The sequence below is a fragment of the Pezoporus wallicus genome, unplaced genomic scaffold (genome assembly GCF_028554395.1).
Source record: "Pezoporus wallicus isolate ANWC-B61680 ecotype Strahan unplaced genomic scaffold, APGP_CSIRO_Pwel_v1 contig_2456, whole genome shotgun sequence".
Classification (NCBI taxonomy): Eukaryota; Metazoa; Chordata; class Aves; order Psittaciformes; family Psittacidae; genus Pezoporus; species Pezoporus wallicus.
In genome coordinates, this window is record NW_026637053.1 from 2005298 (window position 1) to 2149127 (window position 143830).

Below are 143830 nucleotides of genomic sequence, written 5' to 3' on the forward strand. Positions count from 1 at the left end.
TTCATTAAAATGCATCATTAGGTACAGGAAATACAAAAGACTGATCATAAAGCAGTACAAACTAAAACCCTGAACTACTGAAGGTATTCCTGAAGGATTATCCCAGAGTCTTAAAAAGGTGATTTGGATTTGATCAAGAGATTTTAAATCAGGGAAGAAAATTAGTAAAAATTAAGCTGCAGTTATGCCAATGGGAGCTCGGTAACTGAAGTGTTGTAAGAACTTTGTTCTACGTTTATAATATACAATAAAACTTGCATATTGGCATTCAGGATGAAAGCAGTACATATGCAACCTTAACTTATATTTATCTGCTTTTCTGTAATTTCAGAGCACGTAGGGTGGTCTTCCCCCAACCTTCCCTCAATCCATCAGTTCCCTCCTACTCAAGTCAGCACCAAAAGTTCAATTCCATTTCTTTTCCTTTGAGAAGTTTAGGGCAAAAGAGATGATGAAAAGAAGCGGCACTGCTTTTTGTACTTCAGTGCATACCCATGTTGCCATGCTATTACCCTTCTCTTTCTTCTCATGCATTCCCTGTTACCCAGCTTTCTAGCACTTGATGGCCATCTGTGCCATCATGAATGCAGCTCTTAGGACGAGTATACATTCTTGTTTTTTAAGATGCCTACCATATTCTAAGTGCTTATAAAAATATGAATGATTATATTGCACAGCCATACCTGGCTACCTTATCTTAAATCCTTTTCACCTGTGGGCCACAGTGTAAGTCTGAGAAGTTAGCAGGGAGCTTAATAAGTAACAGGATTCATAATTAAAATAGCAATTTCCATTAGTTTCTCAGAAATTAATTTGACCGATTCACAACATAACACTGCCTGTCAGCCAGCTGAAGTAAGTACAGTCATTAGTTCAGCTGTTTACAGGGCTGTAATTTCACTCTATGCTCAGCTGAAAACATGTTTGACCATTAGGCTAAGACAAAGCCTGCTGAAGTTAGTTCAGACAACAGCAGTTCCAGAAGAGGGACTGCAAATAAAGTAGATGTAATTTCCCAGGCTAAATGAAATACTAGAAAGATATTTGGGACTGGCAGGATAAATCCATTTCTAATTCATAGCAGATTACTGCTGATTTTTATCTGCAGTTTTTACCTACTAGAGTAACAATGGTGCAGTTACATAGAGCAAGGTCTCTAGACAGTTTAGCCAATCCTGTAGATTTTTTCACTGGCAATATTACTGCCTATTACATTCTGTGGGTTTAGCAACCACTTTTCTAAAACTTCTGTTTGACCAGTTTGAATTTATTCATTTAATCTTGCAGATTAATTTCTGCAGGACGTCTTTACATAAAGGCTTCTTTTTAAGCAGCTAAACTCAAGTCCGTGTTGTTGTCTGCATCACAGAAGTAAAAATCACTGCGTATCTCTTAGATTCCCCAGTACTTAGCAATACGGGTTGGATCCTACCCCAGGTTATCATTCTCAAGGTACTCTTCCCTTGAGGCTGTGGTGTAGAAGACAGAAGGCTCTGCACATACTGGAAGCAAGTCTGATGAAATAAGGTGAGAATTGGGCGATTAAGCCTTCTGTTTAAACTCTTGTAGGACTATCTCACAAGACCTTCACACTCCTACATCCCCATTAGATGAAAACGAACTGATCTGAGTTTATCCTTCTTTCTTTGTAACACAGACTTCAAAAAGAGCTCAGTCAGCATGCAACATCATCTCTGTACCACATCAGTAACTCAGCGGCTCTTTACTTTCCCCGGGCTTACATGTATCTATCCTGCTCCAAAGCAGGCTTCTTTAAGTGCCATTTTGCCATCAGGTTCTGACAGTCCTGCTCACCCACATGCACACCAGCTGGGACCAAGGTCACAATCAGGTAGGACTACGGCAGGTAGGACAAGGTCAGTCGGTGATCCTGGCACTGTCTCTGTCACAGCCCTTACAAACCTCTACAAAGTACATGCTCATTTGGATCGAGCTCTGACAGTACATGTCTGGATGTTACAGAACTGCTTCTTCACAGTGTGTTTCACTCGATAGAGACACACTGTGTTTGATTTAAATGTTTTTTTCCTTATCCTCAGCCAAGAGATGCTCACTCTCTCTTTTGTTTAATATTCTGTCTTAATGAGACTATTTCTATTTTTCATTAAAAGTGAGCAATTTCATCCTGCTGCAGAGTTGTCCTTTTCTTTTACATTCATATATTAAGTCTAATTTGCAAGTATATATAAAAATTCCTTGGGGATGAAAATCAGTCTTATCTTAAACTACACAGTACACTCCACATATATTTTTCCAAGAATCGGTGTGTACTTCCCAATCCATTAATTATTAATAGGCTTACCATCTGTATTCATCTTTAAATTCCATCAATTAATAGACTCAAGCCTGGAAACATTGTGGGTACAGCTTTCATAATGTGCAAAATCTGATAAGCAATTCATTTTACAGTGAGGAATTTAACCCAATACCAAAGAGATTGTAAGAACAGATTTGTTGCAAAGACTTAAAATAAATTGATTTAGTTGGATGAGACAACTTTCACAGGCATTCATTGAAACACTAAACTTTACTAGCTGCAGAGAGTTAACAAATGTGCTACAAAGCTCTTCAACTCCCACACAAGCTGACTCACACAAGATAACAAAACTATTAGTTCTTGAAAGAACTCTATATTTTTCTTTATTGTTCTAATGACTTTCCCAGTTTTGAGGGGCACAATTTCAGAACTGTACACTGCAGAGAAAGTGATATTCAGAGATAGATGGGTGACCAGGTTATAAATCAAGGGAAAGAGTCCTGGTGACAAGAGCTTTATGTCTCCATCCCAGCTGCAAAATCCATCTGAAATGCAGTAATTTGTCCAGCTGCATCCAGTATTTTTCCCACTAGCTAGCAGCCCATTCCAAACCTAGCACAATTGTTGTTCAGTTCCTTCTTTTCACTGCATCCCTCTCATCTCATCTTTCTTTTTTTGTTGCTCTCATTTCAGAACTTGTGCCACATGTCTTCAGTTAATTTGCCCACATTCCTCATTTATTGGTCCAAATGTCATTTTCTGTGACTCACATGTTTTCTTCTAATACTTTTTATCTCAGTTCCTCCACAGTGAAACTTTTTCATTTCTGCTCGATCTGTACAGTCCTGTCAAACACAAATATGAAGTTTGTGATTTGTAAACGTCAAATTTAGATCAGATATGTCTTTGGTTTAATTTTGATTTTCTATTTCCATTGGTACAGTTACTTCTAGGATCATTATTTCTTTGTGCAATGGATCTGAATATATTGTTACTAAAAGTAGTGACTTGCAGAGCAAGTAACACAAGTGTAACCTTGTGTTTTCCTTCTATTTTGCCTAACTTGGGTCCAAATACAGATAAGTAACAAAAACAAGATCACAAAATGCCTTGGTGTCCTGGTCTTTCTCTGGAAATTTGGGTTTGGGCAAAGAGGAGGCACACACAGCAGCTCCTTCACCCTGACATCCCCTGTTTTTGCTGAGTGAAAGCCAGACCACGAGTCAGAATTACCTGTGACCTGAACCATCAGGGACTATCACTGCAGAGGTGCTGCTGCACCACACACATCGATTTGTTTATACATAGCGTTAAGAAAATAAGCCAAATTATTGAACCGTATGAGATGGATTAAGTCTTGTACAGGTAGGTCCCTGAGAAAGTCAGGAACGCCAAATAGCAGCCAAGAATAAAAATGCTTACAACAGAAAGCCTGCTGTGTTTATGACAGGAAGGACAAAAAACTGCTCAAGCTGAGAGAGGTTTGTGGGAAAACGTTGTCAGACTGGAAAGGGGGCTCCATAAAAGAGCTGATCAGAGGAACCCAGGTGATACCTGATGAGAAGCAGAAATTCCCCAGTTTGGGTTGGAACAGACCTTAGAAATCACCTAGTTCCTATCCACCTGCCAGAGCTGATGGTATATCTGAAAAGAAGTAAGGGAAGGAAGAAAGAGAAGATCAAGTTTGGATTAAGGTTAAATTTGAACTGGATGTGGTTATGGAGAAATTGCAGAAGGGGAGGGAGGGTATGCAGTGGTTTTGGATAAACCTTGTCATCAAGAATTGGAATTCTTGGATCAGTCTTTAAAAGGCTTAAGAGAAACAAACAAAACTCCATGCTGATCTGTACACTGATATATAGAAATAAGATTAACTGCAACTACAAGTTGATCTATTGATTAGATGCCACCAGATGATGAACTGCGAGGTAATGGCAAGCTATTACCCATTTCAGTCTAGGAGCGGTGGAGTAAATCAATACATAGCAGATATCTGACTTTTTTTTGATGGTTCTGGGGGAGGAAAACCTGCAAGTTGCTACATTCTTTTGGGTATGCACAGTACAGATATGTACCTTAGGAGCTACATTTTGCTCTTAGATTTCATGGAACAATTACATGTTTTCTCTCAGCTGACTTCAGTGGACTAACTGGACCATCATTATGACAGCCTTATTCCCAGTAGTACCAGAAGCTTCATTGCTCAAGCTACATAATGTATTTCTGCCTGAGAGGTAAAAAGAGGGAAGTCTGTACAGGAGATGCAGATAATACCTGGAACTTTTCCATGGCTGGAACATCCAGCTTAAGTCAACTGTGGAATTCTCGTTAAAATTCTGGAACATGTGGCTTTCATCCTGTCCCTTATGCAGAGATTAGACCTTGCTGCCCCTTAAACTTAATTAATTTTGACAATGTTTATGCCATTATTTCTAGAAGGTGGAAGAAGAATATTTTTGCAGTTGTCATTTTGAATATTTGCAGAGTTATAGCACTCTCAAGTTGAAAACCCAAATTGTAGAATCAGCAATATCAGTGACCAGATGTCATATACTTCAGTGCTGGGATAAGTATGATATTATTGTCTCTCCAGATTTAAAACCTCATTGAGATGACAAATATGAAAAGGAAACTATCAGATCAAAATGCTATGGCTTCAGGTTAATACATTTCATTGGACTAAACAATGGAAAAACACGGAAATACTGCAGCAAGGCCAGTTAAGGGCCATCAGTATGACTGTGGCTGAAGAACAAGATGTACAAGGAAAGGATGAGAAACTTGGCTTTATTCCACCTGGAGAAAAGAAGGCTCAGTGGGGCATCTTACTTCTGTCTTCAGCTACTTGACAGAAGAAAACAGAGAAGCTAAATCTTCTCTTCTCAGAGGTGAATGGAGATGCAACCAAAGGCAACAGAGAGAATCTGGGACCTGCAAAATTCCTGTTAAATACTAGAAAAACCTCTTACACTACAAGGGCAGTCAAATACTAGACCAGGTTTCCATGAGGGGTTATGAGTCCTCCATATTTGGAATTGTTTGAAACTTGACTGGATGTGGCTCTGAGTAATCTGATCTAATTGGATCTGATGTCCATAAATTTGTCTAATCTATTTTGAACCTGCTGATACTGCCTCCACAGACTTTTGTAGCAAGAAAATCTAGCAGTCTTTGAAGTAAAAAAAGTATTGTTTCATCTTAAAACAGCCTCCTATTGGCTTCACCACACTTTCTAGTTTGGAGAATACTTCACCAAGTATTCCTAATACTGAGGAACTTGCCAAAAAAACCCAGTTCTGCATTCATCTTGTCCAACATCTCCACAGTTTCCTAGAGCTTAATCATAACCCACACAGCTTTCTTGTCTCTTGTTTGAAATATCTCAGCCTTCATAGTTTCTCCTCATAAGGCAGCTACTTTGTCCTCTTAATTATCTTAGCTGTCTTCTTTGTACCTTCTCCATCCTGTCTTTGATATGCAGAGACAAGAATGGCATTCAGAACCCAGGATGTGGATGCTACAAGGCATTATATAGTGATAAAATAACTTTCCCTATCTTATTCTTAATACCCTTTCTTATGTTTTCCAACATTTTGTCAGCTATTTGTGCTGTTGCACATAAATCCAATAAATAAATAAAATTACTTGGTTTAGTCATTAAACAAAATATTATTAAACCCATCATGATATTATCATGATATGCATTAATCTTTCTGAACTAAACTGCAAGCTTAGAACCATAGAATGGCCATGGGCAGGGACTCCTCCCACTCGACCAGGTTGCTCAAAGCCTCATCCAACTCGTCCTTGAACACTTAAAGGGATGGGGCAGCCACAGCTTCTCTGGGCAACCTGTGCCAGGGCCTCATCACCCTCATAGGGAAGAATTTTTTCCTAATCATAGACTGGTTTGGGTTGGAAAGGACATTAAGATCATCCAGTTCCAATCCCCTACCATGGGCAGGGACATCTTCCACTAGACCAGGTTGCTCCAAGGCCCATCCATATCTAATCTGAATCTACCCTCAGTCTTGATACCATCAAATAGTGTTGTGTTTTGTATATGTTTACAATTTCCTGCTAACAATGAACATGTCTTCTTTTTTATTATGAAATGTCCATGATAATCTTGAGCATCCTTCAGGACTGATATAGCAAGAATGAGAACAGCAAGTATAGTATTAAGTGTGAATTACTGTGCTTTGGGGCTAATAACAAGGATTTGTATTGCCAACTAGTTTACTAATACCAGAAGAAGAGAAAAAAAAAAAAAGAGGTTTTTTTAACTGATTATATTGTTGATCGTAATCAAAGTCGTCAAGCCTGGGGGTGATTTTGGTTATGACAAACCATGTAATTTAGGATTAATTGGATAATGCAAAAAGAGGATTGGCACTACTGCCATTGGTACTACTGCCAATGGTAAATCCTAACTTGGAATGCTGTGCTTGGTACCCATTTCCACGCAAATTGAAAAAGATGCTGGGATGGTCTAAAAGAACAATTAGGAAAGAAAATAAAAAGAGTCAGAGAGCTCAATTATTAACCCAGCAAAACAAAGTCTCAGTTTGAGATATAATTCCTCTCTAGGAATATAAAAAGGGCAACATTATGACTGGAAAGAGCTATATAATTCAAAGCAAAACACCAACACCAATGGCCATGAATAAATTTATATCAGTAATTGAAGACCAGAACCAGAAGAATGGGGGTAACAGATTGATACAGAGGCTGCTAATGTGCAGTCGCTTATTAAAAATTGCCCCCTTTCTTCAATATCATGCAGATTTCCTTGAACAGTTCCTGACAGAAACCACCTTCCTCAGCCAGGGACGGTCTAGCACCTTGAGCCACTTCTCTGTCATTAACAAGTTTAACAACCAAACAGAAGTTTCTGCTGGGAGTACTGGTTTTATAAAGAGGCCTCGGCAAACATTAAACCTCTAAAGTTCCAGAAACTCAATAGTGAGGAAAAAAATAAATTTCCCAAGAAGGTACAAAAGATTCAAAACAAGATGGAGATTTTTAGCTTTAGAACTATGGATTTTGTCAATCTGCCAGACTGCTGCTGGCAAGTATGCATCTGCCTTGAACTTACTCCTCTCTTTCAAGGCGATGCTGTGGTAGAGGAATTCTGTTCAGCAACAGACCTGTTTGGTCTCAGCTGGAGAACTTTTTTTAACTGTTTTCAAATACCTGTTGGGAGAGTTCAGGGAGAAGGCACAAACACACACATGCAGAAAACCAGTTTTGGAAAGTATCCGCTTGTGAAAGGAGAGGAGCCTGCCCACCCTGGGGAGAGAATCTGACATCTACTCACAGATACTGAGCAACCAGGATGTCATGAAGAGAAAGGCTCTCATGCAGTCAGATGACTTAAGTTCTTCCTTCCAAGTGGAAAATGAGATGGTGAATTGCCGAATATGATTTCTCAGGAAGATGAAAGGCCATTTACAGAGGAAAAATCAAGGATCTGGTTCTAGCAGTTATCAAGCTAGAGACTCCATATATGCCAAAAATAATGCTAAAGTTCTCCTTTCCCTTTAATTGTTTTCATATTGTCTGAAAATATCATTTTTCAATCAAATATTTCACAGTTCAAAGACGGAAGGGAGCATAAAGTTTGCACTACCCCTCTCCTCATGCCTCCGTGCTTATTCTGCAAACCACGGAGGGCTTTTAAAGGTAAATTTTGTTTCTGACACCTCATGATGATGTTACAAGAATGGTTTCTCACAGAAGATCCAGTGTTACTTCTTATTTCATTCACTTTGCTCTCCTGTTTTGGTGCCTCTCCTTGTTAGAAGCCATTGCAGCAATTGTGTTCACTGCAAAACTGCTTCATAATTTTTTCATCTCTCTGCCTGGTTTTTTTTGTACATACAGCAGTCCTAAGGAAAACCTGGGGAGGCAACTACTGACCTAGCCTATCAGTTAATGATTATGAAGTGGAAACATAACAAGATCAATCAATTTTGGAAAGCCCCATCTTCAATTTTTTCTTTATTCAATAGACGCTGTATTCATCCACTTCAACAAAAGATTCCAGATAGTACAACAAACTACGATTATAGATCACTTAAGTGCTTGAATTGTGTCTTTCTCCATGGTCTGAGCAGGAAATGATGATCACCCTACCGAGAAATTTCACAAAAATCCTTCTGTTGAGAAATATAGCTTTTTTCTGAGAATGTGAAGAGGTTCCCATCAATCAGATAGTTCTGCCTCTTGGCAGCTTTTCAGAAGTTACCAGCATCAGTCAGTCAAAGTGTGATGAACTGGATGAGGGCAAGCCCTTCCACGGAAAGAAGAGAAAAGCTTGAGAACACATGTACATACCCTACAGGGAAGCTTTCAGATTAAGATCCGTTCTGACTCATTTCTGGTATCAGGTCAGTGTAAATTAATGATCACTTTGACTTTTCAAAAGAAGCCAAAATCTCTCAGCTGATTACTGAAGCTGTGCATAGCATATTATTAACCACATAAAGGCCTGATTCTGCCATTATCAGCAACCAGTCTTGCTGCTCCTCCTGCATCTCATAAAAGCCGTGGGGATTTTCCTGAAAAACTTAGAAGTCTACTACAGAGACTGACTCTCACAGGATCTGGATGTCTTAGGATCTCTGATCTATCAGGGAGCCAAGCCCAGGTGTGGGGTCTCTAGTCATACCTTCCCACTGTGGCAAAACTGTGACCAACGCTAGTCATGCATCAGAAACTCAACAAAAAGCAAAACCTCAACTTTCAATTTCAAAGTTATCCTTTGCTCTTTTGCCTTCAAAAGAATTTTTGGGAGCTGGATGTATTTCCCTGACTGCTTTCAGCTGTAATTCAAACCACCAGCCTTCTTTTGCTACGCAGCATGCCTTCTCTGTACTGCACTCAGCTGATGCAAAGCTGGCCAGCTGCCCAATAGGTCTTGCCTTCAATTTGTGCCAGGCCAGACAAATCATAACTAGCAAGGTTAATATTCACAAGCATGCTTCTCCTCTGAAAAGACATGTATGCGCAGAGCCAACACTCAGCAGGAGTAAAACTCTCAGGGTTAGCTAGGGATCTCGAAGGAACCAAGAGAAATCCCAGTAAGCTGCTGGAGACAGCTCTCCTGCTGCACTCCCTGGCCAGCTGGGGCTGCAACCTTGCACCTATCAGCCTGGAAAAGCAAAGCTCACGGCAGACTCCTCAACGATCCTTCTCAGAAATCTGACGACTGATTGGGTCTAGAGCAGAAGAAAAAGGAGCATCCCGAGACTTCTTGGAAGAAGATTCTGGTGGGCTGCCATCAGGCATTGCACAGAACATGGCTCACCAAGGAATAAGCTGCCTCCTTTGAGCTCTCCAACGCCTCCAGATCTCTACATCCAAACACGACCTTTTAACCTCTCTTCCCCATCCAAGCCCTTTGCTCCTTGACAGCCAAATCCACCAGCATCTCATTGCCCTTCTCTGTGGTCACTGAAGTTGCCTTCCACCTGCAAAATTAAATATCAGTAAATGGTCATTTAGGTGTAATTTGACAATAAAATACAACAAACTAAGAAACTAAATGTACTGATGAAACAGGCAGTTAGTTTAATTCAAAACCTGAGTGAAAATATCAAACTCCTACTCAGAGAGCACATGGTTGACAGGAGAAAAAATCCTGACAAGTTCCATTTGCATGTTGTCTAGCAGAAGAGGAGACCCAGCACATCAAGAGTCATTTACTAAAATTTAATTTTTCAGGAAGTGTGCTCTCCACATTTATTGTTGGTTTGTTTTTTTTTCCCAATAAAACATAATTTTTTTTTTTAAAACAAGAAAATCAAGAACCTGTGAGCTGAGATGGTCAAAAAAAAGAAACAGCAATATCTTATTTAAAAAATAAGGATCAATGTTTTATTTTAAAGAACATTTATTGAACTTATGATTTATTTTTAGCATATGATGCACTTTCCTGTTAAGTATGCCTTCCTGTTATAGTATATATATATTTTACCAAATATAATGTTAAATTAACACAAGCATCAATTTTGTATTTAAATGATACTTAACGGTTGTAATATAGCTCACTTTCTTTTGGTTTTCTAATAAACTATTAGAAGTTCTTACATTGACAACCAAAATTCACTTAATTGAAGCTCAGCTTCAGCAGAATTGGTCTTTAGCAGATTTCTGTAAATGGTCCAAGTATATTTGCACTAGGAATGTATCCTCCTGCTGCCACACTAGAGATAAGAAGGGACTTTCAGACTCCCAAAACAAGCAGAAACACTCAACCGAATCTCTCTGAACCCACTATTTTTCCATTCATGCTTATAATTTAGTAAAATATCATCTTTTTTTCACCATCAGTTGCCATTTTTTCCATGCAGTGTCTTTATGTATGAATGCCTATGGCCAAAATTTGTCATAAGCTTTTGTTCTAATTCCTTGTTCGATTAACAAATTATGACTTAAGCTTCAGCACACACAAAACCAAACTATTTAAATTTTAAAAGTGTATCCATAGAAACCTTTTAGCACATATTGAGAGAAATATAATTAAAAAACTGTCACTGGAAATAACTGTGATTTCCTTATTTTCATTTTCCTGGAAGAATTTGAAATTGCAATTGTGCAGTTCATACCTAACAGTAATTTATATGAGATAAAAAACATTTTAAGTTTCTTTCAGCTGCACAATAAAGAATTAACCACCTTGTGGGGACATGCTTCATTACTTTCTCATCTTCAAGCTGACAAAATTAAATCTCCCTTGTAATTCTTAAAGTCTTGACAGACTCAGTGCAGTATACGAAAGCTTACACAAATCTCAGGACTAAATAATAATGCAGCTACCACATGTATTATGTAATACAGGAACTAAACAATTAGTTGAAAACAAATAACTTTCCAATTTTCCATTAGCGTGTATACACTTCAGCATTATCTGTTACAAATGATACACTATCATAATGATGCATTATCAAAGTTCAAAGCTGGAGTATATCTCTTGGAACTGGAGACACTACTAATGGGGTATTATTAATGTCTTGAAAATAATCGTGTGTGGTGGATGGTTCTGCTTTAACTGTGCAGTTAAAAACAATTACGGGAAACATTTTGATACTTCTGTGATTTGAGTCCAGAATAAAAAACATACCCATTTCAAAAGTCTGTTTTCTCAATTGAAAAAAGGATCTAATGTATTGTTAATATAATACCTGTATATACTGCTGTACCAAGATTTATCATTTTAGCTAAGATAATCTTAGAAAACAACACTAATTTGTCATCATTATCATGCAAGCTCTGCAGGTGACTCTAAGTGCTATTGTGCATTTTTCTTGAATCTTAAGCAGCAACCTTGCAATTTTATTTTATTTTTATAACCCTAAAGAAAAAGTTCTGTGTGTTTTATCTGAAGCCATGATCAAACTTGCTTTTGCCTCTCATCCAGCAGTCCACTACGATTTACTGAGAAACTTCTGCAGAAGCTACAGCAAGTCACACTCTCCACTACTATCTTCACCAAGCCAAGCAGCTCATTTCTCCTCCCTATCTAGAAAGTGTAAGGGATGGGCATTTTGTATTACAGCAAGAAGGTGACACAACCACATGTTCCCTAGCTGGTGGCTGTGCAGGCGGCATGACAAACTCTCTGGGAAGAGCATGACCTCGAGGTGGCCAAGCCCAGCCAAAACCTTAGCAGTAAATTTCCAAGCCTTGTGGCAAGCACTTGCTGAACCTCTGCAGTAAACCTATCTTGTCCCTGTTCTCACAGCCAGTAGCACATCTTTCCAGGGGTATTTTTCTTCAGTGTCAATTCCCTACCCAAGTTTAAAAAAGCAGAGATGACAGGGTTAGTAAGATCTTTTAAAGGGCAAAAATGAACAACTATTTATCTTTCTTTGTGTGAACTACATTTCAACCTTAGCTAGAGACATGCAAGAAATCTTTCATTACCAAACTTTTAGGGTAATTTTCTTCTTAGCTTTGATTTTAGTTTTTGTCATAAGATTTAATTTCTTTGGGCTGCCTTAATCACTAAAACAAAAGGTCTAAGCAACAATTCCAGTGCTTAAAGCTGCTTTTTAAAGGTTTGCTTACCTGAGTCAAATTTTACCTTACTCATATAGCAAATCAGAGTCGGTTAAAGTACAGAACCTATAGAAAAAGATAGTGTACCATGACTTCTTCATCTGATAGCTGTCTCTCTAGAATTTAAAATGAAAATGTCTAGTCTGCATAAAACAAAGTTATTTTCAAGGTAGTTAAGAAAAAAAATCTCTATTTTTAATAAGTTTCTACTTGAATTGGAAGGGGGAGGGTCGTGGTATTTTATATGTGTGTGTGTGTGCATGAAACTCCAGCACATACACATGGATAGTTTATACATCATGGACAAACTGGAATGAGTTCATGTTATAGTACAGCAAGACTGCCTCCACATGTGCTCCAAGTGAGATACTGGATGGATTTTTCAGGAAATTCAAAGCGGCAACAAAGGAATTTCACTTATTTCACTCCTGTCAATCTGAGGAAGGTTGGGGGGGGGGAGGGTAATTTTCTTGTAAAGATGGCCAGTTTTATTAAAATAGAAGAACTGACTTCCTCTAGTTTTGTGCCATAACAGGGAACCAATCATAACCATTTATCTGTAGGAAGATTAAGTTATCTCCTATCCCAAGAAAAGAGCTTATTGCAGAGACCTCCAGGTGAGCTGCCCTGTGCATAGCATGCTGCTATGCAGAGACACCAGCTCACTTTCATCAGTGACCACTGGGGCGGCTCTCCAAGGCAGCCCCATCCTCCACAACCCTTGCTGCACTTTCAGCTCCAAAGGCAGCACACAGCAAAGCTGTCTCTTGTGCTTTGATACCAGTTATGCCCTAATGTAACTATAAATTGGGAAGATAACAACAGCTCTAAACTCAGTCTCAAATTTTCATTGCACATCTTAGTGCTTAATTTCCCTATTCCTTTGCTTTTGAGCTTGTGGCTGTCAAGCTGGCTTACTCATCTTCTTCTGTATCAAAATAAAAGCATGGCTAGTTTGAAAGGGCTGACACAAAATCCTGTAAACTGAATGAAAGGAAGCAAAACAAACAAACAAAAAATGCTGCCTCAGCATAATTTTCTCTATAGCATGAAAAAGATGTCACTTTTTGACAGCGATTCTCAGATTTTTAAATTCTCTTTATTGGTTTGTGTTACTGTCATTGCTGAAATGTGAATACAAGATTGAGTTTTCTTACTGAGATCTATTCAAAACTTTACTAATAGCTTAACAAATATATAAAAATCTCAGCTGCATGGAGGCAGACATCCTAAAAGGTATCTTCTCAATCAGGGAAGAGTTCACAGAGCTGCCAGAGGGCATTATATTCACGCTAGAATACAACAAACGCATTTGAAAAGTACTGGCACAGGCACTAACTCTGCTGGTTCTGCCCTTCTAAGAGAAAGGCAGATAGGGAAATTTATTTTTCTTAGTAGTAAGTTATGATTTGACTATCACAAGGAGCTCATTTGTTGAATTACCTTAAAATCATCACATTTCAGAGTAGAACCACACTTTAAATATGGGGAATGTTATTTGCTGTATATGTATTATGTTATTAAGTATAATTAAAGTTGAAAGCCACAGAACCACACTCAATGCTACTGCAAGACTATAGAAATTTCTGTGGCCAGCACAATAAAGTACCATATGCTGAGGATGCCAACAGCCAAGTAATACATATAGTAGCCTAAACTAAAGCATGCTGTGGGCCAGTATCTGTGCAAATGTTCCAGAAATAAGTAATGAATAAGTATTACAAGAAACAACTATGCCACTGCAAACATCATCATTTCTAGATATGCAGACTGCCAAAAACAAAACATAAGCCTTGAAGAACAAAAATTCTTTTTATGAGTGCAAAATTCTACAGTATTTCAATGTTTGAGGTATCTCAAAGATATCATATCTAGCTAAAGTATTTCACCTTTTGACTTTTCTAGAAGACTTGCTGTGACTTTTTCAGGCACTAAAGTCACACAGAATATTCTATGTTCCCTTTGTACACTTCAGAAGTAGACAACAAAAGCTTTTTTTTTTCCCCTTACATTATGTTTTATTCATAACCATTGAAAAGAAAAATTGAAACTATGGTGAGAGCCACTCTTTAGACTTGTCTCTATTAGAAAATTGAATCAAAACTGGAAATAGTTTCAGACATAGACACCCGGGACCAGCACTGAAAATAGAGCAAGAACTAATGCAGATCTGGAAAAGGCAGTTCCAGTACAGTTTAAAAAATGAGACTGAAATGAGATCTGATTTGCACCAGGGTTACCACTGGAATTGTTCACTGGTGAAAGAGGAGAGGGCTACTCTGACAACAAAGAAAATGGACTCCAGAAGAGCCACAGTTTACAATACGCATCCTCTTCCCAGCAGATCTGGATGCTGAACACCTTCAAAGGAGTGAACTCCCCCAGGAAAGGCCACCACTGGCAAAGGTGCTGTGAACATGATCCACAGTGGCTCCCCCTCAACCAGAGGCATCTGGACTGATGCTCTGGGATGTTTCTCAGCTAAAACCGTTTTTCAGTCTGTACTGAAACAATCCCATTTATTGACCTACATAGCATTGAAATTATGACAGTCAGAGCCTGATTCTGTTACAGATTCTGTCTGATTCTGACTGTTCTTTCTCATACTTTGTAAAAATGCCCACTAGGAGAGGATACAAGAGCCATGTTTCCAGCCAGTAATACATAGATTGCATTATCAGTCTGTACCAAACTGTGGCTCTTTTCAGTCTTATACATTCATAGGTAGCCATGAGAAATAAATCATACATTAGAGAAGCATTACCATTTCATCAGCTTGCATCTGTAGCCAGACTGTTCTCCAGGTATGTGGAGCACAAAACTGAAGTTCTTCCTAAGCAAAGAACCAAAGAGATAATGAATCAAGACACACTCTCTAAAGAAATTGCTATTTGACCAGTTCCCATTCCTTTAGCTCTGCAAGAATTCAACTAATGTAATTTTGAGAAGAAATTGTGGTATTTTTCCTCAGAGAAGAAGAGGTCTAGCTGAAGTGATAACAGGGGCTACAAAGGTGGAAGAACTTCAACAGAGATAGACCTCTGACCATGGAAAAATATAATGGTTATGAGATGTTTAGGCAATTTATCACCATTTATACTGCACTACTGGTATAAATTTATATGTGAATATACCAGTGCTATGGTAAGGGGAGCTACAGAAAAATCTGTCTATAAATAAAAGTGAATTACATTTAAAATAAAACTTTCACCTACCATCCTTCTTCCTGTAGATTACATTAAACAACATTTACCAGTGAATTTATCAGCAAGGTTCTTTCCAAAAGAGGAGGCACCCTGCTCTATTTTTTACCATGTGTGGGCAGAGAAAAAAATAATTCACATTCCTTTAAATACCACAGAACAAAACAGATTAAAAACCAAAATGAGCTAATATTTAGATAAATACTATTGCAATTATGTCACACAGTTTTTTATATCAGATGAATTGTAGCCTCAGAATGTTAATAAAAACCGTAATGTCTTCATCCACAGTTCACTGTTTAAAACAACGACAACTCATAACAGGAGTCCAAAGTATTTTACACATACTACTTATCCACTTAAAAAGGGGGCAGAGGAGTTAAAGACAGCAAGGAAAGCAACAGGGGCCTGATCCTGTTCCCATCAAAGAAAATGGGAAGTTTACCATTAACTACAAAGGCTAGATTGTGCCTTTGGTTTGCTGGCAGAATTGCAGGTGTATTTTGCATTTTCTTTTGTGGCTAAAACACAGTAATTTGCTGCCCTCTAGAAGCAGACTATGGCACATACTTTGGTTTTCTTCAATACAAGCCTGTTCCCAGCTGCATTTTTTTAAATGTACGTAACAACAACGCAGAGCAATTTTGAAAAACTAGAGTGATGTAATGATCTATGAGATTTTCTAAATACACAGACATTCGATAACATGATTGGTCATTCTGGCAGATAAATGGAATGGGGTCATGTATTTCTCCTGGGATTATCATAGTTAACTTCCAAGAAGAAATTAACTGAGATCATTCCATTACCCTGCTTAATAAAACTGAAAATTAGCAAAAGAGGGTCATGACTGCATTTTCTGAAGTACAGCCCTCACCACACTGATACAGTTCACAGAGAGGATCAGAGATTCATCAGGTCATGCTAAAAAATCACAAAATAAGTCAGCAAGTTTCAATTATATGGAATGTTTTAACAGTTAAATTTTTTATTGCCCCCAAAAGTAGTAGCAATCTCATTTATTAATAATGACTATTTTCTTATCAAGTTCTTAGAAATTTTTGTTCAATTCTACTTTGGTTTTATTAGTGCAGAATAAAAAAGTCTAAAAAGTGCTGGGAAGTGTCTTGTTTCCCCCAACTCTAGAATGATCTAGAAATGGCTGCTGAAATCTCCTTCAAATAAAAAAAAAAAAGACAACCCTCAAACCTTCCAACCTCAGCTCCCAGCAGAACTCAAAGAATCTAGGTGTAAAAGCAATGAATAAGATTTGAATGTAATCCACCATTCAATTATCATCACATAATGCAATTAGATCATGAGTATACAATTTGTTTTTTTTCACTACCACCACTAGTGGATTCTCTGAGTGAAATACCTGAAAGTAGGAATATTTTTCTAGTACAATCCCACAAACTGCCAAGTGCCATTTACGTAGCTCTCACATCATGCTCATTACTACATTATATTCCCCAAAACAAACCAAGGACTTTCAGACCAAGTCTTGAACAGCTGAAAGGTCCTTGATTTACCTTAGATCAGACTAATACTATCAGAAAAAATGCACTAAGCTACAAAAATCTGATGTATTCATATTTACCAGCCTTTTTTTTTTTTAATCTTATCTTGTTTCTTTTCACAATACTTTGACAACAAAGACAAGAAGGATGGACTTGCAACTTTAAATCTGAATTTAGGTATTAATGAGAATCAAAGTGAATGAGATTGCTGTGCCATATATATCATTTTAGAGACTCCAAATTCTCCAAATTTAGATTCTGGTTGGTGAAATATATTTCTGATGTCTCATTTAAATGTCAAAAGTTAGGTAAAATGAATCTGTAGCTGTTTGCATCTTGTAATAAACATTAATTTATCAGCAATGCTAATGTTGCACACTTTCCAGAATGAGTCTGAATATTTTTCCTTTGAAAAGTGCAAATCAAAGATTTGAGAACTTATTTCAAGTACATTCTCCTCATAACTACATCTATGCTATTTTGGCTTCTAATTGACTTATCTAAAATCAAAGCTTGTTTTAAACTGAGGTACATGGCAAGGTCAAGACCAAGGATGCAAAGATCTAAACAAGTTTTCCATGAATAAAAAATAGTTGTACAGTCTCCAAAGAAGAAAACAAAGATAAGAGTGTAATCACTTTATTTGAGTCAACTGCAAGGTCAGTAAATATGTATACTCCGACACTAAGATACAAGCAGAGGGTGTGTCATGCACATGTCAAGCCCTAAGCATACCAATCAAGACTGGCATAAGCTTATCTGTTTTACATACCCTTAAAGGATGTCAACCCAGGTACTCAGAAAATCTCAGCTTGCTGGCTGTGGAGTCTTCAGCTAAATAAAGCATGGAGTGGATGCCACCAAGTGGTAGCTGTTATCACATTACAGTATCTTCAGCCTGACCACGCTTTAGGCTGCCACTTCAGCTGCAGAAAATATTCCTGGTAGAGCAGTTAGTTGGGAACAGAATTCTACTGCTATAAAAAGGGGGAAACAATTCACTAAAGATAAAATTCAGATGCTACTGCTAATGACAGAACTGCCATGGATTTAAATGACACCAGTATCAACTTCCTTTTGAAGCCTTAGAAAACACTGATAATCTTCTCAGTGTAAATCCAAGGTTGTCTGAAAGCCCAGATCTGTATAGACAACAAACATGCAAGAGAGACCCTAGGTGCACCTAGAAGAGACCCTCTGACTATAACTGATTATTTGGGTATATCTACACTGCTAAACGTTACAGGGCCATGAGACAAAACCAAATATTGCTTAATTGTTTTATCACTCCTCTACTCTGGCCAGTTCCAAATGGTTCTCTTTCAGACAAAGTACAGGCACAGTGCTGGGAAAAATTTACTCCAGGGAACAATCACAGCAGTCAGTTGGTTGAAACTGCACCAGGTTTGCTGTGTCTGCTCCGCAATTGACTCTCTCCATTCCCTACCATCCTTCAATATTATTGCAGCAAATTTTGCCCTTCAAATATCTCATAAACCACATCCTAGTACATATATAGCCTCAGTTCCATGCTATAAAAACACTCAGGAGGGCTATTTCATGCCTTTGCATTATTTCAGCCGCAGTGGCGCCACAAGAGACCCAGAGGAGACATCCAGGCATAGAGTACAGATGCAGCCAGCCTGCTCTACTACCAGTACTGAGCTAGTAATTACATAAGATGACCCCTGCCACTTACTGTTGAGATCCCTGGGAAGCAGTTGCTTATATGGAATCATAGAATCACCTAGGGTGGAAAACACCCTTAAGATCATCAAGTCCAACCGTTACCCCAGGACTGCCAAGTCCACCACTAAACCATGTCACTAAGGGCCCCATCTACACTGTTTCTGAACATTTCTGGGGACAGTGATTCCACCACTTCCTTGGGAAGGCTGTTCCAATGCCTGACCACCCTTTCAGTGAAGAGGTTTTCTCTACTATGCAGTCTAAACCTCCCCTGGCACAGCTTGAGGCCATTACCTATAAGAAGCAATTTAGAAACACGCCTTGTCTACATTGTCATTCTTGAAGAGTACTATAGACATTCTTCAAGAATCCTGCCACAAATGACTGTATGAGTCTAGCACAGAAGACATGAAGAAACGTCCATCAAAGGTATCACACCTGGTACGTGTTGCAGATGCCTGGTCCAAACACGAGCTCCATCCATCTCACCACTATTGCAACCTCCCTTCAGTTGTAAAGGATCTAGGAGAAATCCCTTGCCTGCTGAATGGCAAAACAAAGAATTCTTTACTCTCCAAGCTACTTCTCAGGCAGCAAAATGAATTGACACCAGTTTTGTATTTATTTTAATAAACATGGAACTGAAAAAGAAAAATTCTGACTTGCTTGTTCCTGTTGACTAGAATTCATTTCAATAATAAAATATGTCTGGAAAATAACTATTTACTAATCAAAATTATGTACTATGTTAATAATGCAAGCGTCTATTTAATTAATGTGTGTATTATCACAGTTATCTGAAAGCAAAAGGCAGATTAGATTGCTTCTGGCACTAGCCTGAGGGGAATGGCAAGACAGCCTGGCTTCATTGCCTACCTTCATCAGTCAGAGCCCTGGAAAGCCAAGTGAGCTGCTTCAGTGCTACTGCCACTGAGGAAGTGAGGGATGGTGCAGAAGAATGGACAGCAGGCCCACTCTCCAAAGCTGCCTTTCCTCACTTTCCTCATTTATACACTGATTTCAAATAAATCTTTTGCTTCTTACTAAATATTCCCATGGAGAAGTTCAATAATAGTCTCCTTGCAAGAGTCCCCTCTGCCCTGGCTTTCCAGCAACACAAGTAGATAGGCATGGGTTCTTCAACAATGTTCATAATGTGCCTAGATGGCTCAGAACCTTGAGCAGGCTTTGGTAAAGCACTGTGACAGCCTAGTCTAGGATTTCTACAGTGCTACCAATAACAACTGGATCACCATTTATTGACGCTAACGAATAAGAACATTCAGAACAGTCTAGACCCCAAATCCAGGAAACAGATGTTTTCCGAAGCCTTCCCTGGCATATGAATCAGTACTCACTACACATAACTGAGATCATGGTCTGCATCACAAGTGTGATTGCCTTCAATAGAGTATTAAACATCATAAAACAGTGTCAACACAGAACATCTTCATCTGTCAATATATGAGCTGTACGTCTTAATGATAAATCAGAAATAGTGTGGATTAGTGTCCTGGGTTCAGCAGTAGCAGTCATGTTTCTCCTCCTTGGTAGCTGGTGCAGTGCAGTGTTTTGACTTTCGGCTCGGGAACAGAGCTGATAGAGATGTTTTGGTTTGGTCAAGGACTTTGTGAGCCTCATGCTCTGCCAGGGAGGAGGGGAAGCTGGGAGGAAGCAGAGACAGGACACCTGACCCAAACTGACCAAAGAGGTATTCCATACCACAGCACGTCATGCCCAGGAGGTAACTGGGAGTTAGCCGGAAGGGCTGGGAGACTGCAGGGTTGGAGGAGGTATCGGTCGGAGCTTGGGGGGTGAGTTATCGGTCAGTGGGTGGTGAGGTGTTGTATTCTGTTCCCTTGTTATTTCCTTTATCATTATTATCATTGGTGGTAGCAGTAGTGATTTGTGTTATACCTTAGTTACTAAACTGTTCTTATCTCAACCCGTGGGAGTTGCATTCTTTTGATTCTCCTCTCCGTCCCTCCGAGAGCAGGGGGAGGGCAAGAAAGGGGGGGAAGTGAGCGAACGAATTACCTGACTGGGTTTAAACCACGACAATTAGGTAGACTGGAGAAGCAATTCAAGGAGTAAGGTCCTACTACATAAATGAGAATTTGGGAAAAAAGTCTGAAAGCGCATATGGTATAGAAAAGTGGCAGCAAGACCAAGACAAAAACTTCCTGACACATCACTGAAAACAGGAGACATCAAAGATAACTTGTATAGCAGCATGTTCCAGACATAATTTGCATTTCACCTTTGAACTCGGTTTGCATAAGTACAAACACAGGAGTATATATATTTACCCAAAGGTAAGCAAGGAAGCAAACAGAAGAACTTTTAGTTCATAAAAAAACAAAACACCACAAAGCCTGCATGCCTATACCGAACAAGATTAAAGATTTCTCTAGACCCGCATCCTACCTCTGACAGTGGCCAAACCTCTCTTAAAGAACTAAGAACACAACAGGCAAATGCATAAATCAAGAAGCTTCTACACTCTTAACGAATACTGACAAAATGGATGACAGAAGGTTATCCCAGCCTACGGGTATTAGCCTGAGGAAAAGATGTTTTACTGTTTTTCTAATTATGCTGTCATTATTTTCCCTAACAAACTAACTGATTTGTAATTAAGATATCCAGAACTTGGTATTGGAGACTTGTGCACCAGGGAAGCATGCTTCCCACAAGCTGCCTCATGTTCTTGAGAAAACACAGAGGTAGGAATAAGAGGTGGTCTAGTAAAAGAACTGCACACCCAAAGTAGTGAAATAGCAGGAAGAGGGGAACTATTGTACCAGAAGGAAACACTTGAAATTATTAAATCCCAAAGAACAATCCCCAATCCCCCACTATGAGCTAAACTCATATGCTAAAATTAATGTTGTTTGACATCCAAGGTCTACAGTGATTTTCTATACATATAACAGGATTTGATAGCATAAGTGGATGTGAAAATGGAAAACCTTTTCTTTTTTTTTTTTTAGTTTAAAGATTGTAAAAAATATTCTAAAGTTACAAAACTCACTAGGAGAAAAGAAGCAGTCACATGAACATATAGGCAGCTCATCATTTACAGAGAATTCACACAAACTGCAGTGCACGGATGAACCTCTGGACCCGCAGGGATCAGTTTGTGACAACTATACCATACTGATTAACGTCAGTTAACTTACATGAAAGTGACTGAATATTCTATTAATATTTTACACATATATCCAGGACAAACTCCTTGACAAAATGTGAAAATCCCACCCAGAAAAATGGCTCCACCTTACCAATGGCTAAAGTGTTCCCTAAATATTACAGAATAAATTCTATCCCACTTCATGTTCTGGAAGTTTCCACAGACATGCATATCCTGTTTTTAATACCCAGCAACGACAGGCAATTCTTCACCACTGCTGAAAACTGCTAGAGTTGTATAGTGTTGCTCAATACAAGAGTACAGAGAATTTACTCAAGTTCATTTAAATCAGGACTCTGTTGCTTATGCTCTGAGGGAATATTGGAAAACACTGTCAATTGAATATTTCAGAGCTTTCGTATCTTTAGAATTTGTCATTCATAAGATGTCATCATCTTTACTGTGTTATTCTGGAAACTTACTTAGAGGTAATGAGCAGGAAATTTGGCATTACTTTCAACATCATTCTCCACAATTATTTCTAAATCACAGTACAAAAATATTTTCCCACTCTGTGATTTATGCAGCTTGTGCTCTTCTGCACTTTCTGATGACTCAAAATTTCAACAGGCCCTTATGACATTACTTTCAACTTTCTATGTGCAGCTGGAGCTGGTGGACCACACATTCCAGGACTATCTGCAGCATCATATTAAGAACTATTAAGTTCAGTTATGTGCAGAATCAGCATATGCAGATTTAGTTTTCTAACGTCTATGCCAAGTCTTGTACTTCAGGACTGAAGCAGATTCAGTTTCCAGTAGTTGAAGATGAGCTGTCATTCCTCTTTTATGTCTTGCTCCAGTGACAACTACTTTGAAAATAAGGAAAAGTTACTTGTGATCAAAATCAAAGTGACTTGCTCAAGTGTCAAAACCTGCACAAGCATCAGTCTCTGTTTCTCATTAGTTTCTCATTAGTTTCTCATTAGTCTCTCATTTCTTATGTTTCTCATTTGAAGAAAATAACTGTATTTCTAACAGTGTTTAGATAGCACCTCATACACCATTCTGCTGTATATTAAGAATTTCTGGGTATTCAGGTACTTGCTTTGCTTGAGCTCTCCTAGGTGACCGAGTGTAAACATGCTCTAAGTAGCAGCATAGATGTTTTCATCTTTCAGAGCCCTTAACACTACAGAAATGGGTTACAATTTGTGAGCTAGAGGTCCTGCTGCACTACAGGGTCTTGTAAAGAGACAAGACCACTGAGGGACACCAGGAGATTCTACAAAGAACACATCAAGGGTGATGATTTGTAATTTATCACTTAAGACCAGGATGCTATGTGAGCACAAAAAACAGTGTATGGGGGGAGGAATTAACAGGGTAAACCTTGCTCTGATACGTCACTTGTTCCCATAAAGGACAAAGTGCTTAGACTTAACTGGGTCTAAGTAGAGGAATCATGACAGAAATGGAATGGTGTGTCTCAGAAAGTGTACAAGGTAAAAAATTAGTAGATAGCATGAACCATAAGATATTGCACCCCAATAACATGCAGTGTGACATGGTAGAGAGACAGGTGATAGAGCACCCACAGTGGTGCTTGTGTGTAATGAATAAGATTTAAGAGTGGTAAACTCAGATATTGCTACAGTGTGAAGAATTACAGAACTGCACATTAATAACAGTGATGTCATTATTACCTAGGTCATTAAACTGATTTATGAGATTATTAATAGCGGTTTGGTTGTTGAATCACCATTAAAAACTTTCATCTCAGGCCTGCAGTCAAAAATTAAGGCCATCAGGTAACAGCTAACCTCTCACCTCCGCATCCTCTGAAGGATATTTCGGCATTAGATGTATTAGTCTGCCAGGTCCTCAAGGACTGTAAACCTCTGTGGTTTTACCGCTGATTTCATAAATTTTCCCTTGAGAAAAATGGCACCGTTTCATTTTAGCTTGGTTATCTGAAGATTAGTTTGTGAATTAAAGTTTCAATTTAAGTAATCTAAATTATTTTTAACAGGAAAAAAAATAATGAAAAGTTAAAAACCAAACCTTAATTAAATCAGTTTCTCCTCACATGCACAGGCAAGCATGTCAGATTTTCTCCTGCATGCTAGCACTTGTCTAAGCCCTCAGCTCTCGTGCATTGCTGTACGTTCGAGTGGGTTTGTGTTGTGTTGGACAAAGCACAATTCCTCCCTTTCCTCCTTTAACAGCCTTGTCTGAATTTGTCTTGCACACCACCCTCTGGGACTTTGCCAGCAGCCTTTCTTCAGGGCCAACGCTGAAGAGCATGTCACGCAGCCCCTAAGCAACATTCCCAATACATTGTCTTTACAGAGAGGGGATTTGGGGTTTTGTTTGGGCTTTTTTCCCCCTTTTCTTAAAGACCTTTGCTGGTGCTTGCAGGGATTTTTCCCCACGGCTGCCCAGCCTCAACAGCTCTCCGTGGCAGACTGATGGGCTACTTCCCCTGGTACCGCTTCTCACTTGCCAAGCCTGGAAAGATTTACCAATTAGCTTTACGGATGTAATATTACTAATTTTAAAATGAGACAGACTCCAGCCTTCCCACTGTCTGCTCCTGCGCCGGTACGGGCTTTGCGCTACACTTCTCCGGGGATGAGCCACCTCACTAACGGAAAGCCTCGGCTCAGCCCTGACCTCCGGCGGGCCCAGGGCCCGGCCGCGCTCCGGCCGCCGGGAGGGACGGGGGTGTCGGCGGCCAAAAGCCGGTCTCCGACGCCCACCCGGGGCCGCACCGGTGCTGCCCGCAGGCCGCACAGCCCCGCGCCAGAGGCGGAGCCAGGGGGAGCCGAGGGAGGGCGTGCGGCGGTTGGGTTGGTGTCCATGGAAACCAAGCGCAGACGGAGCACCGCCCTCCTCCTGGCCGGGTCGTCGCTGCCGCCATCATGATGCTGCTGGGCCGCGGGATGGACGCCAGGTAACGGGCCGGCAAGGAGCGGAGGAGGCCCGGAGGCGATAGCACCTCCGGGCCTATTGCGGGTCTCTGCCGGTGTCCCGGAAGGCTGCTCTGGGGGTTCCTGTGGCGGCGGCAGGCTGCGCCGTCTGGCCTTCTCGGGCAGCGGAGGAGGCCCGGGCGCAGTCAGGGTACCCCCTGTGCCGCGGGGGTCGGGGGCGATGCGGGCCCGTTCCTCCTTAGTGCAGCCACCCCCCTGAGTGGGGGAACCGCCTCTGTTCGCCTCAGGGGAAGGCCGCAAAACTTTTCTGGGATTAGTGTGCTCTGCAGAGATACAGGTTTAATCGGGCCTCTCTGATAATGTTGTGGCTACCTCTCAGTGGTCAAAAATAATGAGGAGGGAAAAAGCCCTTTTCACACCCCCACCTAAGGAAATTTAGGGTTTTATGCCCCAAAATTAAGTATTGTTTGCATGGGAGTACTGTGAGATCAAAATTGCAAAGTAGGTGAGGAAACGTGTTCAAGGCTTCCCCCTGGGAGAGGAATGCTTTCTGACAAGACCTTACAGTAAAGTAGGAAAGATGTACTTTTTACTGAAGATTTTATTAGATGGTACTAACTTTGAAATACAGCTTTATTAGTACTTAACGAGACTCTTACCTTCCCACACACTGGGTGAAACCTTTCCTATTCAAAGGGTTCTGTGTTCAAGCATTCCCTGGAGGACTGAACAACTTGTATTTTTGTGTTCTTTGACCAAAATCTCTTTTGAACAGTCCTCTAGACTGCTTGCCAAGAAGTAACACAACCAGGGTTTGCCTGTAGCAGATCTTTGGCATGAAGGATTTTTTCTGAAGAGTTCCTGCAGAAGGGTGTTCTTCATTTGAATTCACTGCATTGTTGCTTTGTCTTAAAAGTATTAAAATTTGGGTTTTTTTTTTCTAATACTAAGTCAGTATTTAAATGTTGGCCAGCATTTGGAGCTGGGATAGCTTAAGGATGTGAAAGAAGTTTCTGTTTCTGTCCCTCACCATGACAGTGGTACGAGTGAATTCTGTTGCTGAGAATTCCAACACTTGACATGAATTGCCTCATGTAGACCATAGAAGCTTCTGAGGACCCAGTATCTGGCAGTTACTGATGGCTAAATTGTCCTGTAGTTGACTCAGTCAGACCAACAACTGTCATGAATTCACTGACAGTGATTTGGTTTAATAGCATCACTGAAGCATAACTAGAACAAGACCATCAAGTGATTCAGGAATAGGAAAGCAAAATACCAAGTGAAATACGTGAATTAAAAACTCAGAGTTAATTATTTAGATCATTAATAATCACAGAATGGCTTGGGTGCGACGGAACCTTAAAAATCAGCTAGTTCCAACCCCCCTGCCATGGGCAGGGACACTTTCCACTGGATCAAAAGCCCCATCCAATCTGAATCAGTCGGGGCTTGAAATACACAGCCATTTGGTTCAAATAAGATGAATGTTCTTTCTGTGTTTTTAGAGTTTTCAACTCTGTACTTGTTTCCATTCACTTTTCTTCTGTAATTCTTAGGTATATTTACCCTCTGTAGTGCTGACCAGGAGCAGTTTAGTACCTGTTCACAATCTAAAGAACATTTAATATCTTTACATATTTGCCCTCCACTGCCTAATTTCTCCAGCCATTGACTTGTCTGTTTACATTGCAGACTCTTGCAGGAAGTTGTGTGGCCCACTCTCCTTTGAGACCTGCAGGCCTCTCTTACCACTATGTTAGTAATTAATGCCATCAGTAATAGTGAACTTCTGATTAACCACAGGAGGAAAACTTCCAATGCTGGTATTCGTAATTAGGGGTTTCCTCCATTGGATCTTTAAGTACAAATCTTGTGCTTTTTTTTTGTTACTAATTCATAATACACATAGTACATCAAACTGTTACCACCTTATCTTTTTAAGAGTAGATTTGTTTTACATTGAAAAGAGATATCCAAAGCATGTATAAATTACTAATAGTATAATTATATAGCTTTTCTTCTGTATGTGTTGTAAACATTTGTCCCCTTCTTATTTCTCACATATTTTTCTTTGGTATCCAGGGACAATCAGACTAGACAAATACAAGATGCTGTTTCAAATGTGGAAAAACATTTTGGTGAATTGTGCCAAATATTTGCTGGATATGTACGTAAAACTGCCAGACTACGAGACAAAGCAGATCTTCTGGTAAATGAAGTATATGCATATGCAGCCACAGAGACACCAAACTTAAAAGTTGGACTGAAAAACTTTGCAGATGAATTTTCCAGACTTCAGGACTATCGCCAGGCAGAGGTACAAAATTAAAGCTCTACATGTTGTGTTTGCCATCTGAACTTTTCAGTCACTTATCTGTGATTAAAAAGGGAAAATATTTACTCTGGTACCACAAGAGTAATATAGGGGAAGACACTTTAAAATGTATTAATGACAGAGCAGGACAGGCTGCCAAAGCATTCATCATTTACTCTGCTAATAACTTTAGTGAAAACTGCCTGTGGTTAGTCCTGCTGAAGTCAGTGGAACTATCCGTACGAGCACTCACACATATAAGACAAAGTCTTTTATTTGTCTTAGGGTTTGGATTATGATTTATGGTTAATAAAGCATTCTTTTAGTTTTGTGACATGAGTTGTCCAGCAGCCGATGAGGTGAAATCAGTCATTTTCCTTCTGCCGAGTCTATTAATAATCAGAAGCAATACAGAAGAGAATGCTACCTGGAATCCAGCACTGGGAACTGACAGCCTGTCTGAAGTGCTGTTGGGGACCACTGTAGAACTACAGACTTATGAAATCAACACTAGAAATACAGACTTGATTTGGACCACGTGACAACATAGTCATGTTTCTTCTCAATAAGTGTGAGTGTAACAAAAGGTGCTTATGCCACTTAACACATCTGTATGCAGGGCCACTCAAACTGTAATTTATGATCCAGAATTCCAAAGATTTAGGAAAAATAAATTCATATGTACTCAAACTGGGTTTTAAAGTACATATCTATTCTTTCAGTAGGGCATAGAAAATTCCTAGTTATAGTTTTGAAAAGCTAAGAAGCATTATAATTGAAAAAAAAAAAAACCCAGCTGAAGTAGCTGACACTTTTGATGTTTTCATACAGGACTGTTTTATTTTTAAGGAAGCATAGCAAGTCTTTCTGTATTAACAAAGTAGAAAAAGAAAACCTTTAAAAACAAGTTAGTAGACTGGATACCTCAAAAATTAAGTAGATGGTTTGAAAAACAAGAAAAACCCACAGATTTTTAAGTGTATTTAGGGCCAGATTTTTAGGAAGGAGAAATCCAAGGCTGTGGATAATGGGATTTTTATTTTCCATAAGTGCTTACGCATCTGGTTCTAGCTAAGCCACACATAGGTCCTTATACTTCAATTGACGCAATAGGAATTTATCACTCTGTTAATGAATTAAATTTATATTATGTCCAAAGGTGTATGTGAAGTCAGACTGCATGACTTCTGTGTCCACTTTCACCTTTAAACAATGAATCTGTAATTTCAAGTTACCTATGTAACAACTTGAGTTATGCTGTTTTCAATTTAAGTGTGTTTTTAAAAACATCTGGCCTGTATCCTCCTGCCTTGCCTGTCCCCAAGCCCCTTTTGAAGGAGAAAAGGCAGAAGCAGCAAAAGAAAAGAGAAGCTTTTATTTAAATCCAGTTCTCCTTTGCTTGTGAAAATCAAATAACCTTAGCTTTATTTCCATTGGGCATCACATTAATAACCAGTTTTCATATACACTGGCATTGTGGGCAAGAGAAAATTAGCTTATAAGGGTTAATGATTTCTGGTCTCCAGCAGCAGTGCTAGATGTATAAATGCTGAGGTATGAGGTACTTGCACAACATGTGGAAGGATAAGTAAGCAGGATGGGGAGGTTATTTGGTATGTCTGTGTCACATGCTTCATTTAGAACCTTACTGCCCTATTCTTTGTATTGGCAGTTTAAGTGAAATTAACAGTTTGACAGTGCACTGGTAGAGAGTAGTAAAGGAGAATTGTTTGCGCAGTCAGCAGAGATTTTGGCTGACTAGCGACTGCCACTTTAAGAGGGGAGTAATGTCTGTCAATTTCTAGTAGAAGTATGTACCTTGTCCTAATTTGGATGTAATAGCAAGGGCCAGATGGTACAAAGTCATCAGCAGCTTATGCTGGGGCCATTTGGGCAGTGTATTCAATTTTGACAAGCAGGCAGGTCTTATCCTATTGCCTGTCTGACCATATGTAGCTGTTTTTCTAACTAGGAGAACTGAAACAAAAATTCAGATGCACTCATCTGTGAGAGCGTTCATGCATTTTACACAACCTGTTGTTGATATTTTTAAGATTTTCGTATCTACGATGCTGTTTTCATTATTTTTAAGAAGTGTTGCATTTCATACAGTATGATTGACAGTTTATGGACTAAGCCATCTTTGCTATCAACAAGTGTAGAGCAAATACACTGATATTTAACTTTAGACAGAAAGCTAAGGATCTCCAAGATGCGGTGTTTGATGTGTTTAGTGCTGCTCAGTTATTAGAATCTCCATGTTCCATTTATCCTGATGAAGAATAATTCTGCCAATGAAGAAAAAGGAATTCCACTAGAAATCAGCTTGAGCTCCTCAAAATATGAATGATTTACTGGTTAATATATTTAATTCTGGTTTTTTTGCAATATTTTTAAAACCTTCACCCCACTGTCTTTTAACCATAAATGGACTAAATTCCTAATAAGATGAATCAATAGTAAAACCATTTCCTGAATCTGCACACTATAGATGTGGATTATTTTACGGACCTTGTGATTTCTTTTGTAGGTTGACAGGCTTGAAGCCAAGGTTGTTGAACCTCTGAAAAGTTATGGCACCATAGTGAAGCTTAAAAGGGTAGGTTAAATGTCTGTTTTCTCACAAGGTACATTTTGGTGTTCTGGACACGTGGTTGCAAACTTCTACTGTATCATAATATATATAAATCAAAAGGTAAAATGACCATTATTTGATGGTATTTTACATACATAAATCTTAGTGTGTTCATCATGGTTAATTTGAGTACCTTGTGGCATCACATCTCAAACTAGCATTTTTCACGGTTTTGTTCTTGTATCTTTTCAGTACTGTGAAGAACAGAGTAGGGTGTTTTGAACTCACTGCACAGCTGTCTCAGTTGTTAGAGAAACAGTTAGGAAGGAAATGCATCCTGCACTTGAGTGCTACTGCATGTGGTATTCCTTAGGAGAGTCGGAGCCTACAGAGCCTGTACCCTAGAATTTGGTATCTTAATAGTCACTGTGAAACCAGTTTGTGAGACCTAGACCTGACTGAGTATTCTATAGGATATAAGTGTTGGGATTGGAAGACAAGTTTAATGAGTTTATGACAACACTGCTGAGGAGATACAGAACACTACTGCAGTGCTTGGGTCTTCCAGAGCATTGAAGATACTGTCTTGAAATGCATCACCACCAATAGCCAGTAAATGTCAAGGACAGAGGCAACTGAAGCCTGGTCATCCTTTGTAACAGTAACTGGTATTTCCTCTTGTCTTTGCCTGTCGCAATGCCAGAAATAAATGCCAGCATTACTTAATGTTTATCTTAGCTAGTGAGTACAAGAGCATTGTTAAACTGTAGGTGGGATTAACCATGTTATCAACATACCTTTGAACTGAGAGAGACTTCACTGAAAATGTAGGCCATTAAATGGTTTTATTCCCTACCCCCAGTTACTTGGCAGTTACCATAAACCTAAGCTAAAACTTCAACTGTCTGGTCTTCAGTTATCATCTCTAACCACTGGGGTATTTTTAGTGAAAAAGGAAGTTTTGTTACTGATGTAAAGCTAGCACAGGGTGCTAGCTGCAGGACTGCCTCACCTGTAACTACATGAGCCAATTAAGTAAAGCCAGGCAGAGTATGTCATTACAGCACATTATAAAAAGGGGATGTTCTCACTGATACTTGTTGGATCTGTTCCAGGGTGTCTACAAACTATTTCTGTGCTCTGTCTAAAAGAAACTGTTGCTGCTTCTGTTGTGTTAAGACAGGAATGTCCTGTGGTATCAAATGCATTAAAGAGGCCCAGGTCAATCAGAATAGTGTTGGCCTTTAACTGCCATCACAATAAAATTGTTTCATTCACATCTCCAGGTTTACTATGCTAAGTAGCTATTTGGCAGCTTCAGTGGAAACTAGTATAATATTCTTGTCCTGTAATGCAGCTTAATTGTAGGATTCTAGGATTTCTGTTTCACTGTTCTGTATATCAGTCTTCACTTTTCTGCTTTTGGGCAACTGTTCCTGGATGCTTTTCTTCATGTAAAAACAGGACGTCATAAAACCAAGGTGATCCACCTGCAGAAGAAATGACTGGCTTGCTTTAATAAGTTCAGTGACTAAAGCAGGTAACTGTACAGTGATGAGGATCTGCCAGCTCCTTGTCTGGTGGATGGACTGTAGCTGTACTTCTGTATGGTTTGAAATTAGGTGGGTGACCAGAGTTGTTACGTGTGACTTGAATTCATAGTTCAAAGCCAGAGGGACTATAAATAATTTTGTATTCTCTGTACTTGTCCTTTATCTCACTGGCTATTCTGTCCCATTTCTCTTCGGTTATAATTAAAGTATTTTTTCCAAAAATGTATCAAATCTTTGTCTGAAGATACTGAAGAGGAATGTAGGAGAGTTTGTAGTGTAGTTTTAGTTAGTGGTTAGTTGATGTTTGTGGTGTTGTTTTAAATGGAGTTCACCGATGTTTGGTTCTTGTTATATGTTCCACTGAGATTAAAGAGCTCTGTGATGGTCTGTTTTTTTCTGGATTTAGATGCTAGTAAAAACAATTATTAACTCTTTTCATACAGCTAATAATTTAGGTTCACCATAATGGCATTTTCCCCAGCTTCTGAGTATTTTGTTCAGGGTATTTTTCTGCACCTTGATTTTTCAGCATCCTGGAGAAAATATGTACCTTTGTACATCCAAGACTTGCATATAGCTCCACCACTATAGCCACAGTAGCAACAAGTCTTTCTCAGGCTTTGGCTAGCAAAGAAGTATGTTTGATGGAGGCTGTTGCTACAGAGAACAGAGCAGTAGAGAAGGGAACAGTGCTGTCCCTGTAGGTACTTCCAAAGTCACTATGCACTAGAAAGAAAATGCTGAATTTGGTAATGGTAACTCTAGAACCCTAGTGGCTTCCTTAGCATTCTCAACAGTATACTGCATGGAAGTCAGAACTTTCAGCCACAACTTTAAATCTGATTGGCTGGGACGTCAGTACTGTTACCACGGCCATCATTAAATAACACTAAACATGCATTAAATACAAACCTATTTTGTTCAGTGGTAAAAATAAAGGTCTTCCTGTTTTCTAATTCAAATTTTAAAATGTAATGCTATTGTTTTTTTTCCATTATTGCTCTTCTTGCATGGTTTTCATACAGGAGAAAGGAAAGCTCCCTCCAACAGTCTTTCAGATGGCCTTAAAGGTGGTGTAAACTCACTTTTGAAAGAATAGCAGCAAAATTAGTTTTGAAGGACTAAAGATGAAGTTGCTTTTATTATAAGAAACTATCTCTCAGTCCCTAAAGATGAAACAAAATGACAGTCATACACACAAGGACATGCCAACAGACAGTAAGGATAGAAAGAATGAAGAAGCTGCCATGGTTTGACCCTGACCTCATGTACAGACTCATTATTGAAGAAACAGAGCATGTGGAAACTTGGCATGTTTGTGCTTATCACTGACTAGTGGTCTGGACCACAGGTCATAAGATCACAAAACTTGTAAAAGAGATGCATTCTTCGTTGTGTGTCTTTACATGTGAGGGAGACCTACAACTATGTTAAAATCCTGAAATCCAAGGAAGGAGCACAAGCAACTTCCCAAGATGATAGTCTTTAATCCACTGTTCTGGCCCTTTTAGAAGAAATGATGGTTTGAAATGCATGCCCAACTCCTGTCTCAGATTTTGTTAGACGTGATTCCCTTGGGCTGTATTTCCCCTTGATCTAAGGCATTGTTCCTTTAAATTAGAGCCATCAAAATTAATACCATTTCCCATACCAAGGTCAATGGAGTGATAAACATCTGACTGGCAATTTTATATTCCATGTATGCCAAACTACTTGCAAAACACAGTTTTATAGCATGAACAAGAATTTGAGAGTGGTATGTAACCATTCTTAAAACTGTCACAGGTCTTCCTGAAGTACATCCTCCTTCAGAAGTGAGAAGCATAAATACTTAGCAACAGTTTCTGCCTTTTCTAGATCAGCAAGTTTCATCTTTTCTAGCTTTTCTTGTTCCAACTCTATTTAGGCACTTTACTAACTGCATTTATAAATACGCAGTTTAACCCTTTCAGACATGGATTTTCTATGCCCCTTAAGCTCTGTGTAGCAGTTTTGTGTTCTTAATAACTTCTGACTGGTATTGACTGCTGCCTGTTTTGTTTTTTTTCTTACTGATATATTAAATGCCACTTTTTATTTCTAAGCGACATCTTTATTCCATTGCTAAGTCTGCAGTGGGCCTGTCTTTGTGTTTTGGGGATCTCAGCTTTTGACTATCTACTGTGCTCTTCACAAAAAGCTGTAAATATTTTTTTCTCTTTTCCCCCCACATTTTAAATTGTAGTGTGTGCTACAGAGAGTTGTGCAAGGTGCTAAACGCTCTTGATCTCCACTGACTTCTCTTTTAGGGGATCATTTAATAGAATAAAGATCAGTAAAATCTGGTTTTACTTAAAGCAGAAGTTTCATTTATGTTTTCTAAGCAATGTATGTGTGAAGAAAAGTGCATTTTGTGTTTTCCTAGATCTATTTCAAACATGTCTAAACCATTTTATTTCCAGAATGATCTTAAAGCAACTTTAACTGCAAAGAACCGAGAAGCCAAGCAATTGTCTCAACTGGAAAAGACACGTCAGCGGAATCCATCAGATCGACACATTATTGTATCCTCTATTTCTAATGGTTATAAGAAATATTTTTTTAAATTCTCAGGAATTAAACTAATATGTTTAGAAAGTAGTATGAGAAAAACGCTCTTTGGAGGGACTGTTTCTTATATTGATGTTCAAACTTTCCTTAAACCTTATGATACAGCTTACAAGAGCTGCTTTGTTAGTCCCTTTTTTATTAAAAGAAAACTACAAAGCATTTGATATGTTTATGCAGAGGTAGGCACAGATCACATCTGGGGATTTGGAGGTTTTTGAAAGTATAATCAGACAACTCCTTTTTTACTTATGTGGGGGGTTGGGGGATTTATTTTTTTCCTTGTCACTTTGGCAGTTGTGCTTCCTTGTACCTAGATGATGCTCTAGATGGGGTCTGACTTTCCTCCAACTGAGATGAAGCATGAAAAGTTGTTATTGTTAGTAGAATACTCAGACTACTCTTGCTTTCAAAAGACCAGTGACCCTCTGCAGTATGCTATTAGGTATCACAGGGGGAAAAATAGCTTCCACAGAATTTCCATTAAAATCTCACTGAAGTTTCAAATTCCGAAGCAATCAGAATCTAAGAATGACAAAATAAAGGGGATCAAGGCAATCCCACTTCAGTCCCTGTATGAATTATGGTACAGCATTTAAGTTCATAATAATGTGCTGTTTATTACACTCTAGTACTGGACTCAGGAGCAAGGCAGTCTTAGTCTTCATTGGATTTCATCAACTTTTATTTCAGAAATTAGGATCTTTCTAGTGTTTGGGGCATGGGACTGCAGAAAGAGCAGAAATGACTCTGGTGGTCAGATGCCACCCAGGGGAATTACGTTTTATTTTTGTCTCTGCCAAAGAATTCCCATTTAATATTAATTAAAGCAGTTAAATTGATTACTAATTAGAATTCCTCATGTAATAGACAAACAGATGTCAGCCGTAGGGTTAGAACTTGAGCTGTGATGCAGTTTTCTTCCATTGGAAGTAAATGCTAACAGTAAGCTATTCTCCCTAAAGGGAGACTGGGTGCATTTTTCTCCCTCTTGTGCTAATTCCCAGTTGATTTCATGGGTATGTGCCTGGCACCTAGCTTCTTTCTTCCTTTCTCTTTTCTAAGCTACTCCCAAATATCCTCCTGTGGCTGAGCTGCTTGCAGCACCTGTGTTTTCTGTACTTAAGACGCTGCCTGAAGAGTTACTAAACCTCAGTAGAGTCTGGTTTTGCGTATGGCCAAAGGGATCAAATGCTGTATATTGGCATTTTAAAGTGATCAACACAAAATGCATAAAAAGTACTAGGAGCGGGAATATGTTCATTTGATCCTGAATATGTGTGCAAGTCTGCTTTTATGTTTGAGAGAGGCTTCACCATGTTTGGTAGCACACCTCCAGCAGTGGTTCTCTTATTCTTAAGCAACTGTGATGTAACAGTAAGCAGGTAACAGTTTTGGCCACAGATAACAAAGGCTCCATACTTACTCCCAGATTTATGTCTATCTTATAAAAGATGGGGGTGGTACAGCTTTGAATCACAATTATTTTTTATCCTGAAATGGTCCACCAAAGCTGTCTGGTTATTTTTATTATTTTATTATTACTATCAGTATTTAAATAAGTAAATAACCAAACTCCCAATCCAAGACAAACAGCTGTCCTGAAATACTTTGGCCTGGATACTTGAATTCTAGCAAAGCTGGAACAAACTATATGTAATGTCTTACAGTAGGAAACTTCAGACAACATCGTAACAGCACCCTCCACATACACAAAAGTTTTGAAATACCCGAGGTAGATACTTCACAATGTGAAAACAGATACTTCTATGAATATTGTTTTGCCATTGTTTTCCTTTACTAGCATTTCCAGTCACAGGTGAGTGCTCCAGAAGAGAAAATACCAAACTGCTGTTGTGCAAACTATGCAGGTTCTGCAAGTTTAGGCGCTTCACTCTGCAACAAACAAAATTCCTTTCTGAAAGCATCTGGGCACAGAATCTTGCCAGTCTGTTTAAGATGGATTGAGAAGATAAATTTATTTATCCTAGAAATAACATGCTGTATTTGCATGTGTAAGGGCTGCTTATGCGTAACAGTTGCCTTCATTTACAGAGAGTGACTGATAGTAATAATTGAGAATTCACAAAATGTCTTTCCTTACTCTGCTTCCCTCCTGTGTTGGGCAAAATTAAGAAAGGGAGATGAACACGTAACCTTATATATTACTGAAGATGATTATCAAGTTTGTTTGCTTGGTAATGGCAGAGTTGTGCCTATGACTTTAAGCCATTTTTGTAAGACTGTTTCAAATTGATTAATTGTGTAATATGAGGGTAACAGATTTTAATCAGAGAAAATGAAGAGACAGAGCACACTTTATGCCTTAGGTTTCCATATACCTGTAACACTAAAAACTAGATCTGGGAAGAATCCTACATCTTGACTGTAGGATTCAATTACTTGATCCATACACTACTCCCAAATCTCAGGACAAAATATATTATGATGATACTCGCTAACAGAGGCTGTAAGTAAATATTTCTTCACTAGTTTTGTTTGACCAGTAATGTATGGAAAATAAGTTTAGACCCAAATTTTATGGTCTTCAAGATCAAGCTCTTTACATCCTTACATTGTTACTTTGTAATAGTACAAATAGTACAACACAATTCTCAGACTTTACTTAACCAGAATAGCTTCAATACCTTTATTTAAATGGTAGTACACATTTCTATAGTTTGTAGTTATATCTAAGTAAAATACATATCTAAAATGCTTTTTGAAGCAACAAAATAAGAAAAACTGTGTATTTCTGCATCAGGGACTGACTGATGTGTCCACTTCCTGGTGCCCTACTGCAGATGTTTTTTATAAAATATGCTAGTAATATAAAAATACAAAATACCTGAAATGCTTTTAGATCTAAAAATATTAACTCTAGTCTGCTGATTGAAATACTTACATGAAAAGTGCATTAGTTCCAGCTGCTGCTCTATTGTATATTTAAATAATTTATAAAAATTTAGGAAGATGAGGTTCAGCACATGGAAAAGATTAATCCTAGACCCAGCAGGCTGGTCTGCGCTTGAAAATAAAGGGTGATCTTTTCTGCTCATCCACCACTCTGGCCTGTGCACTCCTGCCCTCTCCTTTACACCTTTTAAAAGGTGTAAAGGCCCTCTCCTTACTCCTTTAAAAAAACCCTCAACTTTTCTGAAGGGTAAACCCTTGAGCTGGGTTTATTCCCTGAACTCAGTCACTGTCATCAGGCTCAGAATTAGCAGATGACTATTATCAGAACATAGATTAGGCCAGTGGGACTTTTCCTGACTGGATGCAGCTAGTCATTTTTCACATTTTGAAAGTCACAATGGGGTGGAAGGCACCTTTATTTGTTTATTAAGATGCAAACAAATTTACAAATACACTAACTTAGATGTGTAATATTTTGAAAACCCAGACTTAAATGTTTTCATGGCAATTAGAGCAAATATCTTTGTATCAAACACAGGACTAATTTCACCTTTATGTTACCTTTACCAGGCTGAAAGTGAATTGCAAAGAGCTTCACTGGATGCTACTCGAACAACTCAGCAACTGAAGGAAACCATTGATAACTTTGAGAAACAGAAAATAAGGGACATAAAAGTACGTGTGCTCACATTTCAGTGTGACATCACATTTCATCTTGCATAATTCCTATACTCTTTGGCAAGATTAGCAATGTTTAGTATTAACATAAGCCTACATAAATGCAAATCATGTGATATTCATGAATATTTCATAATCCAAATATTTTGAAGTTTTGAATTTAAAAAATCAGTTCATTATCCTTACAGTTTATTGAATTCAGAATTTTGCTGTATCTAATTGTTTAGTGCCTGCACCTTCCAATATTTGCTGTGTTCTACTTTACTGGTAGCTGCATTTGTTAGTGGAATGATGTATGTAGATTAATATCAGCAAAATTATCAGAAACAGTGATAAGTAAATAATATATCTATCCATGCTGAGACTTGTGGGGGTTACTCCAGTTAAAATTTTTACTGATGCCAGAAGCGCAGAATGTTTAGTAACTGCAAGTAATCAAAGCCTTAATTTCTCTCTTAATGTAAAACATGAAGTGGCATAAGTCCCAAAGACTATAGTGGCTGAAAACCACCTGCATTATGTGATCTTGGATTTAATTATAAAATTGTTGATGTAAGATACTTTTTTGTTGGAGGGGAGACAGACTAAATATGAAAGAACAAAAGATGGTTGAAAAAAAACAGCCAAACCAACGATGTAACTTGATGTTACCGTAATATGAAAAAGATTGCATGAGATCTGAAGATGTCAGCATTAAGTAGGGGTTTTATATATAAAGTATATTTTGTTATATAAAATGTCATCTGTAAATCATATATAAAAATATATATAATTATTATATATTTATGAAAATTGTATTTCTGTACCGATATATAAAGTATATATTTATATGGAATATAAATATATATTATATAAATTTATATATTTTTATATAATTTAGAGATAATTTATCCCCAACCTGTTAAAAAAGATAAAAGTAAAGCAAAAAAAAGATACAGTAAGGCAAAAAATCCAGACTACATCTTGCAAATACATACTGGGGAACATTAAGTGAGTTTTCAGAATATTTTATTAATTCCTAATGAGTCCGCACTTGCTTTTCAACTGTTTACTTAGAATTTAGTATGAAATGACAACTGCACAAGTGACGGCCCAGCCAGCATTTATATTTGATTTCTAAAATTCAGGTCCAACTACTTAAAATTACTTGGTATTGTGCAGTTAATTGTATCACGTAACTACCAAGTACAGAATTCAGAAATTTCTGGAAGTGAAAATGTACTTTACTGCATTAAGAAAACCTTTGGTTTTGTTTGCTTTTAGAACATATTTTCTGAATTTATAACCATTGAAATGTTATTCCATGGGAAAGCTTTAGAGATATATACTGCTGCCTACCAAAATATCCAAAATATTGATGAAGAAGAAGATTTAGAGGTAAGAGTGATTTAAGATTTTCTTTTCAATTTACATACTACATAAAAAAAATTTCCACACTTAGGGACTATCCATGTCACAGGTAGAAAATATAACGTATGTTTCTGGTTCCCAAAGCAAGCTTCTTGCATATACCAAGCCTTTTTTGCACTTCTGCAGCAAGAGCATACAGGTTTACAAACTCAGAGGTGTTAAAAACAGAGAACTGCAGTGGCAATCTAATCTTTCCCACAAAACACAGATAACAGACTTTCCTAAATTAACTGCCACTCCCAGCTCAGCTCATCATAGTTCTTAAAGAACACCTCTGCAGTGATCTCACTGTAAAGATGCACAGTAGAGACAATCTTACACTGCTGTGAGAAGATGTGCTAAAGACTAATTCATTAAAAATATCTCCCTTCTATTCTGAGTTTTATTTGCTTATTTTTGCCTTTCAGTCATTTTTTATTAGACTGTTCTAGAATTTGGAGATATTTGTAATCAAATTGCTTTTTTTTTACCTTATGGCAGTTACACCTCCTTTTCAAGTCACCCTTTCTGTTCTCTGAGTTACAGTCTCCCTTTCCCAAGACATGTTTTTCAGTCCTTTATTCATTCTTGCAGTTCTTCTGGATGTTGGACTTTTAAACTTGTAAGTTGCATATGTGTGTTCAGCTTGTCAAAGTTGGATCATTTTTGGTCTTTTTGTTTGGTTTTCTTTTGTGGGTTTTTATTTTTTTTTGGCAAATCTTACCAGTCCTTATTTATTTTTATTTCATTTTCCATAACACAGCCGAGGAGCAAGGATGGCAGTATTCATTTAGTGTAAGACATATAGAATCATGATTCTTTAGTGACAGTCACATTTGAGACTGCTTAGTATTTTTACTTTATTTAAACTACACCATGGCAGTTTTGCAGTGTTCTAATTTTACAATTAAAATGTCATGTGGCACCAATTCAAAAATATTCTTCAAGTCAGTACTTTATCTTTCACAACCACATTTCTAATCTCCTTTTAAATTACCTGTTAATTGGACAATATTTACTCTCCATAAAAATACTGACCATAATTCTAGTATCTTCCTTGACTTTTTTAATAGGTGTTGCACAAACAGCATCAGGCTGTTAAGTCTTAAAATTTATTCTTTCTGTTTGTTGGAAAGAACTTATAATGTATATTATAGTTTCTCCTGTACTCTAAGGGTTTCCCAAATTTTCCTTGAGCTGCACAGCTGAACATATCAGCTGAATTTTTTCTGATGCAGCTGTGACTGGCAGCAAGGATTTGCAGGTGAAGGGGCTAGGAGTTCACCTCCCAGAAATGTAGACCTGAAGGGAGTTGCTGGGGCTGGTACCTCTAGGTTAGCCTGAAACTCAGCTGTGTATGTCAGTGGGGAACTACTGCAGTTTTCCACCTGGTAAATTCCCTCAGATCTCTTTGACCACAGTAAATATGACAGGCTGAGCAAGGATGTTTCAACTAGAAGTGTTGATCAACTACTGTCGATGCAGATCTCTAAAGCAGGTTTAATTGTCCAGTGCTGCATTTTTGTTAACTTCAGTCTTGGTGAATGTATCATGGCATCCAAGTCACAGCCTTCTTCATCTGAACAGGTTTTTCGGAGCTCACTTCATCCACCTGACTATCAATCTCGCTTAGACATAGTTCGTGCAAATTCAAAGTCCCCCGTACAAAGAACTGGCTCCTTAAAATCTTCACTGAGGACAGTACAGGTAAGAAAAAATAAATGCTAGATCACTGTATTAAAAGAATGTCTTAAGGTAGAGCCTTAGCTCCATGGACACGTACATGGATGCACTCACTACATTTACTCAGTTCAGGACAGTTCCAAAGATAAAAAAAAACTACTGTGCACCAGGAAAACTGTTTTTCATAGGATGGCTCCCTACTATGAGAAAATCTCTTTAGGGATTATGGTCTTTTTTTAAACATGACTATTTCAGATAATTTTACATAATTTCTGAAAAGGCTATTTAAGTACTCATTATAATCTTTTGTAAATCCCTCTGTTTACTTGGCAATTTTAACTTCAGCATTTCATTTTATTGAAGCAGGGTGGTATGTTGTAATTTAGGCAGAACTACAGCAGAAGCGAACGACCTTTTCCAGATATTTTAAATTAAACTTAACTATGCAAGTTTTATCCACGGGCATTTAATATAGCCAATTGTTTTGCACCTGCCCTCAAAGTATCATTTTAACCATGGCTGAAAATGTCTATATCCAGTGCTCCAACACTGTCTGCTGTGTAAGACATGAGAAGGGAACTGGCATGCTTTTTGTAGTAGCACACAGTGAAACATGCAGCTTAACTTAAGCAAGGACAGTCACCACCTATGTGCAAACTTAGAGAATTCATTTTCACATGACATTTTGAGCAACAAATTCTCAGATTCCATTACATTTTTTAATTATTTTTTTTCAGCATTAAGTAATCAAAAATTGAATTTTCATGTACCTGTATGTTCTAGCTTTATGGCAAAATAACATGAATTAATTTCCTTTCTCACTTTATCCTTACTCTCATCCTTTTTTGGCTCTTATGTTTAGCTATCTGACTACCACCTCACGGCCACCAGTGTTAATATTTAATTTACTATTGAGTTAATTACAGCATGGTCAGAGGTACTTGGGTAGCAAGCAGAAAAAAAACCTTGAAGCCAACATAGCACCTCCTATTTCAGAAATAGGACTGAAGTTCTTCTTAAGAATTTTAGATGCTCTTAACTAGAAAAAACTTGGAAAATGAGTCTATCCAGTGCAATGAAGCTACCTTTAACAGGCTCAATCTGCAGCATTCCTTGATCTCCAATTACAAATCAGTATCATTGTCTTTTTCTTCTTTCACAGAGTGAAACAGTGCTGTTTTAGGCATTTAGATTCAAGTTAACCCAGCTTCATCCAATTATTAACTCCATTTTCTGTTATATTCAGAGATTTGTAAGCAAGCACTTACTTCAAGCTAAATTACGTACTTTGTGAGCATCAACAAGACTAACGATTTTTCTGCTTTCATTAGTTCAATGATTGCAGTTTGCTTTATGCATGCACAAAAAAACTTTTGTTACATACATAGCTGTGTGAATTATGAGATCTCAGAAGTCAATTTAATAACCAGCATTTAAGGACTTTTAAAATAGGGGGTTGGTTAAAAAAAAAAAAGGAAGTTTTGTCTTCAATACTGAATCTTTATTATATCACTGGGTATAAGAGAACTCAGAAAATATAACCAAAATTAGAGCTGCAGATGCCCTTAGAGAACTGCTGAACCTAAAATCATTTTTCAAAAGCTTTGCAGATGACTTGGATAACTATCTTTTAATTTAGTGCTTCTTTTCTCATGGGGATAGAAAAAAATATGTATTCTACTTTAAATTTTAAATGTTGCATCTTCTGTGAATAATCTATTTTCAATAGGAATAAGATTGAGCCGTCATTAGAAAAAAGTATAGATTGCAGGATCTGTCAGATGAGATGAGAGCTTGGCAGCTGGCACTTGTTTTTAACATTTGATGAACCAAAAAAGGATCATTCTGAAGGGCAAGCACTGATGGGCAGGGAAAGAAGTTCATACATGAATCAAGACTCTTCTAGTAAACTTTGAATAATTTATTCCCAAAACCATCTTAGAGCAGCATACTGCTGATTTTTTCACTTCACTGAAGAGGTTTGATGTCTTCCAGATAAAATTACATCTTAATAGTCATCTTCAGCCTGCTGCCTCACCAGGCAACTTGGAAAAAACCTGACTTACAGCTTGTTCATTTTTAACATTAATTTGATCAACACATAGTTTTCCCTTCCCTATAACAGGGCTCAGGATTATGGGGATTTTCTTAGTTTTAAAAACTCGTTACTGTACTTACATTCTGTGCCTTGTATCTTTCTGTTGGCATTGTGCGTATTACTAGAAGTTGAAGGGTTAAAGGATAAACTACTTACCCCACACACACACACACAAAGGAACAACCCTCAAGTACTTAGACTAGGAATGCTAACAGAAATGTTTTTCTTTTAGGAGAACGAACAGTTGATTTACTTTTGTTGGATTTTTGTTTTGGCAGATTTCCAGTATGCTGAGAAAAGAGGAAGAAGAAGAGGAGGAAGAGGAAGATGAAGAGGAGGAAGATGACGAAGAGGATGAATTAGATGCTCCAAAAGAAGTGAGATAACAAAACTGTTCTAAAAGTCTTTTTTTTGATTGGGAAAAAAATATTTCCCTTTATATAAAGTCTTTGTGTGTTAATCAAAAACTTCACTGAGGCTGCATTTTTAAAGTTCCAGCAGAAGAATTGGCACTAATAGTAGTTCCAATTTCAAATAATGGAACAAAATCTGCTGAAAATCAACAATTTCAGTAGCTAGAAAATGAAGTATTTAAGTAGAATCCTGTATTATACTTGCATAAATGTTATACCGCAGTCACATTTGCTAAGACTTACATGATGAATGTTGTGCAAAACCTGCACTAAGCTGACAAGCAGTTCTGAACATAAGGGTTTGCTCATTACTTTGCCAATATATTACCTTACTCTCTAGCTGCACACCTCTTGGATTTAGTAAGTCTTCTAGCTATACCTATCAGAATTGGTTTATGTGTCCTGAAGCAACTGTAGTACTCACCAAACTCATGACAGCAATAACCGTGTTAGTGGGTAGCCAAATGAAATCTTTGGACAGCAGAAGACAGGGTGAGGTCTGCTGTTTTCTCATTCTATCTTCAGGCTTGACTAAGATGACTTTTGATTCCTTTACACATACAGAATGAACGTTCACCAAGAAGGACCTAGCCCGGTATCTACGTTGAATGCTGCTTTGCTTTTAAATAAAAGTGCCTTTATAATAAAACTAATTGATATTTTATATAATTGATATTTATCAGTTGACATGCTATATACGGTTCAAGTTTCATGTGTTTAACTGCTTGATTCAGTTACCGATTAAACACACAAGAAATTACACATTTTGAGTGTAATTTCTTACCCTGTTTGGAAATAGTGGTTCTGCATGTTCATTTCTGAACAGCATACAACTGTCTGCCAGAAAGCTGCTACTGTATTGTTTATCTCTGGCTTCAGCATCCGCTGAGGAAAGAACACATGTATAAATCTGGAATTTAAACCTGTAACTGGGAAAACAATCTTTTAAGTTATAACCAAATACAGAAATAAATGAGGGAGTGCATTTTAAATATTGAGGCTGCCTTTGTCAGCTTATGCAAAGTATGCAATGCATACTTGTTCTGACAGGTCAAAAAACAGGTTTTGCCAAAAAATAGTGATGAAAATACAAGTAAAGATTTCACAATATAGGATTGTTTTAAACTCAGAAAACGGTTTTACACCAAAATTACATACTGGTGACAAGGAGTAGAACACTAATGATCAGGAACTTTAATCCAGGTAACTAATTCCCCTCTATTTCTGTAAGTAGGGCACTTCAATAAATATCTGTATCACATCAGAATTATGATGATCATCACTTTACCACTTAATATTCAGTGAAGTCATGTAGTCCATCTCCAAAACTGGTGGTTAATTCCATGACTATACCAAGTTTTCATATCATATATATATATATATATATATATGCAAATAGCAATTATTTTTGTACTATGCCATGAAAAAGGAATTTGGGGGGGAAGGAAGCAGTGTTTAGTTTAATTTCCACTAAAAGATTAGCAGCTGGGGTACAGAAAGTTGTTTTTTTTCCTCAGCAGCTTCACATTCTTTCTCCTCCCCTACCTCACAAAAATCAACTTTAGGAATTACAGAACTTACAGCAAGGAAGAAGTACAGGTTGGGCAACTTTGTCCTGCATATATAAGGTTGTAGGTTTAAATGTTGGACAGAAATTGTGTGGCCTCCAAACTATAGATTAACAAGCCACTGACTGAAGTATTTTAAAGCCAGAAAAATTTAGAATGTAATTACAGCATCAAGTATTACCTAAGATACTCATGGCATGAGTGTTTACTGCAAGACTGACAGTAATCCATTTGCTCATATGTATTTTTGACTACTGACACCTACATGATGTAGGCTTGTATCCATTCTTGTTAAGAATATTTTGCCATTCTGGTCCATCCCTTTGGGACTAGGATTATATACTTGTACTCATCAGGTTATCCTATGTTACAGCTTTCCTGAAGGCCTCAAAGCTGCTTCTGTACATGATCACTATTACTAGTGTTTGACAATGGAGATTGTCCTCCTTTATATCGCACTTTTTGGACAGACAATGGTAGCAAAAGCAACTTCAGAGTGTTACTAAGGAAACTAGCTGTATTTTACATCAGTACCACAAACTGCAGCATTGCATTTGTTACTCTTTTTACTATAATGGATGGTACTTAAAAATGAAAAGCAGTAATTCAAGCCATGTCACTGCAGACTCTTATTTGTGCTTTATACTTAAAAGTACAGCGCCTCCAAGCCATTAAACATCCAAAGGTATAAAACCCTATTATCATGCAATGCAATGCTGTCACCACACCATGCACCTGTACCACCAGTTTAGGCAGAATCAGAATATGATGCCCACATATACATATGGAGGGGAAGATGGGGAGGAGGGAAGAATGGGAACAGGACTGGGACAGCCCAAAACTAGCAAGATAACACCTATAAAATGAGCAACAACTGTACTATTCATTATTTAGCTGATGTGCAGGCATCCCTTCCCCATTTCTCTATGCTTTAGACCATCAGTGCATACTTTGCACCACAGCTTTTTGTCTTAGAGACTTTTTTAAAAAAAAACTACTTCTTTGGCCTCATCTGGCTTTAAATTAAAGGCAAATAATCTATAGGGGAAAAAAATCATTTTAAAATACCTTCATTGTAATCTCTGCCATTATAAGCTTTATGACTATGTATTCACTAAGGGTAGAAGTTTACATCGCCCAGACTAATGGCATCTTATCAGCAATTACTCTTTTTTGAGGATAGATAACGCTTTTTCTAAAATAGTATCTCGCACTTAGCTGGGAAAAATCCCACTGAACTCCTGTATCTTTCCAGTATCTAAATCCTTCTACAGTTGTGTACAACTCTAGAAGCACAGAAAAAGTTTACCTTATTACTTTCAGTGCTTGAAATCTGCTCTTCAGTAGCTAGAACTTTGAAAACCAACAAATCATCTAACACTGATTCACTGCAAAAATTAGTTTCATTCACATTTACAACATGGCTGATAATAGGCAAGAATTAGTAGTGAAGATTATGTTAGCCTACAAAGATAACCAAGATGAAGTTTTCAACAGCATGCTTAGCTCAGACAAGGTTTTTGAGTATTCTCATGAAATACCTTTATATTCCTGCAATGTCTTCTGGCTCCTTGATCTCTTTTATAGCTGCTATGAAATAAAAGCACCAGTTTGCTGGGGTTTGTTTTAATCCATTTAAATTCAGAGGAGAATTCAGAACAGTAAGCTTCTGAAGCTAATTCCTACCAGACAGCAACAAAAGGTATGCAGATGTTCAGAATTTTAAAATTTGGCCACATTTAAGTTTCTTTGCTCAGAGATAGAGATATACAGACCTCGCATTATCATTCTCATTCAAAATGCTTTTTCTTGATTTTATTTACTTCTACTTCAAGTAGTTTATATAGAAACTTAGTAATAATGATGATTTTACATAAAGTAATTAAGGTGATCAGTTACTGATTGATAGTTACTGGAACAGGCAGCCCAGTCTCTATCCTTAAAAGCTAATAAAAATCCGACTGACAAGGCCATGAATAACCTGTTCTAGTTGACACTGCTTTGAGAAAGGTGTTGGACATGGGATCTCCAGGTCCAGGTCCCAACCTCAACCACTCTACAAATTGTTTCAGTATTGCCTGAGCAAAGGTTAAAACAACTTTTCATCACCAAGTTGCAACTTCGTTGTTTTACTTTAAGAGGGGACTAAAACTTCCTAAAATTCTTTAGTACTTTTCAAGTACTATCTTATATGGTTGTCAACTAAGTCCTTATCCACACAACCAGTTTCCTACTAAACTTGAATTTTGAAGATGCAGTTTCTCCTCACACAGGCTTTTATTTCTTCCTAAAATTTAAATATGCTGGTACCAAAGTAGTAGGAGCATTCTAAGTGTTGACATAAGTAAGTATTTGTTTTCTTATGTAAGAAAATAAGGTAGTTGGCTGTCAGCAGGGTTGCCAGTGAGAGATGTTAGTTAAAACTAGTAAGAGATTGACCTGGAATGCATCTAGAAATCATCAGCAAGTTAATATTATGAACACGTGGAGATAAAACAGACACCACTGAAGTCAGAATTCTTGATCCAATTCCAAAATTAATTTTCTGCCTCAAGGAACTACAGTGAGTGAAGAGGACAAGAAAGCCTATCCAACTGATTACTACAGGTTTTGTTATCAAACTACCTGTTCAGCGGTGTGTTGACAAACTGTAAGAGTTCACTCTTTCCAGATGAGAGAGCCAGCATCATTCTCACCAAGGCTCACGTGTAATGAGCATAATAGTTAAGATCATTACCTACACAACTTTTAAATATAAGACACACATTTAATGGCAATTTCTGGTTTTATTAAAAAAAAAGTTGCAAAGCCAGCTAATGTGAACAGGAAGCTCTTTTGTCTTTTTTTAACAGGAATGCCTGCAAACACATGAAACCGAACAAAACCTCACCAGTTTATACCAAAAAAAAAGAAATAAAAAAGAAGTATTTTTTTTAATTCCATAAAGCTAACCTCAGTAAGACGTGTTAGTTACTAATGCAGGTAGCACTGGAGTTGTTTGAACTGTTGATTGATCAATGAACCAGCACTTACATTTTTATTTGATGCAATGTAATGGGACATGGAATTAAAGCAAACTGGGGAAAAAAAAAACAAACAGAAAAATAATAAAAACAAAAAAAACCCAAAACATTACAACTCCATGCCTTTATACCTTGGTGTAAGACATTCAATGTCCTCATGAATTTCCGGGCTCTCTGCTACAAGTAGGCACAATACATTTCTCGTATCTTACCATACAAATATTTCAACCAAGAGCTGAACAACTGAACTAGATATTTACAACCATTCATAGAAACCATTTTCTGCATCTTCCGGTAATTAAAAAAAAAAAGTTAAAATAACTGTCAATACTGTCAAATCTAGAAAGTCTTACTCTAGAGAATCTTTTCCTGCTTTACAGCAAGCTCAACTTAACTTTCCGTTGACCAATCGGCCTATCATTCAGTTCATTAATAGCAGCCATAGCTTCCTCATAATTTGTCATAGCAACAATGGCATCACCCGAAGGTAATCCTTGTTCATTGTACTGTACAGAAACTGATTCCGGGATCACTCTGTAGCCATAGAAAAAATCCAGAATCTCATTAGGAGTAGCTTTAAAAGGTAAATTTTTCAACCGAATAGGAACAACATGCTCAGAACCACCACTAAAATTTGGATCTGGCATAAATCTTCCTTCGGGAAAACCTCCCATTTTATTATTCCCAAACTCCATTCTGCCAAAAGGTTCACTGTCACCACCAAAATCCATGAGGGGTGGCGGACCTCTAAAATCCTTAGGAGGGCACATGAAGTCCTCAGGGGGATGCCTAAATTCAGAAGGATGCCTGAAGTTTCCAGGGGGACCAAATGAATGCATAGGTGGCCCTTGTGGTGGCCCAGACGGTGAGCCAACTGGACCTCTGTCATACGGACGCGAATTACCCTGCATTTCATTTGGTGCAGACAACGGTACACTTACACCAAACTTCTGCATCTGGTCTTCAGATATAAGTCTTATTAATACCTCTGTTCCCAAGAATCTCCGACGATTTAAGTTTTCTGCTTTCATGGCTTGTTCTTCAGATTTAAACTTCACTAATGCTTCTCCCAGCCCAACTCCTTTGTCATCATAGAGCAAGTAAATATCATCTTCATCAATATCAAATCTCTCAAAGAACTTTTGTACTTCAATTTTTGACACATCAAATGGAAAATTCCTTACATAAATACATGTCTTAGGGCCGGAATGACCTTCCCGGTAACTTTTTTCTGGTATGGCCTGTCCAAGATGATCTCTGTCCTGTGATCTTTTCCTCTCACAAGAGTCAATTATTTTCAACATTGACTTTCTTGAAATTGGAAAAATGTAAACAGGACGATTGAGAAGAACCCTTCTGTGACATTCCAAAGCAGCCTGATAATCTCTCTCACTCCTTAACATCACAAAGGCATCCCTAGTCCTTCTCTGATGCTTATCTGTTAGAAGCTTGATCTGTTGGCTGCATATATCCAGGTCAGGAAAAAAATCTCTCAAATCTCTTTTCTCCACATTAGTAGATAGATTTCTTAAGTGTATGTAATATTCCTGGTTGGGAGATGAACGGGAACGTGTTCTTTGTCTCCTTGGTGATCGTGAATGAGAATGCTTCCTTGAATGCATGTAGCCTGAACTTCTTGGAGAATGGTCTTCACAGAAAAAGTCATCGATTTCATCTGGCATATCCACCCTCCCACCATATTCAATCCACCGTTCCTCTGTAGATGGGCTAATTTCTATGAACCTCTGACCCATGTACTGTCTGTGACGTTTAAGTCCTTCTAAGGCATCACCTGGCGTAGCGAATCTCACCAAGCAATCGCCATTGTTTAAACCATTGCGATGCTTTATCATAATCACTCCGTCCACATGTAGCCCAGAAAGGAAAGCACGTACTTCATCTTCTGTTGCAGAGTAGGGTATACCACGTAGAAATAAGTAAAGATCATCTGGGTTAAATGGATGACATGCCTTTCTTGACTGATAGTTTGATTTAGGCATACCTATATTACCATGCCTTGCACCATTGGCATGGAAACCAGCCTCCGGATGATTTGGGGGACCATAGCCAGGTTTATTCATTCCTTTGGGAAAAGGCGTGACTAAATGTGGCATGTCTCCAACACCAGCACCAGAACCGTTAGTACCTGTTCTTCTAGAGCCAGCCATATTTTCTCGTCCCCCACGGTCAAATCGTTTCCGGCTCATTTCTATGGTATTCTGCATCTCTGCCTTGCTGCTGAGAAACAGCTCTATGCGCGAGTCCTTGATAAACCCTCCTGAACAGCTCATGGCACGCCGTGCATCTTCATCTGTTGCAAATATAATAAAAGCCTCCCCAATCTCTCCTCCAATAATATGCACACCTCCATCAGGAATATTCAATCCCAAGAAGAAACGACGAATATCTGCAGGACCCGCAACAATAGGAAGCCCCTGTAAACGGATGACTACAGCCATGCTGAGCTCAACCCACAGCAAAAATCACCTGCAGACAAAAAGGTACACATGATAGCACGTCTTTAGTACTCAGCTATTACAGTATCTTAACACTTAAGAAGCTAGAGCCTTTTTAATGAATGTCCTTGTCTCAATCGAGAGAGAAGGTATCAAAAAACCCACAAGGTCACAAAACCAAGATTAAAACAAGATTCACTGAAAGTTCATTAGTCAGAACAATTAGCTGCTCCACCAGCACATGTGCACAACTCTATCAATATTCCCTATCCTAGGGGCAACAAAATCCACCTAAGTCACTCCTCACCGTCCAAGATACCTACAGAACACCTGAAGTCTTTCCTGGCATAGTTACTGTATGCTAGAAATCTCTGCCCAGTCCTAAGGAACAAAAAAAAACCTGTTTATTTTTAAACAGGATGCTTGTGATCGTAACACAGAAAATACTAGATGATAAAAGGAGAAAGAAAAAGAGTAACTGTATCACTGGAAAATGAAGTAATTCACCAACAGTGATGACTTTACTGCTTCGACAAATTGTTCTACCCAGTGATCAATTCTGATCAATAACGTATGTTTTCTCTGCATTCAAAAATGTTGCCTTTTTCAGGTAGTCAGAGTATTAACTGCAGCAGCCACATGTACTCAGGAGAGCATATCCTAGCTCCCAGCCACAAGTGCAAGAAAAAAAGGCTGAGTACGATCTTGTCACAATACTCAGTGAGAAGTGTTAAGCTTTTGGCAGCTTACCTGTTTCTGCTTTGAAGACCTGATAAATTCTGTAAAATCAACTTAACTGTGGAAAGAAAATGAAACATAATTAATGGCTGATATCTGTACTTTGCTTCATATACTGTGCTACACTGCTGCAGCTCATCCTTAACAATGGCTAATATTAAAGCCAAGCATGTAATGAACCCACAATCTGGGATACTACGAAGAACTTCTTCCATGTCCCAAGATGCTACGCACTGCATCTTTGCGTTTCCAGTTTAGAAGCAAAAAAAAAAAAAATAAATCACAACTTTAGTTGACTTCTGGAAATGGTGAGAGCACGATGAGATTACTTGGTCATCACTGTGCACACTGAATTGTTGAAATGAAACAGACTGACAGTATATTGAGGGAAAAACTCTCAATTCAGTTCTTTCCGGTCCTTGAAAAATGTGTGAAGTCCACCTCAAGGTTACAGGAAGTGTCCATTCTTCTGAAATCCGCCCGCTTTCAAAGTTCACAAGAGTATGCTACTCACCAGCCCAGCACTGCACTTAAAGGACACAGCAGAGACAATCAAATGAAAAAAAAAAAAAAAAAATATCCAACATGAAGAAACTTCAGGGAGCACTTCGACTGCAAAGCAAATTTCAGTATTTTCTCTATATGTTTACTGCCTTTCAAACATAAGAACAAGAATCAGTTTGATAACACCAACTTAAACCTATCCTGATTTTCACCATTATCTAACACCACACAACACATAGCTCCGCACTCTCAAACACAAGCTTCTGTGCCAAATGATTACATCCCTTTAAAAAAAAAAACAAACAACACCGAAACACCAAGATTCCAATACTCTAACAACTGTTTGTCACTATCCAGTGTACAAACTCCCTGCTCAATAACAAATGTAAAGCACCAGATCCCGATCTACTGATAACAGTAACTATCACTCCATCTATGTGTTTAGCAAAACAAGAGCAAATCCCAACTTCAGTAACTAATGAATTCTACATCACTTCTACATCAGCACTTTGTAAGCACAACAAACTGAAAAAAAAACCTGCCCACTTAGTAACTTCACTGAAGATCATCTGTTCTATTTCTGTGGCGGGTTGACCCCAGCCAACAACCGAGCACCCACACAGCCAACTGTTCGCTCCTTATCCCCACCAGTGGGATGGGGAAGAAAACAGAAGAACAAAGTCAAGAAAACTTGTGGGTCCAGATGAAGACACTTTATATTCAGTGAAGATGATTAAAAATAAAGCAAAGGAAATCACTCTTCACCTCTTCACAGGCTGAGTGAGGTTCACCCTGCCTCAAATAACAAGCACCTTGGAAGTCAATAAAAGTCTCCCACAGAAAAACGCAAAATGATCAAACAAAAACCTTCTTCCTCTACCTCAGTTTTTGTTACTGAGCATATTACATGGTACAGAATATCCCTGTGGTCAGTTTGGGTCAGCTGTCCTGGCTGTGTCCCCTCCCAGCATACTTGCCACGGTGGCAGAGTAGGGAAAAAAGCAAGCCTTCACACTGTGGATGCACTGTTCAGCTATAGCAAAAGCAACGATGTGTGGCCAACACTTAGACACAAATCCAAACCACAGAACCATATGGGCCACTATGAAGACCGTTAACTCCATCCCAGCCAGACCCAGTACATGTTATAATGTTATCTTCTCAACAGATGTGACGACAATGCCAGAAAGCAAGGAGAATTCAGGGGCCGAATTTTCTTACAGGACCTTCGTGTCTTGAAAAATCAAATCCGCTGCCCTGCTACTTCATGATGTATTTAATCTGTAGTATTTCTGAATTTCATCACTCTGCATACTTATCCCAATTTTTAAGCAGCATTCGGAACGGATCTCAGTATTTCTTCCATGATAAACAGCAAGTTCTCCACGACGTGCCAAGGATGAAACATACAACCTTCAGTAGTGAAAACTAGACACAGCGATTCCAGATCACGATGCAATATTTAAGAAGTCCACAAAGAGAAATGCCAGTTCAAATAAGAAGCTTTTTCTGACTGTATACTAACGATCAAGCATTGGTAGAAGGTACAGACAAACCATCCAAGAATTTAAAGTGAATTTAAAAAATTAAATAAGAGTAACTTTTGGGTTGAAAGTGCCACACAAAACTAAGCCCAATTCATGAACTCTGCAAGGGCCTCAAAGACCAGGAATTTAAATTATAAGTAATTGACAACTTCATGCCACCAATTTAAAAGCACAGAAGTGTGCACATTAAGAAATCTTGTATTTTAACCGAATTAACTAGAAAACAGAACTATGCCTATACCTCTACATCCTCAGCAAATTCAAAATAAAACTTCACTAGAAAAAAACTGCAGCTTGTAAATCACTGTAGGAAACTAAGCCTGCACTAGACTAGTGTTTTTACCGTGACGTTGAGATTACACAGCCTGCATGCAGTCAATATGCAAACTACAACACTCACAGAATTACCCCAACCGTACAGCTGAACCAATATAACCGGGGGATCAGAGAACGAATTATTATCTTAAACCTCTTCAAATAAGCCTTAATAGTCGAAGTGAGCTGCTGCTACCGAGTTTTCACATCGCTGAAGGAAGATGCGTGTGACCTCCGCCTCAGGGCCCACTACACGGCCGGCGTGAGCAGGGCCCGCTCCGAGCGCTGCGAGCTAGAGAAATCCAGCGAGACGCCCGCAGTGGCCCCTACACCGCTCCAGCCACAGGCGGCGTCGCACAAGCCCAGAAGGGCCGAGGTGGTCGAAGCCCAGGGCCGCGGGTGGCGAATGGGTAACAGGCAGTGAGGGGAAAAGGGTGGGGGGCAGGCCGCCACGCGTGCCCTGGCCCGCCAGCAGCCACCTGTGGTCCGACCCCGCGGAGAAGCTCGGCCTCGCCTCGGTCCCGGGACAGGGCTTACGGAAGGAAAGGTGGTGGGCAGCCAGGCGACATGAAGAGGCCCCGGGAACGATAGCGCAGCGGTTCCACGAGGGTTACGCTGCTCAGAATAGGCTCAGGGCGCGACCCCCACGCCCCTGGTTACACGCACCGTCCCAGGAAACCGGGCGCTCTCCCTCACGCCATCCACCCACCGGACACGCCACCAGGACAGGCTCTGCGCCGAGCCCCGCGGCCCGCAGTCCCCGGCACAGCACCACCAAGATGGCGTCCTCCGCCGCCCCCCACAGCACTCTGAGACGAGGCTGACCCGCGCCTGCGCCGGGCCCGGGCCCGCCCCCTCCCCTTACGGTTGGACCCGCACTAGCGCTTCCGTACCCTCGCGCAACCCTAAGCGCGCATGCTCCGAGCACGCAAGACTACCAACCGCCGCTGGGAGGCGGTGCGCAAAACAGATACCTCGTGACTCTCGCTTCTGCCTCTACGCATGCGCAGCCGAGCGCCCGCGGCATTTTAATACACGTGTGCGCCCTTATGGCGTGCTGGTGGGGTTGGTGCCGTGTAGGTTGTGGGCATGAGCGCTCAGAGGTGGGTTCCACAGCGATCGTCTGAAACAGGGGTTTATCTAGGGGATGGCATCCCTTCCATCACCGCCGTTTTGGTGTGTGAAGAGGTGTCCTTGGCTTCTCTTTTCCATTAGTGAAGGAGGACCAATGGTGTAAGGCCATGTTCAGAGAAGGGAAATTACTTTGGTTGCACAACTGCAGCGGAGGTAGTTATTTTATCTTGGCGCTTACCCCACCTGCCTCTCCCTTTTAGGTATTTTCCCTGTATTTGTGTGTTTATACTGTACTTGTCTGCTCCATTTCAGATACACAAGTCTGTATGATAGGTTTGTAAGCTAAAAGGCTAAATTTTTAAATTGGGACTGCTGTGTTGAGAGCAAGGTGTTAATTTGTAAACTGGACCGCTTTGTTAGCAGCAAGATGAGCCAGGGTAGCCTTGGGAGTATGTATAAAACAAGGGTAGCTTGTGAAGATAAGAAAGGAATGACCAAGGCAGATGGGCCGGTTCCTCAAGATGAGGAGCAAATCAGAACTACCCTAAAACACAGACACAATCGTGAAGTAATTCACAAGAGTCTTCACATGGGCAAGCACAGAGCTCAATCAGGGCAAGACTATCTAAGGCCATCAGAGACCCACTGAGACCACCGCTTGGCAAGAAAAGTGCATGTGTAATTAAAATGCAAATATTACAGTTAGTTCCACTAAATCCAATGTAATACATTTCCCGTAAAGGTTGTAAATACGCATAAGTTTGTTGGATGCTGCTTGTAGATTCCAGGTGCGTTCACCTTTGCAAAATGATTCTCATGTGCGCCCAGCGCTGCAATAAAGAATGCCTGCTTTGTAAAACTCTAGATTAAGTCTTAAGAGTTTCTTAGACGGTCTTTTGCGGTAACAAATTCACCTAGTAACTCAGCCTTTAAAAACTCATTGAACCCCGCAAAAGAAATCCCATGAGGAATAACACATTTGACATGATGCATAGCGGCTTCCAAGCAATGCTAGTAGAGAAAATCGTAATAGGCGGTTCACACAGAGGAAAGTGGCTGTAAGGGATTAATTAAAACCCAGGATGTTAAGTGCTCTGCAAGGTTTTGGTAATACTTGAGGGAATGTGAACAGGAGCATCTTGGCAGGTAAGAAAGGCAACGGAATAACTTACGCTGCGCACCCGTTCTTCAAGGTATTCTGTGTGTTTGCCCTGTTACCAGTTTCCTCTCGGCAGGGGAAAATAACACGCACACGTTACGTTTGTATGGAGCACCATCTAACAGGTTTAGAGATGAGGCACCAGAAAGCACAAACCAGACCTCTGGTCTTCCCCTGACTTCTTTCCTCCGATCTCGTCCACCTCCACCAGTCAGACACGCTCCTCTGCCCCACGCTTCCTTGCTCTGAGCTGCTGGAGTGTCTCTAACCAACACTCGAACTCCTCCGCGGAGCCTGTGCCCTCCTCGTCCCGCCCACCCTCCGCCCCTCCCGGCCGCGTCGCCTTCCCCCGCCGCCCGTCGTACTATCGGCGGCCGGCCGAGGCGCGCTGTGGTAGCTATGGCGACGCCGTGGCGCTGGGCCGCCGCCACCGCCGCGCTGCTCCTGGCCGTGTCGGCCGCGTTGCCGCCCGTCCGCGGCTTCTCCCTCCCGCTGCAGCGACCCGCGGACTGCGGCGGCGACCGCTACTTCGACATCTCCCGCCTGGCCTGCGCTCCCTGCGGAGCCCACCAGCGACCGAGCGCCGGAGGTGAGCCACCCGGGACGGGGGGAGGCCGGGCTGCTCGGGCCCGGGGGCTGCGCGGGGCCCTGCGCCGAAATCCACCCTCCGGCAGCGGGAGGTGCCGAATCGGGGCTCGGGGTTTAGCGGTAAAACAGCCGTCCTCGGGGCAACGCTGAAAACGCAGCGAAAGGGCCAGGAGCCCGCCAAGACATAAGTGGCCGCACCACAACTTTGGTTCCTGTGTCCGAGAGAGGTCCCAGAGAAGCGTCTGTCTTTTTATAGAGATACGTCCCAGAGAAACGTATTTTTAATAATGTCTCGTTCCTCAGGCATTTGTACAGTTATAGGTATTCACATTTTTATGAGCAAAATTCCATAGGGAGCTTCCATGACTTTAAACTCCTTGACAAAGCTTGAATGTCTGAGATGTTAAGTGTCTAAGATTTTCAGGCTTTGCACATACTAATCCAAGTCCCATGTTTAGAGCATTATGCAACACACCTTGACAGTAGTAAATGAAAAGTACAAGTGATAGTTCACTTTCTGTAAGAGAGAAAATGGTATGCTAGTGTCTGTCTTTTATAAATACACAGCCCGGAAGAACTGGAAGTTCAGTATTATGTGTACAGAAACAAATTTGAGGCAAAGAGCCAACAGCACCTCTCTTCAGAACTGGTATGTCAGTCATGCGCTGCTCTGGATGGCTGTTAACCGCTGCGGTGTAAAAGCTGGTCACCTCGTGCACCACCATTGTGGCGCTTTAGAAGAGTAAACCTTTGCAGAAAAAAATGCACTGTAATAGTTTTCAGACCTGCTGATAATGTGAGTGTCAAGATCCAGAAATCCCTTTTAGACTTGACTCTAACTAGAGAGGATGGTTTGACAGTGTGGCAGGATTTAGGGGGGCAGGTTATATCTCCTATTAGAGCAACTGATAAAATTTAGTTTTTAAAAACCCACAAAAAAACAAGCTCTGTTCCACCCTGGTTTACAAGTCAACCTAATATTGTTCTCCTAAAACATCTCTGTACACACTGTAACATGAACATTTTTCTTAAAGCAAGATGATTTTCATTCACATCTCACGTGTTTTATTCATCCATCTGATAATTTGTATTGATCTCTTGAGCACAATAGCAGTTGTTCTTAGTATTCTCTGGAAAAACAAAAAAAAAAGTTTTATATAGATTAAAAATGTGTTTGTTTGTCGGATTTTTTTTCAGGTAGTTCATGTGTATGTCAGCCAGGATACAGGATGGTTTCTAGTAATGGGGGGTCCTCTGTTGTTTGTGAAAAATGCCCAGAAAATATGGTAAGTGTTAAACTTTTAGTACTTTGCCATAATGATAATGCTTTTATAATTTTAAATTTCCTCCTGACTGCAAGTTATTTTTATGATTTAAAATTACTTTACACATTAGTCTTTGCTTGGGAGTTTTAAAGACCATGCTTTTAGGTAGTTTTTTTTTCTTCTTTAGAAGTGTTTATTGCTATTGTAATGCACTTTTTTCATATAAATTTGGCCCCCACAGGCAAGGTAAGAGTATTTTAAATGTTTAATTTACCTCCACTGCTTTTCTGCTTCATGTTATGTTATTCTTATCCAGGGAACACTGTTTTATAGAAAGCCAAAGATGCTTTTCAGCTCCTAGGCATCTTACTTGATTATTTTCATAAATCCTATTATCATAATACTTATAGACCCCGATACTTTATCTTTTTACTTCAAAATGAGCTGCTACTATTATGTTACTTTCATTACTTCTATCTTTGTAGTTTGGACAGTTCTTTCTACTTTTCTTGGCAAATCAGACTGTAATTTTCGATTATATTCACAGCATTGAGACAGTGGCACCAGGCTTAACCGGCTTTTTCCACTATAGTAAATAAATATTTTTTCTCCAGCAATAAACAACTTTTCAAGGTGAAAGCCTTCCTGGTAACTTCTTTCTCTCCAGTAACTATAGAAGAAATCTGAAAGAGACCATCTTAGTTGTGTAAGTTAGGTGTTTAGTGTGTAATGGAAGTTAATTTCTCTCTTCTTTCCATATTCCTGCTATGTTAGACAAAGACATTGACAAAATACATTGGCTTTTTGATCATTCTGCTGTTTCTTCCATGTAATGGTGGCATTTATCTTTGATCCTATGGGAAGCCATTTGCAAAGATAAAATTATATTCGTGGAGAAGGGAATAACATCAGTGTCACCTGAAGATGAGCAGTTATCTCCATTTTCCTCATTGGTTTTAATCTGTAGTGCAGCTACTTCATAGTGTAAAGTAAGTGTGGATGTTTGGGTACGTGCAAAATTCCATGCAGTTATATAAGCTGCTTCTCTTAAAACCCCTCCATTTCCATTACTTCTGTATATTTATGTGCAGATACTCTATTTATACATTGTTATGTTTATTGACATTTTTTCCCAGTGTAGAACCTCTGTATCTTTCTTTTTAAAACTTCTACTTTTAATCAACTCTTATCTTGACTAGAGGGTGTTAGCTCATAGGTTCAGAGAATCTTGACACTTTTTATTTTAGCCTATGTCTGCATAGGAATGACTTTTGCCAGGTTGTTCAGCCTTTTTTATTCTTTAAAAGCTTTGTGAATATTACTGCTGCTGTTGTATCTGAACACATTTTCTAGTTAATAACAGCTGGACCAGCCGTTCTTCACAGGTATTGGGTGATGTGTGTATTTTTGAAAAATATAATAGTTTTACATTTTATTTTAGACTGGAGTTACTCAAGATGGTTGGAATTGTATTACTTGCCCTAAAGGTCTAACTTCAGAAGGAACATGTAAATGCCCCCGTAATGAAATACTAGGTAAGAAATATATGCAAGTTATATTTGTGCTTGTTTTAGATATTTCAAAGGAAATTTAACATATGTTTACATATCTAGTGTAAAGATTCAACATTCCTTTTGATCTTAAACCTCATTCCTGAAAGACAGCAGATAAATCTGTACCATTGCTCATTGCAATAAAAACTGTTATGCAAACATTCAAAAAATAAATACTAATGTATTACTTCCTTTAAGCTTGTTGGCACTAGGTGGAGGCATTAAAATTGGAATAAAACCAATGTCAATATAGACTAAGAAAAAACATTGAAATATTTTGAAGCATTTAATACATAGGTACGTTGCAGTACAGGAATTATATGAGTAGGTGGAACAGAATAGCCAGAGCAAGTCAAGCAAACTATTGTGCAATAATTAGTGGATTTCATGCCTCCCTGAGATACAGGCATGTATTTCTGATTTCCTGCAATCTGCTTCCCTGTGTCTGTGCCTCTTTCTTCATGATCCCTAATAGTTGCAGGTGAATTTAGTAGACACAGAAAATTAATTTTAATATTAACTTTAGTGTCTGCATTAACTAAATTTTTGCTTATCTAGAACAGTAAAAACCTAACAGCAAAGTATAATTTTCATCAAGGGTGTGAAGCAGATAAGCTCTTGGAAGGTCTAGTTTTCCTTATTTTCAAAGACACAGTATGGAAAAGGCTTTCTGTGTGCCTGTAAGTTTTTGAATAAGTATTACTAATGTCCACTTTGGTTACATTTCTGACAGAGTGTACTGCAGAATCACTGTTTTCCAGATCATTAAAAGAGTGAATACCAGTCATTTCCCTTAAGCTTTCAAGACATTATGGTAAAATAGTGAGAGCTGATTCTGTAATTTAACATGCAGAAAGAACATTCGTATTGTAATTATTTTGTGGTTTTGTTGGGTTTTTTGGTAGTTTTTTTTTAATAATTAGACTGGAAATCTCTTGCCAAATGATTTAATTGCTGGAAGATCCCATTTTGAAACTTTGAATTTGTGACATTTGCATGAATAATTTCTGATGAATATTAAATTTTTTTTTTTTTTCCCAGTGATTTGTAAACTTGACATTTGAGTTTTAGCTTTGCAGTGAAGCCTTGGTTTGATATTTGGTTCAGAATAAATAAAAAAGAACAGCATAACTGGACATGAAATACTGCTTTCCTCATTGAAACTAAATTGGATATGCATAGCTATAAGCAATGCACCTATGCATACATGAACGTGCATTTATAGTAGATGTTATTTGCAACTTGCGCTCTTTTTTTTAATAAGCTCTTTGCATTTATTTTAGATCTGCATAGACACGTTTTCAAACTTTTCCTAATGTCTATGGCATACTGTGTGTCATGCAGTTTTATCACAGTTGAGTTTATTTTCCACCTAGTGGAAAGAAGTATCGATGGCATTTTGCTTGATGAAGCATTGTGCTTACATTGTAATGGAAGTGAGCAATCCTTCTCTGCTTCAGATGCGTCAGGAAATAGGTGAGTATCTTTTGCCTTTTGTGATGATACATTAGAGCAGTTTTGTTCTTTTTAAATGAGTATTATTGAGGAAAAGCCTATATCGTTAGGTTTAAAAGCAGTGAATTTGAAATCCTCAAGCCTCAAACAGTATCCTTTGTGTTCACTGATGACCAGCGGTTTGGTTAGTTGGTTTTGCTTTAGTGTGACTAAAAAGATTTGGATTGAAACAGCAGAAAGAGAATTCTTATTTGGTAATTAATTATTTCATTTCTATTTCACTGACAGAAGAAATAAATCAGTTATGTCTTCTGGATTTCAGTTTGAACTAGTGAAGATGCTGACGCGGTGTTTTGAGGCATACTATGTAATCAGCTATCACTAAGTAGTAAATCTCATACTTAACTAGATTTTAAGTGCATGCTTCATGTTTGTGATCCATAGGTGTGTAAGATGTGAACAAACATTCATCAATGCAAACAAGTCTTGTGACTGCAGCAGCCCAAACATTTTAGTAAGTGGAAGAATGCTTATTGTGTAAAGCTCAGAAAAACAAGTTATGTTGACAAGAATCTAGATTTCCGTTATTTTTTTACATTTTTTTTTTAGACTGGTGGGCTGTGTTTCAGTGCTGGTGAAACCTTACGCCCAAAGGCAGTTGCAACTGTTCGTTTTGCACAGCTGGTAAGTGTGTTTACTCTAAACGTTTTGAAGCTATCCCATTATTTTCTTTCAGTAAGCCTTCTACATTCAGTTCTTGAAGGTGGTGATTTGTTGTCTGATCACGGTGATTTCAAGGTAGCTTGCATCTGGATAGAGTATAGACTTGTAGACCAGGCAAGTATTATTCTAATGAAATATGTTTAAGAAAATTCATGCCCTCTGGAAAATTGAAAAGGTGAAGTAATTTACATGAATTTAATATCAAAAAACAGTATCATATGATCCATTGTATGATATGTATTTAAAACACACTCTTGTATCAGAAAAACAGGAGGTTTTTTTCTTTCTCCTTTTTTTTAATATGTAAAATGGGTATTCATGTAAAATATGTGGAAGAAGATACAGGAATTGAAAGGACATTTTTAGTTTTCAGACAGATAGAGCTGATAGAAGAAAATGGAGACATGCAGTTTGCGATTGTGTTTGAAATTTTGACCACCTTGGATTGGCTAATGGGTGGAAATATGTTCTGTTGAGAAGAATGAAGGTGTTTTCTTTGTTTTAGCTAATGAACTTCTATTAGTTGTCGGATCTTCTCACAGGACCGTTTTCCAAGTAGTTCTGAACTGAGGAAATGCTATGTGGCTAATAAATGTAGTTTGTTCTTAACTGAATTAATGTTAAAGACTAGTGCTTGAAACAAAGCAAAAGGCAGTCTTGCACTTTCCTGATAGCAAATGTTGGTTTGGCTTTCTGAAAATGCCATCTTCTAAATAATGTTTTATTGAAAAAATGTCTTTTCATTTGCTCACTGTATGTACAAAAGCCATGTTTTGTTCAAATATGAGTAGTTACAAAAAACAGGCTGTGAAATAATAAATTTGGCAAATTTGGCCCTGAGTTAAATTTACCACCAAGTCAACACCTTATCCTTGAAACCGTCGGTACTTCCCTTGTGTAGTAAAGAAACCTCCTTCAAATGTTAAATATTTCTGCTCTTTTTCTATATATTTTGCCTGATTCAGTGATGTGAAAGAAGTTACTACATTATGGCTGTGTTTTGAACAGAGCTGATTTGATTGAGATATTTACAAACAATAGAAAGCTCTTTGAAAAAATAAGTAGTATCTTTTAGCTGGCACAGTTTTCCAGACTGTTATGTTATGGATATATTGTTCTGAACACAGAAAATGAAGCAATTCCTTATTTACAGGGTATAACACTGACATCAGCATGGTTTCTGGAAAACCTGCAGTCCTCAGCCTCTGCCTGTTGGGTGAGTTTCGTCAATGTTTGCTGTTTGCTTTTTTATACAGAAGTCATGCTCTGTATAAAAGAATGACACTTTAATTTTTGGAACTTAGCTTACCTATTTTTAAAGACTCTTATTTTGAGATGACAGTAGATGAGAAAGAAGTAAATATACAAAATGTTTAGAATGAATACTGAGTGCTAGTCAGTGTTAATGCAAGTCTTCAGGGTTGGAATCTTCATAAGGTGAATGGTGCTAAAGAAGAAATCCTGCAATAGTCAGTAGGTATGTGAGCTGTCATTGGGTCTACCCAGTAAGGGGTCACTCAGAAAATTAACTTCTTACATATTCACTGTTGATTGGCAGCTGGTCTTTACCTCTTTCTTGGCTTTCCATTAGTTATTTTGGTTTGTGATGGAAAAGGGTAACCATACAACCATCCTTTCCAGCTTTTCTTTGCTTTTTTGTATGCAAATGTTTCTTATCGTTATGTTCCTCTGGGTGGTGGTAAGCAGGGGTTAGAAGAGTGGTTGCAGCAACAGATTCATGCACACTTGTGAAGAAGATATGCCTCACTCTGCCTCCTTTTTGCGATCTGTTACCACACATGCTTATTTTTTCATCTGTATTCCCCTCCTCAGAATCAGATTTTAACTTCTCCGGCCTTACCTTTCCTCCCAGTACATCATGACTCAAAGGGTTACATGTCCTACAGGTGTATAAGGATCACAACAGTGGATTTGCAGAATTCCATGGTACACAAGCAGACATAGTCCTTATTTCCTACATTTCATTATTACAGATTACTACAAATTATTAGTAGTAAAGTAAGAATACTTACAATTAATAAAGCAGGGTATTTATGTATTCGAATGGGAGCAGCAATCAGTAGTAGCAGCAAGCATATATTTCAACATTACAAGTTACCACAAAAGTATTGTTAGTAAAGCAGCGAATACACTTATGAGCAATTAGCTATATGTGTGCCTACATATATATATTATTCAAAGTAGTACCAGTACATTGCTTACTAATCCACTCCCAGGAGTGGGGCCTTAAAATCAATGACAGATGAAGTCTTACTTCAAAGGTGATTTGTGTTGCAGAGTCTGCAGTCAGCCAGGCATCCCCAGCAATGGTCTGATAAACTGCCTAGAGTTTATCAGGCAGTGATAAACTTTATCATAGAACAGTTTGTGTAGGCAGCATTCTTTGTATATGTGTGTTTGTGCAAGTGAGATGGGGACAGATTCACTCTCCATTTTGGGTAAAAAGTAAGTGATTTTTATATTGCTGAGACATAAGGTGGTGTAGGACAGCACTACCTGGGTAGCTGATGTTTTATGTTCTCTCAAACCAGTTGTCCTGCGTTCAGCAGTAGCAGTCATGTTTCTCCTTTGTGGTAGCTGGTGCAGTGCTGTGTTTTGACTTCCAGCCTGGGAGCAGTGCTGGTGATACCGATGCTAAGTGATGTTTACCCTGACCAAGGACTTTGTGAGGCTCATGCTCTGCTAGGGAAGAGGGGAAGCTGTGAGGAAGCAGAGATGGGGCGCCTGACCCAGGCTAGCCAAGGAGGTATTCCATACTGCAGCACATCATGCCCGGGGTGGGGGGTAACTGGGAGTTACCCAGAAGGACACGGGCTTCTGGGTGGGACTCGTTTCTTGGCAGGTGGTATTGTATTCTCTTCCCTTGTTATTTTCTCTTATCATTGTTGTCATTGGTGGTAGCAGTGGTGATTTGTGTTGTACATTGGTTGCTGGACTGTTCTTGTCTCAACCCGTAGGACGTAGGAGTTGCACTCTTTCGATCCTCCTCCCCGTTCCTCCGGGAGCGGGGAAGGGGAGAGCACCGGGGGGGGGCTCGGTTGCTCTCAGCCCAGCACCGCTCAGTGGGAGTGAGTGAACAAGCTGTCTGGCTAGGGTTTAAACCACGACAGTTCTTTTGGTGCCCAGCGTGGGGCTCGAGGGTTGAGATAATGACAGATCTGTCCAGATTAATAGTCACTTGTCACAATGCTGATTTATTGGCTCTCAAGGTTGTTCCTCTTGATCTCACAGTTTCAGTATATCGTATCTTAACTTCCATCCGGTATTTGCTGTATTAGTGTTTTTCAAGTGTGGGGCTTGGGCTAAGGTTTTTGTCTCATTGTACTTTATGGTAATGACTTGTAATACAATAGAATCATTGATCATGAAGCTGATCTGGCTTATGTTCCCAGTGTGGTCACCACCTTTATACTTTGGGAGGTATATAATAGAAGTGCTTAGCAATTACACATTTTTTTTCTCCTTCTCAGGTGCTCAACCTGTGAAGGAGACATCCTTTTACGCTCCCAGTCCTCCCCCCAGACCATTTACATTTGAGAGTTTTGAAATTTTTGAATGGCCTTCTAATGCTGTTGAGACTTGTTTGCTGATGGTGATGGGAATCACCATGCTAGCACGCATACAGAGTGTGTTTTGCCCACGACTGATTTCAAGAGTTAAGCAGAGTCAGGTTTGGGTCTTGTCTGGGGTCCAATGACGATGTAGGAGGACCAAGAGATTTTCCCTGAGGCTGGACAGCCATGAGTGGCAGGGTGTGTGGGATAGTATGGGCAAGTATCTAGGTCAGTGGGCCCCTCCAGTACTTTGGAATTTCACTACCGAACAACTGCAAAATCCAGACAAATTAGTAAAACACTTAAATGAGGTGTGTGGTCATTCTGGCCATACCAGAGATGGACAAATCATGGCAACGTGCTGGGCCTTGTTCAACACTATCCAGCACCTTCAAAAGGAAAAGAATGTCGGTGGATCTGAGAGCAAAGCAACAGTCAGCGCAGCTACTCCAGCTCCAGACACAGCAGCTTCACCACCCCCAGTGACAAGTACAGTTGCTACTCAAAATTTGGCTGCAATGAACAGCGCAGTTACCCCAGCGGCAAGTACAGCAGCTGCTCAAACTTTGACTGCAACAGACAGCTCAGTTACCCCAGCTCCAAGCACAGCAGCTACACCACCCCCAGCAACAAGTACAGTCGCTACTCAAACCACAGTAATAATCACTGCAGCCAAACCAGAGGACCAATTCGTACCAATATCAGTTGCCCCTGTACACAAGAGAACAAGCAAAAAATAGGCAAGAAGGGTGAAGCAAGATGAAGAAACAATGAATTCACCACGCGCTCTAGCATCTGATCAGGAGTCATCATCACATGATGAAGAAGAAGAAGAAGAGGTAACTTCTCAACCTCGGACCTCAACCAAGAATATGCGAAAAGATTTTACCCGTCAACCAGGGGAGCACATCATCACCTGGTTACTCCGATGCTGGGACAGTGGGGCCGATGGTCACGAACTAGAAGGTACAGAAGCCAAGCAGCTGGGATCACTTGCTAGAGAAGGGGGAATCGATAAAACAATTGCAAGAGCTAAAAAGTCCCTCAGTCTTTGGAGGTGGCTCTTGGCAGCTGTGAAAGAAAGGTTTCCATACAAGGACGACGTTATGAGTCGTATCGGCCAAGTGGACTACTATAGACAAAGGCATCCAGTCTCTGAGGGAATCAGCCATCGTAGAGATGATCTATCACATCAAGCCGAATAACGGGGATACACCTATAGATCCAGATGAAGTTGAATGTACACGACCCATGTGGCGAAAACTTACACGGAATGCACCGTCATCATATGCCCATTCATTGGCAACAGTGACCTGGAATGACATAGTACCACTAACAGTGGATGAAATGGTTCATAAACTCCGAGAGTTCGAAGACAATCTCACCCCTTCCATCATCTCAGCTGTGGAAAAACTGTCCCAGGACCTCAAACAATTGAGGGACGATCTATCTGATTTATCCAGCTCCTCACGTGTACAAACACACGTCTCGGCTATTAACAAAAGGCATCCTATTGTTCAAGAGAGGAGATACAGGAGGTATACCCCATGGGGTACCCTATGGTTTTACTTGCGGGATCAAGGAGAAGACATGACAAAGTGGGATGGAAAACCTACTTCAGCTTTGGAGGAACGGGTGAGTGAACTGAAGAGGGGAGCCAAGACTGATCGTCCCATGAGAGCTACGGCTTCAGTCTCTGGTGAGCAGTTTCCCAGATGGAGTGGAAGAGCTGATTTTACTCCAGCTCCTGTGATAACGAAGAATAATCCCTTTTACCAAAGTGTCCAAAGCTGTGACGACCATTAGAGGGGCCCTGCCTCCAGCCAGGTGGACGTAGGGGGCAATCGGATTTACTGGACTGTGTGGATCAGATGGCCTGGCACATCAGTCCCACAGAAGTATAAGGCTCTAGTAGATACCGGTGCACAGTGTACCCTGATGCCATCAAGCTGTCAAGGGGTGGAACCCATCTATATTTCTGGAGTAACAGGAGGATCCCAAGAGTTGACTGTGCCGGAGGCTGAAATCAGGCTGACTGGGAGGGAATGGCAAAAGCACCCTATTGTGACTGGTCCAGAGGCTCCACGCATCCTCGGCATAGACTACCTCAAGGGAGGGTACTTCAAAGACCCAAAAGGGTACCGGTGGGCTTTTGGTATTGCTGCTTTGGAGACTGAGGAAATTGAGTAGCTGTCCACCTTGCCTGGTCTCTCAGAAGATCCCTTTTTTCCAGACTATTTTTCACCTTTCCAGCTGATAAGTTGCTGTTACAGTTAATTATTTTTGTGCTGATCAGTGGTATCTCAGGATGTCTCTGATGTTTAGGTACCCAGCTGCACTTCCCAAGGAGGTTTCTGATTCCCAGGCGTAGTTCCAAGGCTAGCAGTTCCCAGACAGCAGGCATTCTCTCCGTCAGTATTTCAGCAGACTTCTGTTCAGTATTTTCGCTGATCACTTTTGTGGCTGCTCCCATCACCGTCATACAAACACAGCTCTGAGGTTTTCTCCTACTTATCTCGTTCTCTTTTACAAACTGAGACTATCCTCATCACTTACATGAGTTTATCCTGTTTGTCTCCCTCAGCCTGCTGAGGTCTTCAGGGGTGCTGGCTGAAAGTAATGTGCAACTGCTGATCATACCCACAGAAGGCAGTAGGTGGTGGCAAGTTAATACTAGTGCAGTGATAGCTGCACACAGATGCCAGGCCTCACTTTTGCCTATCACATAGCAGTGTTTGTTTACCAGAACTGAAGAGTGGTATAAGTACAACATAGTTTAGGAAGAGCAGACTGGAAAAAGTACTAAAACTGGAAATAAGATACTTACAATACATGCAACTACAGTTGTCAGTCTTTGATGGAGTCATCTTTTTCATAAAGCCTAAGTGGTATTAAACATTTTGATTCATACTTTGTTTTCTAAATGCACTGATTCCATGCCACCATTCGCAGACCTATAAAATACGGAGCCTGAATAGCTGGGAGAAAATATTAGGTGTTGACAAAAAGGAATTACTTTCAAGTAAAAATGAAGGTTTAGGAATGGCTTATTAAAAATAACATCAATTTTATGACTGCATCACTGAAAGAAGGGTTAAATAAATACTTTTCTGTGTTCTTGTGTTTTTCCACTGCAGTTGTACTCTAACCTAACAGCATGCCAAGCTCTCGGAAATATGTGTGTGATGAACATGAACTCACTGGGTTATTCAAGTACTGATGCCTGTGGTTTATTTCAGTATATTTATGTCAATACAGCAAGACTGGGCGTTGCTCATTCAATAGCCTTCTGGTAAGTGGCTTTTGCCATAACTTTTGGTCTTTAATAGTATTTTATGGAAATTACCATTCTAAATGTTCTTTGATGTGAAACATCATGTTTCTTCAGAGAAAACATTGTAATTCTTTTCAGGAGGCATAATCTTCCATGGCTGTATTATGGGGATCGACCAGGATTAGCAACCCAAGTGCTTGAGGCAAACAATTTCCCTACAATCTTCAGTTTTAAAGGAACAGATAAGGTAGGTGTTGGGTAGTAGACATAGGGAAGGTGACATTAGGAAGAGGATATAATCACATAAAGAGGTTTAGATTTGTTACAGATGTGGCTCTACAAAAGGTAATTTTTAGGCAGTTAGTGTAACAGAACTCAGTGTGAGATATTATGGAAGAGGAAGGCAATATTTATGTGAAAAATCTGTAGGTGAGGTGATTTTACTGACTTGCACTCGTTCACTCACACATTTGCTTTGCTCACGCTCTCATACCCACATTCGCATAATGCCAAGAAGAACATTTCAATTAAAAAATATTATGGTTAAAAATAATAAATACAAATTAATAAAAATATTACTGTTGCAAATCTCTACAAGCTAAGTTGTATCAGAGATGGATTCAGTCTATTATTCCAGCCTTTTCCTCCTCCTACAGTGAATTAGGTGGAAAAAAAGAAAAGAAAAAAAGGAAAAAGAGATGAGGAAAAACAATCATTTCAATGTTAACAAAGTCGGTATCCATCCCTTAGAGGGATGAACTGCTTAAGTAGCTTGTTAACTGGCACAGTTTTAAGAAGGAATAAAACAGTAAATCAAATAGTTACATGTTTTATTTTACAGATTTGTTGTAAAAAATAGAATAATTGGGATGATTTATTCAAGTTAAACTAACCACAGAAAGTAAGTAGTCTAGTGATAACCTGTTTGCCAGTTACACCTCCAAATTTATCTTGTTTTCTTAGTGTCTCAAAAATAAAATAGTAAGGCTTTTTTTAGCCACATTCTTAAAAGGTTGTGTTTTAAATTAAACAGTATTGCAACGCAGCAGTTGTTTTAGCAACTAAAATACTTATTGTTCTTCCTAACACTGAAATTCCTGGAAGCCCTCAAGATCCCAGCCTGGAATACATTGGAAGTGTGCATAGATTTCTGATTAGTTTAGGGCATATCTATCTTTGTAGACGTTCCTTTGGGACTTTTTCCATGTCACCAGTGAAACTGTAGAAGAATGGTGAAGTATGTTTTTTTTAAAAAAACAAACCACCAAAACTGAGATTAAAAACATAAAATCAAAGGAGGAAAAAAATGCAGCATTTCGCTGAAAGTTTTAGGGAAGCCTCAAATGATGAGGCAACAGTCCCTAACATATTTATGTCTGCTTTATGGCAGTTTCATTATTTATCATTTTTCATCATCAGGATGTAAAGCTGCAATTTATTGCAGCCTCATTTGATGCTGCAGGAAACTTTCTTAAATGGCAGAGTTTGGAAGGAGGCATCTTACAGGTATGTTTGATTTAAATTGTCTTTTGTTGATACCATAACATTCTGATTGCCTTTAGCCAAACTGAGACAAAAGCCAAGATTTTGGTTACTACAGTAATGACAGTTCATAACTATAGAGCTAGAATAGCCCTTGATTCTTGCTCACAATGATCTTTATAAAATCAAAAGTATAAATTCAGCAATATTTCCTTCATCTATTGGACCAATATAAATTTGGCAGATTGAAAAGCTCTGAAAAACATCACTAGTCTTTAGAACTAAAAATCTCTTTCTTCCATTCAGTATACAGTTACCCATGTATTATTACTCCTCCTTTTCTTGTGGAAAAAAGTGTACTTTAGTTCCCAGTCCACAGGTGTTTGTAGATGATACTATGAGTATGTCCCTATTAGATGCTGCCAGCTGTTTTCACACATTATGGGCATGCCAAGCAAATCAATGGTTATGTCACTGTCAAGAGAGGTAGGAAAACTGTCTACCACCCATTTTCTTTCAGTTCTCTTGGAATATTTTGTTTGCTAATTTCTTTCAGTTTTTTATATAAAATGAACACTTTGGGCAGCATCTGCCTGGCTTTTTCATAACAAAAAGTTACAAAAGCTTGCTGGGATGCTTTATGTAGAGTGGTGAACACTAACTAAAAAATTCAAAGTACCTTTGGACATTCTGCTTTCATTTCAGTGGTACACACACATTGTACTTCAGCAGTATCATGCTATATAGATAGCGTGTGAAAAATGCAAATAAGCAAGTAGAAGGTGTAGTAGATTAATAGCAGAAATTGGCAGCTGCAAACGTGTTACAGAGAAGAATTTGTTCAGCAGTCCAGTGGCAATCTGGGCACTGTCAGTAATTCCCTTAAGCAGGCAACAACAGGAACACTAGCAAGAACAATTGGAAATTGTCTGTCCTCTTTTCTAGGCTCTTCATGTCACTCTTTGAGCGTGTCACTTTAAATGCTCCAGTATCTACAGATGAGCAGCTGACATTCAGGATTTAGATAATGACTGCTGTTTCTTTTGTGGTTGTCCCAGGATGAATTCTCCTTTATCTGCCTCTCAAATTTTAAGGGAAGATAGTGCCTGAGCAAAAAGATTACTAAGCCAGTTACTGTGCATAGAAAACTACATATTCTGACATAGATTTTAAGGTTTCTTGGGACACATTTATTTCCTGAAAGCAGACCATTTAGTAGCTATCAAAAATCAATGGGAAATGAATAGCTTTTCCATTTAAGACTTATTGATAAGACATCACAGTGCTAAAGCAATCTGCATAATTGTAGCAATTCCCAGAATTTCAGTTGCACACTAACAGAATTGTGGTTTATGTAAATTTTGACTTGATTTTCATTTGGGGAAGCTGGCTATGCCCTCCACTAAGTGCCATGCCCATTTAGTTAAAATTTGGCCCATTTTTCTGGGTTCTGCTTAGAACAACTTGTTCTTTTCAGAAAATGTAAAAGTTATGTTGAAAAAGGAAAAAAAAACTGCAAACTACTAATTGTCATGATAACTTTGGTCCTCTGAGAATGTCAGCTCTAGAAAAAGGGGACAATATGAAGGTGGAGTTCTGTTTTCATGTGATTCTTAGCTTTAGCAGAAGTCACTGATAAAGCTTGAGGCAGCACAGTGCATTGAACATTCTTGTAGGGTTGGGTGCTGCTCTCCACAGATCTCAACTTCAGTGATAGAACTGAAAAACACTCTGCAAGTATTTATAAGCTAAAGCAGCATTTTAAGAACACCAGTGTTAGTACAATCAAGAATTGCATTTACTCTTCAAGATTAATCCCTCTCTTCTTAAAAAAAGTAGAACAAAATATCTTTTTTCACAGTGAGAACTGTGAATACATTAACTGGTTGGGCTACATGTAAATACTTTTCATGCAAGAAAATACCTTTGATTTAACCTAATCATAATTATGTTTTGTGCAGCTTTGTCCTGATACCCAAACTAAATTGAATGCAGCTTATGCATTTGGAACAACTTACCAACAAAGTGTAAGTAAGAGATAAAATGCTATTCTGAATTTTGAATGAAGTTTTTTTTTATACATCATCAGTAATTCAGTGGCTATTGAAGGACCTCTGGAGCTTAGCCATAAGCTGCAACATGGATTTCTTCCTCGTGAAACTGTTGCTTATTTTAATTTATTATTGACTGAAATAAATGTAGTTTTAAAAAATTATTTAAGTGTACATCATAAAACGTGTTTACTGCATAAGATAATCAAAATTAATTGAACTGGCATTTGTGTTAGTGAGCTTGTGTATACTTAGATGCTAAATTCAGTCAGCCATAGACGTGGTTCTGACAATCTGTCTGGGCAACCTGCACCACTGCTTGGTGACACTAACAGTGAAAAAGTGTTTCCTGATGCTTAGAGGGAGCCTTCTGTTTCAGTTTGTGCCTGCTGCCTCTGATCCTGTCACTGGGCCCCTCCCTTCTAGTATTTGTAAACATTGATAAGTTCTGCCCTGAGCTTTCTCATCTCCAGGCTGAACCATCCCAGCTCTCTGAGCCTTTCTTCATAGGGTTGATGCTCCAGTTCCTTCATCATCTAAATGGCCTGTGCTGGACTGTATCAAGTATCTCCGTTTCTCTCTTGTACTGGTGAGCCCAGAACCAGACACATTACTGTGCAACTCCAGTGTTCATGCTTCTTGACTTCTGTGTTTATGCTGTTTCAAATTTTATGTCTGTGAAAGAGCTTCCTTCTCAGCATCAGTCATTCTGGTCTTTCCGATAATTTCCAAGGGGTTTGTATAAAATCATTAGGATATTGTAATTACTTGCAAATAGCTGGAATGCCTCGTCTTTTGTGAAGAAGTGGGACAGATTGCGCAATGATCTTGAAGGACAAGAATCCACAACTTGAGAAAATCTTTAAATGGCTAAAGTGGTATTTTTATTTTAATGTTTGTTTCTTACAGTGCAAAATTTCAGTGTCCAAGATTTTATTGGATTTTGCTAATCCAGTTTTTTATGACTTATTCCTTGAATATAATGGTGACAATGGACAACAATATCTTTGGGACGTGCCAGTTTTAAATTTGAATCTTCAGGACAGTGAAATATTTGTTAATCAAGGTAAGACTGTCATAGTAACATTTTGTGAATTCAAATAACTTTTGACTAACTTCAAATAGAAAGAATTTGTATTAATTACTGTTAGTTGTTTAAAAGATGCCACAACACATCATCATAACTTGTTTCTGTTTTAAGAACTTAATATTTTGTGGGCAGGTTTTCATGCTGTTAAGTGCAAACTTAGCTTGCATACACCAGCCCAGTCAATTGATTTCATTATGTATTTGTTTAAGTTGGAAGTAAGTAATTTTACATCCTGGATACAGTTAGATGTATTATACAGTTATATGTATCCTTTCTAGTAGATTTCATTCTCTTTGTGTGTTGAATTAGTTGCTTACGTATTATGGGACTGTTGTGGTTTTTTAAAGGCAGTAATATGAACAGCTGGCTTCTGACTCGTCGATTTTTTTTGGTGGATGCGCTAAGTGGAAAAGAGAATGATTTGGAAAAACTACCAAGAGTACTTCGGATTGCTAGTAAAATAACAATAAGGTGATTAGTTGCATATAATACATAGTACATAGAAAATACAGTAGATCTTGTGCAGTCTGCATTTTATTGTCATAAAAGAAAGTTGTTTTATTATGTTATTTCTAATATGTCCTGTGTTGCTTTTTCCATTGTATACTTGGAAATAGCAAGAGTTTCCATCGGTTGTTCTAATGAGTGGGTTAGCAAACACAGCATTGACTTGTGGGGTTTAAAATTACTGTGATTACTTTCCAGGTATGATGGATCACTGTATGTATGCATAATGCAAGGTAGCAGGCATTCATTCATCTGGAAAGACCTAAAAACTCCTGTTAATTCTTTTTCAATGTGTATGTTGCTGACTCTATGAGGATGCTGCTTCATACTCTATATTGGTTTTTTGCAGTATTTTTACAAACTGTTGCATATTCTGTTATACAATCCAGAATAGGCTTCAGAGAAGTCCTTTAACTGAAACTGTGAGACTACCTTCTAGGATCATTACTGATGGTTAATCTCTGCTGGAATATGTTTTGGAAGAATCTTTTTTTCTCCTTCTTTATGTAATGTCTTTTTCTAAGATGGCAGTTTTAAAAATTGAGCTCTCTGTTTTTCTTTAGCTCTTCTTCACAACTTATTAGTTAAAAAGATGGCTGAGTAGCACAGAGTATTGATCCATACAAGTAACCATCTTGAAGATTAATTTAATGTGCCAACTGCATTTGCTAAGAATTACATACTACATTATTTAAAAAAAATAAGGATTGCTTATGTATCTTAGGAGAACACCCTTCCATCTCACCCCTTTGAAAAAATCAACAGGCACATAGGAAAGGTCATTCTGTAGTGTTTTGAGAAAAATTACCTTTTGGAATTGACTTTAGTTGTGGCTGTTGTAATGTGAGCAGTAGGTAAAGATTGATTCAGGTATTTTCTTACAAATAAATAATGTTCCTGAGTTTTTTCTTTTTATGTATATAAGTCCATGCCTTCACACACTCCTGGTGCTTTTAAAATATGAATTGCCATGTCATTGAGTTTGTAACTCACATTTTATTGATCAGGTTGCTCTTTCCTTTTAGTATTTTCTTATTAGTACAATTTCAGTTAGTACTTTCCAAGCAGCTCATCCATTTTCTGTATTAAAAATAATACTCTGTTTATATTGCTGCAGTATTCGTCTGGCATCCCATAATCAGAGAGGAACTATCTACCCTCCTCTACTTACTATTGCTTACACAGACGTGCTTGTTGAAAACCCTGAAACCCAGAGTGTGATGGTGAGATCTTCGTGCTATCTTAATTGAACTGATTTGTTAATCATACTTTTCAAACCAAAGTCAAAAGACGTCTTAGGTTAGATAGATACTTAAGCTAAAGGGAGCAATTTTGGTGCTACACAGCAGTTTGTATTTCAGTCAAGCTGGAAAAGAAATGGTGTCTGAGCTATGTAGAGCTCACTTTATGATTTTGCGTATTTGGCGTAATTACATTGAGGTTACTTTTAATCAACACCGATGAAAGGGCAAGTGTCAAATCTTTGGTGTCTCCTCTCAGAAGGAAAAAAATATGCATATTTGGAAGGATTGTGATTAGGTACAGCTAGTAACTTGCAGGTAGCAGGCATCCATCCCCAGCATTACTGTTGGTAAAATCTGCACTGAGCATAGCAGAGCATATGCCAATACTAAGTTTGGCATTGTAGCACAATAGGTTGTATGTACGCAGTAAAAGAAAATAGGTGTTGTATAATAGCTCTAGACGGGAATTCCCACCAACTAAAGTGTGAAAACTCCCATTGTCTGTAATGGTTGTAGCATTTCAGAATTGCCATGCATATTTACTTTTTGTATCTTAATATTCAGGTTTCCTTCTCAGTCAGTTATGAGATGAATCAGTCAGAAGCTCAGGTTCAGACTGATGTAAGTTGTGTTTCCCTTTAATTCATCAATATAATGATTTACTTATGTTTTGTGTTTTTTAAAAACATCTGCCAATAACTTTTCATTCTCTTCAGATCACACTGGGTGTGTTGGGTGGGCTCGCAGTGTTATGGTCCCTTCTCAAGACTGCAGGCTGGAAGAGACGCACAGGAAGCTCTGTAATTGACTTGCAGGTATGAACAGCTAGCAACCTAAAAAAGGAGATATCTTCCTCTTTTTAAAGAGACCTTTGCTATCATTCCCAGTGATATAACCGTTCTGTTTCTTAAGGCAACTGAAATAATTTCTAGCCTAGCTGCATAGATATGTGACTTGAGGAAGTAGGTTTTTTGCCTTTTTTTGGGGTAGGAGGGGGGTTCTGATTTTGTCATTTAAGAAACACTTTTGCTAAAAATCAAGGTATTTACAGAACTGTTCTGATCAGTTGAGTGGACTTACTGTTCAGATTAATTCTCCTTTGAACAAAAGCCAGCATGTAGGATTTTCAGATACTGAATGTACCGTAAATATATGACGACAGTAGAAAAAGTTTGTTCAAGCTTCTTTTCAGTACTAGAGTTTCCTGTAGTGTGATGACATTTTATATGAATGTGCATATACATTATTTGATTGGTTTTACAGATCTCTACAGTGTGTTTTTATAATTGCAGACAGTTTTGAAGTTCTTACTGTTTTATGCTGGAGACCTTGCCAACGTTTTCTTTGTCACCACAGTGGGCACAGGGATTTATTGGCTTGTGTTCTTCAAAGTAAGTGTTTTTCCAGATTTGGGGGTTATGAAAACCTATTAATATTGCATATATTTTTACACAAGAATTAATTTTCTTTCTTTTTTCTTTTTTCTTTTTTTTCTGGTCAGACTGTTGAGGCAAGTTCTATATCATATCCTGTTTCGTGTGCTGAAATTTCTCTGTTGACGTGTTTCTTTTCCTTAGGATTCATTGTACTTGCATTCTGCTTAATAGTCACTTCAAATATTTTACGAATTCCAAATGATTGTGCATTAAATATTGATCTGTTTCTGCAGAATGTTATTTGCTCTTAAGCACTTAGTACTTTGTTATTTATGCCATCCATACTATTTCAATATAACTTCTCAATTATAGGGTCAGCAGTTTGTCTCTGTCCTTTTACCACTTCCATCTCAAGAAGAAGATTTTGTTACATACATAGCATGTGCATTTAGTTTAAAGGTAAATATTTTTTTGCTCAGGCATTAAAGAGATTTCAACATATGCTTCTGTATATTTTCAGTAGGCTTGTTTTTAAACATCTTGTAGAGTTCATTTTATTGGTGTATAGATGTAAACAATTATTTTACTCTAAGAATTAAGTAATTTTCCCATAGAAATTTGTTTTGTGGAGTCTTTATATGGAAGCAAATGTCTAAGGAAGATGATCTATGGAAAATTATTCTTTCAAGGTTAAAGGTGTAAAGAGACCAAATAATACCATATCAAGCAAGCTAGTGCTTTCTTTTAAAGCAGAATGTAAGTGCTGCCAATTCCTTATTAAAAGGAAGACATTAGAATAATTATGTTCAAACATACTTGTAGAATTCCAAGATCAGTATTCTGTCTTCATGGGATATACAAGTATTTTATTAATTATGGGTATTATATTGCATTGGAATTCATAATACATGCTAATAGGTTATGGGAAAATAGTCCTCTTTTTTTTTATGTTTAATGAATGACTTGTGCAAGGACTGTTTCTTCATCTTTGTCTATATGCTTTTGCTGTCCTTACTTGTTACATTTCTCCTTTTTCTTTCTTAGGCTCTGCAATTCTTACAACTGCTGGTTTCACAGCTTACTATAGACATTTTCTTTATTGACTGGGAAAGACCTAAGAGCAGAGTTGTTAAAGGAGTTGAAGGTAACTCAAACTTTGCTTGTTTGGATAGCCAGCTTTGGTTAAGTTCAGATACGCTATCAAGTATTAAATTTCAGAGCTTTATTGTATGTATTCTTTTTAGGTGAAGGTGTTATTAAAAGTGCTGCTGCACCTGTGAGCATATGGAGGACCTATTTTGTAGCAAATGAATGGAATGAAATTCAGACAGTGAGGAAGATAAATCCTCTGTTTCAGGTGTTTGCAGTTCTTTTTTTTCTGGAGGTACTGTTATTACTATTATTATTGTTATTAAGTTTTTATGATTCACAACAAGATTGTAACATAAGGGTCTGTTTTTTAACTCTTGCGTTCTCTGGGTAACCTTCAAGTTCACCTGAAAACATATAACTTTGTAAAATAATTACTTTAATACATTTTTAAATTTATATGTATAGGTCATTACAATAATTTATTAAGGAAGACTTGGGGGAAAACAAAGCACCCCAACCATTAATTAGCTTAGAGACCTCTGTTGGTTTTGTTTGGGTTTTTTTAAGGTAATGAGTTATCCTAAGTGGCTTAAGAGACTGATAAATCTGTGTACACACTCAATTCCTTATTTGCCTACTGGCTCCCTCCTGCATCAGTCAACAGCTTTATTTCAAGTTTCATATTTATCTGAACTGAAGTGACCTTTCATAAAGCAGGAAATGAAATGTGCCAGTTCTGTTCCTGATGGCATAACACAAGGCAGTATGCCTTCAGATACAGCTTAAGGATACGTGAGAAATTGTGCTTTAGCTTTTTAAAAACATACTGTTTTGCTTCCTCTGCAGTTACTAAGTGCTATTACTTAGTGAAGTATTCTTAAAGCATGTAGCATATAGTTGTTTATGTGAGGTTCTTACATATTTCTAATACATTTTTATAATTTTTTTTTATTTTCTATTTTTCTTTATAATTAAATACAGTAAATACACCCAAGCTTTCCTCATTCACTACATCAGTAGTTTTGCTGTTGGTAAACACAAGCCAGGACCAACATAGGTGCCACATTGCAAGGAAAGAATGGGAAAAAAGAGAGCATGCATTCCCCAAACTAATCTCATGTTACTCTGCTTAAGCTGCTGGTATTACCGCAAGGGAGAGGCTACTCTTAGTACAGACAGATTATCATCTTGCTCTATAACTACATCTATGAATTTCCCTCTGAAGAATCCCTTTCTTGCCACTGATAGTGGAGAAGGTCATGAAAGATAACTAAATAGGCTAAATCAGTGTTTGTGGAAACCTCAGATAATCTTCATAACTTTCATTGCTATGCTGAAGATTCAAGCTCAGTTTCCCTAGAAGTATAATGCACAGGGGCAGATATGGCAATCAGCTGCTTACTACAAGAGGGAACTTCTGTAATGCCTAAAGCCCATCTTCTTGGGTTAGCAGTTTTAATAAAGTGACTGTTCCATTCTCATTAATCATTGTGACAAGCTGTAGGGTAGTAGAAAACAAGCCAGGAAAAGTAATAATTGGAGGAAGTTGGAAAGCATAAAAGAAGGAGTCTCCCTCCCCACAAGCCTTGTGTCTGACACCAAAGTAGTCACTGGTTGGCATAGTCACTATGGCAGTGCTGCTGACATGGCTGGTGCAGGTACAGTTTGGCAGAAAAATGTGGCTTTTCAATACTGTACTGGGTCTGACTGGGGTGGAGTTTATTTTCTTCACAGCAGCCCATAGGATGTTGTGGCTAAAACAGGGTAACACGCCAGTGTACTGCCTGTTGCTGAACAGTGCTTGAACAGCACCAAGGTCCCCAGCGAACAGGCTGGGGCTGTGCAAGAGGCTGGGAGTACAGCCAGGCCCCCAGCTGATCAAAGAGGTATTCCATACGATATACCATTATGCTCAGCAGTAAAAATGGAAGAGAGGGATTTTCTGGGAACTGGCTGAGCACTGGTCTACTTGTCAGAGATCGTTAGTGATTGCCTTTTGTCAGGGTCCGGTTGGAGAAAATCCTAGTGCCGGACCCTGTTTCAGTTCATGATCCCAAGAGTGAAATTAGGATGCAAATGAGGTCAAGTACTGTAATCGATTAGTACGTTTATTACAAAAGGACAATTATAAAAATGGGAAATTATTGTAATAAAGGGGACAGTGATAGGACAGATCGGAAAAAAAGGGAGAAAATGAAGAAAGGATTCGAGGTGCAGAGAGAGAGAGAGTCACCACCGTGGATCCAGCAGTATCCCGGGGATCCATTGTCCCCATTGTTGGTGGTAGGAGTCCTTCAGGGTTCATAGTCAATATTGGAGCAGAGTGTCCCCCAAGAGTCCGTCAGAGGTGGGTGTCCTCATGGAGGCATCCTTCTGGAGTCCCTGTGAAGGTACCCTGTGGAGTGTGTCTCGTGGAGCTGCCCTCTGGCCATGTCTCATGGAGGGTGTCCCTCAGGGTCCATAGTAGTCATCCTCACGGAGGTGTCCTTCTGGATTCATCCTCATGGCAGTGGTTCCTTGGCAATGTGTCTCTTGGTGATTACCTTTTCCCCCTTTTATTACAAGCTGGGGGAAGCACCTGTGTTCTTCATGTCACATATTGCATGTTCCTCGTGGACCAGTTTCCCAGGTCTTGCAGCCAGCTCTTGTCTGGGGACACACACACACACACAAACTCACACATACATGCACACGCACACACACATGTCTGCAGCAATTCTTGGGATAATGGGCAGCAGTTCCTCACGCCAATCCTTGAGGTAACGGAGTCTTAGCTCTTTCCCAGTCATCGCTCAGGCAATGGATGGTGGAGTCCCACTTAAGCTCCTCACACCCTTCTCCCAGGCATTGGAGTCTTACCTCAACTCCTCCCACCCATCTCTGAGCAGTTTCTCAGACCAATCTTTGAGACAATGGACAGTGAAGTCTGATTTCACATCAGTCTCGCACCTTTGCACCACTTGTTGTGGAGTTTTTTTCACCTTCTTCCCTTTTCCTTGCTTCTTAAACTTCTTTATCTTGACTCACAAGTTTTCTTGCTTTTGTTTTTCCTGTTCCCAGTCCCACTGTGGGGGTTAAACCCACCACAAATATGTTTCCATGCAGCTGTGGTTCTGAATAATGTACACATATTTCTTACCTCTGAAGTGTTTCAAGATGTGGTGTTTCTCTTCCCTCTTTTATTTGGGAACTTTTTCTAGATTCTTTATTTAAAATAGAGTTGGCCATAAAGACAGTGTAGGGAAATATATTTCTGTTCAACAAAACAACTGGAATATATAGGACCAAAAAGGTGAAATTTGGCAGAAATAATATCCCTATGCAGTCCAACAGTAGAATCATTTGGAGTTTTTCAGTAAAAATCAGTGTTGAGTTTTCAGGAGATTTAGGTGCATATATTTTTTAATTTCTGTATCAAAACATATACATACAGTTTATGTTTTTAATCATGTTTCTCAGTAATAACACTGGATCACGCAATTGGGCTCTATCATAGTGAACATGCTACTATTCCCAGGTCCATTTTTCCTAATTTGTAATTCGTATTTCCTGTTACAATGGAAACAACAGTGTCGTAATTAATACTGTTCATTGCCGCATGTTGTTCATTGGTCTTCTTAATCACTTCAGGTGGTGGGATTTTCAAACCTGGCTTTAATGGATTCTTCTTCCAGTCTTGCAAGAAGCAGTGAGAGTTACATAGCTCCTTGGAGCCGCATTTTAAGATTTGGTGTGTCTGCTGCGGTCTGGTTAGCCATTGCTGGCTTACAGGTATGGGAAACACATACATACTGAATTGTGATTTCCAGGCTGGTTCTTAGAAGCTAGAATATATCACTAGGCCATCCATACTAAGTGTCACAGTACTGGGTATATTCTTAACTGGTTTGCTTGGTTTAGACTTTTAGCTGCTTTAGCATGGTACACCGTTAGAACTCGAAATGCATCTTGTGAGCCATGAGACATCATAGTTTGTAACCAGAATTTTAATCCTCTCAATGATGTGAATTTATGCTATTACTATGGCTTGTTTTAAACAACTTTGGAGCATCCTGTCCATGGCAGGGGGGCTGGAACTAGATGATCTTAAGGTCCTTTCCAACCCTAACTATTCTATGATGCTATGATCTCCAAGTTCAGAATGGAAAGCAGGTTATTGCTACAACTTTACTTCTTAGAGGAAAGATGTCAATCACATTTCATAGACTCTGTTTGCAATAGTGGCCATTATGGAAGTCTGTAATGTGTGGGTGTTAAACTGTGCAGTTAACTGCTTAATAAAGTCAGATCTGATGAACTAACAGAACAAAAATTGGTTGATTTTATTTCAGATTATATTTTTTTCTGTGTGTTATGAAAGATTTATTGAAGATAAGATAAGCCAGTTTGTTGATTTGTGTTGCGTGAGCAATGTAAGTATCTCCATCTCATTTGTACAGTGGCATTTTTAATAGAATAATACATAAGATAGTTTTAAGAATATTCAATAATATTTATTAATTTAATTTGAGATTGCAAGCTAACAGCCAAAGTAAGTGTTTCTTTCAGCTAACTTTATTGGTGCAATCTACAAGAAAATTTCAGTTTAACTTTAAATGGAAAAGGATTTGGGAACTATAGGTATCAGCATGTTCTTCTAGGTGTGTGATTTTTAAGTTGTTTATGAATTTAAGTTGGTTACATTTGCACATACAGAATTTAAAAGTAACAAATCATGACAGAATTTGCTGCCCTTCTGTCCATTGGTTTGCATTTTAGTACTTTTGTCGTATAGCCACAGCTGTCTTGATATTAGTTTATACCAGTTTCTGCTCCTATCTTGTGATTGTCCCTCAATAGCTGACCCTCATGATTGTCCCTTTTGGACGGTTACCAGCTTTTTCATGCATTTTCACTTGAACACATCTAAACTGCTTTGCTTTCTCTAGTTTTAATATGGGTCTTGAAGCTTTGCACTGCAGGAATTCCTTTTTAACCAAAGAAGAGTGCAGTCGGAACAGGTTGGATTGTCTCATTTGTACAGAACTTTTTAAAATACAGAGATTAACCCCTTTTATCAGCCTTTCCAGCCTTGGTGATTCCTCTTCTGTGAAACACCCATATAGTGCATGGGTTGTCAAGAGATTCAGGGGTTTATGTGATATATATAAACATTCTATCATACTGAATGAAATTCTGTTAAATAGAGTCTCCTAGAAACTCAACTGGAATCATGCATGTGTATTATGTATCACAGACATAATTTTTGAATCAAAATAAAAGTTAGTAACTTCGTTTTCATTTTTTTGGCTCTGGAATTAAGTAGTGATCCTTGTTGATAAACTAAACTTGAAGCTGGTGTGTGTTTATAGTTAAACATAGATAAAACTTATCAGTAGAAGAGTTACTAAATCTTTTTCTCCCATATTTATTTTGGTACCTGTCTACTTGGTATATGTAGAAGGTCTGGCTGGTCTCCACTGGGAATTCAAGCATTAATAATAAAGTTATAATTTTTAATTAAACTATACTTCTTTTCCCCCATCTCTTTTAGATTTCAGTGTTTCTCTTGTCACACAGCTGCTTTGGTTATTATATCCATGGTCGCTCTGTGCATGGACATGCAGATACCAATATGGAAGAAATGAATAGGAACCTAAAGAGAGAAGCAGTAAGTAAAAGTACTAAAGTTTACACCTGCTCTAGTTATTTATTTTATAAAAATCCCCTACATCTTTGCATTATGGATCTGCATGTGTGCATTGCGTTGCACCAAGCTGTGATACTTAAAAGATACCACCTATTGGTATGTGTATATAATTCTTTTAACTAGCTCTTTACTATTTCTTCTTCTGATACTTCTTCATATTCCATAGATAGATAATTTCTGTTTATCTAAGAAGCTTTTTTATGTATTTAAGAACCTTCTTTTTTGATATTGAAGCTTTTCATAAGCGCATGGCTTTCCTAATAGAGAAACATTTATTTTTGCAATAAATTCTTTTTTTTATCTCTTCTCCTGTGGTGGTATAACTTATTCTTTACTAAAACTAATTTCAGAAGTATTTTTTTCTAGCTTTTCATATGTTGTACCTTTACTGTGAGGTCGGGCAAATGTGAAATGTCTCATAGAAGATTGGTGCAATTTGCATTAAATTCCATGACATCTTGCAGCTTTGTAGGGACAAGCTAGACAAAGTATATTGCTATTTCAATGATAAACCATCAGAAAAAAAAAAACTATAATCATGTGAAAATTAAACCTCAAACATTGAAATATATAGGAATCTCTTCATTAATATAATTTGTATAGGTGTTTTCCTGTATTTTTTTTCCTAATTGCTTAGTTCAATATGATTTTTGAAAAGCAGGTTTTTCCCTATGGAGGTACCTAATTTTCTGGTTTTTTTTTTTGGGGGGGGGTAAATTTATTAAATGTGGCTTGAAAAACATATGGAAAAAGTCAGGATCCAAAGCACAAAAAAATCAGGACAAGTATAGAATAAATGATAAATATAAAAGAAAGGGCTTCAGAGTGGATGACAAAAGATGTATTAGAAGGTAATGAACTGAACACAGTTTAAAAGAGGAATATAACTCTGTGACAGCAGGGGTCAGGATTTCATGTCCTATGAAAATCTGGCTATAATCGAACCAAGAGTGCAGTCAATTCAAATATTTAGTATTATGTGTACATGAAAGAGAGGAAATGAAAAGCTTTTGATTTTGGGAGGTCTATGAATGAAACAAATAATGTTTTAATAATTTACAGTTGCTTTAATTGTATAGGAAAATCTGTGTAGTCAGAGAGGTCTGTTACCAAACACAGATGGCCAGACATTTCAGATGTCCATTTCAAGAAAAGTGCGACTGCACTATGACAGGATTCATGAAACCCTGACAAGAGTAAGTGAGATACTTGTATTTTGTTAATGTTATTTGAAATATGTAATTTTTCCACTGAAGTCATGGCCATGTTATATTTCAGAGACGTGGTCCTGCTAGGCTTTTGGACTCATCTGCAAATACTTTTGAACAAAGCACAAGGGCATACAACACCATGAACAAATTTCTCAGTTCTTTTATTAATCACGTATGTATTTTGACATTACTGTATTAAGGAAAAAGACTAAGTATTGTAAATCAGACTGTAATTTCTGTTAAAGCATATGTGCTTAAAGATTTGTTGTTAAAGACTGGAACAGTGCTTCATTCAAGAAAAATAACTGGAGTACTGTCTGAGAGTACAACCTGTTCTTAAAAATTACAAATCCTTTTTTGTTATGTACTTATTTTTGTCTTTGAATAGACCAGTGCTTTTTTTCATTCACAAAATGAAGCTATACTTCACTTTGTAACAAGTACTTTTTCTTTGAAGTCATAAAACAACAAGTATTGTTTTTCCTTTTCTTATAGGCTCATAAAGAAATGGATTATATTGTCAAAGATAAGTTGCTGTTTGAACGGATTCTTGGCATGGAGTTCATGGAACCCATAGAGAAAAGTCTTTTTTACAGTGGTAAAAACATTTGCAACTCGGTATTTGTACTGTTATAAGTATGTTGGTTTCTGTGTAGCATTTTTTCCCAGAATTTACAATCTAAACCGGACTTTAGGGAAGGAGGGGTCATTAAATGATCGCTTGTGAGGGAGGGACTGAAGAGAAGTTCTCCAGGTTACAGAAACCCTATTTATATTTTGTCACTCAATTGCAATGATTTTTCTCTTAGGCAACTGAAAAGATGCTCTGTAGAGATGGGCATGTGTTTATGAAGTGCTCCTTTTGACTTGCTGTCTGGATCCAATATGCACCTTGGAAATGGCAAGAAGACCCACAATATTTAAATAGCTTCATGCTATTTTTTAATATATAGTACCAAATTTCTCACGAAACAACTAAAAGTACAGAAAGACAATTTCTTTATAGAGGATATTGATCACAGTGAGGACGTTTTAGTGGAATACTTGATGTTAATACACCACACATCTTTGCAGACTCCACTAAGTAATTTGGGTTCTTTAATATTTTATTTTGATGCTTTTTAAGTATTGCTAATGCTTACAGCAAAAAATTAGTATTCCAGCAGAAATAGGGGTGACACCAGTTCTGATTCTGCTCCCTGGAGTTATGCAAGGTCAGTTAGACTTGGGTTCTCCAGTGCAACATCCTGAATCCTAGCCCTATGCTAAACTTAGCCGTAAGGGTCTTCCAGGTGAGCGGTACATGTGTTAAAAATAGATTTAGTGAACATTCTTGACCATATCTCAACCTTCAACCTAGGTTCCTAAATCAGAACCTCTGGAAGATTGATGCTGTGGAACATCCAAGGCTCTAAAAACCTTAACCTATTAATAATTACTGCCAGGTGACCAATACCTGCATCACTGGTATCCTCATCCAGTGTTAGGTCCCCCACTTCCCCAACTTCATCCAGGTTCTGAAACCCAGAATCGTGTTTTCCTCCTACTAACAGATGTGGTCTGTATCTGGACTGGTATCCACACTACAGTGAAATATGAGCTATAAATTTAGGCCTGATACCAGTCAGCTTCTTCAGTTCCTGAGCTGTACAAAATCCATCAGAAATCTGTGAAAACCTCAGTTCAGACCCTGATTCTACCCCTAACCATAAACATGGCTATCACCTGCATGAAAACTAAACATTAGCTAGTGATCTAAGATGATGCAAGCCCTCATTTTGAGACCCTCAAGTACTTGGTTCTCCTGCCTCACTGTTACTTAGAATTTATAAATTCTAAACCTTATCAGTAGTGTAATCCAATCCATAGCTATTACCAGATAACTATTACACATCCTAAATATGTCATTATTCTTATATAACAGCAACTGCAGATTATATCACTGAGCTGTGCAGAGCTTTTCCTGTTTTATGACACTGGGGCTGCAAAAGCTGAAGCCTAATTTGAATTTCAAACCTTGCTGTGTAACCAGTAATGCAGCACATGCTTTCCAACAAGCTATGGTTGTAGTCTGGTATTTTTGGTCAGTTTAGATGTCTGAGCTACACCTAATTCACTAAAGGCTTGGGCTCTCCTCCCCTGTCATGGTGAAGCATATCTTTAGTAATAAATGGTCCCAGATAGCCAGTATCTGCCTTATAACTAGGACTTGCTTCAGCCTTAGTCTGTGTTTCCACATCTTGCAAAATCATAGAATAGTTTGAGTTGGAAGGGACCTCTAAGGTCATCGAGTAGAGGCCCCTGCAGTGAGCAGGGACATCTTCAACTAGATCAGGTTGCTCAGAGCCTTGGACCTTGAGTGTTTCTAGAGATGGGGCATCTCTACCACCTCTCTGGGCAAACTGTGCCAGGATTTCACCACCCTCATTGTAAAAAAAAAAAAAAATTCCTTATTATCTAGTCTGAATCTTCCCTCTTTCAGTTTAAAACCCACTTCCCTTGTCCTATCACTTACAGGCCCTCTTAAAATCTGTACCCAGCTTTTGTATAAGCTTTCTTTAGGTACTGGAAGGCTGCTCTAAGGTCTCTCTGGAGCCTTCTCTTTTCTAGGCTGAACAAGCCCAACTTTCTCAGCCTTTCCTCACAGGAGAGGTGCTCCATCCCTCTGGTCATTTTTGTGGCCCTCTTCTGGACCTGCTCCAACAGCTCTGTACCTTCCCTGTGCTGAGGGCCCCTGAGCTACATGCAGTTACTCCAGATGGGGTCTCACCAGAGCAGAGGGGCAGGATCACATCCTTTGACCTGCTGGTCACACTTCTTTGGATGCAGCCCAGGATATGATTTGCTTTATCAGTGATTCCAAAACCCTATTCTAAACCCCAGGTCTACTTAGCCATAAATATTGTCAAGTATGCAATGGCTGAGTTAGAATTAAGTGTATAAGCATGATGTGATATCTTCAAATTGTGCATTAGTCAACAAAGCTTTGGTCTTTTGACTGCCATTGTTTCAAAATTCGTAATCCTAAGCATTGATATAAATGTATTCTTTGATAGTTTAGACTGCCACGGTTCCCAGTGTTTTAAATACAAATCAGGATTTCATGGCAGTACTTACGCAATTTGTAATAAAAACATGCTGTTTCCAATAAGACTTGCCACAGACATTTTTCTGAAAAAGGGAAGAAAGTGTTGCTTTCTCTATCGAAAGTGGTGCTTTTTGATAGAGGAGTGGGTAAGTGGTCTAGACTACTTCTGCTATGAAAAAGGTATTTTAAGCTTAAAAGACCCATTTTTTTGTGAAACTGCTTATCAGTGAACAAAGATAATGTCAAGCTTTCCTTTCTTCTTATCAGCTTTCTCAGTGTGCACTGCTGAACTCCACGAACTTGCACTTCACAGAAATAATGTTTTTGACAAGTATTTTCTTTCTGTAGATGAAGGACAGTCCTTCAGTGATGTTCTCTATTACGGCAATGAGACAACGCTGCTCATCTTTGATATTCTGTTTTTCTCTGTTGTGGATCTGGCTTCCCAGAGTTTTGTCTTAGCAGCTATTCTAACCTATTTGCAACAAGAGGTAAATTTCAATTGAAGAACACAGTCATATTTTAAAAGCCTGGGTTAGTGTGGCAGTATAAGCAGTTAACTACATAATTAAAGCAGTAAGTCAGCAATATGTGGTGACAGAGGACTATACTGAGAGCTTATAAAATAGGGGTTTGATGTGATTTTTTTGTCAGAAAGGCTTGTGAGAAATTATTTTTATTCACATGCCTGTCAGGAATAAAGAGGCTACAAATAACCTTCAATAGAAAACACGAATATCTGTTGGGATTAATCACACATAATTATATCATATTTCAGGGTGGAGATACAGAAATGTTTCGAAAGCACTGAAGGGAGTTAAGCACCTAATTCATTCACGTTATTTACAATTTAAAGATAATACGAAGTTACTACTTTATGTTAGTTACTGAAACATTCTGTTCTAAGCATTTCTTCATTAATACATTTTTTTCTAAAATATTCTTAGATATTCAGGTTTATTCGTAGTACACTTGGGCAGAAGAATTTGGCATCCAAAACCCTGGTGGATGAAAGATTTCTCATCTAATTAAGAAGATGGAAAACTTTGTTGAGGAGTTCATGGTGGATGTTATGTCCATGACCAAAGTATCTCTGACTGCAGATTAATTCTAGTGCACTTTTCAATAATAATAGTGTGATGTTTTTGAAAAGGGTAATTTTTTATATTGTGTGCTATTAAACTTTATTTTTGTGTATTTACAAATATTTTTTGAATTTATGAACGCTAAGCCATAGGCTGTTAAAGGAAAGGCACATGAAAATAAGAAGTAAACTTAAGTGTTGTTATTAGTAAAATAAGGTAAATATTTTCTGATGGTTTTTGGTAAGATAGAGACTGCGCCCTTTTTTTTTTCTGACAATCGCTTACATCTTTTTTATTATTTTTAATTTATTTTGAGGTACAATGTATATCAAACACACAGTTTTACACAGCACAGGATTTGTTCTCAAGTAAGCTACTATTTCAGGAGGACTTTTTAAAGATCTCTTATTTATAGTGACTCCAACTTGAAATTTGAGCTGTTCTTTACTGTGTGATAGTATTGTGTGCTTTTGTCTCTTCTCGGAGTTTTTTCTTGGGTGTGGACTAGATATGACCAAGTTTCCTTGTGTTTGAGATTCAGTAGTGTTACAGTGATGCAGAAAAACAGGTTAGTTATGATAGAGCAGCGGAGATGCTTGTAGGTGCTGGGGGTTTGTTCCTGATCTTCTGTCATCTGATGTGAAATGCATGGGGAAGTAACAGTAATGCTTTTGTGCTGTTTCCACACAAGTGAAGCAGAAGCAATCGTTCTTATCCTTCTAGAAGTGTTTTCACAGGTGCCTATCTATGCTCATGTACCTCTCTCTCTCATCTCTCTGAACTTTCTGGCTTTATTACCTTTAGGTATAACCCAGAGACCATAATCATTTTACCATTATTATGTTTTTGGAATTTAAACAAGTTAATAATTATTCAAGTGCCACTTATTAAGTATTAAGGGAGATTATGAATGGCCTTCAAAACACCTTAAAGTGAGGTGTCTACCTCCCATATGTGCCTCTGAAAAGTCTCCCTACCTTTTTTGAAGTATGTTTTTCAGTAAATGGTTAAACTTGAATAGTGTTTGCTGTTTTTATACCTGTTACTGTCCTTAGATGATTCCACAAGGGACTTTCACCAGCAAAAACACCATAAAAATGTAAGCCAAGGTTAGTGTGTTTATACCAAAACAGAGACTGAGGACATGATTAGCTGGAACTAGGAGATTTCCAATGCCAGTGTGCTCATCTGAGTTGAAGCAGCATTGTTTCAGGTGTTGCTTGGCTTTATAAAAAGGAACTTGTTCTCATTTTGATACTACATCATACTATCATGATCTTAAACCTACTGGAACATGGACATAAACCTCAGGGTCACTATTGGCTCTAATATATTTGCTTTTAGTGTTGGCAAAGGATGTGTAACTTGCTAGTTCAATATAGTTGCTATTAACTGATAGAACGTGTCTGTCAGTAAGTCTGTAGTAAGAGAGATGACTGAAGAGTTGATTTGTAGCAGGACATCCATTTATCAATATGCAGTTTAGCACAGACATTTCCATGTCCTGCTTTCCTTACTTCTGTCTATGTGCACAATGCTTAGTTTGTTGGTGCACACTATGCTGCAAAAAAAAAGGTGCAAATACAAAACTTCCAACAGTGAAGTGTACACTCTAAATAAAATTATTGTTGTTGCCTTTATAGTGACTGTAGAGATGGAAGTGTCCATTAGGTGCTGCATCCATTAAAGTAGCCAAAAAAGTGTATTCTACTGAGTATCATGATTGTATGATTTATTACTTGTGGGGTTTCTGTCATACTTCCTGTCAGTGATCTACTGAGTGCCAAAACTGTAAACTAAGCCAAGGAGCCATCTGAAGAAGGGTCTGCAGCAGGACATTAGCAAGGCAGTAGTTAAGCTGACATGATGTACATGTATTTCTTTGGTCCATAGCTTAGCATAGCTTAGCTAAACTTAATATTCCAGTTCTTACAAGTCCTACTGAAATGTCAGTGTACAAGAGGAAATATACTCTTTCTTATGTGACCAGATTTATTCAAGGTGACTGATGTGACTAAAGGGGCATAGAAAGTTGCTGTGGTCCATAAGTGATCAAGTACAACCCTAATGAATTATCCTAATAGAGATCTTTCCTTATTATCACTTTCCAGCAATAGTACTGTATGTCACTGGCAATGGTAACAGCCTCAGGCTGTCTGTGTGAATTCTGATGATGTGTTCATGGTCATGAAGGTATTCTAGGGAACAGAGCCACACTTCAGATGTACCAGAATGGTCTGACCTAGGACCAACTTCAGCCAGAATAGCTAAAACATAGTAGCCAGACCAGGGTAAATCAGGGAATGCCTGCAAGCAAGTGCCATCTGTAGACACAGACTTGTAGTTTTAATTAGCCCAGTACCAGCAGTAGTGGGGACATTTCAGCTCTCCCTCTGTACCCTGTTGTCAATGCTTTTGCTTAACCAGCGACACCTTTCTGTGCAAAAGTCATGCTTTGAGTTTGCTTTAGATAGGCCTTTAATTATGTGCTGCTCAGAAGGGCATGTGAAAGCTTTGATGACCTTCCACTTTGCAAGAACTACTGCTACAGGCAACTCTTGTTAAAGATAAATGATAAATTAATCTGAAAACGTCAAAACAGTTCAGTTGCTTAGTGCCCTTTTCTCCTCAGTGCGCACACTACTCTGTTGTGTTTTATTTTTCCAGGTCATTTATCTAAGCTGTTAAATCAGCTAACATAGGCACTTTACATGATTTAGGAAATAATTACAGGAGTCAAAAGCTCCAGGCGTTCATAGCATTCATAGATGCGTTTCTTCATCCTTGCTGTCCAGTGAACACTTGAAATGCGTTGACTGTGCTTTGTTCTCCTGTTGCTTCGTGTTTGTTCAAGGAATGTCTCTTGTGATTTTATTTCCAACTTAATGTTTTTCCTTTTTTAAAATTAACATGCAGCTACACTGTGCTGTTATTGTAATGAGTGTCTTCCAAGTTTCTAAATGTTTTATTTAATCACATGGCATCTCAAACCCTCTCACATCTCTCCCTCTGAGCAATAAAATATTTTCAAGGATTGGAGTTGTTTTGCATTTGTAAAATCTGTTGACCCAAGCCCATAACATGCTCTTCCTCCCATGAGCATGGGGGTTTCAGAGCAGAGCAGGAGGCTGCTACTGGCTCTGCAGTGCAGAGAAGCTCTGTCAGGACACGTGTAAAAAGAGGACTGTCCAGTCAGTGAGGCAACAGAGGGTATGTTTTTGAATAGCCACAACTGATGGAATGAGATGGTTCCTTTTTGACAAGCATTTTAGGAGTTAGACACCAAAACAGTTAATCCCACAAATAATTATAACTTGTACAGAAATTTCAGTACTATGTTTAAAATTCACAGGTTTCATTGACTAGTGAGGACTTGGTTGATTCGTATTTCACTACAGCATTCATTTAGTGGCGAGTGTGTGATTGAGGTAAATGGTACCAGAGGTGAGAAGGGCAACTGGCATGACAGTCGGCATTCCTCCCTGCCCATCAACTTGCTGCAGCTTGGGCAGTGCAGCAATGCCAGCCACGCCAGGCTCAGGGGTTTGGCTGGCTGTGTTCAGCCTGAAGGGGGTGTATGGGCAGTTGGTGACTAGGGGAGGGTGACACTATGATAACACTCCTAAAATATCCTCTCTAAGATGAACTCTTCCATCTTACCTTGGTAGTGCTTCAGTAAGCCTTGATGGTCTGGAGCCCTGACCACCTGTATCCCTCGCTGATCCAGACTGCTTTGCCTACATACTAGTGCTCTACAAGCCCTGCCACTCGCTTTGTTTTCCCAAGTGACCTCCATCACAGCAGGAATAGCTGTAAGTCTGGCAGCTGGGGAGAGGTGAGAGATTAATTCGGAAACACTGGATGCTCAAAGCTCACCTGTGGAACAGCTCTGCAAGATCAGGAGCAGCACCAGGTTAGCTGACACTGAGAATTCTCTTTCAGTGTTCAGAACTGTTCTCTTTTCAATCTGTGACAGCTAAGCCCACACCAGGCAGTCTCCTCACAACCTGTGGTGGTCATGGTATCAAAAGCAGAGGCTACATCTAAGCAGGGAGAAGGAAACATACTTGTCATAGCTCTAAAGCAGTTACTAGAAAAGCCTAGAACAAGAGACAGATCTAGATGGTTTCTTTCTGTGGTTGGGTTGGGAGGAGGTTTTGCGTAAGTGCTATTACAGCACTTACTGAATTCCCATTTTACAGCTCTGTGTGGCAAGAAGTCTCACACAGCATGGAAGAAACTGGCATGAAAAAAACAACCTCTAACCCTGTTGTTGTCTCCGTGACCTTCCCACCCTGGTTTACAACTGCAGGAAAATAATCCCCTTCGAATCATGGCACGAAATAGGTCTCCAGTTCTGCCTGCAAATGTTGGCTGGAGATATTTGCTTTGGGCTTTGCCTGATCCCTGGGACAAGAAGAGTTGCACTGACCTCCCTCCTGAGCAAACAGCTCAGAATCTCCAGGAGCCTGGCCTGATGCCCCTTCCCACCCGTATCCCACTGCAGCCAGCGAGCTGGGATGAATGGATGTTGCTTTCATGTGCAGTGGTTTCCCCTGAATCCTCTCCAGCACCATGGAGCTGCGGGGGCATGGTGGGGGGCAGCACCTCCTTCCATAGCCCGAGGGGAGGATGGATCCGGGCACTGGCTGTGAGGCACATCCCCAGCTGCCACCCCTCCTACACCAGCCCTTCCCCTCACCTCTTCACTTCCAGGTTCACCTGGGCCCACAGAGAGCTGAACCCCAGGAATCTTGGCAAGGGGATGCAGAAGTTATGCTGATATCTGTATGTTTAATAACAGCTTTGCTGGAAGCTCAGTATTTATGGCATTGCCTTGAAAATAGGAGCAGAGACGATGCCGGGAGAGTTACCTCACAGGTGTTTGTTTCTCCTAAAAGTGTATGGTCACAGTCTGAGACACAGTGTGCTTTTTTGTGCGAAGGAAAGGCTGCATTTCCCACTCTCAATATTTCCTACCCTTCTGGATGCTCGTCAGGGCACACAGACAGTGTTTTGTGCCCAGCTTGTTGTGCAGAGCTCGGTTGTATCATGGGGCACCCGAGCTTAGTGCAGAAATTGCTGAGACTCTGGGTTCTGCCCGCATCATCCCAAACCCGCAGGGACAGTGAGGCATTCCTCTCCATAGGGACGAGACAAAGCCTGTCAAATTCCTCTGTGTAGACATGATCACAGTTCCAAAACAAAAAATAGAGTATGTCTGCTCGGTTTGCACAGGCAGCTGGCACCCTCATTCCTGGCTAACACTGATCTTGCTGAATGTTATCCCTCTTAGATGACATCCTGCATTTGCATTTGCAGAGAGCCCAGCAATATGCTGTTTGGAAGGCAAAACAGTAAATTCATTTGGAGGCTGGAGATGCTGTGATGAGTCTCAGGGATCTGGGAGCATGGTAATGGGAAAGAGCTGGATCTGAGACCTGTGGATCAGAACCATCTGGCCTGGCAACAGAAGGAGCAGGGTCCTGCAGTGATGCTGTCTGTTTTGGAGCTGCAGATATGCAGCTGTGACACACACACACACCCCACCCAGGTTACATAGGTTGCCGTAAGGGAGGGTCGGCTGCTGTCAGTGGGAAAGCTTTGCTTCCTCACCTGAACAATGCAAGCAAACAGCAATTTCCTCAACCTCTGCTGCTGTTTAGAGCCAGTCCTGCTCTCCAGTGGTGTATTCCTGACAGCATTAATAAATGCAGAGTGATGGCTCAGTGACACGCTTCTTGGAAATAACAATATTCATTGCCCCCTCTCACCAGATGTCAAGCCAGAAGAGCATATGAGGTAATGGAGCCTCTTCTGATGGTGCCACTGGGTGCTCCCAGCTCCACTGACCCAGCCCTGGATTCCCCACCACTGTCATCAGGGGCAATGCTGCAGCCTCAGCAACCATTACCAGGGAAGGGCTGGGATGCTTAAGGATGCAGTTAAGCAGCAGACACATTTAAATGTAACTAGATGGAGGAGCAGAAAGGAGTTGATCCCCTCTGGGGAATAGCTTTTGTTTCCTGAGGCTTTTAGCTTCCTCACCTTCCCTTTTTTTCCAGCAGTGCTCAGTTGCAGCTGCTTTAACTGAGAGAGCTTGAAATGAGTGCAGAGAATTTGGGAAGGTTTAACCCCCCCCAAGTCATTGTGGTAACACTGGTAGCTACAAAAGCTGTACTGGAAACAGCAGTGTGTAATTAGAGGAGGTGGATGTTTCCACCTCCTGTGCCCGTGTACATGCTGGAGTGCAAAACCCTAGCTGTTTTTCACACCCCTTGCTGGTCTCTCAGCTCAAGGATGGTATAATAGAGTTTGCAAGGAGAGCAAGCCAGCACTGCGGGTGTGTGTGCTCAGTGACAAACACCCCTAGAGACCAGCCCACCGCTGGGAACCAGCCCTGGCCCCTCACATTGTCTGTGCTACGGCTGCACTGAGATGGATTCAAACGGGCAAGCAGCTCAGAGGGCTGTCAGTAGGCAAGGAGTCCTGGCAGGGTTTGCTGCCCTGCAGGGCCAGGATGATGCTGGTGGCACCAGCTGAGAGGAGGAGCAAGTGAAGGAGCCAGGTCTGGGAAGAGGTTCCCAGGGCAGGGGGCCGAGCCTGGCCCCAATGCACCAGAGCAAGCCTCAGTGTCAGCTCAGGTCCACCAGCTCCTCTGGATGTTGTCTTGCATCGTGCAGGGAATACAAAGCAGTCCCAGCGTGCTCCTTCCCTGAAGCCCCTTTGTCATTAGAGGAGCATGCAGTAAATGTGTGCTGATTGTTTGGTACCGCCGCGATCCCTGGCTGTCTGCAACTGGCCTGCCTGATGTGCACTGAGCTGGGACGAGAGTGGGGGACCCCAAGCCCATGCAGCAGAGGCACCCACCCTGTGCTGACACCTTCTCACACAGTTTTGTATTCAGATCTGATCCTAGTATTACCAGAGAGGTTCCCTTGTCCCAGCAAATACAGCATGTCTTGAGAAAGGTGCCTACAGCCCTGGATTTGCCATCTGCAAGCTGTGACAAAGGCTCAGGACACCCACAGTACATACGTGACTGCGGCCTGCAGGTGTGGTGTCTGGAGCCTAGACACGCTGATACTCCTGTTTGATCCCTGGGCTCCCTCCTGGGTGTGTGGCCACGTTTGGCTGCCTGTGGGTGCCCAGCCAAGGCAGCCTGATATGCTTCCATAGGATGGCTTTGGTTGGAGGGGTCCTTCAAAGATTGTCTAGCTCCAAACACAGGCACGCACACCTTCCCTAGACCAGGTTGCTCCAAGCCTCATCCAGCCTGGCCTTGAACACTGCCAGGGATGGGGCAGCCACAGCTTCTCTGGGCACCCTGTGCCAGTGCCTTACTCTCTGACTCGTGACTCTGCAACTGGTTTTACTCCTGCATGAGAAAAAAAAACGATTTCGTGAGCAAGTAGCTCCTCCCAAGCCCCTCTCTGATGAACGCCTTGCATCTGCTTCAAGAGCCATCGAGGCTGCATTTGTCACTCAGGGTGAAACCACCAGAAATTGAATGCACAAAGTGAAAAGCCTCCCATGATGTGGTAAACAGCAAGAGAAAGGCTGTGCACGTGCTGGGTTGAGGGGAAGGCTGTGTGTCTGCGGTTCCTTTTGATAAACAGCAAAACCATCTGGAGCTCCTGCTAAGAAACAGGGAAACTCATCTGCCTCTCCATGGGACATCTTAACAGGCCAAAAAGCACTCTGGAGCAGTTTCAGGAAACATGTATTTACTGACAGAAGATGCCATTTTAATTCAAGAACAGAAGCCAGCAGAGGGTATGTGCATCTTGAGACAAGGAGGCACAAAAATACAAAATGTAATCAGTTCTAAGTAATGTTAAGTTTGATGGCTTTGTAATGGAAAATAACTGCGGTGCTTGAAGGTAGTTGACATAGTTTCAGGCCCTCAAGACCTCAGTACAAAAGGTGTGAGAAAAGCAGAATAGAAGGACAGGACCTGGAGATGGGGAGTATCTGGGACTAGCAGATGTCCAGGGTGGGCACAGATAAACTAACTGATGAGTAAAAGGACAGGATGATTGCTATGCTTGGGGTGTTAGTAAACCCGTTAAGCTGGTGTAAGCACCTACTAGGGAGCATCCCGGACTAGCAGATGCCCAGGATGAGAGCAGTTAAACTAACTGGTAAGTAGGCGGCCAGGATGATTGCTATGTCTGTAATGTTAATTAAGCTTGTTGGGAAAAGTAAACGACCCTTAAAGACCACCACAATTTTGTATGCATGCCGGAAACTTTTTGGAAAATGATGTAATATGCTCAGCGACCATATAGGGATGACCTGTATAGCAATTCGGGGACACACGTTAGGAGGAGCTATCCCCCGTGTCTCCCGGTGCCGCAATAAGGAATACCTGCTTGTCAACTTGAAACTCTGCTGGCAAGTTTGTTCCTGGAGTTTTCTCCGAATCAACCTAAATAATACAATCCTGCCCAGGCATTGCAAATCAAACTCTCTGTAGAGTCCTATGCCATCAGCAAGGTGGGGAGCAGCAAGCACCTTCCTGCAGGGCTCCTGACACAGGCCTGGGTACCCCCAAAGTGCATTTCTCTCCCCAGACTACCTCTCCAAACCAACCTGATGGTTCTCAGTGTGGGGGGCATGCTGGCAGCTTAAAGGTCAGCTCCCCTGGCCCCCGGGCGTTTGTAACCATCAGCCCAAGCCAGTAGGGTCCAGTTATGCTCCTGGCCCCAAGGCATTGCTAAAGAGTTTAAAGGAAGGCTGTAAGCAGCCATAAAACTGCTCAAAGCTCACATCCCATTCAAAATCCAGTGATGCTGCAGCTCTCTCTCCTGTTGCCAAGGACTGATTTTATCTAAAGCAAAGGGGAAATTGCCCTGTTTGCTTTGGCTGGTGACACTTGTGCCTGTAAATGCTTTTCTCAGAAAAACCCACCAAGCACATGCTGAAACCCCACCGGTGGCCTCTTTCTGCCTCATAGCACAGGCTCTTGCACAGTTTATTCCCCAAGTACTTACTTTTAGGGTTAATTTCTGAGCAGGGGAAAGCACTCATGCTCCCAACGAACTACGCTGTTAATCAAACACAGTTTTTCTCTGGGTTTACACACGCATAATGAAGGCTGTACCCAAGCCAAACCTGGAACAGAAATGATTTCAAGAACCTCCCCCTTGTTTGCCCAGTCCCAGAGTGTTGACTTGTCTTGCTGGTGACCTGTTAGAGAAGTTAAAACTTCCTGTACCGTGAGGAGAAAAGGGGGCTCAGTGCAGCCCTTCCCTGGCAGCAGCAGCAGCCTGCCGCTCTCCGGGCAGCCAGCTGTGCCATGAGCTCTGCTGGAAGGCTGCGCTGCCTGTCCTAGGCGGAACAGAGCATTGCAGCTGATGGTACCCTTCTTCCTGCACCTAAGCATGCACGTTTCAGTGAGATACTGAACACTTCAGAGCAGTGTTTTGGGAAGACCATGACAGTGCCAGAGCCCTGCTAGGCCAGGGGCTGCGCTCCCAAAACACGCCAGAGCTGTCAGGGCTGGCTTCACTGAGGGTGGCATCTTTGGGGGGGCATAGAAAAGCAGGCCAGAAGACACACCTCTGTAAGTGGCGGGCGCTGAGGGAGGAAGGGTGTTCCCTGGCACCCCTCCTCTCTCTCCCAGTGCTCTGTGTCACCGAAACAGCCCTTTTGGCAGCGGGGCGGCACGTTAGGCCAAATACACACTGCAGCAGCAGCTCTGCTGCCAGGCCGGGCACTGCTCATCAGGAAACTCCTTGCCGCCACAGGAAGATGAGCTGGAGGAGCTCGGTGCTGCCGGCCCTGTGCCCAAGGGACAAGGAGCAGCTGTCACACCGCTCTTGGGCATGTTGCTGGGGGTGCTTGGCTACCACCCTGAACCCCTCTTCCCTCCTAAGCCCCCAAGTTCACTGTTCCATGCTCTTCAAGAACATTTCCCCACTTTATGCACCTGCCTATCCCAAACATTACATTCTTGCCTACTGCCATACTGCAAGACACTGGGCGGGCAACCCCCTGTCCATTGGCCGCGTATCAGAACCTGCCATTGCTGCCTGCTGAGGGGATGATTTTGAGGCAGAAGCCAAAGAGCCTTCCACTTCTGCTTGTGACAACCTCTGCACTGAACTCCAGTTGGGTTTTAAGTGTCCTACAAAAGCAGAAAGTGTGCCTTAAAGGGACTCCAAAACAATACGTATGGAATAGGATCTCATGGAGGGAGAGAGGTAAATGTGAAAGATTACATGGATATATGTCTGTGTGGCCAGAGAACTGCAGATTAAAAACCTGCAAAATAACAGCTTATAAAACTTCCTCCTGCCAGGAGGTGACCTTAAATATTCACTATTTTATTTGTTACCATGAATTTACTCATGTTTATTTACTTCAGCCTACAACATTCTGTGCCTTTGGTGTGCGCTATTCTTTCGTCTGTCTTTTGTCCTCCCGTGCTGCCTATACTTCACTCTGTGCTGTCTGCTGTCCTGCCAAATGAGGAAGTCGAAGAGACAAGACGGCAGAGCTGGTATTTCCAATAGTGTGGTCCTAATTAAACAAAATCTCCCTGTAATTATCTCAAATTAATGTGTTTTTTTTTAATGTTATGCTTACAACATTGTGAGTTAAAGCTGTTATATCATATTGTTGTATGTATATGTTTTATAGACATGTATTGTTATATGGAACAACATGCAAATCACTCCAGGGACATCAGATTCTTATCACTGCCATCTACATCTTATGAGATTTATTGGGAAATGTGAATTGAGCAAAGTAGGTAGCTGTTACCAAATCCCCACTTATTTCAGATCTATTATGACCAGAAATACTTCCAGGAAATCATATGCTGGGGCTATATACACACCTATGTATCACATATAGGGTATATGATACAGGGAATGTGATTTTAACCAATTTTTCTCACCGCCAGCATAGCAAAATGTAAATAGGCAACTTGTTTTGCTGCTCTGCTCCTTACATCATTGCCAAACACTGGCAAAGAAAGGGTCCAGGAGTCAGTGCTTAGCTGGCAATTTTGCTGATAATGCAGGAGGCAGAGCAGCCTGCTAATTCACACCCACAGGGCCTCTGCTGACAAACAAAAATGGGCTTTTGTCATTGTCAATAAATGCATTAGAAACTGCTCTGGAGATAACACAAGCCCCAGTAGCCCTGTTACATCATGCAAAGAAGGGGAGTGCCAGGGCCTTCCAGCAGCCAGCTGCAGGAGATGTGAAGAAGGACCTGCCTCCTGCCTGTAATGCTGCTCCTCTCCCATCAATGAAACAATGAAATGATGAAACAGTCAGCAGGCTGTGAACCAACAGAGCTGTTTCCAATGAACTTCTGAGAAACAAGAAACAGGTATTTTCTCACCACTTGCTGAACTCCTTGCTGGTTTCTTGAGCTGCACGGTTGCCTGGGACTCCTGTGTCTGCACCTCTGGGGGCTCCTAGTAATTCAGACTTTATTTCCCAGAGCTGGGAAGCCTGGTAATGCTTCACAGGAACAGAGCTTATAGCTCCCTGCAGCACAGAAGGATACCATCTCACACCAAGTCAGGGTTTCCATGCCCATGCCACGAGGAGCCTGGATGTGTTGAAGAGGACTTGGATAACACAAAAAAAAAGTAAATTCCTGGGGAATAAAAAGGAAGTTGACAGGAACAACAAACCCTAAGCAAACCTAAACCCCAGGATTTCCATTCAGGTCTCACACTATCCAAACTTCATTTTGAAACTGGACATCTGCTTTGTGGTCTGTGAGGTGTGAAACTCACCACCGGTCCTCCCACTCCTGGGAAAGGAGAGTGCTTGGGCTTTGTAACTCTCCATTATTTCCTCTCATTTGCAGGAACTGAAGGTTTTCCTGCAGATTTTTTATGAGAAAACGTACTCCCTCAAGGCTGGCTTCACCGTACTGAGGGCACAAAATTCATCCTTTTATCCAGGTCCTTATCTCTCCTCTGATGTTTATAAGAGCTATTTGCTGATGATTTCCAAGGTGTCATAGTAACAGGTGTTGCTTCTCCTAATGTATGCCAGGCTGAAATTGCCTGTATGAGGTCCAGAGACAGGGCAGAGCAAGAGACATTCTACTTCAGCTGTAGCTTTGTCGGCAAGTTTGTTCCTGGAGTTTTCTCCGTATCACTATTGTACTCTCTTCTTTTGGGTAGACCTTTCCTTCCAGCACCCAGGGCAAGACTGTACATCCAACTTGGCAGGTCATTTAACGCTGCTGGAGGGAGTGAAATCTATTCTGCACATTCCAAGTGTTTTTTGTACATGGTGACAAGCCCCAGCCCTCATCTCCTTAGCCATGCTGAGCTGTTTGGATGCCTCATCAACACTGAGCACTGCAGCTCAAAGAAACCCAGTCTCCAGGGCTCATATTCAGGGTGTGACATTGAGGGGCTTTGTGCAGAACTGAAGATACCTGTCTCAGACAGACATACTACCCAGCCCCCAGAGGGACAAGGCACATGCTTACAAGCTTCTTCTGAAGTGCTTTCATTGCTGTTTCTGGTTGATTACCTGTGGTTAAGAGTCTGCTTAGTTATAAACACTATCTTGAATCCTCATTAACAACCATATCAGATACCTACAAGTTCCTCTGGAGCTCTGGTTTAGCATCAGACATGGTGGAGGTGTGAGCAAAGGAACACCAGCTGAGAAGGGTGGCAGACCCCGAGCTGAGAGCAGAGAAGGTGTCCCATAGCCCCAGGGTACTTGAGGAAAGGCACTAAATACACCTCATTTCTTTTGCCTGCAGTACGTTAAAGGAGTGAATGATATGGGGAACAAAAGAGAAGACAACATAAGGAAAGATGAGGGGCTTGGGGGGAGAAAAGCCTTCATTGTCAACACTGAGGCTTGGTGCCTATAGCAGGGGGTTATGAGATGCCTTCTGATGGCAAATATATTCTGGCATGATGTATCACTCTATTTTCCCTACCATTACTTGATTACCAGACCACCTTGTTGCTTCAGTGCATTAAAAACATCTGCCAGCAAGGCTGCAGTGCTGTGCCTCCAGCAGAAACACAGAAGCAGGCAGAAATCCTCACCGTGTTCAGCATGGTGCCTTTTTTGGTCCATCAGAACCATGGCTGATCAGCCTCTCACATCTTTCTTTTTGGTTGTCTGCTTTTGCCATGTTTGCTGCTGTCAGAGCAAGTTCTGCACTCAGCCACTCACATCCAGATGTCATGAAAGCAGGTCAGCACTGTGCAGAGACACCTGAGTGCAGAACACATCCTATTTTATTAGCTGACTTCCATCTCCAGCACTACTTCAGTCAGCCTCATCAGATTTTCAGTAGGGGAAGGTCTGGGCACTCCTTTCACTGCTTTGGTTTTAATTAAAAACATAGTTTTAACTCCACTCCTTATTTTGGATAGCTTTAATGGAGCTAAATATGTATTTATTCCTTTAATTTTTTTTTATGTATATATGACTTTTTATCTTCTAATTACTCATCAAGGCTTGAAAAATTACAGATTTCCTAAGGTCCATGTTTCAGATGGAGGGCTCAATTCCAGTTTGCTATAGGGGATTAAACATAAAGCAAAGATAAAAGAGGAAATGCAGTCCTCTGTGTTTGACACAGAAGCCAACCATGCTGTGTTTCAAGGTGCGTTTCAGGCAGAGCCATGCAGACTGATTTTGAAAGGAAAAGTCAGCTGAGAGAATTCTGTACTAACTGCAGCAATGATCTCTCTCGGTCTGCCTTAAGGGAACTTTATCAGAAAAACAGAAACATCCTCAGTATTCCTAGCACAAACCAGGCGGGGATCCAAAAATACTTCACCTCTGAGTAACTGGGGAAATGAGCTTTTCTCGTGTGCGTTCTACTCCAGTGAGTCACCAGGCGGCTCAGCCCCCGGCATAAGGCATCCTTGCACAGCAACCAGTCAGCAGCAATGCTCAGCCAAGCATATGCCATCACAGTTCACAGGCTGCAAGTGAACTGAAGATGTACTTCACTACAGGCATGAAATGCATATTTCATTATGTCCACTATGGGGATGTGATGTGCATAAAATCTGAGAGATTGATTTTCTATTAAAGCATGGTAAATGCTGGTTTTCTTTAATGTTCCACCAGCATTGCATCAACTAGCATGTTCAAAACAAAGCCCTCTTCATGTCAGTTTATGGTGGTTTGTGCCAAATGTCCAGCAGACCCCTTCTGTAAGGTACGCAAGTGCCTTTTTCCTGTCTGGAAAGAAAATCCCAGGAAAATGTTCACAGGAGGCTCTGCTCCCTCTCACACTGTGGATGTGCTCTCACACCCACCATCTCAGGAGAATAGAGCGTATTTATTCTCACTACTGTGTTAAGGAAGTGATGCTGATTACTTAACAAATCCCATGGCAATACATACCTTTCAGCTCAAAAGGCACAGCTTGATTATAAAATGGAGCCAAGAGTAGAGGCAGACCTGCTTCCCTTGCTTCTCCCCAGGAGTCAGTGGCTCCCATCACCCCAACCCAGCAGCCCTTTGCCTCCCCTCTGGGCAGATTCAACTCACTGAACCAGCACTATCGAAGGCAATGAGAAAAAAAAACTGAACAGTTCTCTGTTTCCAGCTGTGGGAGTCACAATGTCCTGGCAAAGGCTTCATAGAACATAACAGTGGGCTCAAGGAAGGAGTGGCTGTGGGTGACAGATGCAGTGGCAGAAAGCAAGAGCATGGTGAGGATATATCATTGCAGCTGCATTGCTAAGCCACTGCTCTGTTCCCCACTCATACCCGTGAGCAGCAGCAGCCCAGAGTGGGCACTGCTCTCACCGGTGAGCATGGAGCAGACACAGATGTGCCAAGCCCTAGCTGTGGGGCAACATGACTTGGCTCCCAATCTGCTTTGTAGTGACCCAGGACCCTGAAAACATTCCTGAATCATCACCAATTATTCATGTGTCATTTCTGATGTGGTAGCAAGCAGCTCATGGAGACAAGTTGTTCTGACAGTCAGATAGATACCTTGTCATTCCTTATGAGACAGGAACAGGAACCCAGGACACTAGAGGAGAAGGCATTCACTTTTCAGGAGATATTACATGGAGTCTCTGACAATTCCTGCTTATCAGCCACCATCTTGAGATCTGATCCAAACCACCCAGATGTCAGTGTTGAGACCTGCTGACTCCAGGCACACTGGGACCTTTTATAAACACCAATTTAATGCAGGTCTTTACACGTAATATATCCTTTATAAAACAAAGACATGGGCGTACCTGTTTACTTTGTGGTGTACATTTTTGCAATGAATTAAAATACCAAACTAGATTTTAAGGTCTAAGCTAAAGTTATGCACAGAAGGTATGCTCAGTGGGTGCAGGAAGTGCCATGTTGCTTTTGGTGAACATGAGAGAATGGAAAATGACTCTTCTCCCACATTTGCTCAAGCATTTTTAAATTAATGAACAAAATATTTTGCATCATGGTTAATTACAGATATGGTAATGTGTCTTTCATTGTCCCAGAGCAGGAACAGTGAGATAAGAAACCAGAATTACAATACAATAGAGCTAAATTCTGAACCCTGCTGTAACTATGGCAACCTTCATTCACAGTATTTAACTGGGACTACAGGAAAACAGTGCACTCAGCAAGCCTGAAAAAAACTTCCTACGTCACTGGCTTACAAATTCAAAGACTTTTACAAAAATTGGACTTGCTAAGAATTTCCTGTTTGCAGAAATCATTTGACATTGCCTCTGCATTCCCTGATCATGTCGAGTACAGGGACAAGTTTTTCCAGAGTGCTCAGGTGTTAAGGGAAATAAATACATTTCAAGATGACAGGCAAAGGAAAAAATAAGAGGTGAAATCCAAAATTAAGCTTTAACATAAATTCTAATACAGTGTCCTGTAATTGTGCAGTCACTGCTAAAAGCTGGCACTGTCAGCAAGAGTATCTTAGTTTTCCTGGATTGCACAAAATCAGAAGGTGGCACTGCCACAGATTCTTCTCTCCCTTCAATGTATGTTCTTCCCTCCCACCTTCGCTGGCGTCAGCAGCCTCAGCTGTGTTGTCACGGTCCCCCGTGCTACCCATACGTAAGCTCGAATAAGGAGTACTGTGGTATTAACAGAACACAAAACAGAAGGAATGGATCAATATAGTGACATTTCCTCTCCATACCCAGATCCTCTGATATTCTGGGCTGTCAGGGAGGCGCCTCAGTCACTGACTGCTCCCTGGCATGTGGCACAAGCCTGTCATTCCACTCTGCTTCATACAGCATTTTTGTCTATTCTTCTGGTGCTGTAGACTGTAGCTGACAAAGGATAAAGCAAAAGGAAGAGAAAAATAATTCAAGCATTAAAACCAAACCTTTCCTCTTTATATATTTGATGTAGCTGCCTGGCATGAGGCAGGTAGTAAATGAGCTTTCACTTTTTGACTATTACTGACCAAAAGAAGTAGAGTACTTCAGCTACTGTATCTACTTCAACATTCACTATACCAATGCGCTATATGGAAGCAACCACACTTGACAAGCTTTTAACCTAATCCTCAGCCACACAAGACTGGTTAGTGGCTTAAGAATGAAGGAATTTGTAGTTCACAGGGATGGGCAGACTTCTGGCAGGACTCTTACCACTGAAGCTCTAACGAGGTCAGGGACATATGGCTTCAAAACACCATACTACACCTGACAGTTTGGCCTTGCTAGTAAGGCCGAACAGGCTTGGACATGCTCACAAAACATCAGGTAGAGGTGGCTAGGTGCCTGGCAGGCATACTAAAACCCTGAAAACATGAGAGTCTGGCACTGTGAGTGCTCTAAAGATTGCCTTAAGGAATGATCCTGGAAATGGTACAGCATGGAAGAGACACCAGTCATGCTGTAGTCCCTTTTCCCTTAGTTAAATTTTCTTTGTTTCATATACACAGCCCCTGTCCACAAGAGGGATCGTTACTGGTTGCAGGCATGCAGAGAGGCATTTGAGACCCAGAAGCCTGTCTGTTCTCATAGGTCATCTGTATTTGAAACCAGCCCACTTTTTTTTTTTCTTTTGAGGAAGACCTGGCAGCAAAGCAACATTTTAAACTTTCCTTTCCTGACGCTACTCGCATGTTTGGGAGGGAGCCTTGCTGCAGTTAGCATTACAGCCTAGGCACTGTGCAGCAGGTCCCATGCCTTTGAGCACAAGCTGGGCACGGGGGGTGCACTTCTTGTGCACATGGGAGCCTTAATATATCGCAGTCTGGAAGCAGTTCAGAGTCGTCAATGATGCAGAATTGCTAATCAGAACTTCGCACAGCTGAAGGACACAACACAATGACCTTTACTACAGCTCTGGGAATTCTGTAGCAGCCTAAAATGACTTCATAGAGCTGCTCTCCCTGGTCAAGCAGGAGAAAACTCTTTGCCACCACTGGTGGTGGGGACACCATGCCTCTGAACAAAGCACCTTTTTTATACGTACTTTTCTGAGAGAGGGGAGGAATTATCTCTGATTCAACGGAGCTTTCAGATACACTTTCCAGATTACTACAATGGTTTCATTCAGTTATGCAGGCCTCAAATTAAAAGTTAATGAAAACTAACACACTTCTCATTTCTCCTGAGGCACATCTGCTCTCTCATTTGGATGTCTGAGAAAAGCAAGTCAGAAGAAAATTCCTCTTTGACAAAGGGACTCAGAGAACTGCCTGGCAGCACATTCCTGCATCACCACCATCGCTGTCATTTTGAATCAGTCCTGCTCGTTTTCCAGCTGCATGTTATAGCCACTTCCCGCATGGAAACACGTGTGCAAGTAAAGCATCATTAGCTCCAGTGGGCACCTTTTGCTTTCTCAGGAAATTATTAAATGGTGTCCCCAAAAACTTGACAACTGGAGAGTAGTAGAAATTACAGACTCATGTTTGGCACAGAGTGTAGTATTTGCAGCTGTACTGACTGCCTGCCAGGAGCCATTTGCCTACAGAACATGCTGTCTTCCAGTTGCTTGACCTGAGGTAGCTCAGGAGGATGAGAGCAGTGCTACAGAAGTGACCAGACTTTCTCCTTGCAGATTCCTCTTGCCTGGCTTTACAGCTCTCCTCTGGAGGAAAGGAGGCTTGCCAGTTTCCAGGTGATAGCAGATTCAATTGGTGGTTTCCAGATTAACCCGAGACACTGCTTTTCGACTCTGGGTAAAGCATCCTTTCATTATTAGCATGCAAGAAATACATAAACCTTTGAATCTTATATATTTTACCCACAAATGCAAAACCACAAATCTCACATCTTTAAACCCTTACAGCTTCATAGCCCCTGCTCTCTTTATTCCAGCTGTTTTTTATAGCCATTTCTTTTCGACCCTAGCAATCGCCTCAAGTTGTGATGCTGGTACTTGGTTTACTGAAGTAGATGTGAGCATTATTCTTTACACAATTCCTTTGTTTAAAAAGACATGTACAAAGTTCTTGCTTTTTCTGAACAGAGCAAAGAGCAGGCAGGCAAACAGCAAGAGCCCACCTGTACTCACATTCAAGCCTTCTCTATGAAGATCTTTGCCGCAGTGTTCTCCTTCCTTTCAGTGTCATGTCCCTGAACTCATTTTGATGTGCCCTTTTCATTTCTACGCTTCATTTTTTATGGCTTTTTTTCTTCTCTTACATGCAGTTGCGTGAATCCAAAACTTGGGGTTTAACCACTTTCTGTCTATATTATTTATTAGTACACTGTATTACCAGCCTGTATGGGACGCGCTATTACTTAATTTTGTGATTCTGGTGCAATATTCTGGGAGGTGGATTGTGCTGGTTTGGTTTTCAGTAATCAGACATTTAGTGGCTTCCTCATTCCAAACCAATTTTATGTGGTTTTTTTTTCTCATCCTGTAACTTTCTCTTACTATTTCCGACCAGAATTGATGGGATCACAGACTGATCACATTTTGCTGCATGGAAATGGGAGGGAATTACAACCACACATGCAGGATTTTGCAAATGGTGAAAATGATGATGGGATAGCTACACACGCTGACCGAAAGCACAAAAATCACTCCCAGGGTGTGGCGCTGCATTCCCTCCTGCTCCCACCAGCCCTGCTGCAGCGCCCTTCCCATCTGCCAGAGACTGCTGCTCTGGCTCTGAGTGCTGTGCGGAGCCATGCCCTCAACTAAAGGAAGGAAGACAGAAGCAAGAAAGAACTTCCTATAAATGAGGGTACAGCTGGATGGCTTAAACCATACAGGCAACAAAGTGAACAGAAACATATGGACCTGCCCTAGGGACTCCACAGTTACCTGTTCTTTTAGCTGAATGTCATTGGTATGATTGAGCCTGATTATGCAAAAGTGTAATGAGACATTACAACTGGGTTGTCCACTGGGTGGATCAAAGCACTCAAGTATGCACTTCAACCGTGAATCTAATGTTTTCCATTGGGAACAAATGGTAAGGGAGATTAATTGCTGTGAGTGCTGAAAAGGAATGAGCATGAAGATTGCGCTTGTGATGACAGTATTTGTGAAGACATTTTTTTGAGGACTGAAAGTAAATCATTCATTGTCTTGTGTGAATGTATAATTAAATCAGCATCATACACAAACGAAACAGGAATATTGTGTGCTACTGCTGTTTGCAAAGGAAACTGAAATAGTGACTTGGAAGTCAACCAGTCTTTGGTAACCAAAGCTGTAATTTAAAACATAAATGTCTTTCTGAGCTTATCTATTCTAAGCTGGATAGAGCCCAGCATGTTTCAGTTTTTAAATAACTCATTCCCATGACCTTTGCAACTCACTACCTTACACAACAGTGCAAAAAAGAGCCTCATACACATGACTCAGGCTGCCTTGGGGTTGGTGAAATTGAAGAACGAAGCCTACATAACATGATCACTAGCAAAAGGAAAATAAAAGACTGATTATATAACACCCAGCCAAATTGATCAAACCTCTGCAGTTATACAAAACTGTGGGCTGCAGAGACACATCCGAAGTTCAACAAAGTTTTAAAGAAACAGCCTGATGCGGCTGGTGTTCCGTCCCAGTGTTTAGCATTAATGATCATAGAAAAAAAATAATCCTTTCTCTCAAAATACTGCTCTAAAACACTGAGCTTGCAGTGTGGATGTAGTCCAGGATATTTGAAACACACTGAATAAAAAGATTGTGAGGAAGGCGTAAATTGCCTGGGCTGCTAAGCTGCAAACCCAAAATCATCCACAGGAAATACATGCTGTGAGCTCCTAACAACACGCAGGGAAGCAGTCTCCTTACACTTACTGAATGGCTTCCTGATGATCCCAGGTCTTTCTGGAGATTCCTCAGAGGCACAGCCCATCTGTGGAGAAACCTGGGAAATTCTACCCCCTCCCTGGCCTGTCCATCAGGATATCATTGATCTGTGCAACTGAGTATGTGTGTTATTCGGAATTGCAAGCTATATCCAGCCCTGGGATGGGATCCAGAGCCAGGGAAGGCAGCCAGGGACCAGTCCAGGGCAAAATTAGACTGGGGATCCCTAAACGACCTTTTATAAAACTCCACAGGGCAAGAAGGGCACCCTGAAAGCAGGCATGCTGGAAATGGTCATAGTCCGGCCTTCTCTTTTGATTGAAAGGAGCACATCTTTGTTCTGCTGAGACAACAGGATCTCTCAGAAGGAAGGGTCTACCTCCAGTTCTTCAATACCATAAACAAAGCTCCAGCTTCTCTTGTAAGACATAGTGTTGCTTCTTCTGCTGGTTCCTACCTTACTGTGTAATACCGTAATGGGTAAAACTTAGTCCCTGGAACTGTAATTTTCACCTTCAGCCCCCACTGTCTGTTTTTCCAGGCGAGTATGATCACTGTCCAGCTGCAGGTCATTGTCCTGGGTTTAGCAATAGCAGTCAATTTTTCTCCTTCTTGGTAGCTGGTGCAGTGCTGTGTTTTGACTTTCAGCCTGGGAACAGTGCTGATAATACCAATGTTTTCAGTTGTTGCTAAGTAATGTTTACCCTGACCAAGGACTTTGTGAGCCTCATGCTCTGCCAGGGAAGAGGGGAAGCCGGGAGGAAGCAGAGACAGGACACCTGACACAAGGTAGCCAGAGGTATTCCATACCACAGCACGTCATGCCCGGGGTGGGGGGTAACTGGGAGTTACCCAGAAGGACACAGGGTCTTCTGGGTCAGACTCGTTTCTTGGCAGGTGGTATCATATCCTCTTCCCTTGTTATTTTCTCTTATCATTGTTGTAGTTGATAGTAGTGGTGGTGATTTGTGTTGTACATTGGTTGCTGGACTGTTCTTGTCTCAACCCATGGGAGTTGCACTCTTTCAATTCTCCTCTCCATCCCTCCGGGAGTGGGGAAGGGGAGAGCCCCCGGGGGGGAGGGGGGGGGGGGGATGCGGGCCTCGATTGCTTCCAGCCCAGCACCACTCACTGGGAGTGAGTGAACAAGCTGTCTGGCTAGGTTTAAACCATGACACTCATGCAGAAATCCACTGCTCCTTCTCTTAGAGGCAGCAACTGGCACTCTGTAACCTTCTGCTCAGGGCGCCTACCTGCAAGAACAGAATCATTTAGCCCAAAGATTTCAGATCTTCTTAAGTTATTATATTAGTTACTTATTAGCTAGATGACATTCTCTCCTATTTGTCTGTGGCTAGACCCAAGCTATCTCCTTTCCAAGCCACTGAGAAAGTATTTTTCTTGTTTTGAGAGGCACACTGTCTAGGGATGGGCAGACAAACCAGAGTGAAGGTGAGAGAAAACGACAAATACATTTTTGTTTTGTTGTTTAAAAATATAAAGGTACAGTATAAAGCAAACAGTAAATATTTATGTAGGTGGGTTCACTTGGGATAATAACTCTATTTATTAACCAAGGGAAACAGTGACTTAATTCATCTGTCTTCTACAGAACAAAATAACTAATGCTTGTATTTTTTCATCAAATACAAATTTCAAACCATCGGGGTCTTACTTTCCCAGAATTTAGGCATCAGTGAACTGCAGGAAAGCAAAGAGGAGCAAGAAGGAGGTCACCTCTGGTATCTTTCTGAACTTCATTGTCATAAGGAAATGCAGCCTGATCTAACCCCTGGCCTCAAGACATCCAATTGACTGGTTCAGAGTCTGCTCTTAGTTCTAAATCTAAATTTCTGTCTTCTCTAACTACTTTCCACTCCAAAGTACACCCGCATGCTAGGAAGATAACACCAGTACTTCTACTCACTGGCACTGGCTGGTTTTCCTCACTGCTGAAGAAATCATTATTCTTTGACACTGCCATTTACCTAGCAAGATCACAGCTCACACCAGCCAGCTGTGTGTACAGACCATTCGCTGACTTCCCATCTCCTGACTGGTGACCTGAAGTAAAGACAAAAGGCTGTATCCAGTTACCAGTCTCTGAACAATCTTTTATTTTAGAAGTATCATGTATCATAAAATGAAACCAAGATACCACTGTTTCAGCAACGTTAGGTAAATAATACACTGTCTGTTGTAAGCTATTCTCTGTCTGGAAAAATACAGGCAGATTCCCCTTCCCTCCCAGCTTTAATCTCCACTAGTTCCCCTGCAGTCTCCTGAATTGTTCGTACACTGCAAATGTAGCTACTTTTTTAAATGACTGTAACAAATAAAGCTGAAAAATGCACACTATGAACTAGGGCTGGAAAAGGGATCAACCCCTTCAGAGCCAAGTTAAGTGCTGGAGCCAACCTCCTGATATCCTGAAACGGCCTCCTCATAGCACAGACACTGAAAATGGCATAAAACAGCCTTCTTGAGGCTTGCAAAAAAAAAAAAAATTTCCAGTTACATTTTCCTACAGAATTCCCATTATTTCATCAAATTGTCCGAATGCTGTATTCCTCAAACTGGGTACCAAACCCTGAAAGACTAACCCAGGTGAAGGATGCAAGCTAGTGCACTATTCTACCTGATGCAAAAAATTCAGTTAGTTCTCTGCTAATGAGATTGAGGAATATAACAGGATGGTCTTGAGGGACAAGAGGCAATAGGTAGAAGCTGAGCAAAGAAAATTCTGATTAACTACAACAAAAAAAATCTTCACAAATAAAGTGTTGAAGCACTGGAATTGAGGCCCAGGCAGGCTGGGGCACCTCAGTCCTCAGAGATGGCCAGAACAGGCTGGCCAAGTCCCTGAATAGCCTGACTTACCTTTGAAGTTGTCCCTGCTTTGGGCAGCAACTGGGGCTCTGTGACCTCCAGAGGTCCCATCCAGCCTCAAGATTCTAGGAAGCTGGATCCCAGCTGCTGGATGAAGCCAGACCCACTCACTGCTGCACTTCAGAAGGGAACTGAGAGTGATGATGCAATGGGCCTCCAGGGGGGTCAAAATAAATACAGCTATCTCTAGGTCCCACAGTGTCAGCAAAATACCCACTGAAAGCAATTGTCTCCGATTCCCGACTAGCCTCCGATTTAGAAAGGGCAGGGGAGAGCCGAGCCATGTGCCTCAGTGCTGCTGGTTTGCTCTAAGGTTGATACTCTTAAGAGATGTTTTTAAAAAATCACCTTTTACAAGGTTCATTGTAAAGCCTCAGAAACATTCACTGTGCCTGGGAACCTGGCTGTGTTAGAGGAGGCCATACACATCACTCACAGCAAACACTCCCTGAGAGGGCCACAGAATGCCTGAACATACAACCAAAACCACCCTTTGAAGCAGACCAAAGATCACAGGCCATTCCTTTTTGCACGTGCTGTCTGCTTTGAGCTCTGCTGACACATGTATTTTCACCATGTGATGTTCCTGATTTCTGCTAAATTACTGCATTTTACATTGCTGTCACTGCTCCTGTTATGCTTTTGGGAGAGGAAAGATAGCATAGTCTTGTCTTGTTCTTCCTGTTTATTCAGTACATGGCATGGTTTGCTCCCTTATTTTCCCCTTTGTTAGGCTTTTCTTTCCTCTTTCAAAACTTGTAGGACTCTTCTGTTTCTTTTCTTTCTGCTCCAGGTTAGTACAGCAGCATGCCATGTGGAAGTGATTGATCTGTGCACACAGTTCTGAGACAGGTTTTATGAGTGACTGCTCTTTTCAACAGGCACAGGAGCAAAATGGCATTTCTCAAACACTGTGTGCAAAGACACTGTAAAGAATGTTAAGGAGTCAGGGGGATACAACATAATTTGAAGTATTACCCTGTGATCCTGAACCTGCTTTCAGTAAAACTGAATCAGTAACATATTTATATCTTAGACACAAGATCTTATTTAATCTAGGAGGTTATTATGAACGATTTAAAATAAAAATGGATTTTAATGATCTGTAATGGAAATGTGTGTAGCCAGCTTCAGGGTAACTACTGCAGCACTTTGCCTGCAGTGGTAATGCACAGCTGCCTATCAATTCTGCAGTGCACAATCACCCACAGTTGGCAACAGGCACAGCAGACAAGAATTGATGTCTTTTGTTACAGTCAGATGGTAATGCTGCTGTCCAAGGAAGCGAGAGACTTCCCATTCCTTGAAGAGGTTACAAGTAATTGCTTTTCCATCAGTCCTTGATGTAAGATGTTAAATGTGGAACCTCGTGTTTTTATTCACTAGAATAATTCTTACTCTTTACAATCAGCAACACTGGACTGTTGCTCCAAGTGCACAGAAAAGTCTTGGCAGCAGCACGATGAAGAAAAGGAAAACCTAACTTTCCAGTCTGATTGCAACATCCAACTTCTGGCACACCAGCAAACTCACGCCAGCTTGAAGAGCAAAATGTCAGCCAAGTTTCAGTACTTTGTCTTGCATTTGTGGGATTTATATGTGGCTGCTGAGGCCGAATTCTCTTCTCACTCAGGCTTTTAAAATTCAAAGTCTGTCTTTTGTTCACAGAGATAGGTGGTATCAACAGGACACTGTGAGACAGGGAGCCACAGCTTCCAATACCAGCTCTGGAAGTAGCTCCTCTCCTGCCCTTAGGAAGTGAAAGCACTGAACAGAGGAAATAAACTGGGAGGTATAACAATAACTTTTCAACTTCACAGCACATTATGGGGAATTGAACTAATGGTCATAAGGCGTTTTGAAGATCAAAAGGGCTAAATGCTAATTATTTTGTAGATTTTTTTTTTCACCATAGGCAACTCTAGACAGCAACATTCTGTCTGGATAGTCAACCCTTACTTCCAATAAGACACGTGATTGGCAGTGACATCACCCCAATTCATTTCTGTGTATCTACTCATCCAACTACCACTCAAGTACACCCAGGCACAGTCTGTCTTCTCACAGACCATTACCTTCTGATGGGGTAAGAGGATGTCTTAATTGTGCCATCTTACATAGTCTTTAAAAACATTTCTAAACTTGGGTGCTTTACACTCTTGCTGCAAGTAGAAAATTATGTAAATAGTTTTTGTTACAGCACTCTCTGCCAATCTATTTCTAAGCATGTGCTACTGTTAAAAGGGAATGTAAATTATTCATCTTCAGTGCTGTTTAATGAAGTCTTTAATGTACAATGGTGTCTGTCAGATGCTTTCTTTTTCCCTTTTTTATTCTAAAATAAACCTCAAAGAGAAGATGATGGTGTACAGTTCTGGATAAACAAATAAATGTCACAAAAGTCACACAGAACACCACTAAATAATCATTTTAATACTCTGTGCTTTCAACTACTACTGTGGAAGACTTGCATATTAAAGGATGACATAGTTTTATCTTTCTAGCTGGTTTTCACAGATGGGGTCACAGGGCAGTATGTCTACTCTCTTAAGGCCAGGCTGGATGTTGTCCTGGGCAAGCTGATCTAGTTGAAGACATCCCTGCTCATTGCAGGGGGGCTGGACTAGATAAGCTTTGGAGGTCACTTCCAAAACCAAGCTAAATGATTCTATGATATCCTAAGTAGACCTCTGGAGTCTTTCGGGCACTAAGTGCAGATTCTCCTTTGTTTACAATACTGGTTTCAGTATATAGCTATAAACATCCTACCACGTGGATAAAGATGCAAGTATAGTAAAATATCTGTGATTTGTTACAGCTTCTATAGAATGCTAATTGCAACACTGCACAGGCTAGCCGAACATCTGCTGCCAACAGCACACAGCAAAATGGGCATCCCAGCCACCCTGAAAATATAAAGGCATGAGAGCACATTCATCTATAAGGAGAGAAAGAAGGAAGTCAAAACCTTGTCAAATTTATATACTGTCCATATTAAAAAAAATTACATGAAGAGTAAGGTCGAATCAAAGTATCTCAAAAGTGTATGCAAAATTGAACGTTGCCCTAGAGATGTGCAACAAGGACAGGGTTGTCTCTAACAGAAAGGAGGGAGAGGAGGCTGCTGTTCCTGCAGCACTGGCAGAACGATAGGTGCTGCTCTTCTGGGGAAGGACTGTTCCTTCTTGGTAACCACTGCCCTCAAACCATCTCTTCCTGGCAGCGGCGGCAGCAAATGCAGTTTTCTCAGCAGCACAAGATACAGAGGCCCCTGCACTCCATGCAGCCTGTTCACCTCCAGGGATCTTGGTGCAGACTAAACATCGGGGAGCAAATCTAAAACAAACCAAATGCTGCAGTACAGGCTTCAGAGCTCTCTTGCACAGTTGCAGTGCTTCGCGGCTGTTAAAGGCACTTCTGAGCATTTCAAGGGGAAAAAAACCAACACGTTTCCCATTCTTTAAAATGAATTCCAAGTCGATAATACACCCTACAGAAGTTTTTAGACACGTTCCCAGTTTTAGTCTTAGCAACAGGTACAAGTTAAATGACTCCTATTGCAGTCAGAGGAGCGGGGGGCAGGCTGCTGCCAGGTTGGCTATGCAAGCACCACGCGACGTGGTCCCCCTTCGAGCCTTCCCCACACGGGATGGGCTTTCCCTTCGGTTTTTCTGCTTGGCGCCAGCGGGACTGCGCTCCTCCGGTTTTATCTGCGAATCGCCACCTCTACCATTCGCCTAGCGCCCCGTGAGGCAGGCGGCTGCCGCAGGGCTGCCTTGCCCCGCTGCGCCTCGCCCACTCTCCCAGAGGCGGCTCCCGCACACCAGGGTAGCTTCGCTCGGCTCCCGGGGCAATGAGGCCTGAGGGGCTGCGGGCGCCCCGCTCACAGGCACCGAGTGGACCTGCGCCGCCACCACCGCGTTGGCGCCCTCCCACCCCTGCGCAATGCTCGCGCACGCCTTCCCCCACATCCCTCAACCGCCGCCGAGCCTCCGTGTCACGTGCTCTCCTTGCCCTCCCCAGCAGCCAATGGGCGGTGCCCCGCGGGCGGCAGGGCCTTTATAAGGCTCCGCGCAGGGCGGCAGCCGCGGGTGAGAGGTGGTTGTGGCGGTAGTTGAGGGGAAGGCGGATGTGTGAGGGAGTCTAGAGGCTGCTCGGTAACTCGAGAGACTTCCCTGTTCCGCCCGGGCCCCGGGGCCAAGCCGTCCGGGAAGGGGCCAGGTCTGTGCCCGCGCGGCCTGGGGCGGAGAAAGGGAGGAGGGGGTCGTGCCGGAGGCGGGCAGGCGGTTGGGAAGGGGAGGCCATGTCGGGGACGCGCGACGCCTGAGGGGGTAGCAGTCCCCATCGCGGCGACTCCGGGCACCGGCGGCGGGAGCGGCCCTTCGCTCCTGCCGGAAGGGCTGGGGGCTTGGCGCTCCGCGGAGCCGCGGGAGCGGGCGCTGGCTGCGGGGCTCTGCGTGGGCTGCTCCGGGCTTGCCGCTGGGAAGCTGGGTCGCTCCCGTCGGGCAGCGGCAGCTCCGGTCGCCTTCAGAATCGCGGCTTGCGTTGTGTGCGTGTCTCCTCTCTTGTCGTTCCCCCTCCGTGTCGGAGCTCTTCGTCTCCTCTAACAAACTCTGTCTTGCTTCTTCCCCGCCCCCCACCCCGGGCTTCTGCTTTGTGGATGTTGGCGGCTTCTTGTTGTGACAGGAGAATGTGTGTGTGTCCTGGGCCCAGGCGGATCGGTATGTATCTCCACCGGTACTCGCAGGAGCGCTGGGGTCGGATGGGACCTGGGGAAGGGACTACCGGACCAGGCTGTGTCCTAGGGCTCAGAGCTGGCTGGAGGGAAGATTTAACGGTTCTGCTTGTGTTGAATGTTTCTTGCTCCTCCTCCCCCACACGTTAGTTGATTCAGGTCTGTCAAGTGTGTGAAAGGCACCCGGGATAAGCGTTTTGACCTGGAGCCATGGGTGTCTTCTGGCACAGTTAGGCAGGTGTTTGGGAATACCTTTTAGCGCAGCATTGGTTGGCCTTAATAGTACAGCTAAAACAAGCCTTTATTAGAAAAAAGGGTAATAAATTCTGCAAACCCCATAAATTGACCATTGACTCAGTATTGTCCATATTAAATTTGTAGCCTGAAAAGTAGCATTTGTACCCTGTCCTGGGCTTGGAGAGGTATTTTAACACTGTCTTGGTTCTAATTTCTTTAAATTGTGGTTTGATTGTAAAATTTTCTGCTCAATCTCTTTTTGTAAGAAATAAGAGATATTAAAGTAATAATTTAAGAACCATCTGGAGTGTCTTAGTTATATTTGAGGTATCTATGTTGTGGATGTAAGTGGGAGAGATTTCAATAATTTCAGGCTGCAGAGCTTTGAACTTCTCAATCAACTAGGATTTATTAAATCTGATACATGAGACAGGCTGATACCTTAAGACGACATGGATCTACCGTAAATGATACTGGCTGTGGAAAATTTGAAGCCAACTTCTTACTACTTGTTCGATTTCATGTAATTGATAAACTAATGGTTAAAAATCAGCAAAACATCCTCAGGTAGCACTGCAGAGCCACTTTCAGAGCAGTGCATTTGTATTTTTGCTTCATCATGGATCAATAACATAACTGTCAGAACAGTTGTCGTGGCACCATGTGTCCATTCAGTTGGAGACTTATGGGAGACTAGTGCTGAATCTGAAGTGTGGGCACATCCATAGAACTTTGAGGTTCCGTAAGCAAAACTGCTGCTTTTAGAAGTCCTGTGAAGACATACACAGAACACCTACCAAAATAGCTCCCTTTGTAACTGAAAAGCAATGGGGTAGATTAAAAAAAAATCTGTATTTGGAGTTGCAGGTTTTTTGCTGTCATGCAGTATGTGTGTGAAGCCTAGGCTGGAGAAACAGACTTTCTGGGAAGCAGATGGCTTACAAATTCAGTATGCATCTGGAAGTTCAAGCCAATACACTGCTGCAGTTTCTGGGCATCGGCTGTGGTCCACAGGACTACAGCTAGAGCTCTTCCTGGTACTTGAACAGCAGAAAACTGGTTAGTTCATTCTTCATAGCTGTCAGTACAAGGCCTGGGAGAGGTCAATGCATAAGAATTTAAATGCTAAGTAAAGACAGGCTGTTTTTAATACTAGGGTATGTGTACACCATGGTGCCACACAAACTGGAAGTTTTACATGTGGAAGGGGGAAAAAAGAAACAAAACCTGCTACGGACTTGTGATTGCCTAAAGAATATCTGCTGTCTGTCACCCTACTGCTTGCTTTTTGTGGTCTAAGCAGTTGTATGTCATCTCAAATTTCTTTCTTGAATCATGCTGTTAGATACTTTATCTCTTCAACCTTATAGAGTTTTCCTCCCTGTGTGCCAGCTTTGTCAGCTGGGAAATCACCAGAAAACAAATCTCCATAAAATTCTTGTAAAAGGTGGCAAAACCATAGAGTGTTCCATGCTAAGTGTTGTCTTAAGTTCTATTTGAAGCTGCTTTCTCTGGATGATGTTTTCACTTCCTGCCAGCTGAGTGGGTATAATCATTAAAGTATGTATGCTGAACTGAAGTATGGTATAGTGTTTTGTTACAGCCCAATGCAGTATCTATAAAAAAGCACCTCTTAATACCTTCTCATTCTCAAGACCCATGAAACTGAACTCTATATAGTAAGCAACTTTGTTAGAGACTGTAAATGTCTTAATACAGGGCTCTGGGGAAAAAATTGTTAGCTGTCCCCCTAAGCATAGTTGTTCTCTTGTCTTTCAGCAATTCCAGTCCGAAGCTCCAGGCTGCCATTGTTGTCTGATGCCATGCCAGCACCAGCTCATCTGTTTCCATTGATCCGTAACTGTGAGATGAGCAGAATAGGCAGTACTGTGTGTTACTGCCACCATAAACATCTGTGTTGTTTATCATCTCATTTTGCTCACAGTCACTTCAGATATGCACCTCAGAAGAAATTTGCAGCACTTTATAGGCCAAAGGAGAACTTTAATCACTTTATTCATGCAAAGGATTATGCTTCCACACCACAGAGATTTTACCTCACTCCTCCACAGGTCAACAGCATTCTGAAGGCAAATGAGTACAGTTTCAAAGTCCCAGAATTTGATGGTAAAAATGTAAGTTCTGTTCTTGGTTTTGATAGCAACCAGTTGCCTGCTAATGCTCCAATAGAAGACAGGAGGAGTGCTGCCACTTGTTTACAAACAAGAGGGATGCTTCTGGGCGTATTTGATGGCCATGCAGGGTGTGCCTGTGCTCAAGCTGTCAGTGAAAGACTGTTTTATTACATTGCTGTCTCTTTGTTACCTCATGAGACTTTACTTGAAATAGAAGATGCTGTGGAAAGTGGCAGAGCTCTGTTGCCCATTTTACAGTGGCACAAGCATCCCAATGATTACTTTAGCAAAGAAGCTTCCAAGCTTTACTTCAATAGTCTAAGAACTTACTGGCAGGAGCTGATTGATCTCAACAGTGGAGAGACTACTGATGTGAAAGAAGCTTTAATTAATGCTTTTAAGAGGCTTGATAATGATATTTCTTTGGAAGCTCAAGTAGGAGATTCAAATTCTTTTCTCAACTACCTAGTACTGCGAGTAGCATTTTCTGGTGCAACTGCCTGCGTGGCCCATGTGGATGGTGTTGACTTGCATATTGCAAACACAGGTGACAGTAGGGCAATGCTTGGGGTTCAGGAAGAAGATGGATCTTGGTCTGCAGTTAATTTGTCCTATGACCACAATGCACAAAACAAAAATGAAGTAGAGCGTGTGAAAATGGAACATCCAAAGTCTGAAGAGAAAAATCTTGTGAAACAGGATCGTCTCTTAGGTCTCCTGATGCCTTTCAGAGCTTTTGGTGATGTGAAGTTTAAATGGAGCATTGAACTACAGAAGAGAGTAATAGAATCAGGCCCAGATCAGCTGAATGAAAATGAATATACGAAATTTATTCCTCCAAACTTTCACACTCCTCCATACCTTACAGCTGAGCCAGAAGTCATATATCACAGATTACGGCCACAGGATAAGTTTCTGGTTTTGGCCACAGATGGGCTGTGGGAGACTATGCACAGGCAAGATGTGGCTAGAATTGTTGGGGAGTACCTCACTGGTGTTCACCATCAACAGCCAATAGCTGTTGGTGGCTATAAGGTAACTCTGGGACAAATGCATGGTCTCTTAACAGAAAGGAGAGCGAGAATCTCTTCAGAGTTTGAAGATCAGAATGCAGCGACTCACCTGATACGTCATGCAGTGGGTCACAATGAGTTTGGCACTGTGGATCATGAGCGACTGTCCAAGATGCTGAGTCTGCCAGAAGAGCTGGCTCGAATGTATAGAGATGACATTACAATTATTGTGGTGCAGTTCAACTCGCATGTTACAGGTGCATGTCAAGATGAGGAACTGCGAGTTTAAGCTAGGAACTAGTTACCAAAGTTGTAACAATGGCCAGTATGACCAGCTAATAAAAAACAACCACCCAACAAAAAAACCTCCCAAAACCCTCAGCAAACAAGTTTGTTGCTTGTTAAATTCAGCAAATCTATTGTTTCTGCCTTCCCCTAGAGCTCTAAATACTTGGGAAATGCTATTGACCCAATAAAAACTTGAAGATGATGTCACAGCTTGTAAAAAAGTTTTTGTAATAACTTTGCACTATTGATTTCATGAATGCTGCTAGAATAATGTCTTGAATTTGCTAGGCTTGGATGAGGGATGAAAGGAGGATAAAGAATTAACTATCAAAGATCTGGCTGTTCAAGAAAGAAAAGCCTGGTTATACGTATCTGCAAGTATCTACACATAATCTTAAAGAAAAGATGAGTGTTCTTTTTTAAAAAAAGTTATTCTTACAGGGCTAATTCTTGCAAAGTAGATATGGTTATTTGTGAATATGCTGTCTGCTGTTTCTTCTAAGCAAAAGATTACTTTAACCAAGTAGGTCTTCAGTGTAACAAAGTTGTCTCGCAATGTCTTTCACTTAAGGATAATTGTGTAGTGTTGACTTTCAGGTTTAAGCCATAATCAATACCTGAGATTCTGTTAGAGCTTAATTGTATCTTATGCATGGTAGCTTCTAAACTTGTGCAATAATAGTTAGCTGGCTGTCGGCTTCTGCACAAGTTGTAGGGCAATAATACATTACAACATGCAGTAAGATAACAGATAATTCTGTGGAAGTCTCAGCTTGCAATATGAAGGGATTTTCAGGCTTCTCAGAAAGTCAGTGTTGTTGGTCAAGACTGTTGGCTTCCCTACAGTTCATGGCCTTCATGGACTCTGCACTGTCTGGTGTAACTTACCTAGTAATTGAATTTTCATCTGAAAAGATCAGGAAGTCATTGCTAACCTCTGTGGCTTTGTAGTTTGCACTCATTTCCCCTTTGGCTATTTCAAATGCTCAGATTTAATGTCTTGCACTTGAACTAATATTTGTAAGTCAGGTTAAAAAAATGTGTGCATGTTTAGTGGCTTTTGCTAGCAGCTTCTTTATTAGCAGCTCTGTATTTCTGGGCAGCTGGTGTATGCATGTTCTTAAGTCTAGAATGCTATCACAAGAGCAGTTTCTGAAATGGGTCTCCCTAGCTTGTAATGGTTAAATTTGAACTTAAAAGACTGGCTATAACTTGTGTGCCTAAAGTTGTTGGGCTTGTAACTGTAAAAACTAGGGACAGCAACTAATTTAGCAGTTACAATTACAGTTATTCTAGGTTGGTTGCATTGTATAGAGATTTATTTTAACCTGCCCTAAGGTTTAAATCTAAAATGCTGGCTGAGCTACCAGCCCTTGATGACTGGCAGAACACATGTAGTGTGATTCCTGTAGTCTGGAGAACTGTAGATCAGCTTATTTCAGTTTACAAAGGTGTTTCTGTTAAAATACCTGTCTAGCTATCATCAGAGCTAATCGACACCTCGGAGATCTAGGTTGCTCTGGTTAGTTGAGTAATGTGGCATTTTCTGCTGCCTACAGATATTGCCAATTAATGCTACTGTTACATAGGGCACAGTCTGAGCAATCAACCTATGTTATAGTAAACATTGGCTCCTCAAGACTCTCAAATGCTATGTGTACTTAGTGGCCTGCAGCTTTAACTTGTCTGTTTCTTTAGTCAGCCTCAAACATCAGGAACAATGTTGCTGTAAGCTTAATATATCTAAGCTCACATTCAAGATGTGCACAACCCTTCTTTATTTGAAGGGAAAAGGGGAACTCTGAAATGCTAGACGAGTACTGGCTGTTGACATTGCTTCTGTATGTTGTGTTTTGGTGACTGTGTCATTAGCTAGGTCATAGACTTTGTTCTGTCATTCAAAAGCAGTATGTATCTAAACTGTTGCAGTATTTAACTTTCTTACTTTTTTACTGTTAAAGCTCTGTTATATGTATGTGTATTTAACCTGTGATTGTTAATACTGATTTGGTACAAGTCATTGGTAGAAGAAATGAACACTGGTCCCATGGATACAACTTTTATTAAGGAAAAGCTGCTTTTTGTAGTAAAGATGCATATGTATGGAGTTGTAAAAATATTTATGTATTGCTTGGAGACTTGCTCAGTATGTATGCAGTGAACAGAAGCAGCATAACTGCCTGATCAACAGGTGATCTGAACAAACACCTTTTAACAGATTTCAATAAAATGATCAATTACGCAGAAATCCATGTGTATTGGGTTGATGTAGAGTATGATAGCAGTTCTGCTAAGGCTGAAGCTTATGAATTACTTGTATTTCAATAATACATTGTTTTCAAGTCCCTCTTACGAACAGAGCAGATGTCCAAATCCAGCAAAGTATAAATGAAAACAGACTGAGAATTTTACTTCAGAGCTCTCAAATTCTACTGTGAGGCATGAACCCCTGCATCAGGGCTGCTGGTGCTGCTGCTCCTGGCAGCAGTGTTCAGATTGTTCCGTCAGTATCCCTGCATGTCTTGGGTCCCATCATCTCATGATTACCTTCAGGGGCAAGTGCTGCAGATAAAACAGTATAGCTTGAAATTTTTGGTTATGGAGTGTACCCTATGTAGAGCAGTACAACATTTCATAAACAATCCAACATGTGCAGATTAAAATGCCTGAGAATGAATTAATGATAAACTAAATAGAAACAGCTCTTCTGCCCCAGGTAGCGGACATGTTCCTTTCATGTTGTCATTCAGATTGCATTGCGGAAAGCATGGCTTTACATGCATGTACATGTGATTACCTGTCCAAATAAGGATTTCACAACTGCAAATATCTGCAGCATATCTGAATCCTGAGAGTCAACACAGGCTGTCAACACAACCTTTAAATCTTTAAAATTGTTCTGCGTGAATGTGTCAGAACTGTTTAACAGTAATACTAGGTAAAAGAGGAGTGGGGAATCTTATCTTAGTCTATGCTTCTAACTTGAGGCTCTGTTAACTCTGTTCCCTTGTGTTCCGAGTGGTATGTGCATTCTATTTGCTTTTGACAATATTTTACAACCACTATTGTGATAACTTCTGTATTCTCCACTTGCCTTCTATGTGTGTGGCTTGGTGAGTACAGAACTTAAATTATTTTCCCTTTCCCCTGACTTCTCATTGCAGGGCAGAGTTTGGCATATGGCAGACATGTAAAACATGACACATAAGATATGACAGCAGGGAGCATAGTCTCATCAAGAAATGTTTGTAATTAGACTCTTAAACTCTGGTCACTGTAATTAGAATAATTCTGGAGTGAGAGGATGTCTTGGTAACTATTTTGATAAGTGCTCTGCAGAATGGCTTGCCTGCTCCGTTCCTTCTCAAGAGAGAGGCATGTTTGTAATGAGGTTATCTGGCATAGGTGGATAATTCAGGTTTCTAGTTCTAACCATCTGTGGTGTCTATGCTGTCCGATGCACACAGTCCATCTGGTTTCATGACTAATAAATATGTGCCATTGGATTTGCACCAGTGACCATTGTGAGCCTAAACTATTGAACGCTGTCAGTGCTGCTGCACAGCAGTCCAGAACAATGCTGGCACGAAGCTTTTTTGGGATGCCAAGGAAGTTGGCAACTTCTAGTTGATTTGTTTGATCCTTATGTCAGAAACTTGTGTGGCTCCTGATTGTTGTTCAGTAAGTTACAAATAGAAACAACATCTGTGGAGTTGTTTGGAAGATCTGGCTGAAATGCCTTGTCTTTAATTTCATGAAGCTCAGGACAAAGCAGATCCCATGGGTAGGGCAAGAAGCTTTCTTCCAGCCTACCAAATGGCACACTGCAACCTGATGTACAACAAAGAAGTTGGGTTTAACTTAAGAAAATGAGAAAGCTCGAAGTGTCTGTCTCCAGAGATCCGTATCTGTGCTGAGTGGTGCTTCAAGCTACAGCTAAAGCTTGAAACCATTAGGTTGTGGACTGCACCCCTATGCAGAGCAGTAAAACATTTCATAAACAATCTAAAGGTTTGGCTGATGCTTTTTTTTGTGTGTGTCGTGTTCAGGGGAAGTTAAGGAGATAATTCATTGTTGTGTATTTGGTCCTGTGTTAAAACAAATGTACTTCACATGAAGTGAGCGTTAGAATGCATTTATGGTTTCTTAAGCTAGTTTAACTGTTGTCCTTTTGTGTTCGTTTTGGTTTTATTTTGTTTTGGTTTTTTTTGAAAGCCTTCCTTAGCCAAGTGCCCTTTATTTCAGGTGGTTCTCCTTTCTTGTTTCACTTTTTATTCAACAGTGAATGGAGGGTGAACTAATGTCTTTCCTAGCACTGAAGTATTTCAGGAAAAAGGCTTGCTAGTGTGTTCTGGATTAAATTATTTATTCAAGTTACAGCATACTTAATTGCTGTTCAAACCAAGTAGATGTTGTCACATGTATTGATCAGTGTGCAAGTCTTCTGAAAGTGCATTTAATTGCAGATGAGTTGCCTAGTCAGTCATGGAGCCTTCCGGGATTCCATAAAACAACAAAAGAAAGGGCAGGCTCTATTCAGTAAACCATGATAGCCAGATGCTTTATTTAGCTTGTGGCAATTTACAGGAAATGAGTTGGATTTTTGTTTTGGACTTCAACAAATAAAAAGCTACTCCCCTCAGAAAATTGGGACTAACACAGTTCAAATATGCAGGGTAGCCTAGATTTCAGATTATTTTGGAATGCTTCTCCATATGTTCTTTCATTCTGTGTTGATGTGGAGGGGGAAGGTGAAGAAAACAACCAAGTGTTCATCCATCAGTAGAGTTCTTACTCTGAATAAGTAATCTGTTTTACAGGTTGCAGGGAATGTTTCATGCAGCAGGCTGTTTGCTGTCTTCGAACAGAAAAATGATCCTTGGTTTATAGAGTTTTCATTAAGATTTCATAGCTAGGAAATTGTATTAAAAAAAACCTTGCCAATGCAAAACTATTTTTATATAGCTTCATGAGCGAACTGTTTAGTTTTAGTATCCTATGTCTGTACCTGAGGGTACATGAGGGTAGCATATATTTACTTGCATCTTAATTGAAAAATTAATCCAGTTAGGTCTATTTGTCATGTCACCTGGTGCTGCAAGACAGGAAAAATGCCTAATGAGAAACAGGGAAATCATTGATGTTAGCAGGAAGGCAACACATGAACTGGGACACAACCATGGATTAAGCCCAGTTTCATTCAAGGACTCTGTATATTAATGAGTCAGCTTCCTGTGATTTTGTCAGAATTGTTGCAAGCCTATGATAATTTTGTAGGCCTTCCCTGTAGTCCTTCATTGCTCACTGTGGTGGCTCAACAGCTGGGCTAATGTGAGAGTACTGTTTTCCAGGATTTTACAGATTACATGCAAGTTGATTAAAACAGCTAATGGTAACAGTGTTCCCAGTTCTAGGTAGCTGGGAGAGGGATGAATGGTGCTTCCCTAGTAGTCTATTTTAGAAGGGGAAAAGGTAAATCTTTATTCATCTCTTAATGGAAACTGGCTGCTGTACAAGAGACCTAGCTGTAGTTCAGGGCTGCCTGGTAGGGATTTATTACTCCTGCTAAGAACCAAGGTTCATTAGTCTGCACAGCACGCTACGTTAGTATAGCTCTAGCACTCTGCTGGAAGTAGTTCAAATTCAAAAATTCAGTTTTTCCTCTCTATACATAGTCGTCTGCTGTGGGCAAATATCTTACCAGCTTTATCTTAAGACACCTAAACTTGGCAACTTCTGCAAGTTTGCCTGCATATACTGAGTGTTGAAGCTTCTATTACAGGTGGTAGAGCTGTATTCAATACGTGTTGTGGAGTCTCAATAGCTATTCAGCCTACTCCACACCTACATTAAACTCCACTGAGTGTAATAGGAGCTTAGTCACCTGGTCCACATATAGGCAATTCCATTTAGGTGTTGTCTGGAGTCAAATCCTAACCATCCTTTCCAGTGTCTTCAAGGATACAGTAGTCCTGCAGTTTTCATCTGCCACTTCTGCATGATGACTACTTTTAGGGTGTTTAAATCCAGCATTGCCCCACATGTAGCTGTAAATAGCCTTATCCTAAGGGCCTGTCCTTGCCCTTTAACCCTTTAAGTATATGGAAGTGCATCTCAAAGTTCAGTGTAGTCTTTTGTGTTGTCTTACACAGGTAGTGTGTAGGATATGGCTGTCATGAGCTATGAAATGTTGCTATTGCCCCAAGGACTCTCTTTATTTTGCCTGTTACAGAGCCCTGCCGGTGTTGTTAACTGAGCAATGTGTGGTTTCCTTGACATAACCTCTGAGATCTGCACTTGCAATGGTGTTCAGTATTCCTTCTAGCTTAAGTGAATAGGAATCCTAAGCTCACAACACAACTAATCAGAGGAACTGATCTTTATTAACTGCCAAGCTCAATTGCAAGAATAGGTCTATAGAAAAGGTGATCCAGGTCTTTATAAAAAATTCCTAAATTGGGAGGCAAATTACTTTTATCAAAATAGTCCAGCTTGTAAAAGCCTGAAATACTAGTAAAGGAAAAAAAATCAACCCAACCCTACCCTACCTGGTAGTTGATAGTACAAAAGGGAGATGAGTTGTTTTCTAGCAGGCAGCTTGGACCACTGTAAAATGGCATTGGAAGTCAGACCTCTGCCAAATTGTCAGTGAATTTGATCTAGAAATGCATACTGAGGTGCCATTCACTGCTTAGCAAACACTGACAATAAAGAGTGAGCCACTGTCTAGATCAATGTCAGAAAGACAAATAAGCATAAAATAAAATTTGTAGGTGTTTAACAGATACTTGACAGTCTTCGGATTTATTTTTTTTTGTTGTTGTTGTTTGGGATTTTTTTGGTGGTGGTGGTTTGTTTGTTATATATTTGGGTCACATTTATATAATTTCATAGGAAATCACCTTCAAGCAGGTGTAAAGAATCTCTGTTCTATAAAATCTACCACAGAAGGCTACTAACTACCCCTGGTACTTTGTCAAAAATACATAAGGAACTATTGTGAAAATCCAACAGACAGAAAAGTACAAGGGGGAGAGAAAGTCATACAAGATAATAATAAAAATAATAAAAACCCTCCAGGTTGGTAGCTGCTCTTGAAGCTGTTACTACTGTGTAAAGCCACTGTAGCAAATAACATTTTCTGAATTGCTTGAGCTATGACAAGGGTCCAGACATTTAGGCTATGTCATTACTGAGTTGGTATAAGACAACTTGGACAATTTTGAGGCCTGTTGTATTTGCTAACCTGTATTAAAATAGAAATATCAGAGTTCTACAGGCCCCATTTCTCAATGCAGCAGCTCACAGGAGCCTTTGAAGCACGTCACAGCAGCGAGATTACAAGCTCTGCTCTGAAGTCATAGAATGATGAAAGTCCCTTTGACTGCAGGAAGGGTGCTTAGAAGCTCTAAGTGCAGCAGCCAACTCTTAAAATATAACAAGCTGCTTAGCTAATGATGAGACAGAAAAAGCACATGACTGAAATAGCAGCGAGTAGTTAGGAGGCAGGTTCAGAAAAGCAACAGTATGTGGAGTTTTTCACAATAGTACATGGAAAACTGAATGTGAATCCCCCAAAAAATTAAAAATCAGGGTAAAGTAGGAAAATGTAAGGGAAGAAAAATCATGCTATAAAGGTCTGTAATGTTGAAATTGTACACATGAAAGGAAGATTGCATGTATCTAAAAACTTGTGCAGAAGGCAGCACAGTAGACTATAATGATGTCAGATAGCTATTAAGAGAAAGGGTTTATTTTATCAGTTATGGTTGGTGCTGCTGAGCACAGTCCTGCTTAGAGAAAACCGAAACAGCAGCAGAGGCTGTATGTGAGGTCAGTAATGGTTGAAGGCCTAAGCTGAACACCACAAATACATAGGTTCAGGGAATTTAAATAAAAACAAGGACTCCACGTGTTACAAACCACTACTTTTGTGATTTTCACACTGCCATGGCACCTTAGTGCAGAAAAGAGAAAGGAAGCTGGGAGTCAGGACGGAAAAAGGATCAGAAGAACTAAGGAGAGGAAATAAAAATCCGAGCTGAGGAGCATCCATTGAAAAGAAGGAAGAATAGAAACGCACGCAAGTTCACTTAACTGCTTTAATGCATTGTCAAGGGTAGCACAGTCAGTAATCATATCGTGTCTTTGTATTACAACCTGGTGAAGGTTATTTTTCTCTAATCCCTCTGTCTGTCACTTCATTTTCTATCAAAACCTTCTAATTTGAAGGATGGCTGTATGTTTTTGTTTAGAGACTTTTTTTAGGCCCTAAGGCTGATGGTGGTAGACCGTGAGAAGTTATGTTTGGCTTACAACGTAGCTAAAGCAACTCTATGCTGGCACTCTTGCGGTTGTTAAAATGTGAAAATGGAAGTTTTGCTCTCATGCATTCCTCCAGTTGCTGCCCAAGTGAATACTAATCACATGGCATTCCCCTGTTCAACAAGTTTTTCTAGTTCTCTGTACCTCCGGAGAATGCTGCTATCGAAGACAGAGTTCATTTTGTCTGTCTTAAATTGCCCATGCCCAAGAGAATAACATGCTGCAAGTGTGCACAGGGGTGTTCACGTGCATTCCTTAAACCACATGTCTTCAGGGCACTTTGAGATCCTGCCAGTCCATCAGAGACAGCTGGGTCAATGACTACCAAGAGGGAAGTAAATAAACGATGGAGTTGTTTGCAATCCTGGGAGCATCACGTGATGCCCGGCAGCTACAGCTTCCTAGGCAAAGAACTAACATTTTTATCAGAAGTTGGCTTTCAGGGGTATGTAATTTCAAAAATACTTGTTCTGAGATAAATTTAGTTCCCAAAGTACTCCACTGGTGGGGGTGGTAGGACAGTGAGTATTTATGATGTGATTGTTTGGACAGAACCTGCCAGGAATGTAAGTCCAACATACACTTGGACTTTGCAGTAGTGAATTGTTCACTTATTGACTGCACTAAGCAAAAAGACATTCAGCAATATTAGATTATCAGGGACATTAATACATCCAGATCTGACAGCAAAGCGGGACAGGAATGCAAAACTAAAAGGTAATAAAAAACTTGACTCAGATCTTGGGCATAATAATGTAATGGGCAATCCTATATCTACTGTGACAATAAAACCATTATTGGTCTGGGTGAAAGTTTGTAAAATGTGAAGTAAACCATCCAGTTTTACAGCTTAAAAAAAAAAAACAGAACCAAATAAAACCACCACCACCAAAATCTTTTCCATCATAAGTTCAAAGTTTCCTTCAAAGAGTAGGCTAAAAATTAAAAAGCTAGCGATTTATAATAAAAGACAGAGAATGTTTGATCAAGTTGATAATAGTTTTGATCTACTCCTGATTAGACCTACCCAAGAAGCAGGTCTCTCTAGGTGTATTTGTAGGAGGAAACTAAGAAGCAGCCTAAGTTACAATGGCTGCAAAAGGCATCTTGGATTTAAAACATGTATTAATTTTCATATGCTTAATTCTATTTGCAGGTATTCACACAAATTAATGTTCTGAATTACTTCTCAGAGAAGCAGTGAAAAGGAGCAATAGTACAAATTCTTTAGTTACAAGGTTGGGGGGGGGGGGGAATTGTTAAAATTTCAAACTAAACCAGTATTTTGTCACTTAAGAAGTTGAATAAACATTCTATATGTGTGAACTCCTTCCAAACAGTTTACATCAGCTCTTTGCTGTCCTTCCTTCATGATCTGTAATTAGTCACCAGTTAAAAAAGGGTCAGAATAAGGAGGAAATCATGGCTTTAAATTTTCTTAAGTTAAACAATTAAAAAAAAACAGCTGTGCAGCTCTTAAATATAAGGCAAGTTCTGGGAGAATTTCATCATGCCCCTTTTCACAGAATCACAGATTCTACTGGGCTTGGCAGGGACCTCTGGAGATGACCTAGTCCATCTGTCCTGCTCAGCCCCCCTGACAGTTACGAGAAATTACTGTTGCAGTTAAACCAACTGAAACAACTTCAGGCAGGTCAAGAGAAGTTTGGATAGAGCAAGCCTGACAAGCCTCAGTCCTGAGCCCTTGCAAACTTGATACAAAGCTTATGGCCTGTTACTGGCAATGGCTATGCAGTATTAGAGGTTACAAATCCATGTTGGTTTCTGCTGGTTTCCTTCAGATGTTTGAAGGTGGTTTCCAGGAATACTTGCTCTATCACCTTCCAGGAGACAGGGATGAGGCTGACCAGCCTCTAGTTCCTATTTCCTCCTACTTACCATTCTTGAAGATAGGAGTGACATTCAGGCATTGATCCTTGTTCCCTCCTTGTGGGGTTCCCCACTATTTTGTGGTCACTGTAGCCAAGGCTGCCCATGGCATTCACATGCCTGATGAGTTCTTCCTTGGGTGTAAGCGTGGGGTCCAGCACAGTGCTTGCCCTTGTTGCCTTTCTGATCAGCTTCACAGAACAGTTAGGGTTGGAAAAGACCTTCAGATAATCCAGTTCCAACCCCCCTGCCATGGGCAGGGACACCTCACACTAAACCATGTCACCCAAGACTCTGTCTAACCTGGCCTTGAACACCGCCAGGGAAGGAGCGTTCACAGCTTCCCTGGGCAACCCATTCCAGTGCCTCAACACCCTCACAGTAAAGAATTTCCTCCTTATATCCAATCTAAACTTCTCCTGTTTAAGTTTTAACCCATTACCCCTCGCCCTATCACTACAGTCCCTAGCACTACAGTTCCTTTCATCAGGAAGTTCTCATCAATGCACTCCAGTAACCCTCAGACTGCTGTGCCCTTCTGGGTTGACCTACCAGCTGATATCATGGTGGGCAGAGTTTTGTTGTAATGTAAGATTTCAGCATTTAATCAACTTTATTAAAACAATCTTGGCTCTTGTGAAGATACTTGTTTCTGAATAATGCAGAGAGCAATAGGGACTGTAGTCATGAGATTTTATTTTTTTTTTCCTGAACTCTTAATCAACAGCTCAGGTAATTTTATTTTGCAGAGGGAGCAGCAAATTAAGAAAATAGAAAAGCAATGAGGGTAGCAACAGACTGATAAAAAGAGAGAAACCATTTACTGTACTCTGACTTATGGTCCAGGAAGGAGAAACTGCTCCTTTTAAAGAAAATGAGTGAGTTGAGAATTGAACTAACACCCGTTTACATGAGAGAAATCTTGAATGAAATTCCAGCTCAAGTGAATTCAAGGGGGATTTTTGCTGAATATCATGAGGCATCTGGCAGCATTTTACTCCTCTTTGACAGATATGGATTTTATTCTTTATTCTGCCAGGTACAGCTAATGTACAGGCTAATTATAGGCAAGTTGCCCAAAATCATGTTTTGAAACACGACCACTTGATTTGCAAACCTCAGGCTTTGCATTACTATTTCAAAGCATACAGGATCAGAGTGCACATGAGCTCTCTGAAAGGTCAGCCCATCTGAAAATCATGCAAGAGAAGACACAACTGAACAAGCACTTTGCACGCTTGCTTTTCTTTCTTGATGTGTCAGTTCTACTACAGCTTTTTATAGCCATGAAATAGTAAGGAGCCATAAAAAAGCAAATGAGGCTATTTACAAAGCCTAGTTAAACGTAGCTTTGTGGGTTATTCTGAAATTAGCACAGTAAATTAAAAATCCAGACTGCTGCTATAGCTTCATACAGTAACTTTATTGTACTGTGTAAAACTTTTTACTGACCTTTGCTCTTTTCTTTCAGCATCATCCAGTAGTCCTCAGGGAACCAATTTCACTTAATCACACCCTCCTGCCTGGGCAAAATGTGTTTGGCATCATAACTAACTGAGTTAAGAAAATGCCAAACCAGGTTACCATAACAGTGATGGGCCTGCTTGATTAGTTAAGTGCTCTTTTTTGTTTATATAGGCTCTTGTTGTAGGCAATTGGTCTTTGATGCTCCTTCCCTCTGGGTTGGTTTCCAGTCACAAAACATCTGTTCTTTATGTAATTGGGAGAACGTGGGGTAATGTAATTAAGCAAACATCCCCTTGCTGGTGAGTCTTCTTCCTGATGGGAGTTTAGCTGAAAGAAGCACTGTTTCTTGATCAAGCAGTAATTATTCACTGATCTGTTTATCCTGGGTATGGGCTGACCAGGAACTGCAGGCTTCTTTTCTTAATGAATTAGTTGTAAAATGGGCTCCTCCTTGTGGGTGATGTTTGTAGCACATCCCTGGGCAAACGCGGGCTGATGTGTGCAGGCTCCCTGGCTTTGGAAACAGCAAATCATTAACGAGTAACACGCAAAAAGCGTTTCAGTCATACAACCCCACTTTACGCCTGGGGTTCATGTGCAAGCCCAAGAGGCAGTTGGTGGTTATGTGCTCTGGAGGTGGTTTTTGCAAAGAGCCAGACCAAAGTGTGTAATGGGAGATGCTCTCCTGAGGAGACTTCATCCCCTTCATTCCTTTTATTCCCAGTTGTGGTGTAAGAAAACAAGCAGCAGCTTAAATTGCAATGGCTGTAAGTTACAATAAGGTCTCCCTGGAATTAATTCTACATTAGCTGGAGATGCTGTTCCTAACAGCAGCAGGCTTGGCAACAGCAAGAACCCCAAGAGCAAACACTTCTTTGTGTCCCCAGTCAATGTGAAACAGTGGTGACCCAATGTGCCCACAGTTTTATTTCATGCTGATTTTTCAGTTAAATATTCTTTTCAGTAAAGCTGAAGCAATGTGCTGTGTTTTCAGCCCTTAACGTATCATATCTGAATGTTATGCTGAAATGAAGAATCCTGCTGAAGTGGAAATTGTCCATTCAAGTCTGAAAAATTCAGTGTTTTACCTTAATAGAGTTGTATAGATCTCTCTTATATGCAGTTTAACGTTGATGTTCTGTCTTATATTTATTTCCAATTACAAAACATTTGTTCTCTACCTAATTATGATAAGTCAAAATAAAATTAGATCCAGCTGAAATAAAACGAAGCAAAATCATATCTCTATCTATCATCTTTATTCTTCTGTCCCTTCCCCCATCCTGTAGCTTCACCCTCCTGATTCATGAAGTACCACCTGAGTCTCGGAGCAACCAAAGAAGTCACCAGGCCAGTAAGTTTAATTTTCCAGGGGGATTTAACTGAGTATGTCCTTGGAACATGATGGTGATCACAGTGCTGCTGTGATTTTCCTAATAAAAATAGCTAGACTTGGTTTTTCACTTAGCTTAGTGTTATAACAATAGTGGAAATAATAATTAAAAAATCAGTCTAAGTGATCTGACTGATACATTACCTACTATACATGAGTGCAAAAAAAAAATCCTGCACAGATATGGGAAGCTTTTTCTGTACAAATCCTTAAATAAATAAGCCAATTTGTTCGCTCTTTTTAATGAGAGAAGAGGATATTCAACAGCTGTGAAAGGAAATCAGAGTAAGAATTATGAAAGAAAAGTTTTATCATCAACCTATTGTCTTGTCAGGAGGGAATGAATCAGTTATTGTCTTTGTGTCATTGTCACAGAGATAATAAGGGCATAAACAGCCTTAGTACTTGCAGGATTTTATAAGTACATTTGGAAATCAGAATGACTTGCATAGCATTAAGATAAAAACTATTTTGAACGCACTAAGCTGTAAGTTGTTTTAGGGACAAATTGTATTTTGATTGCAAGCTATGGGTTTCTTGTACCTTTCTCAAAAAAAATAGTATGTTGGCTGTGGAGATGCTATAGAAGATAGAGAATGCTGGAATATAGGAAGCATGGTGTAGTAAATGTATAATTATGATGTATGGATTTATTAGCAGTCAATCTAAACAAGCCTTTCCTGCAGAAGCTCATGTCACTGTATTGCAACTGGTGCAAATTTCTCATCCTGAAAACTGGCAGGAAGACACCTTTTAAAATTCAAAATGCATAAGTTCCTTGAAGGAAGAATAAACTAGTCTGACCAGTGTGAAAAGAACCAACAAGATAAAGAATTGGAAATTATGTTATTGACAGATCCAATTTAGGAGAGAAATACTGGTATTTGAATGGATAAGCATTCAATGATGACTTACCTGCCCATCTGTCCATGTTGAGGATGATCAGTTCATGGCAAGACATGCATAGGCATTCTTTTATTTTGAATTTTGTCTCCTTGTTTAGTCCTGTTTTGTGAGTGCTCAATCCTGACATTTATGGGACATTAAAAAAATCAATCATTCTTCTGAAAATAACAGAACTACTGGCACTGAACAAGTCCCCAGGGATGTGATAAAGCCCCCATTACTGGAGGTTTTAAAGATGTGAATGGACAGGATGGTAACTAATCTCATCTATGCTCCCTTTCTTCTGAAAGGCTGGACCTGATGATCTTCTGAGGTCCCTTCCAGTCAGAGCTATTCAGGCAAATAGCACAGTCTGTGACCCAGATGTCAGCCTAGAAAGAAATACTGCTCCCCTGCAGTAGAGGATGACTTTGGAAAGGAAACTTACTTAGATGGCTACAGCTGGGAAAGAGATGGATTTGATGGGGGAGACTGTTCAGTGCATGAGGTCACATCCAGGGGGTAGTAGTCAAAAGCTCAATCTCCAGATGGAGATCTGTGGTGTCCCTCAGGGATCTGTATTGGGACCAGTACTGTTTAATATCTTCATCAGTGATGTAGATAGTTGGATCAAGTGCACCCTTGATGGATTTGCAGATGACACCAGTCTAAGTGGTGTGATTGACATACCTGAGGGAAGGGATACCATCCAGAGAGACCTGGACAAGCTCAGGAAGTGGCCCATGTGAACCTTGAAGGTTTAACAAGGCCAAGTTCAGGGGCAATCCCCAGTATCAATACAGGCTGGGGGATGAAGAGATTGAGAGCAGCCCTGTACAGAAGGACTTGGGGGTTCTTTCATCCACTTGGTGGAAGAAAAACTGCACATCAGCTGGAATGTACAATCTTAGTTCAGAAAACCAACCATGTCCTGGGCTGCATCCAAAGGAGCATGGCCAGTAGGTCAAGGGAGGTGATTCTCCCCCTCTGCTTGCTGTAGTAAGAACCCACCTGGAGTACTGTGTCCAAATCTGGAGACCTCAGTACAGGAAAGAGCTGGTCTTGGAGCAGGTCCAAAGGAGAGACACAAAAGTGATCAGAGGGACGGAGCACCTCTGCTATGAGGAAGGGCTGAGGGAGTTGGGCAGCCCCTGTAAAGAAACCAGTGGGATTTGCAGTATTGAGTTTTTAGAGCTGTGAAGGAGCAAAGTAGTGAAGGAACTGCAGTTCATCTGCCTAGGCATAGTATTTTCTACCAGATGCATGCTCCAGTAAAGGGTATCACAGGATGCTACAGACTTTGGAATTCTTGTTATTTAAAACAGCACATCCAAGAAATGAATAATGGGCTGTAGTGCAGCCCCAAAAGATCTGGGATAATCTGAAGTTACCACTGTCTTGTGACATGGATTTAGGTCGTTCCTCTCCCTTTTGGATGATGCTGAGCAATTTGGACAGCTGTTTACTCCAAGCGGCTATCTGGTGCCTATGAAAATTGCTTTCCCAGGGAAATAACATTTTTTGCCCTGTCCTTCACCACTAGCTTACTGTTGGAGGTCCCCCTGGGCAAACCTGCCAGCCTGGATGGAGCGCAGGCGTGATTGTACCAGGAGCGGCGAAACCGGCGTGCGGTGTCCCTTGACTTGAGGTCAGGAAGCGAGAAACCAGACAGGGGGCAGCATCCGCCCACTGTGCGCTGGGCGACTGCGCTTCGGATGCGCTGCCGCTGCGCTGCGGCCGAGGTGCCGACGTGCTCCGGCTCGGCCGCGGTGTGGGGAGCCTGCTGCGGGTGCAGTCGCTTGGGAGGTTTTGCGAGCACAGGGAAGAAGTTTGGATTCTTTTTGATCAGCTGCAGTAGTTTCTGCGATGGCCGCGGATCAAAGCAGGGACGGCCTCACCGGTGAAGTTATTTATATAGATATCAAAGTGTTCGGGGGAAGCAAACCTACTGCTGCATAATTGGTGTAGTGCTCGTGGATGGAAAACTGGATGCTAATAAAAGAAGTGGGGAAAATAAATGGAACATCTGACGGTGGACTTCTGTAGTATCGCATATTATCTGGAGCACTAATTTCAATTGAAGCAGATCAAAAAGTGACAACTTTATTGTTAGTTTTTATTGCTTTATTGTCCAGTTTATTGCTAATCTAACCAGTTACTTCTTCCCGTATCTATGTACAGGCCCCTTTTCCCTGGCTATAGACAGGGTTGTTTATGGAAGGACACAAAGAACTGGAGATTGCTGTGACAATTTGAATAACCGAACACACATACAGTAATTTTCTTCAGCTGCCATAGATTAAGGCTTGAATTGCAAAAAGAATTGAGTAAATTTCTGAGCCTCCTATAACATAATATACAAAAGGGAACAGCAGCAGCAGCTCCTTTTTAGATCCTGAGTACCTTAAAGTTAGCATCTAACAACCTGAATCTTCCTGGAAGAGGACCTGTGGCAGAGCCAAGCACTGGTTGGAGACCAGAGTGTTGAACCCAGCTGAGCTCTCCATGCTTCCTCGCCAGTCCTGGGGCTTTGGGCACAGGTTTATCCATCTGGCTGCCAGGTGTCCACAACACTGACAGGTTGCTGCCTGCAGCATTAAAGCAATTGCCTGCCACAGGATGATGCGCACTGTGCCGCAAGGGAGATGCTGCAGTCTCCGTCTTTGTGTGGTGTCTTCTGGTCCTGGTCTACACCATGGGGACCTTCAGGAGGGGCAGGATTCTCGGGAGGTCAGGGCAGGCTGCTAGGCTGGCATCAATGGGCTTGCAGTAAGGACAGTGCAGTGCTCTCCAGCAGTTTTTTAAGGTGATGGCCTAGTGGCTCCTCCCCTGTGTTAGCACACCGGAATGAAACACACTATTATGGCCCAGCTGCTTCCTCAGACAGGGCTGGACAACAGATATTGTCCCTTCCATAGCCCACTGGAGTGCAGGGGAGGTTTGTCATTCCTTGAAATTGGAACAAGATTTGTCCTTGAGGGCTATATTGAGAAATGAATTTAGACAGGTTGGAGGTATCTAGTCCAGAAGTAATTTACTCTTCCTAGACATTTCCCTTGAGCTGCAGTGCTGCCTGCCGAGATATGCTCAGACCAGGACAGCAGGTACAGGTCTTCCCTCACAGGTCAGATTAGGGGAATTAGCCAGTGTGGTGCCAAGTTAATTGAGGCACCCAGTCCAGAAGATGCACAATATACATGTTTATGGCAAAGGACACAACAGCACAAGGTGCCACTACAGCCTTCTCACTGCTGCAGAGCTGTTTATGCCTCTTCTCTGTGACTGCTTAATAGAAGCACAGTCATAATATCACAAGAGGGAGCTACAATGTTCTCTCATCCTTGTCAAACGTCCTTACCAAAACCATCACATTTTTCTAGGACTTCTCAGTCCCTTTCTCTCTGAAGTCCCACATCTCTCCTGTCTGACCATGAAATGCAGTTTTGACAGAGGGCTTGTGCTCCTGTCTCTCCACCCTTCCCCTGCTTTAGCAGTTATTGCAGCTTCCTGGGAGCTGGCAGATATTTTGAGCTCGTGTCTCTTGCTTCCCAAGGAGTGCTCATCACAAGCCAAACATGTAAAAGGTGGGTATCACTTCAAAAGAAACCAGAGGCTCTTGCTCTGCTCTTTGAAAGAAGTGATGTGGGTACCATTCCTCTGAAGGATTCCTGGATTTGGGTCCCCCAGGGTTGCAAGCACCTGCCTGCAGTCCTGAATTAAGCCCCTCAGATCCTCAGAATAGCGGCCTCCTTCCTCCACCTTGGTTTTTGTTAATAAAACTTTAGATGCCCATACACTTTTTGTGATAGGGACAGACATCTCTGAAGAAATATCCAGAAACCCTCTACTCCATCCCATGCAGTGTATGGACATCCAATTTGTAACAGGGAATCCTGTGTTCTACTCAATATTGCCTAATTCAATTGCCTCCTTACTGTTTTGCTCGGGATATGAGTGTTTGTGTTTGAGTTTGTATATGTTGGTTTTTTCCTATAGGGTATGTGTCTTAGACTGTTTGTTGGTTGCGGGTCCAGTCTACAGCTGTTCTAAATATCTTACTGGGTTAAGCCAAGTGAAGCCAGTGGTTTTGTACCAGGATAACTCAGTTTCTCAAGCCATCCTCATGGCCAATCAGCTATCTCTAGCTTTTTAATGTCCTCCAATTACTCCATCCTCATGTTCAAATAGAAAGAACGATGAATTACATTAAAAGGAAATATCTCTTTCCAGTTCTTTTCCCTTCATAAATTTGAAAGTGTGTATATGAGCACTGGGAGCAGGAGGAGTTGGACCCAAAGCAGTGTTATGACTTACCCAGGGCTGAATTTTTGTACATTAGGTGCTTACCTATTCCAGTAATGAGTGCATGGTGAAATTCTCAAATGGATTTCATCCAATGAATTAACAAGATACTGTAAATAAGGACTTGTAAGGCCAAATGCTGGTATCATTCTCTACAAAGTTATCTGAAGTAGCTTACACTGATCTTAGGCTTCAACTGTACATGCTTCAGTTTTTCACATGTGGCCAGGTTGACAAAATTCATAAATACCCAATATTATCCCAGCAAAGTGCAAGCATGTTTGTTTCCACAATCAGTTTTAATTAAGACAAGACCACTGTGAATCATTTGAAAGGTTCCTGGGACCCATTTTAAGGACATCCTTTTGTCTGTTTTTCCTTGCAAACTTTATTTAATCTACTCATGGAAAAGATAATTAGGAATATACAAATGTACTCCTCAGAAAGCAAAGCTGTCTTTGTTACTTAGTGAAACAAGCGAACAAACAAACACATGGCTCTCATTCAGGCATGGCAATATTTTAGCTAGTAGGTGTGTAACTGAACAACTGAAGGAAAACCTTGGTCTCTCTCTTGTTCCTTACTCAGGTGTGACACAGGGATTTAGACAGACAGACAGACAGGGAGGACTCTTCCCTTGCTGTGAAGGAGCATTCTGGAAGGCTGCCACTTCCTACCTGCAGTTGTTAAAGGGAAGTAACGAGCCTGAGTTAGCCCATGGGGGTGTCTCCATTGCACAGTGGGTGCACATTGTCCCGTGCAGTCTGCTCAGAGGAATGTCATCATCCATTGTCCAACATGGCTTCCTATATTAGAATTTCTTCTATCTGCATTCCTGAACTGGTCACATTTGTGACATACAATGACGCTTTTCTTAAAAAAACAAGTGTGTGAGTTGGTGTAAGTGAATTGAAACTATTTAGAAAGGACAGACTGCTTTCACTGTGTTCTCTAGCATGGTTGTTGCCCCATGCAGTAGAGTAAGCTGCTGGATTATGTTTTGCTCCAATACATATAAAAGTGGTTTATTGCCAGCCTAAGGCAGTAATGCATGGCTTTCCTTGATCTTCTTTAAGAGAATTTACAGAATGTATGCATTTTTTTAAACACATACCAGAAAAAGACGTTGCAGTTCCAGAGAACAGAGCTGAATCCTATGTCCTGCTCTTGTTCTTTATTAATTAGGGCAAGAGTCCTCTGCTCTAGAATAATTCCTTGCTACCATGATTACTGTATCTTTTCCCAGTTCACCTACAAACTGGACTATTGCCACGGTAAATGCTAAAGACCACACTGTAAACTTCCTCACCAGCAGATCAGCTTTATTCTTCTCAGCTCATCTAGTATGCAGGGCTATCCGGATGGCTCTTCTTCCATGGTCCCACTGTACTGTTTTGCAAGCTAGCTCCTCTCATTAATTCTGCCTGGCTGTTTTTGCCAGCAGGACTTGATAGAGTGCAGACAGTGCCAAAGTTTGCAAAAATTTCCATGCGGCTGAGGGGTATTCTGCAGGGAGGAGACGTGAGGGAAGTCACCTTTTGTTAGTTCGAGTGCCTTGAATGCAGCACACAGGGAAAAGTGCTCTGAGTGGCAGCTTCTTTAGTCCCTGATTTTTTTCTGCAAGAGTGAGCCCTTTGTCAAGGAGTCAAAGTGAGTTTCATGCAAATCTGTAGAAACTCTTTTAACTCTTGGAGTGCTAGAAATATCCTGTGGGATGCATAAAAAAAAACTTTCTCTTTTGAGATGCTGTATTTCAGTAGGTGGCTCCTGTGTTAACATATGCCACACATTTAATACATCAGCCTTTTCCAGGGAGCTTCTGGCTGAACCTATTTCTTGGTGCAAGTTGTCAATCCCTGCAGGGTGGATCCTTTAAATTTGTTGTCAGTCATACAGGAGCCATGGTGGGATGGGTGTGAAGTTGCCTCCTAATCCCACTGAGGTCAGAGGAAGGACTTCCATTAACTTCAGCAGGCCCTGGATCAGTGCCTATGGGAATCTATTTTATAAATCCCAGTTTGCCTTTAGCAGCCTAATTATGCCTACAGTTCTTATAACTTACTAGGACATGTTTTGATTCAAAGCCATTCTTCAGTTTTTCTAGGATTACTTGTAGGAATAAGTTCACCCTGTTGAACTAAAATAAGGGGTCTTGGATGTTAGAAGAAACTTATGGTAGATCCAGTATTTTCTTTGGTGCAGCCCTGTTTATTTGTGAAGAATATAAATAACTCTGTTTCCCCAGAGCATGGTAGGGATCAAGAAGGTTAAAACTCTCTTGCTTCTAGCACCAAAATCTTCTTGCAAGATCATCTCTCTGTCTTTTAACAAATACACTCTTATGCCTGTCCACAATGCTGCCGTTGTCTGACCATGTAGCACTCTCTCGTGCAGTCCACTTGCTTTCTCTTCCAGTATAAATGAGCTCCTCACTCACAGCACCTCCCCTGAGTGACTGTTTCCCTACTTATCACCTCTTGTTCAGGCTCCATTTATGCTGAATATCTATATTTACAGTGCAAGCTTCTGGGGAAGTGATCATTTTGTGTTCTGGGTTTGTACCTCAGAGGTCTCTTGGTCCACCATAAGGATAATGACAATAGTAATAAAAACAAAGCATGGCGCTCCCAGTTTGCTGCTACTCTGCCCAGCACCCCCTCCACCCAGTACTGCTCCGGTAACCCTGCCTCAGGTGGGTTTCCAGCTGCAAAACAGCTCATGGATGGCTGTTCCCAGCCCCATATAGCCCAAAACAGGAGTTAACTGGAAGTTGTCAAAGGGGTAAGGAGAGTTGACAGCAGAAGGGGAAAGATCTGAAATGGTGTATTTGGCTATTGCTTTCCCACCTGAAGCCCACAAAAGGCAAAGCCACCTTATTTAGATCTGGGGACTGGAATTCAGGATTTTGAGAGGAACGACGGGAAGGTCCTGGCCAGCATCTGCAGAGCTGTCCCTGTGCATGTGGGCAGCTTGTTTTAAACAGCTGAGTAGTTTCTGAGAAGGATCAGGTTATTAATGTGAGCATATAAAAAAGAAATGCTTGTCAAGCCTGCTGCTGACAGGATTTCCCGTCCTGAAGCTTTGTAAGCAGAGAGGAGGGGAGGACTTTCTGGAAACAAATTCTTTTCCTTGAAAAACTACTTGACACCAAGGAAAGAATTCAGTGTGTTTGCACCGACCTGTCAGAAGGTGAATTTGGACTCGTTGCTGTTGCTCGTGCTGCCGGAGCGTGGGGTTGATTTGTGAATGTGCAGTGTTTACAAAGGGGAACGTGAGCCGGGCACATCCAAAGAGGAGAGTTACAGTTTGTCAGCGTGGTTTCTCTAAAAGGAAGATTATATGCAAGCATTTGTAACATAGGTTGGGTGTCAGCCTAATTCTGGGGTCCCGTGGTGTTCATTTTAATGGCACATTGCATTCCTTAGTGCTGGGAGATCGTTTTATCACAGTATTTGAAGTATAAACTGAAGTCAAAGTAGAAACTGGCTTTTTTTATTGCTGGTGGGAAGGTCACAATGCACCCTGCCGAATGAGAGTTCAGGGCACAGCAGAGAGCATCATCAATCAGAGGCACAGGTCAGGCCCTCTGACACAGCTGTCCAGGCCATTTCACTGATGCTTTCCATATAATCACCGTAGTGCCCAGGGCTCTTGCTCCCCTTGGTTCCTCTCACAGTGGCAGTATGTGACATGGGGCAGTGCCATGCTGAAATACCAGCTGTGAACGAGGTGCCATGGCTATGAGGATCAGTTCTAATCAGTTTGATGCAATGCTTGACCTGTGTTAAATGGCCTTTCTGAGAAACTGTGTGCAGTTGTTCAACAGGCTCTGCGTTGACATCCCTGTTTTGTTTCCACCCATTGCATTACCTTGAGTATCTTCTGCTGAGCCACAGAAACATATTCCTGTAGCAGCTATACCCATGCCATCCCCTATGGCCCTGGGTACTGTGAGCACGCAGGATACTGGTCAGTATCACCATCTTGCAGATATGAATTAAAAATCATTCAACTTCTCTGTTTGTCTCAGAACACTTTTAGCCTGCTGATGTTTTGGCCCATGTTCTTCTAGCATATTTGAAACTCTGAACAGTGCATGTAGGAAAGAATAAGGTTATGCTGAAAATAAAGGCCACTGGAGAACAGCTGTGTTGTGCCTATCTATCATTAAATAAAGAATAGCACTCTAAAAGTGTTTACAGATTGTAAAACAAAAGCAGACTGAATATGTTTTAAATTCTAGGAGCTAACCTAAAATTTGCTATAAAACAAATATATGGCTTACAGCTGGAAACCTGTCAAAACACCCAAATGATTGCTCTGCAGTGTCTGGAAAGAGTTACTGTGCCCGAAGACTTCAGAACAGCAACAGATGTACTATTGCATAAGAGAGACATCCCTGTTTTGAATTTCAGTTTATAGTACAGAGAGGCATACAAGAGAACTGAAGTTCTTTTCATCTTACCCAGGTCCCTCTGCTTCCTCCTTAACATCTTGCTCCATGTACTTCTCCTGTGCTAAAGCGATTAGCAGAGATACGGAAAGATGAGAACATACATCATTATAAGAAGAAAAAAAGCCATCTGGCTCAGTGTTTGTGGCTGGCTCTTAATTCAACCATGTTGGGTTTTTTTCCATGCCCCTCAAGCCCCTCCTTTTCCAGAAACAATCTATGTGATCCCACATCTCTTCTTCAGTAACACGTTCCAGATGGTCAGCTTTGTGCAGAACGGATTTGCCTTAGCTTCTCAGGTTTTTACTAGTTTCTTTCTTTCAGATTGCTTCCCCTTCCTTTGAAACCCCTTTACCCAATCATCTAACTCCCTCTGGATTGTTTTCTCAGTTTTTATAGCATAATCAAAAGATGTTTCTGTCACACAGACATTTTTATCTAACACTCAGTCTCTGCCATGCAAGGATAATGAGGCTTCTCTTGTCTTTGAATGAAGATGTGGAAGAGAGGTTGTGGGAGGCTGTGTAAGTAGGCAGTTTTATAGACAGCATTAATTTAATCAGTATGAATTCAGCTTCTTTATTGAATATTCTGTTCAATGGATTAAATAAGATTATTAATATCAATCAGTAGTATCGCCTCTTGCATTCAGGAGGGCATCTACACTTCAAACAGCTTAGCTCTGCAGTTCACATCTGTCTCCTTGCTTCCTAGCTGCCCCTAACTCCTCTTCTGTAGGAACTGACTCCCTCCGAAACACAGCGCGCATGAGGCTCATAGAATGGTTTGGGTTGGAAGGTACCTTAAAGATTATCCAGTTCCAACCCACTGCCGCAAACAGGGACACCTTCCACTACAGCAGGTTGCTCCAAGCCCCATCCAACCTGGTCTTGAACACTGCCAGGGATGGGGTAGTCACAGCTTCTCTGGGCACCCTCACAGTGAAGAATTTCTTCCTAATAACTAATCTAAATCTCTCCTCTTTCAGTTTTAAACCATCCCCCCTTGTCCTATCCCTACATGCCCGTGTAAAAAATCCCTCTCCAGAGATCTTCTCAGCACCCTTTAGGTACAGAAAGAATGTTGCAAGGTCTCCCTGAACCTTTTCTTCTCCAGGCTGAACGAGCCCAGCTCTCTCAGCCTGTCTCCATAGGAGAGGTGCTCCAGCCGTTTGAGCATCTTTGTGGCCCTCCTCTGGACTTGTTTAAGCAGCTCCACATCCTCCTTGTGTTGGGAGCTTCAGAGGGTCTCTCCTCCCGAGACCCCTCCCAGTAGCTGGGAAAGATGATGCTCATTCAGTTTGTCTGCCTCCCCTTGCATAGCCCTCTGGCAGTATCCTGTCAGGCTTTGCACCCTCAAGCAGCCCCAGTTGTTCTACTGTGCAGCCCAGGATATACAATATCAGCCCTTCACTACGTGCTGTAAAATCACTTGACATATTGTTGGGATGCAGCAGAGCCATCAGAGGAGTTCTGGACATTTTAAATTGAAATAACAAAGCCCATAAAACATAACTTAATTGTTGGGAGCCACACTGGTTCAATGGACTGCCTCTGCACTGGTAAGTGATATTGCCAAGCATTGCAGTTCCAGCCTGAGGCCAGGCTGTACAGCAAGGCAGGCACAATGAAAGCCCTCTTAGCTCAACCGTGCCCCTCCAGCGGAGTGGTGTTATCCATGTATGTTATCCTGGGAACAGTCATTCAAAAGTACCCAGGCATTGCCCATGAGGAGACCTGGCAGCTGGGTCCAGAACAGCGCCAGGCACCTGGGCTGGGCAGGGGGAACAGATGTGTGCCAGTTGTGTGTCAGTGTTCGAGGCCTATT

At 40.6% G+C, this 143830-nt stretch overlaps 4 protein-coding genes and 2 long non-coding RNA genes across 18 annotated transcripts; 3 read left to right on the plus strand and 3 right to left on the minus strand.

Annotated features, from left to right (window-relative positions):
• Positions 1-2639: 2639 nt before the first annotated feature.
• On the minus strand, positions 2640-24078 carry LOC130595890 (uncharacterized). Of its 6 annotated transcripts, none has more exons than XR_008971420.1 (5): positions 23950-24011; positions 19194-19290; positions 12353-12459; positions 9708-9753; positions 2640-3123 (listed from the first exon to the last, which is right to left on the minus strand). It is a non-coding gene; the product is annotated as an uncharacterized LOC130595890 (long non-coding RNA). The 6 variants fall into 6 exon arrangements; XR_008971423.1 differs by lacking the exon at positions 23950-24011 and adding an exon at positions 15108-15176 and having other exon boundaries at positions 19194-19301; XR_008971422.1 differs by lacking the exon at positions 23950-24011 and adding an exon at positions 15032-15176 and having other exon boundaries at positions 19194-19301.
• A 618-nt stretch (positions 24079-24696) lies between these two features.
• CIBAR1 (CBY1 interacting BAR domain containing 1) lies at positions 24697-43684 on the plus strand. Of its 2 annotated transcripts, none has more exons than XM_057402997.1 (9): positions 24697-24846; positions 26909-27143; positions 29671-29739; positions 33710-33811; positions 37341-37445; positions 38712-38825; positions 40425-40544; positions 42897-42995; positions 43557-43684. In XM_057402997.1, exons 1-9 carry the CDS (start codon positions 24815-24817, stop codon positions 43560-43562), a joined length of 882 nt encoding a protein of 293 aa, XP_057258980.1. In that variant the 5' UTR covers positions 24697-24814; the 3' UTR covers positions 43563-43684. The 2 variants fall into 2 exon arrangements, with proteins under 2 accessions (XP_057258980.1, XP_057258979.1); XM_057402996.1 differs by having other exon boundaries at positions 43596-43684.
• Positions 43685-47805: 4121 nt separating this feature from the next.
• RBM12B (RNA binding motif protein 12B) lies at positions 47806-54017 on the minus strand. 4 transcript variants are annotated; one of them, XM_057402998.1, is made up of 3 exons: positions 53892-54017; positions 50829-50874; positions 47806-50109 (listed from the first exon to the last, which is right to left on the minus strand). In XM_057402998.1, the coding sequence occupies exon 3, from the start codon at positions 50079-50081 to the stop codon at positions 47997-47999; it is 2085 nt and encodes a 694-aa protein (XP_057258981.1). In that variant the 5' UTR covers positions 50082-50109; positions 50829-50874; positions 53892-54017; the 3' UTR covers positions 47806-47996. The 4 variants fall into 4 exon arrangements, with proteins under 4 accessions (XP_057258981.1, XP_057258983.1, XP_057258984.1 ...); XM_057403000.1 differs by having other exon boundaries at positions 53849-54009; XM_057403001.1 differs by lacking the exon at positions 50829-50874 and having other exon boundaries at positions 53892-54014.
• Positions 54018-55772: 1755 nt separating this feature from the next.
• TMEM67 (transmembrane protein 67) lies at positions 55773-87924 on the plus strand. Of its 2 annotated transcripts, XM_057403013.1 has the most exons (28): positions 55773-56004; positions 57201-57289; positions 58710-58803; positions 60198-60297; positions 60721-60790; positions 60886-60960; positions 62153-62215; positions 67712-67866; positions 67987-68095; positions 69268-69354; positions 71292-71357; positions 72291-72447; positions 72819-72942; positions 74096-74201; positions 74787-74843; positions 74939-75037; positions 75515-75613; positions 75971-76057; positions 76643-76742; positions 76843-76982; positions 80321-80461; positions 81022-81102; positions 82224-82340; positions 83459-83575; positions 83658-83762; positions 84086-84188; positions 87027-87169; positions 87626-87924. In XM_057403013.1, exons 1-28 carry the CDS (start codon positions 55815-55817, stop codon positions 87704-87706), a joined length of 2955 nt encoding a protein of 984 aa, XP_057258996.1. In that variant the 5' UTR covers positions 55773-55814; the 3' UTR covers positions 87707-87924. The 2 variants fall into 2 exon arrangements, with proteins under 2 accessions (XP_057258996.1, XP_057258995.1); XM_057403012.1 differs by lacking the exons at positions 55773-56004; positions 57201-57289; positions 58710-58803; positions 83658-83762 and having other exon boundaries at positions 60128-60297.
• Positions 87925-103599: 15675 nt separating this feature from the next.
• LOC130595912 (uncharacterized) lies at positions 103600-108308 on the minus strand. Its single transcript, XR_008971431.1, has 2 exons — positions 107980-108308; positions 103600-104030 (listed from the first exon to the last, which is right to left on the minus strand). It is a non-coding gene; the product is annotated as an uncharacterized LOC130595912 (long non-coding RNA).
• A 6730-nt stretch (positions 108309-115038) lies between these two features.
• Positions 115039-119636, plus strand: PDP1 (pyruvate dehydrogenase phosphatase catalytic subunit 1). 3 transcript variants are annotated; one of them, XM_057403021.1, is made up of 3 exons: positions 115039-115101; positions 115567-115601; positions 117632-119636. In XM_057403021.1, exons 2-3 carry the CDS (start codon positions 115571-115573, stop codon positions 119287-119289), a joined length of 1689 nt encoding a protein of 562 aa, XP_057259004.1. In that variant the 5' UTR covers positions 115039-115101; positions 115567-115570; the 3' UTR covers positions 119290-119636. The 3 variants fall into 3 exon arrangements, with proteins under 3 accessions (XP_057259004.1, XP_057259005.1, XP_057259003.1); XM_057403022.1 differs by lacking the exon at positions 115567-115601 and having other exon boundaries at positions 115048-115101; XM_057403020.1 differs by lacking the exon at positions 115039-115101 and having other exon boundaries at positions 115428-115601.
• Positions 119637-143830: the final 24194 nt, after the last annotated feature.

Bases quoted from the DNA above. Each gene is read 5' to 3' on its own strand.
- CIBAR1 (XM_057402996.1), top strand. From the start codon at position 24,815: ATGATGCTGCTGGGCCGCGGGATGGACGCCAG. The intron at 27,144-29,670 runs GTACAAAATTAA...TTTCTTTTGTAG, and splicing joins AGGACTATCGCCAGGCAGAG to GTTGACAGGCTTGAAGCCAA. The intron at 38,826-40,424 runs GTAAGAGTGATT...TCATCTGAACAG, and splicing joins ATGAAGAAGAAGATTTAGAG to GTTTTTCGGAGCTCACTTCA.
- RBM12B (XM_057402998.1), bottom strand. From the start codon at position 50,081: ATGGCTGTAGTCATCCGTTTACAGGGGCTTCCTATTGTTGCGGGTCCT.
- TMEM67 (XM_057403013.1), top strand. From the start codon at position 55,815: ATGGCGACGCCGTGGCGCTGGGCCGCCGCCACCGCCGCGCTGCTCCTG. The intron at 76,983-80,320 runs GTACTGTTATTA...TAATCACTTCAG, and splicing joins CAGTTCTTTTTTTTCTGGAG to GTGGTGGGATTTTCAAACCT. The intron at 81,103-82,223 runs GTAAGTATCTCC...CATCTCTTTTAG, and splicing joins ATTTGTGTTGCGTGAGCAAT to ATTTCAGTGTTTCTCTTGTC.
- PDP1 (XM_057403020.1), top strand. From the start codon at position 115,541: ATGTTGGCGGCTTCTTGTTGTGACAGGAGAATGTGTGTGTGTCCTGGG. The intron at 115,602-117,631 runs GTATGTATCTCC...CTTGTCTTTCAG, and splicing joins TCCTGGGCCCAGGCGGATCG to CAATTCCAGTCCGAAGCTCC.